A 144,179-nucleotide genomic window follows, 5' to 3' on the forward strand; every position below is an offset into this window, starting at 1 on the left:
CAATGGACAAAGCCTGGAGTAGTGTTTGTTGAATGAAGAAATGAACAAATGAATTGCACCCTTTCTTCCCTGACCCTCTCCTCTCAACAGGGCAAAACTTAACTCATAATGAGGATACACTCAAAAATGTCTTTCTTATTCCCAGGTGTTTCCACTCTTGAGGAACAGATGCCCTTAAGGAGACAGGGCAATACTGGCCCTTCGGATTTTAGGTGAAAATAATCAGCACAACAGCTTTTCATCTCTGGTTAGGATTCCCAGTGACCAAAGCTTTAGTTTCCGATTTCCATACCATGTAAAGACATCAGGGTGAGCACTAGGGCCCTGAGAACCCTGGGTGCTACTTCTTGGCTGGGATAGGGCCGGTTGCCCTGTGCGCTGTGAGTGGTCCTCCCTGGAGATGCTGGGAAAAGGGGTGGAGTCATCAGAAAGGATGAGCCTTCCTTGGGCCTTCGGATCTGGTGGGGCTGCCACTTTGGGAAGGGCCCGGGTCTTCGGAAGAAAGCAAAACTAGCCTTGTGGCGAAGAAGGAGCCCAGCTGGCCCCAGGCTGTAAGACTAAGGGGTCGACGGAAAAGAGGCAGAGCCTGAAACCAAATCTGCGGAGCAAGCCAAGGCCTGGGGACTTGCCAGAGGAAAGGGTTAAGCCGTTTCCAAGGCAACGGACCAGGAAGCACGCAAGACGTCCGCCGCAGGTTCGTAGGTCGCCCTCGAATTTAAAGCTCCCAAGGCTGAGCGGGTCCCGGCCAATGGAGAGGCCCCCTTTAAATCATGTGATCAGCGGGGCTGCTCCGCTAGCTGCTCCGGAGCACGTGGGAAGGCTTTTTTTCCTGTTCCTTCTTTCCCTTTTTAAACGCCCACTCACTTTTGCGCGGGCTCGGCCGCGGAGTTCTTCTCGCGAGAGGCGCGCTGCCCTCTCGCGAGAGTGAGTGGGAGGCGTGGAGAGTAGGCGGTGTTGCGGGCCGGAGCTGCGGCGGCGGCGGCGGCGGCGGAAGCCGAGGGGTGGGCAGGGCGGGGGCGGGCCGCGGGGCTGGGGGGGGGAGGGCTGGGGGCCGACGCGGGAGGGGGCCAGCCTGCTCGCCCGGCTCGCTCACGGGTCGTTGCGGCCGGTGACATGTCCATGAGCTGCGGAGGCTGCGGCCCCCAGGTGAGCCGGGCTCCGACGCGTTTGCCGCGGAGGCTGCGGTTAGATGGGGTGGCGGCAGGTATGCGGCCGGCATGGATGGAGCGGCCCGGCTCCGGCGCCCCAGCCCCTCCGCCGGCCCGTGGTCCCTCTTCTGTCTTCGGGGCCGCCCGAGAGCTGCGCCTTCGCATGGCGGAGGGAGGAGGGCGGGAGGAGCGCGGCCGAGGGAGGAAACCCAAGGCACCGGGCCCAGAGTAGAGGGAGGTGCTCGGTCTCGAGACGGGTCTTCCTGGGGTCCCGAGTGTGGCGGTGGAGCTGCCGCCGCTTTTAATGACAGGCTGTTTAAATCCACGGGGTGGTCTTTAGAGACGGTCCCCCGGGTACGTGGTGTGCGCACAGGAACATTTGCAGCAGAAGGAGGACGTTGCACTTTGTCCGCGAACAGCATCCTTCACTGTCAGAACCCCGGAGCCCTGGAAGCAGGCGTTGCTCAGATCTTATGACAGAAACGGAAGGCGTCAAGGGGCTCTTCGTAGTATTGATATTTGCATTTGCTGTCAAATACCCTCCTAGGCTGTTAATGGCTTAAGGCTGGCCATAAAGTACTCCGAATGGATTGAGTATACTGCTATTAATCCAGGCATCTAAGCTGCTTTATAAAAAATATGTAGATGTAACCGAAGTATTAAAAAAAAAAGTAAATGACAATGACAGTAAAAGCTAACATTTTTTCTCTTCCCCGTATTACCAGCTTTCATTTTTTTCTCTGCTTTCTCTGTCTTCTAAAACCATATAAAGTTGGTTGTGGTTTAGCTTTAGATGTTAAGGAGTTTCATGGTGAGAAAGACTGCTGAGACACACATCTAATAGCTTTAGTACAAACGAGTTAATTCCTGCTCTCTTTTCAGCTTTTCAATCGCTTGCAAAATGCTCGTTTTGCTTAGCTGCTTCCCACTGTTTTAGAAATGTCATGTTGATTGTGATTTCGTTATGTCTGAAAATACTCAAAATATGGAGTGCTAAGAAAAAATGGGGTATCAGTAATGCAAAGATAATTTTTTTAACGTCATGATTTTAGGATGGCAGCCCAGTGCCTGACATGATTGGTGTCAGTTAAAATAGTGCAACTGAATGATTTTTTTTAAACGTTTACTTTTTCAAATGGTACCCTGATTATTCATTTTTGTTGTTGTTGTTGTTCCTCCTGACAAAACTGACCCGGGGTGAACAGTGAATGTCACTATTAATTGTAGCTGTAATAGTAATTTATGAAAGGTCAAAGAACGTAAGGGAATCAGGGAAGAAGTGGGTTCCCAAGCTGAACTAGGGACTAGTGTATGTACCCACATAACTGCACTATCGACGAGATTGATATGGGTCTAACAGTGGACTCCTAGGCCAGTGATATTTTGCAGTTGTTGAGGATATGGGAAGTTGCCTAAGACATGGAACCATAGTGAGAAAGTCTCTAGCCTTCTCTAGCCCCCTGAACTCCAGGGATAAGTCTAGAAGCTGAAGAAGTCCTCTTTTGCCTTTAGAGGCCGGAAAAAATATAGTACTTTTAATTTTTTTTATTTTTTAATTTTAGGAACTTACTGTCTGGAAAAGGAACTCAAACCAATTTGGACAACATATTAAAGACCGTTTTAAGAGAAATTGTCAGTTATAAATAGGTAGAGGAATTCTCTCTATACTTGACAAAAATGTAACGTAGAAAATATATCTTTGTGAATGGGCAGAGGAGACCAGTGTTGATTAGAAAAAAATTTCTTCTCACTCCATCTTAGCAAACTAATTTTCAGAAATAGAAAAATAAATTTTTTGGCTGGTCTTCATCACCTTTTGGCAAGGGTTTCAAACTTGTAGGGTGTGTGGTGTTTGGTTTTTCAAAAGTAATTGAAGTAACTTTGGATAGGGTAACTGATTTTTTTTTTTTTTTTCCTGTCTTGTCTGCATTTTATTAATCAACTACCTGGAAGGATTGAAGAGTGAGAACTGGTCAAGAGAAGATCTAGGTTAAGCCTGGGTGTGAGTTAAGGGTCAATAAGCTGGTAATATGGGTAAGAGAAAGAAAAATGCTTTATCAGTTTAAAAACAGACTGGAAAGATTCAAATGTCTTGATTCTCCCAGTCATCCTTACAGATAAAAGTTTATTTAAAATTACTTCTGGGCCAGGCCTGGTGCCTTACGCTTGTAATCTCAGGACTTTATTTAGGAGGCTGAGGCGGGTGGATCACTTGACACCAGGAGTTCGAGACCAGCCTGGCCAACATGGAGAAACCCTGTCTTTGCTAAAAAATACAAAAATTAGCCACGTGTGATGGCACACACCTGTAATGCCAGCTACTCGAGAGGATGAGGCACAAGAATCGCTTGAGCCTGGGAGATGGAGATTGCAGTGAGCCAAGATCTTGCCACTGCACTCCACCCTGGGCGACTGAGCAAGACTCTGCCTCAAAAAACAACAAAAAATTACTGGAGTAAAGGCATTTGAAATTTATAGATTAGAGACTGGACATGGTAAGAAGAGAAAAGTTATCATTTTTAGAATAGTCTAAGAATGTTTTTTGGGAAAGAAAATAAATGGGGTAGAGGCGTGGAACAGAGAGGATGTTACTTGAGTGAAAATGAGGTATATTGTAAAGAGTTTGGGTTTGGGAGTCATGTCTGTTAATTAAATGAGCCTCATTTTCTTCATACGCACCTCAAAAAGTTAGTGCGAAGCACATAGTACTTGCTTACTCATTTTTTTTTTTTTTTTTTACCTCCTATAATGGTTTGAGGATTCTTTGATTGCAAGGATCAAAAAGCCAATTTAATTAGCCTACTTTAAAAAAAGCATTTGTCATACAGTGCTGCTGAAGTCCATTGCATGATTCCAATCCAGCGTTCTGGAAATTGGGAAGTCTTCAGACAGTCATTCTTCCAGTTTTTCTCTGGAGGCACATGGTGTTACGTCTCTGCTACTCACCACAGATCTATTCCAGTTTCTTTCAGATTGGCCTTCTCTTTAAAGCTCTTGGTTTCCGCTTCCCCAAAACTTTGGTTTGCATGAGACTTTGGTTTGCATGATGCCAACACCAGACTCACTAACTGTGCAACATGGTTCTCAACAAACATCTCCAAGTCTCAGTTCTGTTTCTAGAGAGAGAATCCAATTGGTCAGGTTTCTGCTTCTAATGCAGGTGGCTGGGGAGTGGGGAAAGATGAGAATGGGAAAAATGGATGAGGAAGAGACTTAGATTTGTCTCACAGTTCATAGGGCTGCACGTTTGAAACTGGCCATGCCAACATCTTTAACAAAAGGAGAGGGGACAGGGAGGAAGTGATGGATACCTCAGGTGTGCTTTAACATCCTGCAATTTGAGTTCTTCCTCTAGCACTGCACTGGACTTGCTCTCAGCTTGGTAATGTTCTAACCAGATCTAATCAGTAGTCTCTTTACAGGACAGATTCTCCTAGGTGTGGGAGTTCAGGCAAATTACTTAAATGCTTGATGACTCAGTTTCTCTATGTGTAGAATGGGCATAATAGCACCTTCTGTGGTGAGAATTATGAATTCATGTATGTAAATCAATTAAACAGTGTCTGGCATATGGCAGGCACAGTGCAAGGGTACAGTATTAGTATTTGGCGAGAGCACACCGTGTGGCAGGTACTGTGATAGGGGCTTCTGGTCGTGTTCAGAGGGGAAAGAATTTCTGCCCTCAAGAGGTTTGGAAGTCTGATGCTGACCACTCATGCTTAAAACCATTTCCTGACTTCAGTGACACTAAATTCTTCGAAATCTCTATCTCACATACATTTCTGACTGCCATTTATTTGTGGTTCGTTTTATCCCTCTCTGGAACCCTTTATCATGGTTGTCTCCATAGATGCTCTCTTGAATTTCTGTTCTTTCCCAGTCTCTGAGATCAGCTTTCAAGTTCTCTATATGTGGATTATTCTTAGAGTAACATCTCCAGCTCTGACTCCAAGTAAATCTCTTAATTTTTGGTGGTTTTTTGTGTAGTATTATTTATATAATTTATATGTTTTGAGACATGGTCTTGCTCTGTCACTTACATAATTTATATATTTTGAGGCATGGTCTTGCTCTGTCACCCAGGCTAGAGTGTAGTGGCACAGTCTTGGCTCACTGCAACCTGCCCCTCCCAGGGCTCAAGCGATTCTCCCATCTCAGCTGCGTGAGTAGCTGGAACCACAGGTGTGTGCCACCACACCTGGCTAATTTTTATATCTTTTGTAGAGAGGGAGTTTCACCATGTTGGCCAGGCTAGTCTCAAACTCCTGGGCTTAAGCTGTCCACCCGCCTTGGCCTCCCAATGTGCTGGGATTACAGGTGTGAGCCCACTGTACCCAGCCTCTTGGATATTATTATGTTGATATAAAATACCGTCCTCCAGTAACCTTCTAATTTGCAAAGCCTTCTAATTTACCTTCTAATTTGCAAAGAAAAAAATTTTCTTTCAGTTCCCCAGGCTTGAAACCTTAAAGTTACTTTTCACATTCTTTTTTTATGCTCTAATATACCCTGTTAATAGGTTCTGTGTAGGCCTTTGGGTGCTTCCTATGACTGGCCCATCTGCAAAGTAGGACTGTTGACTTATTTCAGCCACTGGCAGCTTAGGATAGATCCCTATATTTGTAAGAGCTACTTAAATGCCTTTTCAGCAATATACTCTTAGAGTCATGGTGTCATAGATGTCACTGATAAAAAGAAATGTGTTCCTGGGTTAAAATTCTGAACATATTTTCTGTTAGAAATAATCTTGTGGATAGGGCTACGTACAAGATTAAGAATGTTACTTCATTTTCTAGGGAGCATATTCATGTTGAAAGCACAATCTCAAGATTTTAGTTTTTTGTCGTTGCATTTTTTTTGTAGGTATTCAGTTACATAGCATTTTAATTATAGCATATCATGCTTATAATATTGCCATACATACAAAGTTTTATTGTAAATCAGTTGAAAATATTTTTGAAAGTCAAATATATTACACCTGCACACTCAATAGCGAAACTAAGATAATCAATTGAGGGCATGTATCCTCTACAGTGATTTCTTAGAACTATTCAAATCTAGGTCTAATGAGTTTTTTGTTATGAAAATGTTAACTGTTGTTATCCTCCTGCATTCATCTGATTATTCTAATTAACTTCTAACAATGGACCATTGCATGTTGTTTTTAAAAGTTGTGTTTATTGTTGCTGAATAGGTAGTTTTGAAGTCAATAGCCATTCACACTTAGTACTTTGTCAACTAGACCCATGTTATTCCTTTCAATACCAGTGGCTAGTTGGGCTCAAACATACCTTAGAAGTAGATCTCAATCTGGAATGCAGTTGAAAAATCCGTAATTTTTCTCTATGACTGTTTGAGAAAACAAAAGTGACAGAAGAAATATCCTTGGATTAATTTTGCAAAAAGTCGTTAGGTAAGTGACCCTAACTATTTTCTATTTGGTGATGTTGCTTTTGCCACCAAATGCCTGTCTGCATTCACGTCGTTGATGAAATTTCTATTCACCTTACAGCTTGTTCACTTCAGTAAATGTACGGTTGCTTATTATGAGTAAGGCCTTTGGGGAATGCAGAGATGAGTAAGGCATGGCGATGGAATGAAATTCACTGTCATATTCCAATCACTGTTACTTAGACGCTTGGTGAATACATGTGTTGAATGTTGTTAGTACTTACAGTCCAAAGCAGGGCATAGACATGTAGACATTTAACTGTTACATAAAGCACTGTAGTCTAAAGTGCTAAAATAGAGCAAGTGGTGATTTTGCCCCCCAAGGAAATGTTTGGTAATATTTGGAGCCAGTTTTGTTACTGCAAGTGAGTGAGTGCTACTGGTATCTAGTGGGTAGAGGCCAACGAAGCTGCTACCTACCACGCATACACAGCCTCCTACAACAAAGACTTATCTGACCCAAAATGTTGATGATGCTGAGGTTGAGAAACCCTGTAGCAGTAAGAACAACATGTATATTGTGAATGCAGGAATGAAGTTGATTGAGGATTAAAAAGGAAAAAGGCAGAAACTATGAAGAAGCAAATATCTTAATAGATATTAATTGACATACTAAAATCACTTTATATAATTGACTGTTGTTTTGAAAAACAAAATAGTATCTGATAGCTGTAGTATTTTTAGATTTTGTAAGTCTAATAACAGGTCTGTGCCCAAGAAAGGAACTTAGCTTCCTTATTTGCAAAGAGGGGGATAACATCCCGTTTATTCTGCTGTTCACCTGTTAGGTATGATTCTGTTTTATTTTTCTAGTGTATGTGTTAGGGTTTACAAGATAACTTATTACAGTTTTTCTTCAAATAATATCACTTCATGTTTAATGTTAGAAATCTGACAGTGTTTTTTCATCTCCATCTCCCCCGCCACATTTTTTATCTTATTTTGTCATACATTTTATCAATATGTCTGTTTTAAACCCTCTAATTCATTGTTACTCTTTTTAGTTTAAGCAGTTATATTTTAACTGTTTAAAAGGGATTGAAAAATGAAGAATGACTTCTATTAACCTCATATTTACCATTTCAGATGTTCTTTATTCCTTTGTGTAAGATTCAGATTTCCATCTGGTACTGTTTTTGTTTGCCTGAAAAATTTCTTTCCACAGTTACTCTAGTGGTGGTCAACTGGTGGTGAATTTTCATGGCCCTTATTCATCTGAATAAATTTATTTTGCCTTAATTTTTGAAATATATTTTCATTGAGTATATCTGGGTTGATGCTTTTTTTTTTTTTCCTTCTTAGTCCTTTGAAGATAGTGCTCCATTGTCTTGTTTTCTGGTTCATATAAATGTGAAGTCTGTTGTCCTTGGTTCCTCTGTATATAATGTGTACTTTTTTTCTGGTCAATTAATATTTTTTCTTTATCGCTGGTTTTCAGCCATTTGGTTGTGATTTGCCTTGGCTTTCTTTATGTTTATTCTTAGGGTTTGTTGAGCTTCCTTGGTACTGTCAGTTTATGGTTTTCTTCAAATTTGGGAACCTCTCTGCTATTTTGTCTTCAAATATTTTTTTTCTGCACCTGCTTCTCCAACTCGCACTCTCTCTTGCTCTCTCTCTCTCTCTCTCTCTCTCTCTGTGGAACTCCAGTTGTTCACCTTTTATGGTGCTTAAAAAGTCACACTGTCACACTCTAGGTTTGTTTTTAAGTTTCTGCTCTCCATGTTTCATTTTGGATAGTTTCTATTACATTGTCTACAAGTTCACTGAGCTTTTCTTCTTTAATCTCTTAATTGTATCCAGTATGGTTTTTGCTTTCAGTATGGTATATTTAATTTTCATCTCTAAAAGTTCAATTTTGGTATCTTTTGTATCTTCTTCTCTCCTTATCATGATGATGTTTTCCTCTCACTCCTTGAGAATATGGAACATCTTTGTACTATAGTTTTACAATCCTTTTCTGTTCCTGCTATCATCGCTGTCATTTCTACGTCTTCATTTATTGACTTTTTTTTCCTCCTGGTTATGGTTCATATTTTTCTCTTCCTTTGCATGCTTGGTAATTTTTATTGTATATGAGCCATTGAGTTTATACTGTTGCTTGCTTAATTTATTATATTACTTAAGTGTGTTGGATTTAGTTGGGGTGCACAGTTATTTGGAATCTGTTGGATTGTTTCAAGGCTTGCTTTTAGAATTTATTAGTGTGGGTCCAGAATAGTTTTTAGTGTAGTGCTGAATTATTGCCTCTACTAAGGCTACCTCTGCTAAGGCTACTCCTTCTTCTGAGGAGTCTATCATTGCCTGATATATTACAAGGTTTTTCTATTCTGGTGGAATATATTATGGTTTCTCTCTAGGGCTCTCACTCACTTTCTCCCTCCAGCATAATACCCTGTAAATTCTAGCCATGTTGGTCTCCCCAAACTGATCTCTGTTTAAAACTCAGCGAAACCACCGGACTGCTTGGCTTTCCTGTCCCTGTGTTGTGACCGGGAAGTAGCTGGCAGCCAGGGTTTCCCTTCTCTCAGGGGTCACAGTCCTGTGTTGCCTGTTGTCTGATGTTTAAAACCAATGTTTCGTATATATTCTATCCTGTTTTCTTGTAGTTATATTCAACAGAATGTTAATTTTTAGCACTTGGCCATTTGGCATTTGGTCAAAATGTGTATTTGGAGCACTTACTCTAAATATGATCTCAGATACTATAAAGTAGAAATTAGTGGAAACACAAATGTGTTTTCACAAACTCATTAAACGTAGACATATTCATTTAAATATTTAAAGGCATACTTTGCTCTTTATTCTATTTTATGTTTTTCAGCCTACATCATGCTTTGAACTTCGTTCTTTAAATATGTTACTTTTTATTTATTAGTTCAGCAGGTGTTTGAATGCCTACTATGTAAAAATACAAATACATAAAACACTTTTGTCCTCAGGGAACTTACAACAGGAGGGAAGTATGCAATCAGAGGCACCAGAGGCTTAAACTGTAAACCACTTAGGCAGCACTAAGGAGATGGCTACTATTTGGGCAAGGAGGGATAAAGGAGAGATGAACCAAGCCTATTTTAGGGAGGGAAGTTCTTGAACTGATGTGTGAGTAATAAGTAGCAGTTCAGCTGATGGAAGAGAGAGGGTAGATTTGAGAGAAGTTTAGGAGAATGACAGGTCAGGATTTGGCAATTTACTAGATGTGGTCGTCTGTAGGAATAGAGGGGAAGACCAGTTTCCAGCTTGGCCTACTGGTTGGGTTTGGTTTAATGGCTCTTACTGACATAGAGAATACAGGAGGAGATCGTTTAGGGAGAAAGTGTTATTTACCTTTTGAACATACAAATTTTGGAGTAACTGGGATATTTAGTTGGAAGTCTCTAATAGGAAATTAGATATACAGAACTGAAGAATAAATTAGGGGGTTGTTTGCATAGTTAAAACCAGAGGTAAGGATAGAATGTCCTTGAAAAACTAAATAAAATGAGACAAGAGGATACGGATGAAGACTAGGAAATATTAGTATTTGAGTAACAAGTTATAAAATACTTTAGGAAAGGAAATTTATGTAGAAAGAGACAAGTTTTTCTCAACCAGAAATTACATGTGGCACTTGTTAAAATTACAGATTCCTGTGTTTCATGTAGACCTATTGAATTTGGATCTTCTGGTGGGGGAGTTGTGTGTGCTAGAAATAAGCTGATGTGTATATGTACTGAGGTTTGAGAACTAGTGCAGTAGGAGGAGAGTCAAGATATGGCAATATTGTTGATAGGCGTTTCACAGACTCTGGCATGGTTAACTCTCCTGATACAAAAAAGGTCAAGTAATAGGTGATGTCAACTTGAACATTTCTTAGGTCAGAGGAGATAAAGACTTGGAGAATATATATTTTTTAATTATAAAAGAATTTATGTTCATTCAGAGAAGTATAAAACTCAACATACATAGACACAAAATGAAATACCCACGATTGTATCTACCCAGATAAAACCATTGTCTGTACCTGTCTAGTGTATGTCTTCTTTTATATTACACGTATAGATACACACATGCAGTTATGCAGATTTTTCACAAAATGGGATAATGCTAATATGACAGAACCTGTCTTATTTTACTTAATGACCTATTGTCTTCTCATATTGTAGATAGATGACATGTTATAAAATGTAAGTCCCACTTGTCATGGGTGACCACTGGCATCAGTTTAGTGTACCTCCTTCAAGTCGTTTCCTATGGATGCACAAATACATATATGTGTCAGAGTTGCGTCTGTATATAATTTTTTCTTTTCTTTTTCTTTCTCTTTTTTTTTTTTTGAGACAGAGTCTTGCTCTGTGGCCCAGGCTGGAGTACAGTGGCACAATCTTGGCTTACTGCAACCTTCGCCTCCTGGGTTCAAGCAATTCTTGTGCCTCAGCCTCCCGAGTGGCAGGGATTATACCTGCCACAGGCATATACCACCACACCCAGCTAAATTTTGTATTTTTAGTAGAGTTGGGGTTTTGCCATGTTGCCCAGGCTGGTCTTGAACTCCCGGCCTCAAGTGATCTTCCTGCCTTGGCCTCCCAGAGTGCTGGGAGCCACTGTGCTAGGCCAGCTTTTTTTTTTTTTTTTAATTACAAGTGAGAGCATACTATTTCCACCATTCTGCAACTTGCTCTTTCACACCAGTATGGCTCACTCTAACTCATTATTTCCAATTGCTGAGTAATAGTCATGTGAATTTATTTGAGTTGATGAACTTGTTGGTTATTTTCAGTTTTTTCATTTTATTTCAGTGAGTAGTCTTTCACGTATCTTAGTGAATTTCGTGCAAGTATATGTGTAGGATAAATTTTAAGAAGTGAAATAGCAGGACCAAAGGATATGTGTATTTATTTAAAGTGCCCTATATCTGTGTTCTCTGTATTCTTTATAATTGTTTCACTCATTGCTTTCATTTGTTTACTTTTGCATTCTGTGATTTTTCTTAAAATCTTCTTGGTTTTCCATTGTTTTTAGCAATGTCTGTTCTGCTTTTTTGTTATTTCTAAGGGGAATTTCTTTTGTTTAGTGGTAGTTTTCTGTGTGTTTCCTGAGCTATAGTGGCTCACTTTGTAGTTGTTTGCCTTGTCTGCCTGTTTCTTGTCTCTCATCTGCTTTTTTCCAAGCCATGTAGGTTCAGTTTAATTTCTTTGACTATAAATAACACATTTAGTTATTCTTTGCTTAGGACTCTTGTTTCTTTATCCAGAATAGGGCACAAAGCAGTAAAGCATTAAATGAAAAGTTTAACATAATACAAATGTATTTTAGGGGAAAATACTGTATTTTTGTTTTTCGTGTGAAATCTGTCAAAAACGATGTGCTCTCTAATTATACAAGATGCTGAAGAAATCCTGCTCTAGCTGTTATCCTTTCTTCTCCCATCAATCTTAGCATCATTTCCAAAGATGATTTTTTTCTTTGCTTTACAAAAGTATGTCATATCATCTCATATTGGATTCACTTTTATGTTGCACAGATATTGTCTAATAGATTTCTTTCTTCCTGAGACAATATTTTACTTACGTTTCAGTGAAAAAGTGGTGGATTAGGGCAGGAAGCTGTTTTCTTCCATGAGTGAAACAGAGTGTAAATAGAGAATTGAACTGTTTCTCTTTCATTAATTTCAAACAATGATTTGAATTCTGAGATAATGTGAGTTGCAGGGGCATAATTATATTTCTCTGGATTTTTTCTTTTTGTGTATATTATGTGTTGTTTGTATTTCTGTGTTTCTTCACAGATCCCATACTGAACTCCATTTGCTTTATTATTCAATCTTGAGTAAGGGTGTTTTATCTGAATCTGTCATGCAGGAAAGTTGTGCGTAAAGTGAACAGGGGTAGCCAGCCCTGTCAAATCCCAGGTGTTGTTTCAGAGCGCTCCCCACTCTCCCTGCCCCACTTTGAAACTGCTTCTTCTACCTTAGGTGCTTGTTGCACCTGAGGGTGAGCAGCTCATTTAGATAGTTGGTCCCATTTATTTGATGGTGAAGTCTCCTGGGAGTTAATGTTTATCTTTGCTCAGTTGACTTTAGTCAGCAGCTGCCAAGGTAATTGTTGTTTCCTGTCTCTTTTCCCTACTTCCCTTTCAGGCAAGGTTAGGAGACGACTCAGAGAAAGTGATGTAAGGCGTGCCATTCCTTTGTCCTGCAGAATTGTTTTTAATGGCTGCCATGGCGTCATTGTGGGAATGAACTTAAGATCGTTTAATTACTCTTTTGTTTCTGGCATCTAGATTGCTTCTTATTTCTATTGTGAGTTGTAATGAACCAGACTATAAAACCTTTATGCACCGTAGAGGAGCGGTGAAGAGCCCCAGTGCCGGAGTTTGAACTTGAATCCCACCTCTGCCATTTATTTACTGTGTGGGCCTGGGCAAATTGATAAGCTTCCTCTTGCCTCGGTGATTCTCATTGTCAAACTGGGGTCCTATTCTGTAGTCTTAAGGACGACACGAGATGTTTACATAAACCTCCTAGCAAAACAGAGCACTTGGTTCCTTATGAGCCCTTGTTAATAAGCTGGATGCTCTAGGATCATTATTTGCTTTGATGCATTCCCAAAAGCAGAAATGCTGAGTCAAAGAAGTATTTCCAGGGTTTTGACACGCATTACAAAACCTCCCTGTAGGTGCCACTTTACTTAGGAGCCGACTTTGCCAGTCTCTGGTTTCTTGGAACCCTTATGCTGGCTTCTGTGTTTTATGTTACATTTGAGAAAAGCCCATTTGCCTCTGAGGTTTTCTGGCAGTTGAGGAGAACACTGTAGAGGAGAAAGGAGAGTGAGGTGGACTGGGACAAATACAAGGATTATCTTTTTGCTTTGGCTACTATACATTTTTATACTTAAGCCTTGTTTTGATCATTTTTAGTCCACTTGATCATTTTGGTCCATAGGTAAATATTTAAGTCTTCTTTTACCTGTGTTTTGTAGTTTTCAAAGTACCTCCCGTAAATTATTTTTCATTTGGTTCTCACAGTAAACTTGTCTGGTAAATATGGTATCGTAGACATTGAGGAAAAAGTTCCAGAGACATTGCAGTTGACCCGGAGGAAACAAAGCTAATAAGAGGCAGCACAGGAACACGCATGGTCCTCTTCTGGATTCTGGGGTATCACCCTTTCTTTACCTTGTGCTGATGGGAACGCCTTGTGTTAGGCTGAGCCTTTCTCATGATGCTGCTTCAATTTCAGTAATCAGATTTTATTGTTACAGAGACCACTAGGGCTTAATCTTAGTTCATAATAGAATACCATTGTATTTCTTTGTCTAAAAATTAAAATGTAGAAATCTCTAAAGTGTGCGTGTTTGTGCACTCACGCTGTAGTCTTATCTGCATAGCAAAAGAATACGCAATTTGAACTTGACTAAAATTTCGTTTTTTAAAAGTTCTGACGGTGGGGGCTACCTTGAAGTTTGTTTTTGCGTATAAATCTCATAGTATAAATTTATGTTAACCAAATGTCTTGGAAACCTCAGCTAAGCAATTCATTTTTTTGTTTTTTATTTTTTTCAGAAACTGGGTCTTACTATATTGCCTAGACTGGCCTTGAATTCCTGGGCTCAAGCAGTCCTCCCACATCAGCCTCTCACGCGCCACTGTGCCCGGCTTCAACTGGGCAATTCTTGATAAGACCAGATTGATTTTCTGAAAATACTTGAAACTAAGAATTTCTTAAATCTTTATTTATTTGATTTTTTAAAAAAAGTATTTAGTTCTCCACTTCTACTCTTTACTTTGAAGGATTTGAATGCAGGAGGGCCATATCTATCTTGTTTCTCTTGTATCCATAGCATCTAGCACAAGTAGATTTTAAATGAATGGACAAGATACTATGGTCAAATGTAGATATCGAGTGGTTAATGCCTGGAGTGGATTTAAGTTCTCAAAGATATTAAAACATCTTTAAAAAGTTGAGACTTCATTTTGAGTGTTTCACGTGGCAGGTGTGTGTCAAGTACTATTAATCATTTGATTTGGATGTCTGAAATTTTGTCAGTGGTATGCTCTTAAGCTTCCTATGTAAAGAATTTGTTTATCTAATTTGATATGTGCAGATTTCTCATTTGTGTATTATCAAACCTTTCTCCTCAAGAAATAAGAATGTCAAGAGCATTCACTGTTGCCATAGAGATGAGTGACTTTTGGGAGGCAGGGAAGTTTTAATTCTTTTTGTAATATTCTCTACTTAAGCTTTTATTTTTAAAATATTTTTTTAAAAACTTGTTTTTCAAATCTTTCTCTTTGATGCTTTGCAATAAAAAAGGGCAGTGAGATTGAATAGATAAGGGTATAGACTATTTTATAATTTTGAACCAAAATATAAGATTTTTAAAATAATTTTCTATCTCATTAAGATACCAATATTCTTTTATTTTTCAAATATTCTTGCTGGATTACAAGGAAATTGGGGGGGGCTCAGATTATTTTTGTTTTCATTTTTTCTTTTAATGACTGAGTTAAAAGAAATTAATTTAGCACAAAATACTTGCCTGAATTGTTAAAATCAATAAATAAGTTGTTTCAATATGTTTTCTTTAGGTGTTTTGTGGATTAACTCTTCATTGATTATATACGACAAAAAATAGTTATGGCGACTTTCAGAAACAATCACATGAAGACTAAAGCATCTATCAGAAAAGTAAGTTCACTCTATTAGGTTTCTTTTAGTGAAAGTTTTAATTAAAATGTTGATTTTTTTTTATGTCCTACAGCTATGATGTTTTGTTTAAATGGATCTTATTATTTGAATTAGTAACATTCAACTACTACAAAGATTGGCATGTATGAAAATAGTGATACAAAATCATGATTACAGTGATTTTATTTCCTAAAGATCACAGTGCTTTCTCCCCGTTTTTTCTCTAAACACAGATATCCATCTGCTTTTTTGCAATATAGGCTGTCGGGTGTAAGCTTTCTTATATACCTTTAGCTTTACCATTCATTCATTCATTCATTCAGCAAATATACACTTGAGTTATTTTATGCCAGGCCATATGTTAGATGTTGGGTAATCAGTAGCAAGCAAACAAAATATGATTCTTAATCCTTTCTTCCTTCTAGTCTAAGGAGGAACCCCCTCGCTTCCTCTCTTAAAACAATTTGGTTAACCTTCCATTTCTTGACATTTTTGTCTTTGCTAAAACTTTGGAGGCACTACCCATAAACAAAGAAGGAGGAATGGAGCCTGGAGGATAATTAACAGTCTTTGTTATTTCTTTTTCTGGACTTCATCTTCTGCATTATATGACACCATTGACCAATCCTTACACGTTAAGACAATATTTGACTTTCATTATAGTATTTTTCTTGCTTTCCTTCTCTTTTATGGTAACTCTTGTCTCCTTTGCTGATCTTTCCAAATTCTAATTATCAGTGTTGCTATGAGTTTCTGGGCCTGTCATTCATTTATGTAGAGAGCTAAAAGATGTATAGGTTTGACTACTAACTCTGAGAGGATGGCTTCTAAATCTACAGGATGCCTGCAAAATAGAAAGTAAACTTATCCTTAAACAGTATGTTAATTACTTTTTTTTTTGAGTTGGAGTCTCACTCTGTTGCCCAGGCTGGAGTGCAGTGGCGTGATCTTGGCTTACTGCAACCTCCATCTCCCAGGATCAAGCGATTCTTCTGCCTCAGCCTCCCAACTAGCTGGGACTACAGGTGCCCACCACCATGCCCGGCTAATTTTTTTTGTAGTTTTAGTAGAGACGGGGTTTCACCATATTGGCTAGGGTGGTCTTGAACTCCTGACTTCATGATCCGCCCACCTCGGCCTCCCAAAGTGCTGGGATTACAGGTGTGAGCCACCACGCATGGCCTTTTTTTTTTTTCTTTGTTTTGAGACGGAGTCTCACTCTGTTGCCCAGGCTGGAGTGCAGTGGCACGGTCTCGGCCAACTGCAAGCTCCGACTCCTGGGTTCACGCCATTCTCCTGCCTCAGTCTCCCTAGTAGCAGGGACTACAGGCACCTGCCACCACGCCCGGCTACTTTTTTTGTATTTGTAGTAGAGACAGGGTTTCACCGTGATAGCCAGAATGGTCTCGATCTCCTGACCTCATCACCTGCCTGCCTCAGCCTCCCAAAGTGCTGGGATTACAGGCGTGAGCCATCGCATCCGGCCAATTACATTTTTAAGTAATATGCTCCATATGTTTTGAGGTAAATTACCTTAAAATTTAATAGGTCCACTTTTTCATTTGAAAAAAGTATAATAAAAACTATTTTCTGTTTTTACTCTTTGTAAACTATAGTGTGTTTATTATACTTTTTTCAGATTAGCAGCTAGACCCATAGCTTTAAATTGATTATACTGCTGGCTTTAAACTAATAATTATAACTAATAATATATACAAAATGTAATAGCAAACTGATACCATGGTCTTCAAGAATGATAGTACCTGACTTGAATATTTATCCCATACATTGCCAGAGATTCAGGGATTAGGCAGCAACTGAAATTTCATATTATTACCAGGTTAGTGTCTTTTGTTATTCAGCGTATTGTTCATATTAGGCACTCAGTAAAGATTTAATTTGAATTCAACTTGAATTATTGGAATCCCTTTTAGATAAAAGTGTGTGAATCCAAATATTGCATACTGTTTATGTAAACAGTTATGCACACACATACACCACCTTCTACATCTTGATTCATCTTAATGACAGACACTTCCCTATTGGCTACTGTGGAAATTGAAAGATGTACTTGAATTCTTTAGATTTCACTTTAATTTGCATTAAATATAGAGATACATTAAATATTTATTGGGAAAGTTAAAAGCATAATACACACACAAACCCACATACCTACCACTCATATCCAACAGTAGTTAATAATTTGTCTTGTTTGCTTTGTGTCTGTATATGTGTGTATTTACTTTTAGGCAGAACCATTTGCAAGTTATGATCATAATGTTTCTTCACCCTGAACACTTCAGCATGCTTCTCCCAGGAATAACAACATCTTCCCACATAACACTAATACCATGAACACATCAAGAAAAATAAATTCCCGTGTATCTAATACCCAGCCATACTCAGATATCCTGTGTTACACCCAAAATATCTTTTATAGTTCTCTCCGCCCCTGTTTGGATCCAGTCTAGCCTCTTAGTCTCTGTCTCTTAGACTCTTTGTCTCTTTGTCTCTTAGTCTCTTAGCATTTCTTTTGGTTTGAAAGAATTTTTCCTTTTTTTTTTTCCTCGTTATATTCAATTCTGACATCTTGAATAGGCCACGCTAGTTTTCTTGTACCATGTTCCACATCTGGATTTGTCTGGTTGTTTTCTCATATTGCTATTTAATTTGATCCCCTCCGTTGTATATTTCGTGTAAAGTAGAAGTTACGTTTAAAGGTTTAGTTGGAGCAGATTAAGCATTTATGGCAAGAATACTTTATAGGGTAATGTGAGGACAGAATTTCAGGTTTTCCCATGATCAGTGATGCTGTGATTGATCAGTTGACTAAGGTGATAACCCTGCTAGAATTGTTCATTGTAAAAGTACATTTTCTGTTTTTTGGTTAGCAGATAATCTATGATGATACGTGGCTGTGTGCAAATATCCTTTTTTTCCCAACAAATATTGAGCTAATGTTTTTGGCATCCCTTGATTACCCTTTCCTGAATTCATTATTTCATGGGAGTTGCAAAATGGTGATTTTCCTAATTCTACCATTCCTTTCATGTTTATTAGCTGGTATTCTTAAAGAAAAGCTTCCCTCATTCACCTTAGATGAACTATGTAATATCTCCTATAGAGGCAGGTCAAATGTCCTTTAAATACCAGTTTTCAGATTAATGACAGGGCATCGTAGTTAGCACCAATGGTAGCAGGTGAGTTTATTTCCCCACATTCATTCACTAATTTGTTTGTAATGCTCTGAACTCATGGATTTTTGCAGTTCTATATTTTATAACCTTTTATTTCTTTATAGTCATTCATTCATTCATCTATTTAAGTTGCTCAAATTGTTCCAAAATTGATACCTGAGAGCCCCTCCGAGTAGGTGCCTATATCCTTTTGTCTCAGGCTCATAACTTTGATTGCTTTTTCACTTTCTGGTCGTATCCTTTTGGTACAGGACGACCCAATTTCACCTACTTTACCTTCCTCAGACCTGAAATTGCCTTTTTTTTTTTTTTTTTTTTTTAAAGAACCCTGAATAGTACTTAAAAACCAAGGTCTGGATACTAAGAGTTGCCTTTGCACTTACAGTGTCATGAGTTTATATTGACAGTTCACGTTCAGATTTCACATATTTTTTCCTGTTTTGATTTCCTGTTTCTAAATTAGTGTGAAAATCCCCATTCGTTAAGGAAAACAAAATTATTTAAAATATTGAATATTTTCAAGCCCACAGAAAAGTTGGTAAAAAAAAACCTAGTAGAATGAACACCTCATACATATTCTTCACTCAGATTCACCCTCGGTTAACATTTTGCCATACCCTCTCTCTCTCTGTGTACACACACACACACACACACACACACACTCTTTCCCTTTTGCAATTGTATGAGAGTAGACTGCAGACATTATTTTACTTCATCTCTTCGAAAATCGTTAATTCAGTAACATCATCTAGCATGCATTCCAAACACAGATTTCCCTGTGTCTCAGGTAGCCTTGTAATTTTCTCCTTGCTTCTCTTCTAGGATGCAGTCAAGGTTCACACACTCTATTTGGGTATTGTTTTGGGTTTTCCCCATTCTAGACCATTCCAATAGTCTAAATTCTTTTTTCATGCAGCAAATCTTCCGAAGAGTCTAGGCCAGTTGTGTTGTAGAATCTTTTCATATTTGGGTTCATATGTTTTTCCCCGTAATTAGGTTCAACAGAACATCTGAAAGGTGATGATGTGTTCATTCCTGTCTATCAGATCTGAAGTCCATATTGTTGATGTTAGGCTTCACTAGGTGGTTAAGATAATAACCACCAGATATCTGCAATATAAATGCACATAATCTCTTTATGATTAATACACTTAATAAACTATAAGGTGATCCTCTGAGACAGTATGAGTGTCCTTTTCCCCAGCTTTTAATACAGTAGATTGAGGATACGTGGATAATCCTTTCCTAAATCAGTAATTGCATTGGGAATTTACAAATGGGGTTTTCTGAATTTGTCATTCTGTCTATACTAGCCAGCATTTTTAGGTAAAGAAGAGCTCCTCTGACGTTTTCTCTTTTAATGGACTCACAGATTTTTTTTAATACAGTAGTCATAATTCATTACCATTTTCATTCTTCTTGATTTGAAGTTGTCCCATATTTGGCCGGTGGGAATTCTTTCAAGCTGGCTTCTGTATTTTTTTGAAATGATCCTGTTAGTCTTTGAGCATTTCCTTGCATTCTGGCTCAGTTAGATGTTTCAGGCTCGCTTCATACGTTCTCAGCCTCAGACCTGGAACCAGCTATTTCCCCAGGGAACTCTAGTTCTTTTTATTGGTGATAGATATTTAGAGACCAAAAGCTGGGTGCTGAGTATGCTCATTGCTACTGAAGGTCATTGTTTGTAAGACTTTTCAATGGAAAAAGGTAGTACGTGTATTCAAAGAATTATGAATTTGTAATGACAGGTCAGATTCAAATGTAACAGCACAGCTTTTTATCATAAATTTTTTGAGTACATATTTTTACCTCTTCTCTTAGACTAAAGATTTCCATTTATTTTAATTTGTTAAGATTAGCAGCTGTTTCAGTTCATCTAGTGTCAGGTTCTGAAATATGGGGAAACAAAGTGAGTGAAACACAGTCTGTGACTTCCATAATTTGTTTTAATGGGTAGGAAACAATCTGAGTATAGTAATTATAATATGCTTTTTGTTTTTGAGACGTAATCTCTGTCGCCCAGGCTGGAGTGCAGTGGCGCAATCTCACCTAACTGCAACCTCTGCCTCCCAGGTTCAAGCACTTCTCCTGCCTCAGCCTTCCGAGTAGCTGGGTTTACAAGCACGTGGCACCATGCCAGGCTAATTTGTGTATTTTTAGAAGAGACCGGCTTTCACTATGTTGGCCAGGCTGGTCTCGAACTCCTGACCTCAAGTGATCCACCCGCGTCAGCTTCCCAAAGTGCTGGGATTACACACATGAGCCACTGTGCCCGGCCAATAATTATAATATGTTTTGGTGTGGATTAAATGATTTTAATGCGCAACATACAGCAGGAACTTTGAGAGAGATTTATTAGGGCTGAACAATGGGAAAATCTTCACAGGTCTTGGGATGGGTAGGATTTCTACATGGGACGACTGGGAAGTAAGGACATTTCTGACAGAAGAGCAGATTGACAAGTCAGTGGAAGGGGGCATAAGGTAGAAGGAAAGGAAATAAGTGTCCTATTTATGCCTGACTATAGTACTTATTATTTTCTTCATATAGCTTTTTCCTCCCTCTGTTCCTTGTACTTGTGACAAACATCTCACCCTGAAATCTGGAATCGCTTCTCATTTTCATCAGACAGCTTCCTTAAGATCCATGGAAAACCTTATTTTGTTGTTATTATCTTATTTTTCTGTCTCCAACTTTGTTAATGGAGTAATCACTGTTGTTAAGGGAGTAATCACTGTTGTGCACCTTACTACAGCTCCCACATCATCTCATTCAATCATATGAATTGTTGCTTCTGTTCTACCAGTGACTTGGAAATCAGATGTGCAGTGTGTTAAGTTTTAGTGTAAGGTAAGAGTAAGTGAACCTGGTGTGAGATTCACGTGATCTTCTAGTGAGTTGAATGCCCAGGCTCTAGTATATGTATGTGTTTTGGGCATGTGAAACTCTGCCTTTTCAGCTGAATGGAGCTTCTCAGTGGAATTGAGTTCTGCATCCAGTATCAAAAGGTGCCAGTGAATATTAGTTAGAGAATGAGTGACTATCTAAAACACCTCCAGGATCTCTTACCCTTGTCTTAGAATTAAATGAATTTGAAGTATCTTTGTTTTCTTTCCCCTGCAGAGCTTCAGTGAAGATGTGTTCCAGTCTGTAAAGTCTTTATTGCAGAGTGAGAAGGAACTATGCAGTGTAACAGCAGAGGACTGTTTACAGCAGGATGAACATGCCAGTTTAACTGAGGTTTAACATATTACTTTCTAAACCCTTTCCGAATAATGCACAGCGTATTTTCATGCATCTCTGTAGGACTCTAATCTATTTTTAAAATGCCTAAAATCTCTATATGTTGTTATATGTATCAGAAGTACCTGTTATATGGGTGGGAAAGGGGGAAAAAAAAAGAAGTACCTGTTTTAAATACTGGCTAAAATAATTTTATTAATTGACAATGAATTCAAACAAACGAGCACATTTAATTCTATGCAAAGTACTAATTGGATGTATAACATTGTATTAGATGATGCCTACTATATTCAGTAACTGGTACTTTAATATGAATTTTTCTACTCTGAAATATAAAACAAATGCATGTTTCTTATGTTGATTTTTTGGGGTATTTTCTTGACTGTTTAAATTCAGTGCTTTGATTAAAAATGAAAAAGTAGTGATAAATTTATATTTGAAATTAAGACATTCACTCTATTACTTGATAAGATAATATACCTTGCTCGCCTATTTCTCTGCTACAGTGTTTCAAATCTTTGTTTGAATTTATTGCTATAAAAGGAGTAAGATCCTTTTCTATAATATATCCATACTTCATCATCACATTTGTTACCAAATATGAGATATATTAGGTCATTGCAGCTCACAACTGATGAATATTTGAAGTTAAAACATTTTATTTTGAAATGAGGGTTCTAATAAAATCGTGGTTACGGATAGATGCTCCTGGACTTACGATCGAGTTACATCCTGATAAATCCACTGTTCATCAAAAATATTCTAAGTTGAAAATGCATTTAAGACCTTATAAATCCATTGTAAAGCTGAAAAATCACAAGTCCAACCATCATAAGTTGGGGACTGTATGTATTCTGTTTTAGGTGGATGATTTTCTTTAATACTCCTTGAGAAATTCTCTATTTGATGTCATTTCATAGGAAGATGAGCATATGTTTTAGGCCTGTAGTGTTCTGCTGCCTCATCCTCTTCTTTTTGTGTCAGCTTAATTTCACTATTACTTTCTTTGCTAACCTTTTTCATTTTACTTTAGCAAAACCAAGCCACTCTTAATCTAGTTGGTTGTTTCCAAATAAACAGTGACAGAACATAACAGGCCTAATACGTACGCTCATCTTCTATGAAATGATGTCCTGTGTCCTGCTCTCCAGCAGTTTTCTAGCTCAGATAGGTCGCATTGCTTTTCCAAGCCCACATTCCCTGGTGAGGCCTTTCTAGACCAGTGGGAAATATAAAACTCCCCTGGCATCTTCAAAACCCTATGCTAGCTTATTTTCTGTTTTGTATTCAGTAAAGGAAACTTGAAAGAATAGGTGGAATTTCTGTCCCACTTTAGGGTGTGCAAATCTCTGAGTATCTTTTCAAATAAAGGAAGGCAATTAGTTATTTGCCTATCTGTTATTGAGTGCCTGTAATGTGCTAGGTACTTTCCTCTACATTATCTAGTTAACCTCACAACTATGAGAGGGAAGTTATATTGCCTTACGTTTTATAGATAAGGAGACAAGCTCCTAGAGGTTAACAGTTTACCTAGATGCCTAGAAATTAACCGTAACTCTTACGTGAAGTAAGAGCCATAATTAATCAGAATAAAGATCTCAGAGTAATTTAAGATTCTGACTTGCTTCTGAATCATCAGAAATAGATCGAAAGTATATTGTGTTGCTATGTATTCTGACTATACTATTTTCCCCACATTCTTGAGAATTGATTATTAATATTGCTGTCATTTAAGTATTGTATATTTTTTAGCCACAGCAGTTGCTTAGTGGACAGTGTACTACACTGTCTTCAAATGGAAAAAATGTCTTACTGTAATGCCAAATACATAGAGAGTATAAATGTAAAAAATAACACTTTTTCAGGTTCTAAAAGTAGTATGTTTTTTTTCTTTTCTTTTTTTGAGACATAGTCTTGCTCTGTTGCCCAGGTTGGAGTGCAGTGGCGTGATTTTGGCTCATTGCAACCTCCACCTCCAGGGTTCAAGTGATTCTCCTGTCTCAGCCTCCCGATTAGCTGGGACTATAGGCATGCACCACCATGCCTGGCTAATTTTTTGTATTTTTAGTGGAAACGAGGTTTCACCATGTTGGCCAGGCTGGTCTTGAACTCCTGACCTCAAGTGATCCATCCACCTCAGCCTCCCAAAGTGCTGGGATTACAGACATGAGCCACTGCACCTGGCCAGTATGTATTCTTTGTAGAAAAATAAGAAATACTCAAATTAGAACAAAGAAAATGACTATCATTGATCTTATGACTTAGGGAAAAAATGCAGAGGGGAAAAGAGTGGGAAAAAAATAGCTCCATCATCCAGAGTTAATCACTGCTTATACTCTGGTGTATTACCTTCCAGTATTATTTTCCATGCATATGTTTTTAAAAATAAGGTTGAAATTGTATGCGTGCTGTAAGTAATTTTTCTGTGACTTGTCCTTTTTTAATAATGTGACAGTTCTTCATGCATCAGATATTCTTTAGAAAGTCTGTTTATATAAACTTCTGCAGAGTAATCTCTATGTCAGGATATTGAAGGAAATAAATGGTGGTATCATAGAGTCAATGAAGAAGTAGCCTCAGGGGTCTACCCGGGGAAGGCCTCTCTGAGGAGGTGACACTTGCATCGAAACTTGAAGAATGAGGAGAAGCCAGGCATGTAATCATCCAAGGAAGAGAGATCCAGATTGAGGGCACAACCATGAAGTCCTTAGGAATGTACAGGGCGTGTTCCAGACCTAGAAAGGGGGCTCGTGTGTAAGTGAAAATGGTAGAAGGTTGAAGGCATTAGGTAACCCCACTTAGGATTTTGCCCCAGGAAGCATGGAAGAGTTTGGATAGGGAAGTGGCTTGGTAATAGGACCAGGTAGGAGAGGATTGTACTAATGTAGGTGAGAAGGGTGGCCAGGGAATGGAGAGAAGTGGATGTATTTGAAATATGTTTTGGGGTGAGAATTGATTGAACTTGCTACTGAGGGAGATACGGATGAGGTTCAAGAACTGCATTTTGGAGCCCAATCTTTGGTGAAAAATATTTTTGGGTCATCTTTGAAAAAAATCCTTTTCAAGGCAGACAACATTTTAATGCTTTGTCGGTTTTTTCCTGTTTCTCAGCTCTGTCACCAGCCTGAAAGATTTAAAAATTCAAATTAATGGAGGTTTATTTGTTCTTTACTCAGGTCACATTTCTGGGTTTTAATGAAGAGACAGATGCCACTCATGTACAGGTATGGTCAATTTTAGCATTTTTACTGAGTATTCTTGTCATGGAAATCAGCTTTAGGTTTGACCACAAAAGTCATTTATCTGAGAAGGTTGCAAACTGCAGGTTGACTTCTCCATTCTGTGTATAATATAGAATGTATGACTTGTTTGTTTATTTTGATGGCTTTCATAATTTTGACCTTAATAGTAAACATTTTCATTAAGATTGAGTTAAATTTAAAAGGTAAGGTTTGTAAAAATTAGCCAATGCAAAACTGTAGCCTGTTTGATTTAGGCAGTTATTAACAGAGGGACTGATGTTTGAGATTGGGATCAGCAAAGGAAAGCTTCACAGTTACATAAACAGTGGTTGAAGTTCCTGTAGATGTGATAGGCATGCTTTTCTTTTTCCCTCATGCTGCTGCTTAAAAAATTGTGATTTCTACGTATTTCCTTTTGTGGCAATAAAGTGTCTCCTCCTAGAGGAGGAAACAACATTTTTTAGTTCTTTCTGAATAGTGCATATCAGGTGATTATGGACAAAAACTCTGCTGTATGTTTTGATTGTGGCCTTGCTTGAAGGAAATAATTTGGACAGAAGGAACAAGAGAGGATATATTCCTGAGAACATATATAGCTGGAAAGAGAAATATTCCAAGATATTTCTTTAATGTTCTCCTCCTGTAAGAGTTATTGATATAACCATGTTTATAAAGGAAAGTACTTTACAAAGGGTCAAAGACTTTAATAATTCTTTAGCTGGGTAAAATATTTGTGTATAAAGGGCAAACAGGAAGAAGAAATAAAAGCAATTTTCTTTTCCTTTAATCTTCATTAAAATTATCAGTTAAAGTCTAATACAATACCTTGGAGAGGAGAGACAGAAAAACGGATTATATTGTACAGGGTTAAAAACAAGTTTTTAGGATGTACATTCTCTAGCCAAAAATTTTGTATGAAAAAAATTTCATAAAGTTAAGTAAGACCTATACGTTGACATTACTAAAAACTATTAAATGCTTAATTGCCATGGATGTGTTAGGTACCCTGTAAAATTTTTTATAGCTTGATATCAATACATTTTAAAGGCTACAGGGATAGCCAGTATTTAATAATTTTAGTATGTTTTGGCCGGGTGCGATGGCTCACGCCTGTAATCCCAGCACTTTGGGAGGCTGAGGTGGGCGGATCACGAGGTCAGGAGATCGAGACCATCCTGGTTAACACAGTGAAACCCCATCTCTACTAAAAATACAAAAAATTAGCCGGGTGTGGTGGCAGGCGCCTGTAGTCCCAGCTACTCGGGAGGCTGAGGCAGGAGAATGGCGTGAACCTGGGAGGTGGAGGTTGCAGTGAGCCGAGATCACGCCACTGCACTCCAGCCTGGGAAACAGAGCGAGACTCTGTCTCAAAAAAAAAAAAATAATAATAATAATAATTTTAGTATATTTTATTTTTGAATTTTTGAAAAATTATCTGTGAATGATAAACTATAGATGTTAACTGTTATGAACCAGGAAATTTCCTAGCCAGTAGACCTTACAATTTTTGGATAGGGTCCACCTTATAGGAACCTTAACAACTGTACAGTGTTACTTATTGTTATTATTTTAAATTAGGATTTAGCTGCAGTTTCTTTGGAACTTCCAGATCTTCTGAATTCACTCCACTTCTGCAGTCTAAATGAAAATGAAATTATTTGTATGAAGAATATAAATAAACCATCAGATATAAGCAGTGATCCTCTAAATCAGGTAACTTTTGTAGATAATTTCTAATGAGATTTTTAGGGCAAATTTTACTATATTTGATAAAGATGATTAAACTTTTAAATGCTTGGATGACATTTATTTTTTTTAAATGGTGTCTCCAGAAAATATGATTCATAAGAAATCTAACTCATGAAGCATTGACATCCCCGAAGGATACAGTAATTTTGATCATATCTTATATTTTGCAACTGTGAAGTTCCGTAGATGGTATGCAAGTACATGCTATTTTTTTCTGAAAATTTATTATTTTCGGATTTCTTGAATTACTTATACCTTTGTATAAGCTATAGTGACTTTTCCCTATTATGGCCAATTTCAAATTTATACACATGTTATGCTATATGTTTTAGAGAATGTACTTAAGTTCATTTTCTGGTTTAAAAAATTCTATGTAAAGTGGACATCTGATGTGTTCTTTATAAATAAAAATGTTACCATTTCTTATAGGTGGTTAGTTTTATAATATTCAGCATTTAGTTCTTTACCAAGTATGATTTTGTTGATAATGCATCAGAGAAAATGCTTTGCATTCTAAGAGGTAAGACATATACAATTAAACCAGAAAGTTTAAAATTTGGATTACTTGCTTTCATTTTAAAAAAACTGCTGTGTTCTTTATAAGGTCTGCCAATAAAACTAGAACTGCTTGCCTCATTTCCTTAATTATGTTCTTTATTCATATTTACTTTGCTTTATTGGCTAGGTTATAAGAGGTGATAAGCTATTATATTTGATTTCTAGTTTTTTTGAATAAATCATTTCATCAGTATTTACTTGAAAAAATAGTATGAGGGGGAAAAGCTGGTGACTTGTATTTTTAAAGCTATAAACATTGTAAATTGTAATACTAGGGAAATTTAAATAAAAGGAGTGGACTTTTAAAAATTGTGATAGGAAGGAAGATGGCATCATACTTGAAATTACAGGAAAATGGGATTGAAAATAAAAGAAAATAGAACTTGGTTGCTGCCCCCAAACAGTTCATAATACAGTTAGTGAGACAGGTGAATGATTCAGGAGAATCACAGGAATGTACAGTAATACAGGAAAACAGAATTGCTCAAAGGAATGGATAGATAGTAAGTTTTATAACATTTCAGGAGACTAGGTAGAATTTGAATACCTGGATAAAAGAAGATGGGAGAAAAGACTGGAAAGTGAAAAATGTAGAAAAAGAATAAAGAAATAAATATAAAACCAAGGAGCTTTTCAGGATGCATGAATTTCTTGTTTGTTTTTCCTCTGAGATTGTCTTATATCTATGCTTTACTTCATGATGTTTTGTATTTGAAATTAAAATTGTTTTTATTATCTTTTATCTTTCCCAAGAGTCATCCTTCTGGAATGCTTTGTGTCATGAGAGTGTCACCTACATCACCAAAACTTAGGATTGATTTTATCTTTAGTCTCCTAAGTAAATATGCTACTGGTATAAGGTACACCTTGGACACATTCTTGCATCAGAAGCACCAACTTGAGACCACTGATGAAGATGATGATGATACTAACCAGTCTGTGTCATCCATAGAGGATGACTTTGTCACTGCTTTTGAGCACTTAGAAGAGGAAGAGACTTCAAAGCCGTATAATGATGGTTTGTTTTTCATTAGACTTTTTCCTAAAATAGGGAATTAAAATTTTTCAGTTCTGAAAATTTTAAGGCAGACTTGTTCAATTGAAATTTATGTTGAGATTTGATTCAATTTAAACCTTTTAACTTTTTTTCTGATTACCTGAGGAGATTCCTTATGATTTTTAAGTTCACTGTAATCTGGTTTTCAGTTTTGCTTATTTCAGGTTTTATTTAGTTGGTGCTGTTCACGCAGTGATTACATCAAGTGTCTGGAACATTCCTAGGTTCAAATTTTGGAAGAGTTAGCTGGGAGAGTCTCCACAGTAATTTTTCTAACATGCGTGACAGCATGCAGAACATCCCATAGACCAGGTATCCCTAGACATAGAGTAAACTGAAATTATTTTACAAAAAGTATATTTACTTTCAAATGTTACTTGGGTGAATCTTTCTGTTAAACAACATAGTTTAGAAACACATAAATATTATATGTTTAAAGTCAGTTTATTCCATGGATATAAATTAATTTCCAAAAAGTTTTTTCAAGAATAATGGCACCACTTCATTCTTTTCCTATAGGAATGAACATTACTGCGCTAAGGAACCAGTGTGATGCTGCTTCCCAAACAGTTACTGGTCATCATTTAGAAACCCATGATTTAAAGATTCTCATTAGCTCTGGACAGCAGAAGTCATTGGCTAAACCCTCAACTTCCTCAGTGAATGTCCTGGGACCTAAAGAACTACCTTCTGTGAAAACTTCAGTCACAACATCCATTTCAGAGCCTTGGACCCAAAGGAGTTTCTATAGGTCATCTAATGCTTCAGATAAAGATAGTGATTTACAGAAAACATTTTGTTCGTCTTCTCCTGCCTACTCATCTGAATCAGAATGTTCAAGTCCAAGTCCTGTTATTTTCTTGGATGAAGAGGGATATCAAAAAAGCTTAAAAGCAAAACTTGAGCTGCCTAAAATTCCTGTGATGAAAGATGATATAGAGGATTCAGACTCAGAAGTAAGTGAATTTTTTGATAGTTTTGATCAGTTTGATGAACTAGAACAAACTTTAGAGACTTACCTGTTTAATAAAGATCCTGTCATAGGGAAGTCATCACAGAAGAAAGGGCACAAACATGGAAAATCATGTATGAATCCTCAAAAATTCAAGTTTGATCATCCAGCTCTCCCAGCTAATGTTAGAAAGCCAACTCCTCGTAAACCGGAATCTCCATATGGTAACCTGTGTGATGCTCCGGATTCTCCTCGCCCAGTGAAGGCCTCGGGGGAAGATAGTGGTTTATTTAGTCCTATTCGATCCTCTGCTTTTAGTCCTCTTGGAGGCTGTACTCCAGCTGAATGTTTTTGCCAAACAGATATTGGTGGAGATAGGATTCACGAAAATCTTGATTCTATTTATTACACCTATGAAGATTATGCAAATAACGTATCATGTGAAGTACTAGGCTCAGTTCTTCGTACTCAGCACACTAATGCCCTATCAAATATTATCAGTATTAAACATGGAGAAAATAAAACTGTAACTTTTAAGCATGGAAACCTTGATCAAAAAAATAAATCTAAAAATAAATCCTTAATGATTAAAGATAGCATTCAAAAATTTGCAGCAGATCTTGTGGAAAAAAGTTTTGGCAGTGCGTTTAAAGACTTACAGAAAGGAGTCTCTTCATGTACCAATGCGTTGTGCCACTTAGCCATCAAATTGACATCATCTGTTTTTCAGATGGCATTTAATGAGCTGAGAAGGCAGCGTGCATTTTCACTAAAAGAACGTGCCATTAGTGGCCTGGCTAACTTTTTGGTGAGTGAAGCTTTATCAAATGCCTTAAAAGATTTACAGTATGTAAAGAAGCAGATATTCACAAACACAGTTGCTAGATTTGCTGCAGATCTTGCTGAAGAGCTTGTTTTTGAAGGCATCATGGAAGTGTGTCAGTTTTCGTATCCTCAAACGCCTGCATCTCCACGGTGTGGGTCATTTCACTTTGAGGACGAAGTAGTGAAGTCATATGCAAAAGATTTGTCTGAATCTGTAATACAGGAAGCGTTCATTGAGCTATCACAAGTTGATGTGACCTTTACAACAAAGGCAGCAGTTAGTGTCTCTACGGATAATATCAAGTATGTGAGTGCAGAAAGTGTAGTGCCATCAACACAGGCTGTCACGTTTTCCCCTTCTTTTCACAATCAAGCAATTATGGTGACAAAACCAGTGCAGGAATATAAAAAGGAATACACAGTGCAGCAGGCCTTGTTTTGTACTTCTGGAATTGTTACTTCTATACCAGTGCCCTTGGCAGGAAGTGCCCTTCTCCCATATCATATTTCATCTACTGCATGTCAGGCAAAGGCTCATCTGTCATCTGATGATAGTAATTCAAGTGGTGATTCTACCCAAGTGCATATTGCCACAAAAAACAGAGAAGAAAAAGCAGCTTGTCTCAGAAATATTTGTTTACCTTCAGAACACAATCCAGGTAACGAGAATGATTTTAAACCAACTAATGATCTTGAAATGCAGAGTTCCTCAAAATTACCAAGTGATCCTGCAATTATTAGCAACTTTTCTGCAGCAATGGTGCATACGATAGTAAATGAAACTTTAGAGTCAATGACATCATTGGAAGTTACAAAAATGGTTGATGAATGTACAGATTATTTAACTAAATCAATAAAGGGGAAAACCCCTCCCTTTTCCCACTGTGGTCAGGCAGTGCTGCAATGCAGTGAAGCTAGTAGCAATAAGGACATGTTTGCTGACCAGTTACCTAAATCTATTATTAAACATTCCATAGATAAGAGCAAATCAATGATCCCAAATATAGATAAAAATGCAGTATACAAGGAAAGCTTGCCTGTTTCTGGAGAAGAATCACAGTTGACACCAGAAAAGTCTCCCAAATTTCCTGGCTCTCACTGCTCACTTTCAGCTGGAAAGGATTGTGTTCCAGAATGTAAAGTTTCTATGGTTCATGGATCCTCCCTAGAGACACTACCATCTTGTCCAGCTGTGACAGGTCAGAAATCTGACTTGAAGGAACCTGCTAAGGATCAACCACTGAAAAAGCATAACTTGAATAATACATCACTTGAGTCTTTGTCTTTTGGACAGGAAAACCCCTTTCCTCATTCACATACTTTCTCATCTACAGCACTTACCTGTGTAGATGGTTTGCACGTGGAAGATAAACAGAAAGTCAGAGACGGAAATGTAATACCTGATACTCCTCCATCAACTCCTCTAGTACCATCCCAGGCTAGTTCTGAATGGGATATCAAGAAATTAACAAAAAAGCTCAAAGGAGAATTAGCCAAAGAGTTTGCACCTGCTACACCACCTTCTACTCCACACAACTCATCTGTTGGTAGTTTGTCTGAGAATGAACAAAATAGTATAGAAAAAGAAGAGTTCATGTTGAAACTCATGCGATCTCTTTCTGAAGAAGTTGAGAGTAGTGAAAATGGAGAGCTCCCTGAAGTGGATGTGAAGTCAGAGCACTCAGGGAAGAAGGTTCAGTTTGCAGAAGCATTAGCTACACACATCCTTTCTCTTGCAACTGAAATGGCAGCTTCCCATTTAGATAATAAAATAATTCAAGAACCCAAGGTTAAAAGCCCTTGCTTAAATGTGCAAAGTCAAAGAAGTGTGTCACCTACTTTCTTAAACCCCTCAGATGAAAATTTGAAAACATTGTGCAGTTTTGCAGGTGATCTGGCAGCAGAAGTCATTACAGAAGCTGAGAAAATAGCAAAAGTTCGAAGTTGTATGCTTTTCAAGCAAAAGAAGAACAGATGTTATGCTGATGGTGATCAAGATTATAAAGTAGAAGAGAAGTTGGATATAGAGGCTGTAGCGCACCCAAGAGAAGTGGATCCGTTTATTCTTTCATTACCACCAAGTTCTTGTATGTCAGGTCTGACGTATAAGTATCCCAGCTGTGAAAGTGTGACAGACGAATATGCAGGTCACATTATTCAGATACTAAAACAAGAAGGTGGTAATATTGAGTTGATAATGGATCAGTATGCCAATAGACTTGCCTACCGATCTGTTAAATCAGGATTACAGGAAGCAGCTAAGACAACCAAAGTGCAGTGCAATTCAAGAATGTTCCCTGTGCCAAGTTCACAAGTGAAAACAAACGAACTGTTAATGTTTTCAAATAAAGAGCACCACCAAGAAGCAGACAAAAAAAGACAAAGTAAAAGAAATGAAGATTACTTTTGTAAAAATCAAACTTGCGAAAGGACCCTGGATCCATGTAGAAATGAGTGCTCTGAACTGTATAGTTTTTCAGCCTCTTTCGTTCACAGCATAACAAAAGATGCTAAAGAAGAGCTGACAGCCTCTCTAGTTGGCCTACCAAAATCCTCAACAGATTCTTGCTTGTTCGAAAAATCCGGATGTGAAGGAGATAAAGAGTGTCATGTTAAACCAGAATTGCCTAAGTCTCTTCAGCCTTCCTCGCAAAGTCACAGATTTTACCACAGCACTGGCAGTTTAAATGGATATGGTTGTGGAGACAATATTGTTCAAGCTGTAGAAGAGTATGCCAAAAAAGTAGTGGATGACACTCTAGAGCTAACTCTAGGATCTACAGTGTTACGAGTGTCTGAGACCACAAAATCAGCAGACAGGGTCACTTATGCAGAAAAGTTGTCACCTCTTACAGGTCAAGCTTGCAGATATTGTGACCTTAAAGAACTCCACAATTGCACTGGAAATTCATCTCAGAACTTTTTCAGACAGGGTTCTCTCGCCAGTAGTAAGCTAGCTTCTAATCCAAAATTTAGCAGCCACTATCAGAAATCTAGGATTTTTCATCTCAATGTCCCTCAGATTCATGTTAATCTTGATAAGAAGGCAGTGCTTGCTGAGAAGATAGTTGCTGAAGCCATTGAAAAAGCTGAGCAAGAGGTGAGCAGTGTCAGCCTGGCAGCCGACAGTGGGATCGGACAGGAGGGTGCCAGCTTTGCTGAAAGCCTTGCCACAGAAATCATGACAGCAGCTGTCACAAATGTTGGGCATGTTGTTAACAGGTAAGTTTCATATTTCCTTTGGTTGTTAATGATAAATGAAAAAGTTAAATGTGATCCTATATGTCTTAGGTCCTGCTCATAAAGGAATGATTATTTTTAACCCTACATAAACAAAAATTTTCCCTATTGCATTTATGTATTGTTTCACATCCTACACATGACTTTTATATATTTTGGTCCCCTGATCCCTTTTGAGGGAAGGTGTTATCCATTTACAGAGCTGGAAAATGAGAGTTGGAGAAAATAATCACCTTATCCAAGTTCATAGAGCTATGAAGTAGGTAAAGTTGAATTAAATAAATAGCTAGAGAATTTTATATAGTAGTCCCCCCTTATTCTCAATTTTGCTTTCCTCAATCTGAAAATATTAAATGGAAAATTCCAGAAATGAACGATTCATAAGTTTTAAGTTGCATGTTCTGAGTAGCATGATGAAATCTCACACCGTCTCGGGATGTGAATGACCCCTTTGTCCAGTTTATCCACACTGCATGTGCTGTTCACCTGTTAGTCACTTAGAAGGTATCTCAGTTATCAGATCCACAAACCTGGTATGTACAGGGCTTGATGCTATCTACAGTTTCAGACGTCCACTGGGTGTCTTAGATCATATCCCCCAGGGATAAGGGGGGACTATCCTATAGTAAATGTAGAATATTACCATATTAATTTACTATTCTGAGACTAAATTTTTGTATACCTTTCTTCATTCACAAGGGTAAGTTTTCTTATAAAGACCATGGTTTAATCAAACTGCTCTGAGGAAGAAAGCGAAAATTCTTTACATACTTATACCATTTCTCTTGATTAGTTCACAATCTAAGGGGACAGTTCTTTCTGGTAGTCCTACAGTGTCCTGTTTTCAGTAGTTATCTCTTGTGCTTAGTGATTCTTTTTTTTTTTTTTTTTTGAGATGGAGTCTCACACTGGTTGCCCAGGCTGGAGTGTAGTGGCACAATCTCAGCTCACTGCAACCTTTGCCTCCCAGGTTCAAGCGATTCTTGTGCCTCAGCCTCCCTAGTAGCTGAGATTACAGTCACCCACCACCACCACGCCCAGCTCATTTTTATATTTTTAGTAGAGACAGGGTTTCACCAAGTTGGCCAGGCTGGTCTCGAACTCCTGACCTCAGGTGATCTGCCCACTTCAGCTTCCCAAAGTGCTGGGATCACAGGCGTGAGCCACTGTTCCCAGCCATGCTCAGTGATTCTTTAATAACAACTTAGAGTTTTTCACTTTAAACCTTCTTTGTCCCTGAGAAGATATCAGGACCAACTTGTGTTATTAGTTGATAGGATGATATTTGTAAGTCCTGCTGGAAAGAGAAAATGCTTTAAGTTGAGGTGGAATTTAATTGAGTCACATGATATTCCAGATTTTTGAGTAGCTTCTGTCAAAGCCATGACATGATCTGCCTCTTTTCTTATCCATCTTAAAATAGGGAGATCCAGCTTGACCAGGATTCTTGAATCCAGTTGCTTCATAGCATCTACTTGAGATGAGAGATGCTGTAGGTTTCTGGTGAATTAGGAGAGGTCTCTATTTGCCCTAATCAGGCAGCCTTCTTTCTTTTTTTTTTTTTTTTTTTTTTTTTTTGAGACGGAGTCTCGCTCTGTCGCCCAGGCTGGAGTGCAGTGGCCGGATCTCAGCTCACTGCAAGCTCCGCCTCCCGGGTTTACGCCATTCTCCTGCCTCAGCCTCCCGAGTAGCTGGGACTACAGACGCCCACCACCTCGCCCGGCTAGTTTTTTGTATTTTTAGTAGAGACGGGGTTTCACCATATTAGCCAGGATGGTCTCGATCTCCTGACCTCGTGATCCGCCCGTCTCGGCCTCCCAAAGTGCTGGGATTACAGGCTTGAGCCACCGCGCCCGGCCTGGGCAGCCTTCTTTCTACTAGACCAGGGGTTGGCAAACTACAGTCTGTGGGCCAAATGTGGCCTACTGGTGGTTTTTGTATGGATTGCAAGCTACGAACAGATTTCATGTTTTTTTTTTTTTAAATGGTTGAAAAAAAATCAAATGATATTTTGTGACGTGGAAATTATATGAAATTCAAATTTCAGTATTTATAAATAAAGTTTTATTGGGACACAACCATGCTCATTCAATTACATATTTCTGTGGCTGCCTTTGTGCTATAATGGCAGAGTAGAGTAGTTGGGACAGAGGCTGTATGACCAGCAGTACCTATGTACTTCCTATCTGACCTGTATTAGTTCATTTTCACACTGCTATAAAGATACTCCCTGGGACTGAGTAATTTATAAACAAAGGAGGTTTAATTGACTCACAGTTCTGCATGACTGGGAAAACCTCGGGAGACTTACAGTCATGGCACAAGGCAAAGGGGAAGCAAGTACCTTCTTCACAAGGCAGCAGGAGAGAGAGGGGGGAGCTGCCAGACACTTAAAACCATCAGCTCTCATGAGAATTCCCTCACGGTCATGACAACAGCATGGAGGAGGCTGCCCTCCTGATCCAATCACCTCCCACCAGGTCCCTCCCTGGGGGTTACAATTTGAGATGCGATTTGCGTGGGGACACAGAGCCAAACCATATCATGCCCCTTATAGAAAACAGTTGTGAACCTCTGTCCTAGATCCACATTTTCTTGTTCACTACATACCAGTTCCTAGTATGATGATAAACATAATAAATGGTTAATAAATATTCTCATGAATAGGTAATAAGGCCTTTTAACAATTGAAATAATTTTCCTCTTACAGGTTGCTTCAGGCTATTTTACTTTTTACTTCTCAGTCCAGTCCTGTCTGCCCTATGGCCCCATCCCCCTTTCCTCCCAGCCTCCCGGGAGGAAAAGAGACTGTCCTCTGAAGTTTTTCAGACATCACTCTCAGGGGCTAGCAAATGCCTTTCTCATTGGTTTTCTCAGTAATTTCCACTTTTCCTTCTTAGAGTTGGGTGAGTAGATAGGCCCCTAAAGTTCTTCCTTGTAAGCTAGTGCTGCCCACTTTCAGCTTTTTATTAAGGCTGGAATAATTCTTTTCCTGCTTCTCTTTTTAATAATTGTGCTAGGGTTCTGTAAGTACTGACTAAGGGAAGTTGACTCTAGTGTGTAGAGTTTACTGTTTAACATTTTTTATTTCTAAAGTTAAATTTGTCTTTCAAGCTTGAAAAGAGATTCATTCAGATGGATTATTCTTTAGGGGTATTATTTGGGCTTTTTCACTTGATGTCCCTTTTTTGTTTGATTCATGAACATGACCATAAATATTTCACAAACTATAATGAACAGAGAAGTGGCGTGTGAATGCAATGAGAAATTATGTGATAGTACATTTTTATTTATTTTTGTTTGTTGTTTCGTTGTTTGTAGAGATGAGATCTCACTATGTTGCTCAGGCTGATCTTGAACTCCTGAGCTCAAGCAGTCATCCCGCCCTAGCTTCCCAAAGTGCTGAGTTTACAAGCATGAGCCACGTGCCTGGCTGGTAGTGCATTTTTAGCCAACAAAACGATTATATTCTGAGCTATCATTCCGAGCCAGTATAACCTCATGGTCATTAAAAACTCTTCTCTGGATCTCATCCTTTGGGTCATTTCAGCCAAAAACCATGAGAATGTGGCACATATTAGGAACAGTATTCAAAAAAACCAAAGTAGTAATCTATTATGGTTCAGAACTATAATGTGCCTATGCTTGAAACGCTCAGTATCATTCTGTATCTAACAAAATTAGAATAGCTGAAAAAATGGGGGGCAATTCAGGGGCTATTCTGGGGATAGCACTGTGATACAGAAGTAAGTAAAATAGGCAAAAATCTGCATTCTCTTGGCGCTTATGTTATAGTGGAATAAGACAATAGGTAAGTAAAATATATAGTATGACACATAGTGATAAGTGCTTTGGGGGAAAAATAAAGCAAGGTAGGGAGTTAGGGATTAGAGAGTGCCGGTGGTGACAGTGGCGGTGGCCGTTAGGGCTGGTTTACAGTTTTGAATAGGTAGCAGGGGAAGCAATACTGGCAAAGTAATATTTGAGCCAAAAACCAAAGGCGAAGTGAGAATAAGTCATGTGGGAGTCACAAAGAACAGATTTCCAGGCATAGGGGTGGGAGTGTGCATGTTTGGGAAACAACAGAGAGGCTTGTGTTGCTGAAGTGGGAGGAGTGGACCAGGGAGAACAGTAGGAGTTCAGATGGATGTTATAAGAGGGGACAGGCAGTATGTTTTAAGGATTTGGGCTCTTATTTGGATTGGTGGGAAGCCATTGGAAGGTTTTGATCAGAAGACTGACATTTTTTCTTTTTATGAAAACATCACTTTGGACTACTTTGTTGAACATAAAATGGGGCATAAAGTGGGGCAATTAAAATAGTTGAGCAGTGAATGGACTTTCTTGTGGTGATGGAATAAAAGTATAAATGCCTCTTATTGAGAAAAATGAAAGGGGTCATATATGATCTATGCTCAAAATCTTGGAGAGATTTGATTAGTTTGAATACAGGTTTGATTGACAATACTAGAATTTCTTGAACTACATTTTTGTTCTTAAAGCCAGAAAGAGACTCCTTTAATATAAATAAAAGTACTGTTTTACAAAGTAGATGATAAACTTAGGAACTTGTACTCCCCGTAGTATCTCAGTTGAAAAATGAACTGCTTTAAATAGAATTTAGAGAAATAATGCCCTAGGGATAGATCCACTGGAGATTAACTAAGTTATGGCTGTTGGTGGGTACCTCAGTTATCTTTGAAATTAATACTCTATCCTACAGTCTCTTTATTGGCAGACTCAAATAAAGGATTACACGAGCCACTGGTCTGACTCTGAATACCATTTCTTGTTTTTATCATCTTTATCATCAAATTGATAGTCTTGTAAGTTCAGTATCTGGGATGCTTTCAATTTGATTTTTTTTTCTTTTTTTCTTCTTTTTAGTTCAAAAGAAATAGAAGACTTTCAGTCAGCCGAGTCTGTCGGTAGCCAGCAGATGAACCTCAGTATTGGTGATGACAGCACTGGTAGCTGGTCTAACTTAAGTTTTGAAGATGAACACCAAGATGAAAGCAGCAGTTTTCATCATCTCAGTGAAAGGTAACTACACTTTTGCATATAATTGTGTAATTTCGGTCCTCAGATCTCAGAAGTGAGCTATAAATTTACATTATTATTTTAAAATTCTAAATTTGAAAATATGCTATTACTTTCAACATGTATTTTATTGTTCACAACGTATTTCTAATTGTTTTTAATACTTATTTAATACAGTAAGTAGCCCAGCTAATTTTATTTGGGTGTGCCAGTAGTTGATTTGAAAAATATTGCATACATTTAATTTATTCCTTTTAAGCTTCTCCCGAACTTTTTATGAACTTCTGAGGAAAATATTTTTTTTCACTTTAAAAAGCGTCCTTTTTTTTCTTTAAAGAACAAGAAAAAAGTTATCTGTAAAAGGCATCAAAATAACCCTGTAATTTTCCTGATATTAGTTGAAATAGTATCTTTTTGGTGGGGTGAGAGTCTTTACTTGTCCTGCTGTTAGGAACAAAATGACCTGGAACACTTATACTTGAATGATTGAAAATACATAAGTCAAAGCCATTATAAAAAATATGATTTTGTGTAGCACAAGGCACTTATCTCATATATAACTTTCTTAGTTAACTTTGTTCATAACAGTGGTGTTTGAAATATTTTGTTAATTATGAGACAGTTGTTTATTATAGTCTTAACCTCTACCTAAAGGCCTTTCTGACCTATAAAATTCTATAACTCTTTATCCACATTAAGTGATAACTAGAAATAATAGATAGCATTTGTAGCGGAGTGGTGAGGGAGGAGAGGTTTTTCAGCATACTGCTAGTTTCAGACGTGTGTGGAAAGGACCTGTGAACCATCCGTTGAACTTAGCCCCTGGAAATGGCAAACAAGGTGTGGGAGGGAAGGCGACTCTTGGAAGAGGGAATGAGGTAGCATAAGGAAAGGAAATGGCTTTTCACCTGATAGAACACTTAATCTCGGAGAGTTTTGTTTGATGCTTGGATTAACCTGGAAATATTAGTATTTTGTAAAATATATTTCATAGTTTATTATGGTTATACCATCAATATTTTTTAAAATCTAGGTCCAAAAAGACAGCGTTTAAAACTAGTAGAAACAAGTGGGGGCAATGTCACAAATCACGATTTGGCCATTTTCCATAACTTTCTCTAGAAAAGGATACTAACATTTAGTTTCTTCTCTCATTTTGAGAAACACAGGCTTCTAGGATTTCAGTGGGGTTGACAGTGTTGACAGGAAATCCTGGCGTTAAAATGGGAGACTGAGGTGTGGGTAGAGGCTAGCAGCATTAAGAGGACTTGTAGTCAGTTGAACAACTCTGTGCTGAATGTTATCTAATTTGATGAGAAAAAAGGAATCATCTTACCAGTTTCTGTCCTTAGTTCTGTCCTCCTTAGCATTATTTATTAATGATGTGGAATACCCATTTGTGGGTGATTCAACACAGGCTGAAAAAAGAATCCCATGAACAGAACAAAGGTTAAAAAGACCAAATCAGGCTGAGGTTAAAATAATTATGTTTAACATGGATAAATGCATTTAAGCTCAGAAAATTAATGATTAATATTTGAACTTAAGTGGGGAGCAAACCTGGCTTAATGGCATTTTGTCAGAAAAAGACCTGTGTTTCCATTGACCACAGTTGTAACGTGACTTAATGTAATGCTGCATGGCATTAAGGTTCTGGCACAGAGAAAAAGATCACGGGGCTCATCCAGGATTGGTGGTATGCTTGTTGCATATACAGTTTCCAGGGTCTCACCTCCAGAGATGAAGATTTATGAAGTCAGTGGAGGGTCCTGAGAATCTGCATGCTTGATAAGCAGGTACTGGACCACTGCAGTACTTATACCACTGGCTGGAGTACTCCTGTGCTAGACATAGGAAATATGAAAAGACATAAAAGAAAATGATGGAAGCAGGGTAGTGTTTCAAGAGTGAAGCAGGAAAACTCTTAAGAAATTTTTTTAATGTTGGGTTAATACAGGGTGATCATACTTCCCACTTAGGATAGTTTGGCTTACTTCTGCTGTTCTGTTGTAATTATTAATGGTGAGGCCTTTCATTTAAAAAAGTGTCCTGGTTAGATGAAAAATGTATACAGTCATCTAGTTAGAAGTGGCATTTTATGAAGAATGACTTCAAATACCCATTTGGAGGCACAAAGAGGAAGGGGGATAAGATTAGAGAGAATTTGAATTTTTGGTCTTTACTTCGTTTAGCTGTTTTTGTTTTAATATTTATGTAATAGGTAGGTGATGGATTTTTATTATTAAGTGGAAGAATCGTTATGATGGGTAAAATTTTATATATTTTTTTCTTTGCTATAATCTTTCTATTAGTAGAAATAGTGTGTTTGAGATGACTAATTTTCTTTTTCTCCTTGGCTCACAGCTGTCTGTCCGTTCTTTATTTGTATATTTTCTTATTTTTAGTTTATCTGACAATGAACTACATGGGTTTGAACAGTTTTATAATAGAGCTATATTTGTTTGAACATATGTTAAAAAGACCCTGCTCAGTTTTAATTTTTACTCTCTAATACATTATGATTTGTGACAGTTTGATCTGTTAGAGTGAATATAACTATGCAAATTATTTGAGATTGCTTGGAAGTTTTTTAGAACTTGAAGTAATCACCTTTTTTTGGTAACCATATCAGCATTTACTGATGTACATGAAATGATTTTATGTTTACTTTTTTAGAACCAAAATTTTGGTTTGTATAAATATTACTTTTTATAATTGCCTAGCCTAATATTGGGAAAAATAGCTGCTTATCACTGCCAACTAATGTGCTTACTAATGTTTAATAATTAGAAATGATTAGAATTTTTAAATTGCATGCTGAGGGTTTTAATCTGAAAATTTGAATTTAATTTTATTTCTGAACATGGTTGCTTTTTAAAAAAATTGCTTTGCTGCAGTTTTAGAAAATAGTTGCTTTCTTCTTCAGTTGATTAGGTAGTATAAGACGTTATCTGTATGTGGTATTTGTGACTGACCAACTAGACAAGTGTAATGCTTGATTTAGTCTTGGCTATTCTAGCTGTATTCTGAAGAAAATGTTTGTTATTTGCCACCTACTTGGAGGTGAATTATACATACTGAATTATACATAATATATGAAACGAAGATCATTGACATAATAGTATTTTAAAATCTGAAACATGTTTTGCCCAAATAGTTAGAAAAGGTCTGTTTGGGACTATGTCTTAGAGCCTTCCGTCCCATCTCCCCCGACATCCCCTCACCCAAACCTGTCACTGCTTTGCACTATCTAAAGACCTGAGAGAGGCCGGGCGCGGTGGCTCAAGCCTGTAATCCCAGCACTTTGGGAGGCCGAGACGGGCGGATCACGAGGTCAGGAGATCGAGACCATCCTGGCTAACAGGGTGAAACCCCGTCTCTACTAAAAAATACAAAAAGCTAGCCGGGCGACGTGGCGGGCGCCTGTAGTCCCAGCTACTCGGGAGGCTGAGGCAGGAGAATGGCGTAAACCCGGGAGGCGGAGCTTGCAGTGAGCTGAGATCCGGCCACTGCACTCCAGCCCGGGGACAGAGCGAGACTCCGTCTCAAAAAAAAAAAAAAAAGACCTGAGAGAATGTTAACCTGTTTTTTTTTTAACTTTATCCAAATTGAAAGGTATTGGCATTTCACAAATTAGAGTTCAAGATTGGTCTTAAGACATTAACTTTCCTGTGAAACTTACTAATTCATGCGTTCATTTGCTGTCCTAAAAGCCATTCTGTTAATCTGTAAAATACAAGTTTAGATAATTTTCATGATCTATTGAGAAGAAAGAAAAAACTCCCAAATCTCTGAACTTGTCAGGCCCCGTTTAGAGTAGCAGTGATGGTCTCTCTCCACTCTGGATGTTCCCCTTCATTGTGACAGCTTCAGAACATCTGCAGTTATCAAGGACAGAAGCTGTTCCAAGGAAAACAAAGGTCTTTTCTACTATTCATTTTCTAGTTCAGCTCTGTTCTTTTCTTCCTCTGGCAGTAATGGTAACAGCAGTAGCTGGAGCAGTCTTGGTTTAGAAGGAGATTTGTATGAGGACAATTTATCCTTTCCAACATCAGACAGGTTGGTCCAGTCTAGAAACTTAAAAACTGATGAGTCTGTCACCACTAATGCATGATGTCATTTTCTTCAAAGAATGTGGGTTACAATGCCAGTATATATCAACCTGCTTTTCTCCTGTATTTTGACATGATTCTGCTTGATGAATTCACATCTAATGAAAAAATTCAACTATGCTAAGATATGACTGACATCTAATTGCAAAATGTGTCACTGTTATGCATGTGTTGCTCTGCTTGCTATTTTTCATTCTACCAATTATTTCATTCAAAAGAGCTTGCTTCCTACAGGATTTCTGTTGGGTTTTTTTGTTATGTTTTTTTTGTATGTGATTTTATTTTATGTATAAGAAAAGTATAAGTAAAAAGTGTTTTTACTGTATTAAAAAATATATAAATTGCATCAGCTAAACCATTAACAAATTATTCCTGGCATTTTGTGAGATTCAAATGCTACATTAAATTTCGTAGACTATTTCAACTTTAAATGATTTTAAATTGAATAATATGAAATTACATGGCACTTATATATATCATGGTAAGGTAGGATTTCTTGGTTTTAATAACTTTAGGGATCATTTGCAACTCAGATTTTAACATGAAATGATGTGAGAAGCAAAGCTTCCTTTTTTAATTGTCATTTCTCCCCTTTCTAAATGTCACATGTCATATTGTAACATTCATTACCACATTTTTAAGAATTTGTTTTGATACCATTATTAATTAAAGTTTTTTTTGTAACTACTTCTGCTATTTTATTCATAAGTGATGGACCAGATGATAAAGATGAAGAGCATGAGGATGAAGTAGAAGGTAATTTGATTTGTTTTTCAAAGTGTTGGCATGTCTTTTGTGTAAGGTTTCCTAGAAGAGTCTTTATGCATTTTTGTCAGATAGGCTCTAGGTTATTTGTGTAAAACATTATAAATCAGGGTATTTTTGAAATAATTTTGTTTGTCCACTTCTAGATCCTTCGCTGAGTAGTTTTATTTGATTGCTACACTAATGAAATTGTCATTGGTGTAAAGAAATACTGGGCAGGCACGGTGGCTCACGCCTATATTCCCAGCATTTTGGATGGCTGAGGTGGGTGGATTGTTTGAGGCCAGGAGTTCAAGACCGGCTTGGCCAACATGGTGAAACCCCATCTCTACTGAAAATACAAAAATTAGCTGGGCATGGTGGTGGGTGCCTGTCATCCCAGCTATTCAAGAGGCTGAGGCACAGGATTCGCTTGAACCTGGGAGGCAGAGGTTCCAGTGAACTGAGATCATGCCACTGCACTCCAGCCTGGGTGACAGAGCCAGAGACTCTGACTCAAAAAAAAAAAAAAAAAAAAGAAAAGAAAAGAAAAAAGAAAGGAATACTTCATGAGAATTATTTGATTATTTGAGATAAATTAATTATAATCTCTCCACATAATTATTTTCAAAATATAAAAGCTAAAATTCTTACTCATAAGATAATTTATTTTAACTATGGCATATTATTTTCCTTCCAAACTGGTAACTTGTAGAACTAGGGTTTCATGTCAAACTTAGGTGAGTCAGTAATATTTTTACTTATCTTGTTTAAAAGATATTTCTAAGTTAATTCTTCTTCCCTCCCCCAGTTCCAGTGCTTCACTCACACATATACATATTTAAAGAAAATATTCAGATCCTTCCTTAATGAACATAGTTCCAAGTATGTCAGTACTGGATATCATTGGCCACAGTTTTGGATCATGGTTTGTAATCCTTAATTCATATGTTAAAATATCTGAGTTTATTCATCTGAGTGAATTTAGAAACTTTACTTTGAAGCTGAGTTTTCATTATATTCAGATGGTTGTTGAATTTTTTTCTAAAAGTCTAATTTTTTCTTAATTTTGAAAATACCAATAATGTCTTCTATAAAGTGGCACTTATAAAAGTATTTGTACTCTTTGAGATACTTGTTTTTGAACTAGTGATGTTTTAAAAATTGCTTCTCTAGAAGCAGGCAAACAGAAAATAGCTAAAAAGAATTTCTCGAAATTTACTTTATGACACCTGAATTTTCAATAAGTTTAACACCTTGTTTAGGGAAGTCACATCCCAATTTTTAAGCTGCAATCTTCAGACTTAAGATTATTATTTTTTTAGTTTTAATGTCTCTGTAAGTCGACATTCTTTATATAGGGCTTCTAGAAGTCAGTTTTTCTCATCAGATACAAAGTCGAGATGGGGCAATATTTTTAGTGTTATTGATATTTGATATTGATATTCCCTACTGCAATATTTGTTTCATTCTTGTTCAATAAAAAAGTGTTGACTTTGTTTATAAAAGTTCTAGACCTTTTCTCAAGTAACACCTGTGAACAGTTATTCTAAAGGCTACAAATGCATGTGGTAAGTATTCTCTAATGAACTAGCAATTGCTTAACTAGCTTTACTGAGGAATGATTAAGAAAAAAGATACAAGTTAATATAAATATGAAATTTATTTTGAAAAAGATTACTTTTGGCACTAACCAGGCTGTTAAGGATTTCTTTTGTGAGTAGGTAGAAACAGGAGATTAATTATATGTTGATATGTCATTACTGAGCTTTTGAGATTATAGGTATTTCTCATTATATAGAAAGTTACAGCCAACTTTAAATTTGTTAGAGATTGGTAAATTAGGAGATATATTGGTCTGGATTTATAGAAAGACTCAAAATTATGGAAATCCTAAGGCAACAAACTTCTTTTAAAAAAAAAATTTGTAGTTGCAGGATGTCAGTCCCTCCCCTTTTCATTAATTGTTAGTGGCTTCTCTAAAGAGAGAGCTGTTTGAAGGTTCTTGTAGGCCAGGCAACCAGGAGTCCTGAACTGAGAAAACACCAGCAGTGCAGAGAAGCAGTGGGGTGACTTAGCTTCCAGCCCCCTGAACTCCGCAGGATTGCAAAAAGGCCCAGAGACCATGCCTTGTACCGTGGTGTACCAAACCTATTTTTGATTGAGAGTGTTTGAGAGAGGGGAGGGAAAAGACAATACATTTATTTTTAGAGAGTAATGTGGACCAAATCTTTTAAATTAAAAATTAGGGACCAACACAAATCCTGAAAATAATTAATAGTGGTCTAGAATGGCCTGCAAACTGTAGCAGAGAATCAGACATCTGTCAGCAGTCTTTCCATTACTGGTACATATTGGCATGATGTCTGCCAGCATGCCCTGGTGCTCACCTCTTGTGGTGTGTGTTAAGGGGTGGAGGGGTCCTGGTCTCAGCACTCCGTATTGCTCAGGTGTCATTAAGCAGCAGGAATGTTAAATGCATGATACTGGCCCACAAGTCATTATTTCCATCAACAGAGATGGATCTCTCTTTGTGATGAAAACAAAAGTACCATAAAAAAAGAAAATAAATTAGAGATAATCTTGATACTTGGAGTATACCAGAAAATTCCCTGATCTGGCTTTGGGTTAAGTGGTTGCATATGGCATTTCCTCCCAGTTTTGTCTGAATGAGTGATTAAGAGCATGGAGCTAGACTGCCTGTGTAAATGTCCTGGCTCAGCCACTTCCCCACTGGAGGACTCTGCGGCTCTCATTGCCTCAGATCTCTCACCTGTAGGATGGATACGATAATAGTTTCTACGTCATAGAGTGGTTGTGAGGATTAAAGGAGTTTGTACATATAAAGAGCTTAGAACAATACTTAGGATGGAATATGTGCTGCACAAATGTTGCTGCTCTTCTTTATTTGAGATTTTTGTTTTTTGAGACAGTCTTGCTCCGTTGCCCAGGCTGGAGTGCAGTGGTACAATTTCGGATCACTGCAACCCCTGTCTCCTGGGTTCCAGTGATTCTTGTGCCACAGCCTCCTGAGTACCTGGGACTACAGGCATGTGCCACCATACCTGGCTGGATTTTGTATATTTAGTAGTGATGGGGTTTCACCATGTTGGGCAGGCTGGTCTTGAACTCTTGGCCTCAAGTGATCTGCCCACCTCGGCCTCCCAGAGTGCTGGGATTATAGGCCTGAGCCACCATGCCCAGCCTCATTTTAATTTTTATTGTGATGATAGCTTTATAGTTCTATTTTCTCTGTAACCCATTGGTCATAATTTATATCAAATTATGGTATTTATAGAACTTGAATTCATTACGTTAAAATGGTGTTTTACATTTTTGCAATCAATAAATGATCAAAGTTGTTCCTTTGTTTTACATTATTTTGCCCTTTAAAAGTTTTAGTTGAGGTTATGGTGTGGTTAGAAAAAGATGGATGTTTTTTCACCATTTATTAGAATCCTAAGGAAGGGAAAATATTTGTATCTACTTGACAACCAGAGTATTGAGAGTTAAATTGATGAGTTTTACTTTACATTGTTTACATTTAAATATTAGGTTTGGGGCAAGATGGAAAGACACTGCTAATTACGAATATTGACATGGAGCCATGCACGGTAGACCCCCAGCTAAGGATTATTCTTCAATGGCTCATTGCCTCTGAGGCTGAAGTTACAGAACTTTATTTTCATGACTCTGCAAATAAGGAGTTTATGCTAGTAAGTACCTACCTTATAGAGGGTTAGTATACATTTAACAGTAGATGATGTTCTTGTCATGTGGTTGGTCTAACAAGATGCCTGGTGATGGCAGAGTGGTTAAATGCTTAGGCTGTAGTATCCAACAGTTGGGTTCAGACATCAGCTCTGCCTCTTTCTAGCAGGGTAACCAGAGGCAGGTTCACCAGTCTGTCTCATTGCCCCTAACTGCGCTATGCAAATGAATATAGAATCAACCTTACAGGGGTTTATGAGGATTAAATATAATGTTAAAAAAATGCTTAGTCTAATGCCTGGCATAACACTAAGCTCTCAAAGGTAGATGCTATTAATAAGCATTGTGTGTGTTCCTATGAAAAAGTTGAATTATTCTCTGTATTTAATTGATTCATAATTGTACCTAATATATCTTTCTCTGATAATCCAGTTTCATTCATATGAGAAGCTGTCATAATTAAAAGTCGATAAAAGTTTAAACAAGATGCTTACTATGTGCGAAATACCTTATTAGTCAAGATTTTCAGTTTACAGTCTTAAGGTTTTTGTTGCATAATTTTCTTTATTGGAAGTTTCCTTTTGGTGTGGTAGAAATATTCTAATTGTGGTGATGGTTGCATTCAACTTGGAGAACATACTAAAAACCATTGACTAAGACACTTTGGGTGAATTGTATGTTATGTGAGTTTTATCTCAATAAAGCTGTTTTTAAAAAGGTTAAGCATATATATGTTAACACAAATTAGTTTTTCAGACTTTAACTTACAGATCTTTCAAAACTTAAGAGCTTTTACAGAACTTAGTAGAAAAAGAAGTGAACGAAGGCATGTCATGAGTGGGACAACAGGATTTATTTAAACCTGTATTTATGTATGTATGTATGTATGTTGAAACATTAACATTTTTTAACTTAGAAAGCCATGTCATCATTGAGGCTAGAGTGTGTATTCCAGAAAAATAACATACTATATGTTGTGGAAGGAAAATCCACATCCGTTTATTGAGCTTGACGTTGTCTTTATTATTTTATGTTCTAATTGAGGGTGTGGCAGTTGTATTTAGTTAGGTGAAGAATTTCCTGTAGAAACTCAGTCTCTGCACTCCCACACAGACTATTTGCTTGGTGAGGTTTGTGGAGCTTTGTCTCCAGCGATCCCAAAGTGTCATTCTCCGGAGGAGATGTGTTTATATAGGGGAAGAAGGGAAAATGTTTAATTTGGGTAAAGGGGTAGCGGTTTAGAGGGGAAGACCTTGTTATAACTAGGAAACTATTTAATTGTAAACAGCAGGATTCTTAGTTTCAGCTAAAAATAAAAGCTTTGTTATAAAATTGTTTTTGGTTAATGTTTGACACATCTTTCTTTCGTTCTTAGCTTTCAAAACAATTACAAGAGAAAGGATGGAAAGTGGGAGACCTCCTGCAGGCTGTGCTTCAGTACTATGAAGTGATGGAAAAAGCTTCCAGTGAGGAAAGATGCAAGTCGCTGTTTGATTGGCTCTTGGAAAATGCATAGAGCAAACCCCAAACCAGTATATTTTAGTATTTGTTTGGGGAGGGGAACAAGCCAATAAAGATGTTTAGGATAAAATTTGAATAGTGAATATTAACATTGTCAGTCAGTTGGGAGGCAAGTAAATATAGCTTTCTAAGCGCTTTGGGTTATCACTCAGTGTATATAGTTCATACTTTTGTAATCTCTGTCAAAATACTAGCTTCATTTATTCTTCTATACATGTGTGTAGTGTGTGAAGACCCTAAGAACATGTATTTGAAGGAAGGTCTAACCATGGGGTTTTCAGGGGCATTGTCTGACCACATTCTTTTTGTATCCAAATAGTGCTGCTAGAAACTGCACTGAAGTGGCTGAGGATAGGTTCCAGTGATAGAGTTATCATTTTGCTCCTTTGCAAACAAATGGCATCTAATTAATAACTAGTCTGACATCAGAAAATAAAATTGAGGCTGATTTTTTTTAATTTCTAGTAGATTTTTGGTCTTTCCTGTTTTTAAAAATCAGTTTCATTTTCATATTTCATAGTTCAGCTGTTGGTAGCTTTTTGATTTCCCCAAACTATTTAATTTCTTAGCAAAAACATTAGTATTTTAGGTTTCTATGAACACTAAGTGATAGTTTGACCCATCCTTTCATCAGATGACATTATTTGCCAATGCTGCCAGTCATTCTGGCATGAAAGTGATTGTGTGTGTGTGTGTGTGTGTGTGTAAAGGAGTACTTTAACCTTGCCAGTTTGTTCCCTCTTTTATTTTACTGTTTTCTTTTTAGAAACCCACTGTTAAGATTTAAAAAGGTGCTTTAAAATAAAACGCCTATAAAGATTGTGCAGTAAGAATTTTTATTCCTCTTTTTGACGATTTTGGGTTCCCAACTTCTTACAAGTGAAAAATTATAAAACATGTTGAAATTTTAAAAATTAATATTAATATGGAAATGCATTTAGAGAAGCCAATAGTTTTTATTGGATTTTTGAAAAAAAAACTCTCTACCAAGAATATGGTTGAAAAATTGGGATCCCCCCACCCCCTCACCATATCTACACCGTCTTGTCAAGTTCTCTGACATGATCTTTCTGGGCTCTACATTTCCTACTAGTTTGTGTCCAGAAACTGCAAGTTGACATGAATAGAGGACCAAGGTTGTGTTTTGCTTTTGTCTGTCTCTCCCCTCCTCCCGCTCTCTGCCCTCTCCCCCTCTCTCTGCCCTCTCCCCCTCTCTCTGCCCTCTCCCCCACTCTCTGCCTTCTCCCCCTCTCTCTGCCCTCTCCCCCACTCTCTGCCCTCTCCCCCTCTCTCTGCCCTCTCCCCCACTCTCTGCCCTCTCCCCCACTCTCTGCCCTCTCCCCCACTCTCTGCCCTCTCCCCCAACTCTCACCTCCCCCACTCCCCCTACTCTCTCACCTCCCCACCACCACTCTCTCTCACCTCCCACTGTGTCCTGTGGATGTGTGGATGTGTGTGTATTTGGGTGTGTAAATGTTGGTTCTTCCACTATTGGATTTTGTAATCTAGGATAAATCACTTTTTGTGGGGGCTTTGGTTTTGCTCCATTACATTTTCATTTTTTTCTGAGCATTGACTGACCTGAAAGCTGCACAAAATGTAGAAGACATAGCACCTGCCAAGGAATAGGGAATAAGGGCACTTACATTAATGTGAATTAGTAATTGTGGTATAGAAATGTTTTATAGTGAAAGATTCAAATTTGCTTTTTAAGAAAAATGCCAAAAGCTATTTAAATAACTTGAGGTAACATTGTAGGTTTTGATTTTTCTCAATTTAAGATACAGAAATACAGCAAGCCTTAATATAAAGTTTCCTGAAGTTTTTTCAAGTATTTTTTAAGGTGGAGAAATGCAGGAATTGTATAACCAGAATTGTTTCTGCCTTTAGCTTTTCAGAACTTGAGATGTGGCTGCACTGGACTGGGTTTGTAAATGTTAGGACTAGGAATGTTTGCTCTTGTTAATTATGAATTAATTGGTTATTAAGTTTAGAATGCATTTTTACAAGTATGTATCAAATTGTGTTTAGTAACTTGAGTGTATGCACAGGTTTGATCAACAGCAAAATAGAGTTCTGAATTTCTTTCAAAGTGACAATACATTATTTTGTAAAACTTTGTGTTTGAAAATGTTTACTTCTGTTTATGGTGTAATCATTCTGAGGTGAGACTTTTCTTATTCTTATTTCCTTTGCATTTTGCTAGAGCTGTGCTGAGTTCAGCATTTGCTTATTTAACCACTACAAAATGACAGACCAGTTATTAGGTATTAGCATGTGTGGTAATAATAATAGTGGAACTTCACACTTACATCAATTCAGTGCAGGGGCATAGAGTAAAATATTAAATATTGGCAGATGTGAAAAGAAGTGTGAGTTAAAAATATTAAATATTGGCAAGTGCGAAAAGAAGTGTCAAACTTCCTCATATAGAGAAAAGAATTTTGAGTTTAGAGCAGTATCTTTTAATTAAGTATAGTCTAAACTTAACTTTCTTTAAAGGCACTTTGTGGTTTTTCCAAAGATATTCTAGATCTATTTGGTTGCTCTATAGTCAAACAGCTCTTTTGAAGACAACTCTCTTATTTTATTACAAATTGGCTTGATGTATTTCTACTGTAACATTGTAATATTGCTGTGCTGTACATTTTGGCCCTTATGAAATATATCTTTTTCAGAACCGTTAAAGTTTTGATGTACATTGAGCTGAATTCTCCGTTTACCAGTTTCATAACCTTCAAATGATATGTGGAAAAAAGTGAATGAGACCTCTGATAGGGGGTTTTCAGAACCTTGTTCACACCAAAATGTGACAGTTCTTTCATGTTTTCCTAAACCAAGTTAAAATTACATGTATATTTTGGTGTTAAGGTTGATATTTAAAATATTTCTGATTTATACAAAAGGAATGTTTCCTTTATAAATCACAGAAGAAAATAGTATCTGTTGGATGTTTGATATAATTTAATGGCATTATAAAACCTTTAAGAGGATTCATGGTGAATATATGTGATAACATCTTTATACTTTGAAAAATGTTCCACTTCCCCTTCAGATATTTGTTGTAAGTTAATTCAAATCTTAATACTTTAATTTTGCTCCAACAAGGGCTTGATGTTGCTGGTAAGAGAATTTACTTATAAATGCACTATGTATAAAGTGAAAGATAGTTTACTTATCTGACTTTGATATTAGAAGGCTGACATTAGTGCACATTCCCCAAATGCAGAGTTTAACCTTGATTCTTCATTTAAATGTCTACTTAATTATTTAGCTGATATTCTTCCACAATTACTATATTCAATTTCCCATCAGTATATCACTTTAAATTTTATGTTTTTCTAAGGAAACTTTCCACAGAATTTTAAACAACTGATGCATCCATACTCAGGGTGTAGGGAGAATACTTGGCATTTAAATACCCTGTCCACCTGTCACCAGCACAAGAGAATTAGAGCTTCAGTGAGAATTTAGAAAAATTATACTAAAGTGAGATGAATTTTTTCTCAATTTCAGCAAAACTCCTCTAAGCATTTACTCATTTACTGTATTCCTGCTCTGAAGATGTGGATACAGAATTAGTCACTCTTGTCACTTTATTTATTTATTGGTTTTTTTTTTAACCATCTGTGTACATTCCTTTCATAGGGTAGAGTTGTAGTTCTACAGGTTCTTATTTTGTTTTTGTTGTAATGTTTGAATACTATTTAATATCCGGTTTTAATATTGCTGGATTTGCTACCTTTGGTTACTTGTGCAGTGTTAAAAGTAATCCACTTTCTTGTTTAATATACCAGATACATAGCAAAAGCAGCTTGGAATAATTATAGCTGTTTATTTGGCTGTGCTCAGTTACTACATTAAGATCTTGTACTGTGTAACAGTAACTCTTTTTTGCTCTTCAGTAATTTAATATGTTCACTTAACAAAACATGAACTTTGAGATGCACTAAAATTTTGTTTTAGCAGTGGCTCAAAAAATTTCAGAAATTACTTTTGTAATTATTTGCAATTAATTGTTCTTTTATCTTACAATTGTTTAAGCCTGTGATCTTTCTTCTCCCAACTAAGAGTTCTTCAATAAATTTAAGAAATACCTGGTCTTGGTTTTCATTCTATAATATTTCATTAACTGCTCTATAATGAGTGGGACCGCTGTGACAGAAGACCACACAAGAGGACCGAAGTGCTAGATCATGGTTTTGAGAACAAGAGAAGTTAGAAATATTTTCAACTGGACACTAGATTCTGCCTACTTATAGATGCCCTGAATGCGAACACAGTGACTTAAAAGGTTGGTTGCCCAACCTGCTTTGGATTTAATGCAAAATAGAATATTATGGTTGCCTTGAATATGAACATGGCTATGAAATTCTTCTAGCCTGGTTTGAACACTCTTTCCATAGTAAGACCATACCTCTGTTAAACCGTGTACACAGGATACTTAAAAGTTAGCTGCCGTTTTTTTTTTTACTAATGGATTTGACTTTGTCTTAAGAATTTTTTTTTCCTTTTAAATAGAATATTTTTAGAGCACTTTTAGGCACACAGCAAAATTGAGCAGAAAATATAGAGCTCCCATATACCTTCTTTCCCCAGCCTCCTTCAGTGTCAGCACCCCACAACAGTGGGACATTTGTTACCATCTATGGACCAACGTTGACACACACACCATTATCATCCAGAGTCCATAGTTGACATTAGAGTTCACTGTTACGCATTTGTGGGTTTGGACAAATGCATAATTATAGGTACCTAACACTGTAATATCATACAAATAGTTTTCCTGTGCCCTATCTTAATGTAATTTAAGCCCAGAAATTAGGAAATGGTTTTAAAATGTTTTTCACAAATGTTTTAAAATGCTAGGAAATAATAGCAAACAATAAGAATGTTTGGGTGTAAGTGCACCCAGTTACTAAGAAAACCAAAAGTGCTGACAAGAAGGAAGCAAGATTCCGTAGATTATAGTGCCAGAAAGGAAGTATGGCTCAAAAGGAATGGGAAATGTGGCAAAGGACATTTGACAGTTTTACGCAGAGGGACCATATGTGATTCGTATCTTAGCTAGGACAGAGGAAGGTGAGGGACAGGGCTTGAATTACCTCAGATTTGTAAAGTGTGAGATGGAGAGGTCATTTATCTAAGGATAAATGTACTGTTGTTCCTATAATACAAAAAGTAAAAATCAGTGCTTTTGCATCGAGTTTACAGCAAGAACAAAAAAGTATATTTTGCACTTCTTTATCCTTTGTAATTTTATAATCGCCTCTCTAACTTTTGGTCAAGGGGGGTAATATTTTAGACTGGAGAGAGTGAAAAACAGTTTCAAGAGGGAGTTGAAGCCCCAGTTTTGACTTTAACTCATCCCTCTGCACCCCTACCCCCTTTTAAACAGACACCTAAATGAATTTGTTAAAGCAAGGGATTAAACCCAGACTTCTGTGTACTGAATTCTGCCCATCTGTATGTTTTGGTCTGGTGTAGAATCTTTAATAGTTACCAAACTTAAAAATAAGATTTAACATTTAAATAAGTTTTGTATTTTCATCTTCTTGAAACAATTGAAAGCTCTGAAGCAGTGATTGGGCTCTTATGTTGGCAGCAATTTAGCAGGAGCTGAATAGTGATTGCCCCTTTAATCCCAGAGTAAGTTCTCTTTTTGCCTCTGGCATGACTTACTCCAATTCCCTCATTTCTGTTGCCTGCTGGGGCCTTATAGACAGTTGAGATGCACCCACTGACTTAAAGCAGATACGATAATGTGCTTAGAAAATCTGAACAACATTCTAGTGACTCATTCTCTAGGGTTGCTCAAAGAGGGGAGGAACATTCTAGAAATTACAAACTTGCTGAGTTTATTGCTCCTGAGTAGAAAACAAATAGTAATTGTTAAAAGCATAGTTTCGTTTGTTTGTTTGTTAGTTTTTTAAGTATGTGGATAAGGGAGAGCCAGCATAGGTTTACCAAGAGCAGAGTCTGTCAGATTTACATTTCATTTTCAGTAGGGTTATTTTGACATATTAGAGGATCAGAGATACAGTATCTAGATTTTAATGAGGCTTTTTATATGGAGAGAAGGAATGAATAACTGTGGCTTCCTAATGTTTTGAGAAATGTGTTCCCAAAGGCTTGTGGTTAATAGATCATTGTCTACCTGGGGGTCAGTGCTGTGTGTCTGTATTAGTTCTTGCATTGCTATAAATACCTGAGACTGAGTGGTTTATAAGAAAAGAAGTCTAGTTGGCTCACGGTTCTGCAGGCTCTACAGGAAGCATGGTAGCATCTGCTTCTGGGGAGGCCTTAGGAAGCTTCCAGTCATGGTGGAAGGCAAAGGGGGAGCAGGCACATCACATGGTGGGAGCAGGAGCAAGAGAGGAGGACGTGGGAGGTGCTACACACCTTTAAATGATCAGATCTTTTGAGAACTCACTACTGTGAGGACAATACCAAGAGGATGATACTAAACCATTCATGAGAAACTGTCCCTACGATCCAATCAACTCCTACCAGGCCCTACCTTCAACATTGAGGATTACAATTCAACATGAGATTTGGGTGAGGACACATCCAGATCTGAGGACACATCCAGATCATATCAGTGTCAAAGGCCATTTCATGTATGGCCTTTTTATCCAGCCGTGGAGTGAAGATTTTGTTGAGAGTAAGCTCATCAAGGATGTCGAAAAGCATTCGAGTATTACATAGTAACCATACTGAGGGATAATATTCAAACAGTTGAAATAAACTGGGAGAGCCGGGCGCGGTGGCTCACGCCTGTAATCCCAGCACTTTGGGAGGCCGAGGCGGGCGGATCACAAGGTCAGGAGATCGAGACCACGTTGAAACCCCGTCTCTACTAAAAATACAAAAAATTAGCCGGGCGCGGTTGTGGGCGCCTGTAGTCCCAGCTACTCGGGAGGCTGAGGCAGGAGAATGGCGTGAACCCGGGAGGCGGAGCTTGCAGTGAGCCGAGATCGCGCCACTGCACTCCAGCCTGGGCGACAGAGCGAGACTCCGTCTCAAAAAAAAAAAAAAAAAAAAAAAAAAAAAAAAAAAAAAAAAAGAAATAAACTGGGAGAGCAGATAAGAGACTTTTGAGTCTATTTCTTCCTTTTGTCCTTTGACCAAACGACGGATTTGACATTCTCTTCCAAAGGTGGGGAGGTTCTGTGTTTACATATTGCCTTTTTATAACTAGGGCTTGAATATTTTCCTCCAAATACTATATTTTTATGGCTCTCTTGATATAAACTTAGTTATTTCCCTGTTACTTAGTAAATTATATGAACCCGGGACTTCTAAATATATGGGAACTGATGCTAAGGAATCCTATAAGCTTAAATCCAATAAGAGCTTAAAATGCTGTGGACTTTCGAAGAGTCACAAGGCTATCAGGAAAAAAAAAGGCCACCAGAACCACTAATATCTACAATTAACCTCTTAACCTCTTTTCTGTTTATAACAGGATGTAGGTGGCTGTGGCAGGTGAATGTGGATTCCAGGAGATCGTGATGTTACAATAGCTTTTCCAACCTATAAATCTTCTTTGAGTCAATTTTAGATGGCTTGTGACAAACGCTGGGAGGTCAGTCAAGCTGCTTAATCTGAAACTCAGTGGACTTCAGTGTCCTTGAACCCTAAGAAGCCATGGCTTCCAGAAGGAGGGGGCCCTTGGTTGAGTGACACAGTCTGCAGTGATACAGAGCCGGTGAGACATAGTATGTGGGAAGACAGATCCAATTAGGCCTTCATAGACCCAAATGGCTAAGTGCTCTAATAAGGTGGGGTAAATACTAGGTCTTGCGTAAGTACAGAGTGGTTGGAGATGAAAATAGTCCCTGCCTTTATGGAGCTTCTTGTTTAGTGAGGCAGAGTCATTAAATGAGTGATTGTGCACAGTTAAGTCCTCGCTTATGTCATTGAGAGAATCTTAGAAACTGCAACTTTAAGCAAAATGCCATATAGTGAAATCATTATTTTCTCATCAACCTTATAATGAAGTGAGGTAAATATTTAATTACGGTTGTTTAAAGGTGTTGGAAGCTAAAGACAATGCTTCCCTAAAGCCATTCTGAGGCTTAAGCTAGGTTTGAGCTGAGTAGGAACCAACCAGACAAGGGGAGTGGGAGGGTGGAGGTGAGAAGGGCAGGTGGGGAGAAGAGGTTTCCACTAGATAAAAGCCATGCACAAATGCCCGGGAGTACCGGACTTCTTTGGAAACCAAAGACCAGTTTGGCTGGAACATGAAGAGAAGTGACACATCTTGAGAAACACACATCTAGCTGGCTGTCAGCCAGGTGGTCCAAGAAAGTGTTTGTAGTTTGTTACACCACAGTCATTGGTTTTAAGTCCAAGACATGGCTGGTGGTCATCTTCGCTTGACGCTGCTTTCCAGACCGTGCCTAGAGTATTGTGTTTAGTTCCCGATACCATTTTACAAAGGACAGAGATACATGGAACCATCCACATCCATGACTGCCTAATGAGGCTAAGGAGCTAAAAACGTATTAAATGAGTTTTCAGTGAAAGAAAAAAAAGGCTGTTTGGCCTAAAGAAGGAGAGATGTAGGAGTAACCTCAAAACTGCCTTTAAATATATGAAGCGCTTTTAGTGGAGACAGATTGAAACTTGTGACCCTAGTGGAGGGGATAAGATCCCATGGGGAGAAATTAGCAGTGGATTTCAGCTCGTGCTCTAAAAATTGGAGCTTTGCAGTATGGGCGAGACCCCCTTAGTGAAAAGGAGCGTTTCTGGCCCTTGGAGAGGTTTCCGCAGTGCTAGCTGATCACTCCTGCAAGTTTTGATAAGAAATCCAAACAGCTTATAACTTTGGATTATGTGACCTTTGTGTTCCAACACGTCCTTTCCCACACACTACTTAATTTTTTCCATTTAGTAAAGCTGTTAAGAACCTGGGCTCTGGGGTCAAAAGAACTTGATTTAAAATCCCAGAGCAAAAACCCAGGATGATGGTATCTTGGAGAATTTTCATTTGCTTCTGGCAGGTGCCTGGGGGCACAGCTAGTCTTGGAGCACCTTAGTTTAAATTCAAGCTTTGAGGGTTTTGGATCCCTCTGGTGGCTTGATGTGCTGCATGTCCAGGCCAGGGCCTGTGTCTGGAAGGTGTAACCCTTTGGGGTTACAAGTGGAGAGGGGATGGTTTATGAGAATCCCTTTGTCGGAGGGGGTGGGGAGAACTGACTTTTTGCCTTTCTGGCCTTGTGAGTCTGCCAAAATACTATCCTGTATCACAGCTTTTTTTTTTTCTTTCAGATTTGACAGATATTCTTAGGGTGAAACAAAGGCTCTGAATGCTCAGTGGTTTACTTTTTGGGGTGCTTTGCTTTTGCTAGATATTTGACCCATTGCATCCTCAATAATACACCTCAAGGTGTTGTGGGTGTATTAATAAGGCGGCTTCTGGAGTTTTTGCAAAAACGAGAGAAAACTTTGAAGATAAATAATGTTTAAGCTTTATCCAAACAGCTTACTAGCTGTTTAAATGCTTTCAAGGAGGTCTTTCTTTTTTCTTTTTTTTTTTGAGATGGAGTTTCACTCTCATCACCCAGGCTGGAGTGCAGTGGTGCGACCTGCGTTCACTGCATCCTCTGCCTCCCAGGTTCAAGCAATTCTCATGCCTCAGCCCCCAGAGTAGTTGGGATTACAGGTGCCCATCACTACGCCCGGCTAATTTTTTGTATTTTTAGTAGAGACGGGGTTTCACCATCTTGGCCATGCTGGTCTCAAACTCCTGACCTCAGGTGATCCACCTACCTTGGCCTCCCAAAGTGCTGGGATTACAGGTATGAGCCACCGGGCCTCCAGATGTTTCATATTTTATCCAACTTAATTACTGTTACTATTTTAATTTACATGAAGGACTTTTTATTTTTTTGCTTAGCTCCATGTGATTAACTGTTAATATCCTTTTAATTTTCTTTTACATTTTTAATTTATCTTCTTGAAAGGGTTATATGTGCATATGGTATTAAATTCCAAAAGGTATCAGAATGTACAGTGACAAGTATCCCTCTCACCATTCTCTAGCCACCGAGCACCCCCACCACCCCGAGACTGTTACCAGTTTCTGTTCCATCAACACTGTTCTACAGGTGACCTTTCAAAACTTAGATTGGATTTTGTAACTTGTAGGTGGATACAAATCTGAAAGTTTCAAAAAACAGGAAATGACCAAATCATTTAGTAAGGATAGTGGTTACTTCCAGGGGAAAAGGAGGTACAGGAGCCTCCCATGGTGCCAACAATATTCTGTTTTCTTGACTTCGGGTGGTGGTTAAACTGCCCATATAGATTCTAAGCAATTCTGTGAATATATTTCACATCATGCATATGTGTACAAAAAAAATCTGCAAAACTGATCATCTTAAAGACAACCAGAGAGAACGAATGGGTTACCTGCAAAACAAAACTGATTCACAGTAGTGTGCTCAAATATTACGATAGAAGCCAAAAGGAAATGTCTTCAAAGTGCTGATTTTTAAAAAGTCAATCTAGAATTTCATATCCTTCAAAACTATTTTTCAAGAGTGAATGTAAATTTAAAGTAATTTTTAATAGATTGAAAGAGTTTACAATGAACTGTGCTGAAAAAACTACTGAAGGACATACTAGTTTTGTAAGAAGGAAATTGAGCTTATAAGGAAATAGTGAAGAAGCACTGTTTAAAATAATAATTAAAATAGAAAATGAAAGAGAAAGAGTGAGCACCTAAATGCAATGCAGGTTCATATAATAATTCCTGTTTACTCTCTATGGCAAGCATTTCCTATCATTGGATCCAGTATCAACCCTGTCATTATTATTTCTGTTTTTTGTGTGAGAAGCTCAGACTCAGAGGGGTTACATTTCTTACCCAATGGGCATAGTGGTAATGAATGCCCAGGCCTGACAGGTTCCAATGCCCAAGTTCTGTCCATTGCACTACAATCTATCACCATATTTAGAAACAGAAATGTAAAAAGATGACAATTAAAATCACTTGTAATAACACATAGTGTATTAGTCTGTTCTAACACTGCTAATAAAGACATACCCGAGACTGGGTAATTTATGAAGGAAAGACGTTTAATTGACTCACAGTTCAGCATGGCTGGGGAGGCCTCAGGAAACTTAAAATCATGGTGGGAGGGGAAGCAAATACGTCCTCCTTCTCATGGTGGCCTCAAGGAGAAGTGCAGAGCGAAGTGGAGGAAAAGCCCCTTACAAAACCATCAGATCCTGTGGGAACTCACTATCACGAGAACAGCATGAGGGCAACCACCCCCATGATTCAATTACCTCCCCCCCAGTCCCTCCCATGGCACGTGGGGATTATGGGAACTAGAATTCAAGATGAGATTTAGGTGGGGACACAGCCAAACCATATCACATAGAGATAACAATTATTTATATAATAGTATATTTCTTTCCTGGCTTTTACTCCCACATATGTATTTTAAACAAGTGAAATTTCCCTTATTTCATAAATATTTGTCAAAAACATTTTAAGACCCCCACACTGACCTTTGGCCTTTTCAAGTTTGGCAATTGATGAATCTGGCCATTGTCATGGCTGGAAATATCTTGGCTGGGGCTCTTTGTTCTGACTGTTACATAGTTGGATTCTGTTTGTCTTCTTATGTGGTATTGCTTTGAGCTTCAGACTGATACAGCTGACAATCTTTACAAAGTAGGATTTTAAGTGGATACATTTTGAGAAGGACAACATGTAAAAAGGATCTCTGGGTGTCTTCCAGAAACCAGGCACAAGTTTTTATTATCTCAGCTTAAGTAGATGGTTTTCTTCTTTCTTTGCCTTAATTCTTTTGCTGCCTGTCAGAGCTGAAAGCAATAGAGGCCATTTCATGCATGGTTTCCATGTCTCTCAAAACATGGTCTGAAGAAAAAGTTACAGAAAGAGCAAATGTCCTTTTCAAGCTCTCGGTCCCTTTTTTCAGTTGTTGGGTAGTATTTTCCCTTTGCCCTCTGTCTTTAGAGTCCAGTATGTCTAAAATCAAGCTCATCTTGCCCCAGCACCTCTTCCAGGTGTTCTACCTACATTATCCTGGCCATTCAGGTGTAACACCTTCCAGTGATCTCTGAGTATTACCTACCTCTTCTCCATCTTGCCTCCTCTCTCCAAGAGACGAGAGAAAGCGGGATGATAACATGAGAGGAAGGAGAGATGGCAGGTGTCGGGGAGCAAACAGTCCTCCATCCAGGGGGGATGGGAGAGAAAGTGAAATGTTAGCAGATGTTCGTAATGTGATGCGATATAACCCCATACTCCATAGCCATCAGAGGACTTTAGCAAGGATTTACCTTGCTTCTTGGTGATTTTGAATCAGATTTATGTAGTTATAATCATTACTATTATTATTTATTTGAGGCAGTAAGTTGAATATTGCAAAAAGAAGACGGCTCAGCAATGTCCAGATGATAGAAGTCACCAAGGGACGAGCCACATTTCATGATTAAATGGTTTGCAAGGTAGGTTAAGGAAAAGCGCAGTAAACCAGCGTGTCTACTGACTCATACGGCAGAATGAGCCACGCTGACCAACCCGCTCATGGGAAACAATTAAACATTTTGGATAAAATATTAAAAATATTCCTAAATGTATTGTTGGGCTGGCATGAAGGCAAGATTTATGCAGGCCAAAAACCCAATGAAGGTAGAAATGTGCAACTGTAAGCAGGCGGTAAAACCAACTTTGGCTTTGAAGGCATTTGCTGAGCCCCGTGAACTTGAGCTTCAGGTTTGGTTGACTGATACGGCATGGGAGAGAGAAGCTGCATGTATTAGGTTCTCCAGAGAAAAAGAAACAATAGGATATTTGTGTGTGTGTGTGTGTATCTTTGTCTGTAGATTTATAGATATATGTATATATAGAGAGGGAGAGATTGACTTATTTAAGGAATTAGCTCATGCAATTGCAAAGGCTGGCAAGTTCGAAATCCGCAGGGCAGGCAGGAAAGTTGGAGACCCAGAGAAGAGCTGATGTTGCAGCTTGAGTCTGAAGACAGTCTGGAGGCAGAATTTCATCTTCCTTGCAGGGCCTCAGTCTGTTTTCCTTAAAGCCTTCAACTGATTGAATGAGGCTCACCCACATCGTGGAGGGTCATCTACTTACTGAAGGTGTACTGATTTAAACAATAACCCCTCTCTCTCTCCTGTTTTTTTTTTTTTTTTTTTTTTTTTTGAGGTGGAGTTTCCTTCTTGTCGTACAGGCTGGAGTGCAATAGCCTGATCTTGTCTCACTGCAACCTCTGCCTTCCGGGTTCAAGTGATTCTCCTGCCTCAGCCTCCCTAGTAACTGGGATTACATGTGTGCACCATCATGCCCGGCTAATTTTTGTATTTTTAGTAGAGACGGGGTTTCACCATGTTGGTCAGGCTGGTCTCGAACTCCTGACCTCAAGTGATCCTCCTGCCTTGACCTCCCAAAGTGCTGGGATTATAGACGTGAGCCACTGCACCTGGCCCAAACTTTCAAAAATCAAAACTAAGATAATTGAAATAAAACACTCAACAATTGGGTTTACCAGCAGATTAGACATAGCTGAGAGAGAATTAGTGAATTAGAAAAACTTACCCAGAATGCAGCACAGAAAGACAAAAATGCGATATATGAGAAAAACGTTTAAGTGACCTTGAGGGAAAGGAGATTTAACTCATACCTAAAAAGTATAGAAGGAGAAGAAGGAGGAAATCAGGGCAGAACTAATATTTGAAAAGACAATGGCTGGAAAATTTCCAGAAATGAAAGATGATAATCCACAGATTCAAAAATACCTAACAATTTCCAAGCAAAAACAGAATACATATTAAATTTTTTAGGGAGGGCTATACATGTATTTGTCTATTTTTCTGGACTATTCAAAAACCAAGCTAAAATTCTATGGTAAAAGAGTAGAAATAAATTGTATATAAAATTCAGGATAGTGATTTTCTGATAGTGACAGTGACCTTTAAAGGTGGGGGAAGAGAGGAGGCTGTGACACAGGCTTCTAAGGTACTAGTAATATTCTATTTATGAGTTCTGTGCCCCTGGATTTTAAATTTATGACCTTTCTTCCGATTGCACACATCCTTTATATACTATTTTAAATGTATATTGTATTTCATGGTGGAAAATTAATTTAAAATATATTATTCAACAAGATTTGATCAAAGACGTTGTGGGTGTATTAATAAGGCGGCTTCTGGAATTTTTGCAAAAACGAGAGAAAACTTTGAAGATAAATAATGTTTAGGCTGGGTGTGGTGGCTCACCTATAATCCCAGCACTTTGGGAGGCCGAGTGCTCCAAAGGTGGATGGATCACTTGAGGCCAGGAGTTCAAGACCAGCCTCGTCAACATGGTGAAACTTCGTCTCTACTAAAAAAAAAAAAATACAAAAATTATCTGGGCTTGGTGGCACATACCTGTAGTTCCAGCTACTCGGGAGGCTGAGAGGCACGAGAATCACTTGAACCCGGGAGGCAGAGGTTGCAGTGAGCCGAGATCATGCCACTGCACTCCAGCCTGAGCAACAGAGAGACTCTGTCTCAAAAAAACAAAACAAAACAAAACAAAAAGTACGTATACGTTTAGGCACAAGTGAAAGCAATTTATTAAAAAGAAAAAAAAAAAAGCCAGAAAACTTTTCTGTGTCCCGAAATGCCTCCTGAAAAGCACACATTACTTGGGTTTTATTTTTCGCCTCTTAAAATTGGGGTGTGTTGGGGTGAGGGGAAGACTGCTCTCCACCAAGGCAGGCAGAGAGAAGCTGCTGCGGTTGCCTGTCTTATCCCTGCCTTGGTCTTGCACCCCCTATTCCCACGTCTGGACCCCTGCCCCGTCTCCTGACACAGAGGCTTGGCTATCCGAATCCCAACCCGAGGCTGTAACTAAGAAGTGCCTGTTGTCCTGCCAAGGGACTGGATTGGAGGAGGAGAGTGCAGGGGTGGGATGAGGGAAGAGATGGAGGAGGGAGCTTTAAGCCAGAGTTTCTAGCAGGAGCAAATACCGGCACAGGGAAGGACACCATTGGCCAGGGTATGCAGAGGAAGGCGAAGCTGCTGAATGGCCACTGTGGTCCTCAGCCGTGAGTAGGGGCGTCTCGTGGCCTCAGAAGCTGCCTTGTGATTGAGTGTGAAGGGACAGGATCTGAGGTGCTTGAGCTCGGGGTAGGCTAAGATGGCCATCTTGGCAGTTTGCCCTAGACAGTGGTGCCCATGCACCTCCCAGCCAGGCTGGGCTGGTCTTGGCGTCACAGGGCTGAGTGGCAGCCGTTGAGTGCACTGCTGTCCTGAAAACAGCTCTGCAGCCTCTCCCGTGGGGTTCACTACAGGGCAGTGTTTGCCACCAATCCAGGGGTGCATAGAGTTTTATCACAGTGAGAAGGAGGCTGTGGCAGAGACCACAGAAGTCCAGCAGCATTGATGACCAACTGCTTTCTTAAAGCTGCAGTGTTACTTGGAGCCTCAAGGTGGTACAGCAGCACAGCCTATGGCTTACAAAAAGCCTGAATTACACTTTCTGTAAAGCTTCCTTGGGCTTCCTTCCATTAGCTTGACGATTTGAACTGTTTCTCAGCTGCTTGCATTCCTTGTTTCAAATAGGCTGGCTCCTAATCTGGCCTGACCTTTGAGGTCCTTTCTTGCTGGCTCATCCACCTCCATCCTCACTCAGAATCGGGAGGGTTTTCTTAGTTCTTTCGTTACTGAAAAGGAAATCCTTTTCTGCCCAGGTTCCCTCCTCAGATTCAGTCCGAAACTGCTCCCCTGTTGTCGTAGGGCCTGTCCTCATAGGTGCCACCTGGACCTGTGCCAGGCAGACAGCAGAGGTGAGTTCCAGGGGGTTCCTCGGAGGTCACACCTGCTTAGGTGCATGGAGGCTCAGGTGAGCACACTGCGGACTGCCACCATCAGCCTCCCTTCTCTGCTTAAATCACCTCCTTCCTTATTTCACTGATTCCCACTGGCCTCCCCTTCATATACATCCTCACTATCCTTTTTGGAATTTTCTATTAACATTTCGTGATATCCGTGCTGTTTAGAATTAGCTTCTATTCTAAGCATACTCTAAATTTTACTCCAAATTTACTCTCTGCTCAAATGTCACTTTATCCATATGGTATTCCCTGACCACCTGTGAACAGCAGCAACCTTCCATCACTGGTGAGCCCCTTATGTTGCTTTATGTTCCTTCTTAGCCCTTTTACCACCTGGCGTAAGTATATAATTGTTATCTCTTCACCCCCCAAGGGCAGAAGGCCCCCAGTTTTGTTCTCTGCTGCATCCCTAGCCCTGGAACAGCGTCTGCATGTGGTGGGCACTCAGTAAATGCTGGTTGAATGGATGGATGGATGGATGGATGGATGGATGGATGGATGGATGGATGAGTGACTAGGGAGAATTTCACCCCTTCCCGACAGGTCAAAAGCAATGTCCTGACAGTTTGTAGTCTGGGGTCTGGCTTTGGCTGGGCCACTGGTTACTTGAAGACTTTGAGCAAGTCACTTGGCGTCCCCGATGGCCCATCTCCAAACCTGCACAATGAGTGGACTGGACTGCATAGTCTATGGTTCCTTCCTTCCCCAACAGTTTTTGGTTTTATGATTATCCTCCAAAAGGGGCTAAAGCCATAAGCCAGGTGACAGACAATTTGCATTATCGGCAGGACACTTGTAAGTGATAAGCTAGCATCAAAAGATGCATTGATATATGTAGATAAACACACTTCACAATTTTTAAGTCTTTAAAAATTATGTCCCTAAGAAAGTCTCAAATCTATTGGCCTTATGTTTCTGTTTTGATCTCTGGCTCCATGTGTTAATGACTCTGATATTTTTCTGACAAATAAAAGGTTTTAAAAATTGCTATTGCTTATTTGGGTTCTTCCTAGGTTATTTCCTCTCTTTAGTAACATTATTTGGAGAAAGATGTCATGCTCTTAGTGTGCATCCAACATGAAAAAATATTTCAAAATAAAACAATAGTAATTTTAAAAAACCCTCTTACCTTTGAAAAGAACCATCACCTTATGCCATAATCTTCCTCTTGCTATTTGGTTGTAGTTATTTTTTAGGATTTGTATATGTCTGGCATCTAGAAGATATTAAAATATTTTTAATGAAGAGTCAGTGGCATGTGGGAGGAAAAAATTCATATCCTGGGATATGGGTAGAACGTCATGAAAGTGATTGTCTTTCTTATCCAAGGGAAGAAATTTTTGTTCTTTCTGAATGAACTTGAGGGAAAAAGGCAATCAATGTTTTTCCAGTGTAACCTGATAGATTCTCCAAGTCCACAAGTTCAAATATTTATAATTTTGTCTTTATAATGAAAACAAAACCAAACTTGTAGTGGGCATACTCATGATCTCCCAAACATGTGCACGTCCCTTTCCCTGGAAACTGCACGTGTTGCTTTACATGGCAAAAGTGACTTTGCAGATGGGATAAAAGGAAGGCTCTTGAGATGGGGAGATTAGCTTGGATTATCCAGGTGGATCCAATCTAATCTCCTTAAACTGAGCAAACATTTCCCAGCTATGGTCAGAGGACAACGCGATCAGAGGGAGAGTCTGAGATGCATCGTTGCTGACTTTGAAGAGGGAGGAAGGGGGTCAAGGGCCAATGAGTACGGGTGGATTCTAGAAGCTGGAAAAGGCAAGACATAGAGTCTTCCTCAGAGCCTCCAGAAGGAAAAATAGTCCTGATGACACTTTTATTTTAGCCCAGTGAGACCTATGTCAGATAGAACTCCAGAACTGTACGACAATAAAATGTGTACGGTAAGGCACTAAGTTTGTGGAATTTGTTACAGCAGCAATAGGAATACGTTACCTTCTTATTTGAGCAGAGGCTTTGAGCTCCCCAGTGTAAAAGAAAAGAAGCCAGTCTAGGGTCTAGAGTTGTGCCCTTCAATTTGGTAGCTGCCGGCTGCATGTGGCTACCAGAGCCCTTGAAATGAGTCTTGAGATGTAGTGTAGAATAGATGTAGATTTCACAAAGATTTAGTGTGAAAAGGAAAATATCTCGTTAATTTAATAATTGATTTGTGTCGATTACATGTGGAAATGACATTACTTTGGATATGTTAGTTTAAGTGAAATATACTATTAACATTTATTTCACATGTTTTTTGAACTTTTGTTTTTAATGTGACTACTAGAAAATGTAAATCATTTGTGGTCCGTGTTATACTTCTATTGGGCAGGGCTGTTCTAGAGAATCCCTAAAGGTAGGAGGTGGTCATTTCAACAGTAGGCAGTTCTCCAACCAAGTGGTGAGTGATGAAAAAGTCCAGGCACAGAATTCCAGGAGGAGAGGCCAGGCTTTCTTACATCTTCCTGTACTGGACCCTAAGAGAAGGTGTTGTATGTGCCTTTATATCCTCAGGGCCTGGCACATTCTCAGAAATTGTTTGCAGAACATCCATTTGATGTTGCTGACCCTAGCAAGTTCTTTGACAAGACACCAAAGGGTGGAAAATTAGTCTTGAACAATGGCCCTGAAGGAACTTGAAACTGTGGTCTAACAGAAAACAGAATGCAACAACTGGATCTTTTCCCGTTTGCCCAGTATTTGTTGCCCCACCTTACACCTCCTGGACACGGGCATTTACCATTTCCAGGAAAGAAAGATCTCAAAAAGAATTAGAAACCAAAAGGCAGCCTTGGGTATCAGAGCCCAAATACCAAGAAGTATTCATGTAATGATTTTGGTTTGGCCTCTTTCTTATCTCGGTGCTAGTTTCTCAGCAGTGCAAAGAAAAATGACTTGAGCTCAGAATTAGGAGATGAACTTTCCATTTGAAATGTGGGTTCTCCTCTGATTTGCTCCATGAGCAAGTTAGCTTTCCTGCAGTCCCCTTCATCATGCCTGCTAAGAGGCAAATGTTTATATTTATCAGGACTGAGCACCGCATGGTGAGGATTAATTAGTGACCCTACTTAGAATTATTTTTAAAATATCAGGAATAATTTACTTCCATAACAAATTATTCTGGCTTGGGATTCTGGGACAGGATTTGGGATTCTGATCAGTTGCTTCACTAACAGCCCAACACTGACATTTGCAGAATCTGTTGTGGTTTAACAGGTATTATAAGTTCAAGTATCATATTTCAGAGTGTCCGCTATGGTTGTAGGTAACTAAAGGTTACAGTTTTCCCCCCATATGATGTCATTTGCTTAACTCAAATGAACTTTGTGCCATTAAAAACGGGGAAACAATTTATTTCAATGCCATTTGAGTCTGTTTTGAGGTATTGCGGACGGAAATATCCTGGTTACTGGGTTTGGATGATTCATGTAGCAGAGCAGTCTGAGGAATAAACTTTATCTTGTCCTCATCTTTATTTTTGTTTTCTATATGGAAACTAATCATTTGAGGTTGGCAACATGGATTTGGGCTAAATTTCTTCAATGAATTTTTTTCTACATTTCCCTACTTCAGACCAAAAATTTTCAACCCTAGGCTGTTTTCCAAAAGCAAACCTGCTCATGAGCTCTCTGAAAGAGTGCGAGCCTGTTGAAAATTACAGTAAGTCTCCCTCTGAGGTTGGTTAAGCTGAGAACTCATTGTATTTTGGTTAAAAACAGAGAGTGTTACAATTTGATCCTGGAAGCTAGAAAGAATTAGTAATGAAAACATTGTTGGTGGAGACTGTTGCCTGGTACACAGCCTGAACTCATTTGTCTGGCCCCCATGCTGCGCCATGGTATGGGTGGCCAATGAGAAAACACACACACACACACGCACACCATCAGTTATGTTTTTCCTGATGCTTCAGGGAAGTCTGCAAATGAAGACAAATGATACTATCTGGGAGTAACTGACCACCTTGTCACTATAAAAATGTCATATTCATGGGAAATGAATAACATGCCTGCCAAAAATCAGGTCGCCTAAATGAAGGGATCAAGGGATTAAATACCCATGGAGAAAATAACAGAGACACAATCCAACTGTTTTATACTAGTTGATAGCAACCTATTCTAATGATATGATTAAGATTTGTAATGGCCATATAGGTTTACCTTCTCCAACAGAACTATTTTAATAATCCCACGAGTCTCCTGTTTAATATTGAAGAGCATTCCCTTAGCTAAAATTATGCTTTAATTGACCATATATAAATATCTGAGGGTTCTGGAGAATACCATTAGACCATGCACAACCAAGCACAGTTGGATGGAACCTTGAAGATGTGCATGGTGCCTCTCGCCTGTGCTCTTCGTGGTGAATGAGTAGCTTTGGTCTCTGCACTAACCTGTTCAGTTTGAGGGCTGCTGGAAGCACTCTCTTTTATTCTCTTTTCATTTTCTTTACTTCACTAGCTCACAGAGCTGGAGGCCACAGGACTGTTTGTTACATCATCACTGCTTTAAAGCTTATTTTTGTGAATGTGATTGTATTTGAGGGTTGTCAAAACTTGTGGAAATGTGGCCTTTGGTGACTGGCCATGGCATAATATGACAACGTTTCTGGAGCAGTCCAGCACTGGGAATGGTACCCTTGGGCCAGGCAAGTAGCAGGCAGTCATTTTCATCTCTGGAGCTGCTGGCACTCAAGCGTAGAGGAGGTAGACATTTCAACGGCCAGTTGCTTTTGTATTTAAACAAATAGATCCTGGATTGTAGCTTTTTAGAAGACTACAGACGCAACCTGCAACAGAATCACCTGGTTAGCTTACTCCCCTACCAGCTGACGAGTCTTAGATCAGAGATGTTGAAGCACAGCCTCTGGGGATGGGGTACTCAGGAACCCAAATTTCTTCAAATAAACTTTACATTTTAGAATAGTTTCAGATTTGCAAAAAAGTTGTAAAAATAGTACAAAGAGTTCCCATATACCTCATACTCAGTTTTGCTTATTAATATCTTACATTAGGATACAGATAATGTACATTTGTATAAACGTGCAATGTAAGTAATATACAATGTACATTTGTACAACATACATTATCTGTATCCTAATGTAATGTACAATGTAAATCCTAATGAAGGATACAGATAATGTACCTTTGTAATGTACAAATAATATCTTACATTAGGATACAGATAATGTACATCTCCCCCACTTGTTTCTTTATTTGGTCATTTATTTATGTCAGTATGGACTCATGAATACCAAGTAATACTTCAGTACCACATTACAAATGTACACTATCTGTATCCCAATGTAAGATATTAATAAGGAAAATGCTTTGTACTCGTTTTAAATTTTTTTTGGCAAATCTGAATGGACGAATGTACATTGGGGCATTTGTCACAATCTCATGATTAACCAAAGTCCATACTCTATGACCTGATGTCCTTTTTCTGCATGATTCCATCCGGGATGCCACGTTACATTTAATTGTTATGTCTCCATAGGCTCCTTTTGGCTGAGACAGTTTCTCAGCCTTTCTTTTTTTTCAGTGACCTTTGATAGTTTTGAAGGGTCCTGGAAAGTATTTTGTAGAATGTTCCTTAGTTGAATTGTTTGATGTTTTTCTCAGGGTTCAGCTGAGGTTATGGGTTTCTGGAAGAAAGATCACAGAGGTAAAGTTCTCTTCTCGTCATGTTACATCAGTGGTACCATCAACACAACTCACAGTTGATGTTCACCTGGATGACCTGGCTGAGATAGTCTTGACAGGCTTTTCTACTGTAAAGTGATTCTTTTTTCCATCTTTTCAGACTTTACTTTTTGGAAGGGAGTCACTGTGGGTAGCCCACACTTAAGGAGTGGGAGTTGTACTCCACCTCCCTGAGGGGGATAGCTGCATAGATGATGGAATTCTTCTGTCTAGAGATTTGTCTATTCTCCCCCACTTGTTTATTTATTTGATCATTTATTTATGTCAGTATGGACTCATGAATATCAAGTATATTCCAGTACTACTCTGTTAATCAAATTGTTTCAGTTTTGTCCATTGGGAAATCTTTCAGTGGGATCCTATGTCTCTTTGATGTATCCCCTTTCTTGTGGTGTTTTTGGGAGCCCTTCTGGCACTTTCTGCCACTACAAGATGCTCCAGGAATTAACATTTTTGACAAGCTCTATCATACTGGAAAAAACCAAGATTGATCATTTTCAGCCATCAAGACCAGAAATTTTAAATGTCCCACTTATTGTTGGATGCGGAACAAAGCTGTAAAAAGAAAAATCCCACTAAAGAATGTGTATGTATCTTCAAAACCTCTCTGTTTATTTGGTAACATCTATAGCCGAGGCATGTACAGAGAGGCAGTTATTTAAATCCAATCAACAGACTAAGAAATTCAAGAGATCTATTGTATAACTGGTAGCTATCATTAATAACAATGTATTGTATACTTGAAAATTGTTAAAAGAGCAGATTTTAGGTGTTCTCGTCACAAAAATGACAATGAGAAGTATGTGAGGTAATACATAAGTTAATTAGTCTGATCTAGCCATTCACATGTATATATATTTTAAAACATCAGGTTATACACCATAGATACATATACTTTTTGTCAATTTTAAAAAGTAGTGATTTGTTTTTTAAAAAGAGACTAAACATTGAGGAGAATCATCCAAGAAACATTTTCCTGGAAACCACAAGGCTTTTGGGCCACAGGCACCTCACTGGGTGTGGATAACAATTGTTGAGTTAGCCCAGCCCCTATCAAAGAGGATCTTGAGCCATATCAACCACTTCTTAGGATTTTCTGGTGACTTCCCAGAGAGGCAGAGTCAGAAAGACCCATGGGCAGTAACACCGAGGGCTGGCTCTGGAGTGGGGATGAGGTCATTGAGGGGAAGGCCAGGGCTTGGGTGAGCTTGTGCTGTAGGGATGGAACTCTGGTTGGCATAGCGTACCGAGTGCGTGTCTCTGCATGTGCATCCACGTAGACTTGTACATGGGTAAACATTCATTTAACCCACCTTGATAACTACCATCTACCTTTTGTAACTGGATTTGATTGAGAGTCAGCTGCTGGAGGGTGTGAGTGCTATGTTGACACAACAAATCACGGAGATGCCTTAGGACCCATTTCAGATCCTTGTTGAACGCTCTTTGGTGATGATGACAATCCAGTCACGGTACACAAAACCATCCCAGCATGAAGGCAACTGGCTTTTTCTTTTCTTGGCTTTTCCTTGGCTTCCACATTTGTCTTGGCTTCTCTGCCATCACGGAACATCAGTTCACCTTTCCAGAATACATCTGGTGGTGTTTCTATTAAGTCATACCAGCGAATTACATATAATCCTTGGCATTAGGACTTTTAAAAACTGGTGAATGTGGCTGAGTGTAGTGGCTCACGCCTATAATCCCAGCACTTCGGGAGGCCAAGGCAGGCAGATAACTTGAAGTCAGGAGTTTGAGACCAGCCTGGCCAACATGGTGAAACCCCGTCTCTACTAAAAATGCAAAAATTAGCCAGGCGTGGTGATGGGCACCTGTAATCCCAGCTACTCGGGAGGCTGAGGCAGAAGCATCGCTTGAACCTGGGAGATGGAGGTTGCAGTGAGCCGAGATCGCGCCACTGCACTCCAGCCTGGGCGACCGAGCAAGACACTGTCTCACAAAGAAAAAAACCAAACAAAATAAGACAAAAACAGAAAACCCCAAAAAACCCTGCTGAGTGTCTGGTCTCATGCATGCCAGGAATCATTCGTCAGTGATTATGATGTATATGCTCATGCATCCATTTTGATAGTTTTTCCTCCTCTCTACCCCATGCCGTGCCATTCCTCCTGCTGTCCTCAGATATTCTCCCACGGTTCTGCAGAGGAAATGTAAGAACTTCCTCCAGGTAATCTTCCCCTGGGAGGCTGCATTGTCAACAGCAGCTGTCCTCCAGGTAGGATTCTTGGCATATCCTGAAGCATTCTGGAAGCACTTGTGTTTTTTAGCACTTTAGCCAGTATTGATTATTTTTTATTGGGGATTGAGTGTGTTGTGTTTTGTCTCCCAGGACTTTTTCACATCTGTTGCTGTGCTTAAGTTTATGGCAGAGATTCGTTTGAAATGAGATTTTTTTTTTGTCTTTTTTTTTCCATTTGAGGCAAAAGTGCAGATGGGCTGTGCTTTTAATTTTCTTGCTGCCACCTGGGAAGAATTTGTCATTTCATTCCCAAAGACGAAAAAGAAACACATCTGATATAATCTAACACAAGTCTATGCTAAACAACTCCAACAACTGTGGGAGAGTAATTCCAGCAATTTGTGTCATTATCTGTGTCTGTTCAGGATCTCTCAGTGGGAAGACTTCCAAGTAACCCTTTTGAGTTTCCACTCAAGGCATTTTTTTCTTCTTCATATTCCCAAAGCTCCTAAAGGTATAGATTGATAATTTGACTGGAAAAGCTAGGTAAATAGAACCAAGCGACTGACTTACAAGACAGTTAGTGTAAAATGGATGGAGACTCAAGGAAGAAAGAGCTTTGTGTATCTTCGCAGATATGAACAAAGCGCTAGGCGGAGCTGGTGGCCTTGTAGGATGGTGACCCAGGGTTTCTGCCCAGGGTCTGCCTCCCTGCTTGTCACCCCTGGGTCCTCTCTCTGGCTACACTGCTGTGTTTTCCCTGGCCACTTCCTCTCCAGGGCTGCCTCACACTGAGGGGTACTTTCCTCTGCCTTCCCCAAGGATGCTCCTCTGGGCTTCAAGCCACCCAGCTCTGACCTTGCAGTCACCTCCTTGATTTTCTTCCTTTTGAAGGTCTCAGTGGGATTCCAACCTAACCCCTCACCCATTTCTTCCTTCCAAACTGTCAGAGGGCATCTAGAATGCTACCCAATGATGAAAGCACATTCCAGTTTTGGGGGAAGCCTGGCTTTGGGCATTCAAATGCTGCAAACTGGCTCTTGGGTCCTACCCTGTAATCGCTGCAGAGGCCCATGGGCTGGCTTGGTCCATCGTCAAAAGGCCCCTTCTTCCTTATTCCAGTTGGAACACACCCAGAGGCCAGAGTGTGGTGCAGGTATTCTTTTCTGGGAGGGGGGAATCCTCTCGTGTTTCCTCTGGACAGGACACCTACCTGGCACAGGCGCCCAGACTCCCCGTTTGGTCTTTCTCCTGCTTTCCTTTTCTCTCTCCTTCAGGGTTCCACTTAATTCAGCAAGGACAGTTTTTCTTCCTGTTGAAGTGTGGACCAACTCTGTTAACCCTGGATCCTTCATGTTCTTCAGAGCCATGACCCGCAAGATCAAACCCTCTCCAACAAAATAAAATGAAACAAAACAAAAAAAACTCTCTTGCTAATATAAAACTTCAATGTCTAATATGCCAAACCTTCCCACCCTAAACACACACACACACACAACACAGACCAGGGGCGAGGTTGGGAGGATAAGGTGAAGACAAGCTCATCTTTTGCCATTAGCAACTCTCTAGTAGCCCTGGGAGCTCCCAGGTTCGTTGAGTTTTGGAGGCTGGCTGCATCACGCAGTTCCCACCATGGAAGGAAATATTTTACCCGACTGTCTTTGTTTCTTGCAAAACACCTGCTTCCTTTGGCAGCAAACTCCTGCTTCTTGTGTGAGAGGCATCTTCATCTCACACCTTGGAGCGAGCAAAGAAGACTCCCATCCCAGAGCAGAGCAGTGGCTGCGCTCGCACTTCCTGCTCGCACTTCCTGCTCGCACTTCCTGCTCGCACTTCCTGCTCGCACTTCCTGCTCGCACTTCCTGCTCGCACTTCCTGCTCGCACTTCCTGCTCGCACTTCCTGCTCGCACTTCCTGCTCTTCCATCTGCTCCAGTTTTCTTTAGAACTCACACCATTCCCTGTATTCCATTTCTTGCAATCTTTTTTGAACAGTTATTCAAATATTGTGCTAGACAGTGTGAAGGCAGTGGGGCAAATAATGGACAGATATTGTTCTTGTTCCCCTGGGACCTACATTTTGAGGGAGAGGTTAGGTCGGCGTTTTCACAATCTTCATTTTCTTCGCATTCTTTATTTGTGTTTGCCTTTCTATCGAGTGGACCGTTAAAGAAGCCCCAGAGGAGGGAGAGAAGAGCTTTGACGTAGATGACCAGGAGATTGTTCTTGTGGAAGGTGGAATTTGGTCGTGACCTTGAAGGACATCTAAGACTGTGATTGGCAGGAATGCTAGCTGGAAAGAACAGTTCTAACACAACAGAGCACAGGAGTGGGACCTGTCAGGGCTGGACCTCGGGGTCCCTGAGTAGTTCCACTGGAGAGCTGTGGCACCCGTGGGGAGGTGTGGAAATAGGAACGGGAAGGGACCTAGGGGTGATGCTGTTGGAGGCTTTTGCAGTAGGGGAGTGTTTTTCCAGTTATTACGGTGTTAACTATATAAAAAGTACTTTGTATATATACATTAAAAATACCCAGCATAGTTCTTTTTCCAGTACAGCTGTCACTCACCACTATACTGCTCTTTCAATTTTAAGCTTTAAAGATGATGTGAGAAAAAAATAGTATCCTAGTACCTGTGTGGATTTTTTGTTCCTTCCTAAAATCAATAATTTCTTTCATTTTTAAAGTCAACTTTGCCTTTGTAAATGGCTTTATGCCCTTTATTTTTGTTTTGTGCTTGTAGCTTGTATATTTTGGAACTTTAAAAACAAACTCTGGGGCCAATCCACCTAGGTTTAAATCTCAGCTCTGTCGCTTCCCAGAAGTGCAATTTGGGCAAATTACTTAACTTGCCTGTTTTTCAGTTTTTTTATCCAGAGAATGGAGATAATATTTGTATGTAACTTTCACAGAAAATAATCTGTGAGGATGAAGTGGAATTATATGTTACAAGCTCTCACTGCCTCGCATGGAGTAAACAGTGAGTGTTCACTATTGTTATTATGCTTTTAAAAATTAAATGAATTCATGTCAGTATTGAAACAGGGTGATATGTACACATGGAGATGTGACAATCACAGTTACAGCCCTCTATTAATAACCAAGGGTGAATCGTAAATGAAACTCCCACCTGTAGCCTCCCAAGGCCTCCTCAGGCTGAGGCAGTCTCTGTTAGGTTTCTTGAGTATCCTGCCAGAATCACTTTGAGTTTCTAGGGTGTATATATGTATATGCCTTCCTGTCTCTGAATCTGAAATTGTGTGTCAATCTGTGTGTGTGTGTATATATATATCTGCACACATATACATATATACATGTATATGTATAGTTTCACACCTCGTATTTTCCTATCTTAACATATCATAGTGATTATTTCATATCTGCAATATAGCTCTATATAATTCTTTTAAATGGCAGCATAGTATCTCATTTCATAGATATGTAAAACCAGTCCCTTATAAACGGGCTATTAAGATGCTTCTAGCCTTTGCCTTACAAACGATGTTGCAATGATCCTTTCAGTACATTTTCATTTCGATGGGTATTACTCAGTTGTAAATTATGAAGTGAATTCTTCCCTGTCTTTCCATAAAATCAGTGCAATCTACATTTTTCCCTCATGCTTTATGAAGTGGATTTACTATAAGATGTGTATGCTGCTTCAAGGTGGTATGGAAAAATCAGAGGTTACTTACATGTGAGTTATAATAACTATTTAAGTGAAGAAAATTCCTCTGCAGGAATACTACATTGCCCTTCAGATGTCTCTTTTGAAGAAAAAAAATATTTACCACTTTAGGCACAAAAAGCAGAATACACATCACTATTTATTACTGCAGCTATTGCTTTCCTCAGTATATTTTTTAAAATTCATAAGTTAAAAAAAGACAAAGGTGGAGTATCTGTGTATGAGTAGGTGAATATTCTTAAACTTTCCATATTTTTCAAGTCTTAGGGAATGGGCATGTGTTGTTTTCATAATTGAAAATAAAAAGGAAGAAGACACTTTTAAGAGTATCAAATTAAAAGAGGGAAATGAGTGCTGGAGGAAGACCTGGGGACAATTCTAAGAAAAAGGGACAAAAAGTGGAAAGGGACATATAAGAATCAAGAAACCCTGATAGTGGGGTCTACAGCTGAAATCCTAGGGACTCCAGGCAACTCTTGGATAAAACTGTACTACAGCTACCATGATAGATATTAATATTTGGGGATCTTGAGTCATTGAAATAAAGGCTTAGCAAAAATATATTGGCTCAAGTAAGCTAGCCAATAGCTACTTACATATTACACACATATACATATATATGTATAGATGTGTATAGCTAAGGGTGAATCGTAAATGAAACTCACACCCATGGCCTCCCAAGGCCTCCTCAGGCTGAATGTTAGGTTTCTTGAGTATCCTGCCAGAATCACTTTGAGTTTCCAGGGTGTATATATGTGTATGCCTTCCTGTCTCTGAATCTGAAATGTGTGTGTGTCAATCTGTGTGTTCAAAGAATTATATAGCTCTATATTGCAGATATGAAATAATCACTATGATATGTTAAGATAGGAAAATACAAGGTGTGAAACTATACATATACATGTATATATGTATATGTGTGCAGATATATAAGATATATATAAGATATACATAAGATATGTGTAATACATCTTAATCTCCATCAAGATAATTTCGAAGTGTTGTCATTTAAAGGGTAAATCAGCTGCTCTCTGGACAATGCACTTATACGGACAACCTCATTGCTTAACAATGCTGGATAAATGAGGCCTTTACCATATTTTGTTTTCTTAAAATTATACTGTTACTCTTAAAAATGCTATCTTCAGACAAATCTCTTTGCCGATTATTTGGTTAGCTATCTTTGATTATACTAGTCCCTCCTTGTTCAAGTTGTTTAAGAAAGTGTCACTATAAAATATTGAAAGTGGCCGTGGCATGACTCGGAAAAATGACCCACAGGTCTAATTCCATTCCAAAGAATTCAAGGGACTTTCCAGATACATTCATTTGGAGTCTACATGGAATTTGCAGCTCAGAAAGGAGCTGATAGAAGCTTATACTTTAACCATCTCTAAAGACAGGGTTTACAAAGCAGCTAACATGTTTAACTTTCAGGAAACAAACTCCTTAAGTATCATCAGGTTTTGTTGCAGATGTCTGTTCACAAACAAATGGTGTGTGGTATATGACATTCCTGATCAACCTCATTTTAAAATTTAACTTCCAAGAGATTTACTCGACAGCAATCGATGAATCTACTTGTAACAATGATACGTTTCATTTTGGGTTTTTTTGAGTCAGATTTCCCTCCCTAGCCCTCTGTCATTCCTTAAATGGCTTTGAATTATGAGGTTAATATCTCATTTTACTAACCTATTTTGTAAATTTATTGTATTGAATATTCTTGAAATTATGGGCCTTGAATTTCCATTTTTTTCAACTTTTATTTTAGAATTAGGGGGAACCTGTACAAGTTTGTTCCATGGACATATTGCATCATGCTGAGATTTGAAGTACAAATGAATCCATTACCCAGCTGGTGAGCATATACCCCAAAGGTAGCTTTTCAGCCCTTGCCCTTCTTCTTCTCCCCTCATCTAGTAGTCTCCAGTATCTACTGTTCCCATCTTTACATCCATGAGTACCTAATGTTTAGCTCACACTTATAAGTGAGAACATGTGGTATTTTGTTTTGTTTCTGTGTTAGTTTGCTTAGGATAATGGCCTCCAGCTGCAGCCATGTTGCAGCAAAGGACAAGATTTCATTCTTTTTGAGGGCTGCATAGTATTCCATGGTATACAGGTACTACATTTTCTTTATCCATTCTACAGTTGATGGGCACCTTGATTGATTCCATGTTGTTGCTATTGTGACTAGCACTATGATGAAGATATGGGTACGTGTGTCTTTTGGTGGAACAATGTATTTTCAACTGGGTGCATACCCAGTAATGAGATTGCTGGGTCAAATGGGAGCTCAACTCCTGGTCCTTTGAGAAGTCTCCCAACTGCTCTCCACAGTGGCTGGACTTTTTTTTATGTGGAGAGTTTGTCACAATGATTTCTACTTTGATCTAAAAGGAGAATGTTATCCTTTTCTCCTTGTTCCCAATTTGTTTTTATCCCCAGTCTTAATGAAGGTTCTATTAGCCTTCCCCTACCCTACCATTTGTCCCCATTTTCCTAAAACCAGATACATAAGCTACTCAAGGAAAGAAAACCACTCTTGTCTCTCATAGAAATACATTTCTTACAATCTGCCAGTGAATGCCAAACAACTCCTTGAGGCTCTGATTCTTGTGATTCAAGTGATCCCTTCCAGATGTTGATGCCTCTGACATCAGGGCAGGTGATTCTTGCCTGAGTTGATGGGCCAGCCCAGCTGAGCAGCCAGTTGAGCCCTCCGTGCTGGATGACTACGTTCCTCACTGAGACAGAGTTGAGCTTAATGAGCCATAGACTGGAGGCTGGGACTCCTGGATTTTTTGCCAACTCTTGACCTTAGGAAATACTTCACCTCTCTGGTCTTCAATTGCACCCTCTTTGATATAGGAGTGTGAACATTTTAGAAAGTCATTTCTGGATCTGAAATTCTTGATTCTAATGAAAGGAAAAGAAAAGCAATCACACGTTCCTCGCTACAGCTTAAATCAGGAGGTATTGTTCTCACTTACCAAGACTTTGTCTCTTTTCCCTCACCCACGCTCTGGGGTTCACCATTCCCTCCACTGGATTCCCACTGTGGTTTGCCCTTGAAGACTCGGTCCAAGAGTTTATCACGTGATATTATAATTATCTGTTTGTATTATCTGTTCCTTTATGGGATTAAGACCTGCTAGAAGGCAGGAACTGTATCTCACTCCTCTTCCCATCTCCAGTCCCACACCCAGGACCTCTCACATCACAGTTATCCAAGAATGACTGTTGAACAATAAAACTAGAACAGTAGAGGTAAAAAGCAACAACCCTGAGATCCTGAGAGGGATTTTTTTCCTTATCAGAGCACTGGACTGGCAGGCAAGAGACACTGGTTTGGCACCTGATGGGCCCTTGGACAGCTCACTTAACCTGTAGTTTGCCAAAATCAACTTGAAGAATAGAGTAATTAATTGTCACAATTTCTTGAACCCACATTAAGCCTATCATTACCATCCCCATTACAACTGATGAAAAAATCAAGTCCCAGAGAGTATTAGATGACTTGTTCAAGGCATGCCGGTTAATAAGTGGATGGGCTGGCATTCAAAGCTTACGCTCTTCTTACTACACCACACTGCCTCCTATTATGCAGTGTATATCACTAGATTGATATGTCAGCACTTAATGAATTCATAATATGTACGGTGTGCAGTGTATGTGCTTGGTGGTAGAGAGGAAGTTGTAAGAAACAATACTTAGTTGCTATATTCGTACCCAACGTGTAGTTTTTAGCCCTTATGCTATTTAATCTGTTCCCACTGTTTGATCCTATTGGCCACTTCTTCCTTGAAACGCATTTTTATCTTGGCTTTTGTGTCATATCCTTCTTTTTGTGGCTTTTTAGTCTCTTTTGAAGATTCTTCCTTCAAAGCCATTAAATATTGATGTTTCTTAAAGCTTGGCCCTAGACTCTCTGCTCTGTTCATTCCTTCTCCCTCCCAAGCATCCAGGGCTTTGGTGACTGCCTCTGTACTGATGACTCCTTAGTCATATCTCTGGGCTCCAGACTAGTATGCCTGCTAGACATCTCCACTTGAATGTCTCTAGGGCACTGAAAATTGAGGTCCAGCTAAATTCATGCTGTCCGTCCTCTTTCCAATGCCCCCTTCTGGTTTTCTTCCAGTTTTTCTGAATGCCCCATCATTTACGTAAGCCAGAACCCAGGAGCTATCCTTTGGACTGCCTTCTCCTTCACTTTTCTCCAGAAGCAAATTCATTACCAACCCCTGTTGGTGCTACCAATAAATGAGTTCTCATATCTGTCTCCTTCTATTTCCACTGCCACTGCTGTAGTTCAAGCCACCACAACCTCTCACTGAGATGCCTGCATTAGCAGCCTAATCCGGTCTTCCTCTATCCTCAGTGGCTCTCCTCCTTCTGTTTCTTTTTCACTCTGCAGAGTGACCTTTTAAAAATGCAAATGCATCCCTTTGCCCCTTCCCAACAGATTTGCATTTCTCTTCAGGAAAAGACCCAAATCTCTCACATGGCATTGGCTGAGTGCTCGGGTTCTCACTCATCCTCTGGCCCCGTCTCATCTGCCCCTCTGAGCTCTGTATGCTTCAGTCTCAGTGGCCTTGCAGCTCTCAGGTGTGCCTTCTCCAACAGGCAGTTGAGCTGTAACAGGCTGTTCCGTCTGTTTGGAGAGCTCATTCCACCCCAACGCCTCTGTGGTAGGCTGAATTATGGTCCCCAAAGATATCCAGGTCCTAATCTCTGAGACCTGTGAATGTTACCTTAAATGATACCTTAAAGGGATTTTGCAGATATGGATCAAGGGACTCTCCTGAAATGGGGAGACTGTGCTGGATTATCCGGGTAGGCCCTGAGTGTAATCACCTTATAAGAGGGAAGCAGAGGGGGTCTGACTCAGAAGGCAGAAGGCGATGTGACAGTGGAAGCAGAGAGACTTGAGAATGCCATGACATTGGCTTTGAAGACGGAGGAAGGGGCTGTGGGCAAGGAATGCTCTCTAGAAGCTGGAAAAGGTAAAGGAACAAATTTTCCTCAGGAACTTCTGAGTGGATGTCGCCCTGCCTATATCTTGGTTTCTGCCCAGTGAAACCCATTTTGGACTTCTGGCCTCCAGTAAGAGAGCAGGTTTCTGGTGTTTTAACCCACGAAGTTTGTGGTAATTTGTTATTGCCCCCAAAGGAAACCAATACCATGACTTCACGTTTGGGCAAATGCTTTGCACTCCCCAGAGTAAAAGAAGAGAGCCCCGGCCCAGGTTCTAGAACAGTACTGCCCTTGGCCATTGGCCACAGGGGACTGCTGAGCACTTGAAAGCTGCACATTAACTAGGGCAACTGGGGTGAAGCTGTAAAAAATTTGGGTGATTTAGAAACGAGTCATGTAAATCCACTGGGGCTAGGGGAGAGCAATGCATTTGCATTTGGTGGGCCCTCCTTGCCCCAGCTTCAGTAATGGATGCATGATCCAGGTCTGGCCAATCATGTTATCCTATCCTTAGGGCCACCGCAATTGGCCTGATGGTCTAGTCCTGAGCCAGACCAATCAGGGTCCTCTCCAGAAATTTGATATGACCGCTGGGATGGCGGGCTACCACTCTCTCACCCGGAGTTGCTGAGCTGGGGATTAGAAAGACTGGAACCCTCTGTGACCTTGTGCTCCCTTTCCCTCTGCATAGGGGATGTGTGCTACAGCAGGGAGGGTAAGGCTGACACGCAGAGATAAGACTGAGACTGGCAGGCTTGGGTATAGGGAGAGACACTGCCCTGATTACATTTTGGGAGTTGCTGGTGTCCCTAAGGCCAGATTTACCCCCAAGATCACAAGGGTAAAGGATCACCAGACCTGGAGTTGTAGGAGCCACTTTAGCCACCACATGGAGTGAGCTTGCTGGGAATGGAGCACGCAGAGTAAAGTGAGGCCGGGAGACTGGGAGAAAGAGCTGACATCCTGAAGGCGGCTTTCAAAATTCCAGGATCCAATGTGCCTGAGGCTAGCCTGACCTCTTTGCTGTCCCAATCATGGGAGCAAATAAGGTCCCCCTTTTTTTCTTACATATTTTGAGTTTGGCTTTTTCACTGGACCAGTCGAATTTTATTCATACAACTAGCAAAGCTACTGTGCATTATTTGAAATAAGATTTTTAAAAATTTACATTTGCACTAGGAAGAGAAAAAGAAATTATTCAGAGATTCTTGATTAGGCAGTAGGATAAAGAACCTATTTTGCAGAAGTCCTGTTAATTGCTGCAATAAATCCAGGCCCCAGAAAATCAATTGCCTCCTGTTAAGTTCCATTTCATCCGTCCTCCCCACCCTCCCATTCCTAGGGTTCAGTTGTGGTGACAAAGAAGGCACAGGGTCTGTGATCTCAGCGACTTTTTCTCCGTTATTATTTAATTGACAAATAAAAATTGTATTGTGAACACAGATTTTTTCTTTTTTTAGATGGAGTCTTGCTCTTGCCGCCCAGGCTGCGGTGCAGTGGCACAATCTCAGCTCACTGCAACCTCCGCCTCCCAGCTTCAAGCTGTTCTCCTGCCTCACCCTCCCAAGTAGCTGGGATTACAGGCCCCTGCCACCACGTCCGGCTAATTTTTTTGTATTTTTAGTAAAGACGGAGTTGCACCATGTTGGCCAGGCTGATCTTCAACTCCTGACCTCAGGTGATCCGCCCATCTTGGCCCCCCAAACTGTTGGGATTACAGGTGTGAGCCACCGCACCCGGCCACAACATGATGTTTTGAAATATGTATACATTGTGGAATGGCTCAATCCGGGTAATTAATATAATCATTATCTCACATACTTAATTTTGTGATGAGAATACTTAAAATCTACTCTTAGCAATTTTCTAAAATACAATACTTTAACTATAGTCTCCATGTTGTACAACAGACTATTGAATTTATCTCTCCTGTCTACTTACATGTTGTATCCTTTGACCACCATCTACCCCTACCCCCACCTCTCCAGTGTCTGGTAACTAGCCTTCTACTCTCTACTTCTATGGGTTCAACCTTTTTAAATTTCACACATAAGTGAACTCACGTAGTATTTGTCTTCCTGTACCTGGCTTATTTCACTTAACATAGTGTCCTCCAGGTTCAGCCATGTTGTTGTGGACGACAGGAGTTCCTTCTTTCTTAAAGCTGCATAGTATTCTGTTGTGTGTATATAGCACATTTCCTTTTTTTGAGGTATATACATTTAAAATATCTTTTTATATTACAATAGTAAAATATACTCATTGAAAAAAAGATACCCAAACAACATAGGAGGAAATAAAGTGAAAAGTAAAAATAACCCCCTTCCCCAAGGCTTCTAAGCTTCTTTCAGAGTTCAAGGTCTATATGTTTAGACTTTTGTATATAGCATGTTTTCTTTATCTATTTATTCATTGATGAAGGTTGATTCCATGTCTTGGCTATTGTGAATAATGCTGCAGTGAACTTGGGAGTATAGATAACTCTTTGACGCGCTGATTTTATTTCCTTTGGCAATATACCCAGAAAGGGGATTGCTGGATAATACGGTAGTTCTATTTTCAATTTTTTAAGGGATCTCCACATTGTTTTTCATAGTGGCTGTCCTAATTTACACTCCCACCAACAGTGTGTAAGGATTCTGTTTTCTCCGCATTCTTGCCAGCCTCTGTTATGTTTTGTCTTTTGAGTACTAGCCATTCCAACAGTGCAAGGTGATAGCTCATTGTGGTTTTGATTTGCATTTCCCTTGTAAGTAGTAATATTGAGCATTTTTTCATATACCTGTTGGCCACTTGTATGTCTTCTTTTGAGAAAAGTCTATTCGGGGATCTCAGTGACTTTATTGTTTTTTATTTGTCCTGCTGATGATCATTTGGAAAGTTTTAAAATAGGAAACCTATAAGGTGGGGAATTTTTTTTTTTTTTTTGTCTGTTTTGCTCCCTGTTATATCTATAGTGCCTAAAAGTGCTTGGCTTATAATAAGCACTCAAAAAACATTTTTGAATGAATGAATGAATGTATAGCACCAACACTTATTTGCACCTGTTGTGTTAAGTATGTTAACAGATGCAAGGGAATCATTCCTGGGTCCTCACAGAAAGTATGGATTAGTTTTTATTCAAATCCTTTATTTTTAAATTTATTAAAGACTGATAGACTGAAAATCATTGAATTTGTTCTTTTATATTTGGAAAATATGCTTCCAAGAGCATTGGTGTTCTTAGAGAATCTCACATTATCTGGTTCAGGGATTTCCTTGGATACTGCGAATTTGTAAGGATCAAATGCTTTAAAATTATAGACTCCTTGGAAAGCCCCAAGCTGATGTTATAAAGTACAACCACCTTTTTGTTTTTAAGCATAGGAAGTATATGACTGAGAGAATAGGATGATTTAATTACACATCTGGGGTGAAAACATGGGAGTGTATTCTGTGTTACTCATGGAGCAAATGTAACTCATTCAAGCAAGCCATGGAAATTGTGAATACCATTACCATAATGACTTGGCGATGACGGTTTTCTGAAGGCCACCAGTCAGTCCGCCTTGGGAGACTCATCTGCCAGAGGCCTCTCCTTTCTATCTGTGCTTCTGAACTGGGCTTGAATCAAAGCCAACCTACTGCCACTGCTCTAACTTGACTGCGTTGTTTATGGTAATCCACGTGGACCCTGAAACCTGGTCGTCTGATGCACTACATGCATGCACAGACTGAGGGCAGCCTTCTCAGCATCAGCACACCCTCTGCGGGGAGTACTGCTCATAAGATCAGTGCAGGGAGCAGCAGATGTTTGCTCCAACCTTCTGCAGTACACATAGTAGCAATCGCAGGACCGAGGCTCTGTAGATGAGCCCACGTGGGCAGTCTCCCAGTTTTCTCCTACGGAGAAATACACACACAGGCTTAGTACCACAGTTGGGTGCTGTTCACTTCTGTCTAGTTAAGGAGTCATTATTAGCCAGAAAGGAACTATGATGTCAGTCTGGTCTTTGTGGATTTCCTGACTCAGTGTTTATGAAGGAGACACACTAGTAATGGTCTAAGATATCTGGTCCAATTTGTATCAAACAATAGTCATTTTTCATTTTCCATTGCTGTGGTATTTTAATGCATTCTCCTCTGTGAGGCAGTGGAAATAAATACTATGGAGGAAGATTCAAGAGGTGGTGCTTTTTTAGTCTTTTTTCCCTTCTAGCAACAGGATGAGGGTGTAAAAAAGGTCATGAACCAAGGCAATTTGGAGAATCATTGTTTTCAAAGTCTGTCTTGTAACAACAGAGCTGTGGCTTTGTGTGTCCTGTCTTCCCCAAGGACTCAGTGTCCAGAGTTAGGGGTGTTTCTGAGCCTGAGCACTCTGCAGCTCTCCGAGAGACCTGCACAGGAGCGCTGAGATCCTGCTGGCTTCCCTTTCTGATCTGTGAAGTGAAGATCTGAGAGCTGAGCCCTGCCTCCGTTCAAGGGGTGGGAGAGTATCTGTGAGGCTTTTAGGCCTTTGAAGGCAGGTGCTGTAAGAGTGTGAGATAAAAGTTTCCGGAGATGAAACAGTGATCAGGAGGCCTCTGGAGGGCCGCCACCACTGCAGCTGATTTTCCCCTCTCTCTCACCAAGCCCTTGGCTTTCGGTTTGTTGCCAGATAAGGACTTAAGCTGAGGGGGGAACGTGGTACTGTAATGGCCTATAAGGTCTCCTTCCTCATTCCCCCACTGGGGAAATGGGAAAGAAGAAAGGGGAGAAAGAAGGAAAGTTTGAGGGGGAGAGAAGGGGAGGACTTTGATGACATCTCTTCCTAAGAGCTCAGGAGGAGAGAGGCGTTAAAGCTGCCAAATGCTGGCTGCTTCCAGGATGTCTAACGCTCCTTCAAGCCCTCCCGCAGTTGTGGTCCTCTGAGTGAGGGCTGCCCTTGTCTCCTTCTTCACCTGGGGACTGGCAAAGCTCTCACTGGTATCGGCCTGGTGGGGAGTCAGGCGTCTTGGCCTTGGTGAGTACCCCACTGTAGCACACGGTGTCATCCTGCACCATTCGTTGTGTGTCTGACTATCCCACTAGGCTGAACCCTCTAAGGATAGGAGGCAGCTGGGATTTATCCATCTTTACACCACCTCCCCCAATTCTGAGTCCCAAGTGCCAAGCAAAGAACCTGCCTAAGAAGGGAGATGGATGGTGCAAAAGGAACACCCCCATGTCAAGCCCAAGAGAGCACCTATGCTCCAGAAATGGAAAGTCCTCCTAGCACAGCCATGCTGCAGGGCAGAGCTGGAACATGACAACTGTGAATCTGGTCAATTTTATATTTATCCCCCATCCTCCTCATCTCCATGTCTGTCTTTTGTAAGCTTCTGTACTATACATCTCTTTATAGGTGAAGCTACAGTCTCATTTATATTCACAAACTCCATTTGTGCTTCCTGACATCCACTCCTCTCCTGCAGCCCAATACTCTGCACGTAGTAGGTGCATCTAACATGTCTGTATAATCAAAGTTTTCTCAGCCTACATGAGCCGGGGTGGCTGTGATAAGCTGAATAATGGCTCCTAGATATGTTCCCTTCCTGTAAACATCATCTTTCTAAGGATCTTGAGATGGGGAGATTATCTTGGATGATCTGAGTGGGCCTGAGGTAATCTCAACAGTTCTTATAAGAGGAGTGAGTCAGAGGGGAAGGTGATGTGACCATAGAAGCCTAGGTTGGAGTGATGAATATGAAGGAAGAGGCCACAAGCCAAAGAATATAGGTGGCCATTAGTAGCTGAAAAAGGCAAGCAAATAGATTCTCCTCTGGAGCCCAGAAGGAACTGATCCTGCCAACACCTTGACTTGAGCCTAGTGAGACTGATTTTGGATTTCTGACCTCCAGACCTGTAAGAGAATAAATGTTTTAAGCCACAAAGTTTGTAGTTAATTTGTTACAGCAGCAATAGGAAGTCATACAGTGGCACACCTGGTACCAGTGCTCTAGGGCAACTTCAGGGTGGTACAAAAGTCATACTGAACTGAGGAATGGAGGAAACAGGTACAGATGGATCTACTGACTTGCAGCCTTCTTCTAGCTCTGAGGATGAGGGACACTGTGGCCTTCCAGGTTTGTGCCTCCCTAGGACTTAAATGAACCACTCTGGCTGGAGTAGTTCCTTGGTGAGGATGCAGCTGCTGGGAGTAGCCAACAATACTTCATGGTGCCTGGGGCTCCCTACCTTGAGGCTCATCCCCCTCTTCCTTAAAATTGCCCGCCGTGACACAGATCGGGGTCTAGCTTTTGGTTCTTCCCCAACACGTATTTCCAGAAAACAGGAACTAACACTCCTCGGGAAAATGAGCTTCCAGATCATAACTACCTTAAAAATAATAAACTGGACACCTTTAACATTCAAAACAGTCACTGAACGTTAGAGTGCAATTAATATCCCCAGAGGGATAAGGGGCAATATTAGCGATGTGAAACAAGTTGAGAAGCAAAAAAAAAAAAAAAAACCAAAATGGAAATATGTATGAGAAATTTAATAGTTGAAATAAATAGCGCAGTGAAGTGATTAATACTTAGAAGAATACAGCTGAAACTAAGCTTGTGAGTTAGAATATCAGATTGAGACCAGGCATGGTGGCTTATGCTTGTAATCCTAGCACTTTGGGAGGGCAAGGTGGCAGGATCGCTTGAGCCCAGGAGTTAGAGACCATCCTGGGCAAAACAAATGTTTTTGTTTTGTCCTTACAAAAACATTTAAAAATTAGGTGTGCTGATGTGAGCCTGTGGTCCCAGCAACTGGGGAGGCTGAGTTGGGAGGATCATTGAGCCTAGGAGGGTGAGGCTACAGTGAGCCGTGTTCATACCTAAGTGACCAAGTAAAACTATGTCAAAAAAAAAAAAAAAAAGAAAGAAAAGAAAAGAATATCAGATTGAGGGACTCTCCTAAAAGTCTGCAGGAAAGGATTAAGAGATAGAAAATTGAGAAGAAAAGCCAAAATTAAGGACACAGATAGAAGTAGTAGAAATATTTATTATTCATCTAATAGGAGTCCCAGAAAGAAAAATATAAAAAAAGAAAAGAAGAAATATTTGGAGAAATAATGGAGATTAAATAATGGAGATTAACAGATGCAATTACAGATGGAAAAACATATTAAAAGACCCATAGCAAGATAATGAGAAACCTAGATAGATTACAGTGAAATATGAGAACATCAAAAATAAAGACAATAGACTGTTTATTAAGCCATAAAGGAAGTCACCATAAAGACCAAAGGATGAGTACGTAGAACATAGTATAGACTATGTTTTACAACTACAAAATAATATAGGCCTACTTCACTGTTGGATGTAGATGCATAACCCTTAAATAAAACATTAGCTAACTAAATCCAACAATGTTTTTATAAACCCATCATGATCACACAGGAGTATATTGATAAATGCAATAACAACATTAAATGGATCATAGCATTAAGAATAGATTTTAAAGGTATAAAGCTGGATAAAGTAATAAATAGGTGAGATATTCACAAAATACATTTTACATAAGTCAAAAGCACATGCACATGAAACATCAATATAACTTTTGCAGGAACTTACAGAAACAAAAAGATGCACAATGAACAAGTCAGAATTGTTGCCTAGGCATAGGATGATAGAAATAGAAGTGGGGACTGGGGATAAAAAGATATGGAAAAGATTGAAAGGACAATCTGAATGCAGCATGGAATATTGAAACTCAGTTATTCCTCCTCTCCTCTCCTAAGATAGATTTCCTACATGGCCACAGTACTTTGCAATTCCTCTTTTTAAGAGATGGGGTCTACTTTCCGATTTTTTTATATTTCACCCTGTGACTGTCTTTGATCAGTTTTCCTTGTGGAAGTTCTGATACTAAGTCTCAAGAGGCCACATGGCTTCTGCTGTTACTGCTGGGAACTCTGAAGCCATCAGATAATCATGCTTGAGCAGCCTTTTGGATGTTGAATAACTATGTGGATGATCATACATGAAACAATTCTCAGCAAATGCAATAGAACTGAAATTATACCAAACACACTCTGAGACCACAGCACAATAAAAATAGGAGTCAAGAATAAGAAAATCGCTCAAAACCATGCAATTACATGGGAATTAAACAACATGCTCCTAAATGACTTTTGGGTAAATAATGAAATTAAGGCAGAAATCAAGAAGTTATTTGAAAGCAGTGAGAACAAAGATATAACATACCAGAATCCCTGGGACACAGCTAAGGCAGTATTAAGAGGGAAATTCATAGCATTAAATGTCTACATCAAAAAGTTAGAAGTATCTCAAATTAACACCCTAATGTCATAACTGAAAGAATTAGAGAAACAAGGGCAAATCAACCCCAAAGCTAGCAGAAGAAAAGAAATAACCAAAATCAGAGCCAAACTGATGGAAATAGAGACATGAAGAACCATTCAAAAGATCAACAAATCCAGTTGACTTCTTGAAAAAAATAGTACAATAGATAGGCTGCTAGTTAGACTAACAAAGAAAAGAGAGAAGATCTAAATAAACACACTTAGAAATGATGAAGATAATGTTACCACAGACCCCACAAAAATAAAAATATCAGAAACTACTGTGAACATCTCTATGCACACAAACTAGAAAACCTAGAAACAATGGATAAATTTCTGGACATATACACCCTCCTAAGACTGAAACAGGAAGAAATTGATTCCTTGAACAGACCAATAATGAGCTCTGAAATTGAATCAGTAATAAATAGCCTACCAACCAAAAAAAGCCTAGGACTTGATGGATTTGCAGCCAACTTCTACCAGATGTACAAAGAAGAGTTGGTATAATTCCTACAGAAGCTATTCCAAAAAATTGAGGAGGAGGTACTCCTCCTCAACTTATTCTATGAGGCCTGTATCATCCTGATACCAAAACTTGGCAGAGTCAAAACAAAAAAAACACTTCAGACCAATATACTTGATGAACATTGATGGAAAAATCCTCAACAAATCAAATCCAGCAGCATATCAAGAAGCTAATCTATCACAATCAAGGAGGCTTCATCCCTGGGATGCAAGGTGGGTTCAACATATGCAAATCAATAAATGTGATCCATCACATAAACAGAACTAAAGATAAAAACCACATGACTACCTCAAAAGATGCAGAAAAGGCTTTCTATAAAATTCAGCACGACTTCATATTGAAAACTTTTCAATAAACTAAGTATTGAAGGAACATAACTCAAAATAGTAAGAGCCATCTATGACAAACACACGACCAACTGAATGGGCAAAAGCTAGAAGCATTCCCCTTGAAAACTGGCACAAAACAAGGATACTCTCTCTCACCACTCCTATTCAACATAGTACTGGAAGTCCTAGCCAGAGTGATCAGGCATGAGACAAAAATAAAGGGCATCCAAATAGGAAGAGAGGAAGTCAAACTATCCTTGTTTGCGGATGACATGATTCTATACATAGAAAACCCCATAGTCCTGGCCCACAGGCTCCTTCAACTGATAAACAACTCCAGCAAAGTTGCAGGATACAAAGTCAATTTGAAAAAATCATTAGCATTTCTTTTTTTTAATTTTAATTTTTTACACTTTAAGTTCCAGGATACAAGTGCAGAACGTATAGGTTTGTTACATAGGTATATGTGTGCTGTGGTCGTTTGCTGCACCTATCAACCTGTCATATAAGATTTAAGCCCTGCATGCATTAGCTATTTGCCCTAGTGCTCTCCCTCTCCTCACCCCCAGCCCCCGAATGGCCCTGGTTTATGTTCTTCCCCTCCCTGTGTCCATGTGTTCTCGTTGTTAACTCCCACTTATAAGTGAGAACATGTGGTGTTTGGTTTTCTGTTCCTGTGTTAGTTTGCTGAGGATGAAAGCTTCCTGCTTCATGAATGTTCCTGCAAAGGACATGATATCATGCCTTTTTATGGCTGCATAGTATTCCATGGTGTATACATATCACATTTTCTTTATTCAGTCTATCATTTATGGGCATTTGGGTTGGTTCCATGTCTTTGCTATTGTAAATAGTGCTGCAATAAATATACATGTGCATGTGTCTTTACAGTAGAATGATTTATGTTCCTTTGGGTATATATCCAGTAATGGGATTGCTGGGTCAAATGGTATTTCTGGTTCTAGATCCTTGAGGAATCACCACACTGTCTTCCACAATGGTTGAACTAATTTACATTTGCATCAACAGTGTAAAAGCATTCTTATTTCTCCACAGCCTCACCAGCATCTATTATTGTTTCTTGGCTTTTTAATAATTGCCATTTTGATTGGCATGAGATGGTATCTCATTGTGGGTTTGATCTGCATTTCTCAAATGATCAGTGATGTTGAGCTTTTTTTCATATCTTTGTTGGCCATGTAAATGTCTTCTTTTGAGAAGTGTCTATTCATATCCTTTGGCCACTTTTTGATGGGGTTGTTTCTTTTTTTCTTGTACATTTGTTTAAGTTCCTTACAGATTCTGGATATTAGGCCTTTGTCAGATGGTAGATTGCAAAAATTTTCTTCCATTTTGTAGGTTGCCTGTTCACTCTGATGATAGTTTCTTTTGCTGTGCAGAAGCTCTTTAGTTTAATTAGATCCCATCTATCAATTTTGGCTTTTGTTGCAATCGCTTTTGACATTTTCATCATGAAGTCTTTGCCCATGCCTATATCTTGAATGGTATTGCTTAGGTTTTCTTCTAGGGTTTTTATGGTTTTTGGGTCTTACATTTAAGTCTTTAATCTATTTTGAGTTAATTTATGTATAAGGTGTAAGGAAGGGGTCCAATTTCAGTTTTCTGCATATGACTAGCCTGTTTTTCCAGCACCACTTATTAAATAGAGAATTACTTCCCTATTGCTTGTTTTTGTCTGGTTTGTCAAAGATCAGATGGTTATAGATGTGTGGTTTTATTTCTGAGATCTCTATGCTGTCCCATTAGTCTATGTGTCTGTTTTCGTACCAGCACCATGCTGTTTTAGTTGCTGTAGTTTGTAGTATAGTTTGAAGTTGGATAGCGTGATGCCTCCAGCTTTGTTCTTTTTGCTTAGGATTGTCTTAGCTATAAGGGCTCTTTTCTGTTTCCATAGGAATTTTAAAATAGTTTTTTCTAATTCTGTGAAGAATTTCAATGGTAGTTTAATGGGAATAGCATGGAATCTATAAGTTACTTTAGGCAGTATGGCCATTTTTGTTATATTGCTTCTTTCTATCCATGAGCATGGAATGTTTTTCATTTGTTTGTGTCCTCTCCTATTTCCTTGAGCATTGATTTGTAGTTCCCCTTGAAGAGATACTTCACATCCCTTGTTAACTGTATTCCTAAGTATTTTATTCTCTTTGTAGCAATTGTGAGTAGGAGTTCATTCATGATTTGGCTCTCAGCTTGTCTATTCTTGGTGTATAGGAATGCTTAAAATCACTAGCATTTCTAGATTTCAACAACAGCCAACCTGAGGGCCAAATCAGAAAGGCTGTCTTATTCACAATTGCCACAAAAAGATTAAAATACCTAGGAATACAGCTAACCAGATAACCAGGGAGGCAAAAGAGCTCTACAGTCAGAATTACAAAACACTGCTCATATAAATCAGAGGAGGCACAAACAAATGGAAAAAAATCCCATGCTAATGGATAGGAAGAATCAATGTCATTCTATTCCTATCAAACTACCAACAACATTCTTCACAGAACTTAAAAAAACTATTTAGAAATTTGTATGGAAACAAAAAAGAGCCTGAATAGACAAGGCAATCCTAAGCACAAAGAACAAAGCTGGAGACATCACATTATATGACCTGAAACTATACTACAGGGCTACAGTAAACAAAACAGCATAGCACTGGCACAAAAACAGGCACATAAACCAATGGAAAAGAATAGAGAGCCCAGAAATAAGGCCATACACCTATGATCATCTGCTTTTTGACAAAGCTGACAAAAATATGCCATGAAGAAAAGACTTCCCATACAATAAATGATGCTGGGATAACTGGCTAGCCATATGCAGAAGATTGAAGCTGGACCTCTCCTTTATGCCATACACAAAAACTAACTCAAGATGGATTAAAGACTTAAATGTAAAACCTAAAACTCTAAAAACCCTGGAAGACAACCTAGGCAATATGATCCCTGGCATAGGAGCAGGCAAATATTTCATCATAAAAACACCAAAAGCTATTGCAAAAAAAACAAAAATCGACAAATGGAATCTAATTAAACTTAAGAGCTTCTGCACAGCAAGATAAACTATCAACAGAGAAACAGAAAATCTATAGAATAGGAAAAAAATATTTGCATCTGACAAAGGTCTAATATCCAGCAGCTATAGGGGCCATAAACAAATTTACAAGAGAAAACCAACCCCATTAAAAAGTCATGGCCAAAGGACATGAACAGACAATTTTCAAAAGAAGACACACATGCAGCCACAAACATATATAAAAAGCTTACTATCATTGATCATTAGAGAAAATACAAATCAACCACAAATCTCACACCACTCAGAATTTAAAAGTCAAAAAACAACAGATGCTGGCAAGGTTGTGGAGAAAATGGAACATTTATACACTGTTGGTGGTAGTGTCAAATAGTCCAACCATTGTGGCAAGAAGTATGGTGATTCCTTAAAGAGCTAAAAACAGAACTACCGTTTGGCCCAGCAATGTATAGACCCAGAGGAATACAAATCATTCTACCACAAAGACACATGCACATGAATGTTCATTGCAACATTATCTGCAATAGCAAAGACATGGAATCAACCTAAATACCTATCAATGACAGACTGGATAAAGACAATGTGGTACATATATACCATGGAATACTATGCAGACATAAAAAAAAGGAGATCATGTCTTCTCTGGAAGCATTGATGGAGCTGGAGGCTATTATCCTTAGCAAACTAACACAGGAACAGAAAACCAAATACAGCATGTTTTCACTTATAAGTGGGAGTTAAATATTGAGAACTCATGAATACAAAGAAAGAAACGACAGACACTGGGGTCTACTTGAAGGTGAAGGCTGGGAGGAGGCAGAGGAGCAGAAAAGGTAACTATTGGGTACTGGGTTTAATACATAGGTGACAAAATGAGCTGTACAACAGACCCCTGTGACACGAGTTCACCTATGTAACAAATCTTCACGTATATACCCGAACCTAAAATAATGTTTTTTTAAAGAAAAACCATGTGGAGAGAGGCCCTCTATGTCCCCACAGGCCTGCCAAGGCTATCATAAACCAGCTGGCCTTAGTCCACACACAGCTCTCAGTAGATGTCTAAATAAGCCCAGCTAAGGTCAGCTGAATCCATCTTAGACCAGAAAAAATGACCCAAATCAGTTCAGCTCAAATTGTGACCTGTAGAGCCATAGGCTAAATAAGTAATTGTTTTAAGTTACTGAGTATTGAAGCAGTTCGTTTCGCAGCCCAAAGTGACTTATACTACCTCCTATTCTTAGCCATTATCTTTGGTATAAGAGGAATACCTTCTCACTTTCACTCCTTATGTATGATTTCTTTCCCTTGATCTATCTATCCATCCATCCATCCATTTATCATTTATTAGGTGCCCGTTCATTGTGTTAAAAACAGAAGATACAGAGAGAAAAGATAAAGTACCAGCCCCCAAAGATTCAGATGCTGTGGTTGAGGAATTATGATGTGGTATAATGAGGACCCAGCAGGCAAACCTAATCCACACAAAGGGGATAAACTTTAGTTAATCCCCTTAAATTTTGAAGTAGGAGTAGGAGTTAGCTATGTAAAAAGTGATATGTGTGTGTGTATGTGTGTAAAAAAGAATCGAGGTGGTGTGCATTGGTGGAGGAACTGCAAGTAATTATGCAGGAAGCTGGAGAAGTCAATAGAGATCTTTCTTCAGGGGATGGCAGTCCTCATCCCCATTGGGTCTCCTTGTTATTCCCAGGAGGTTCCCTGGCCCTCATGCAAATGACCCATTTGGGTCCTGTCCCACTGGCCCTCAGGCAGGACTGTACACATTTGAATTCCTAGGAGCTATATCCTTGGCTATTTCAGGGTAGCCTTCAGAACAATTGCTAAGTTTAAAAATGTGGCTGGACACAGTGGCTCACTCCTGTAATCCCAGTACTTTGGGAGGCTGAGGTGGGTAGATCACCTAAGGTCAGGAGTTTGAGACCAGCCTGGCCAACATGGTAAAACCCTGTCTTTACTAAAAATACAAAAAATTAGCCAGGCGTGGTGGCGGCGCCTGTAATCCAGCTACTTGGGAGGCTGAGGCAGAAGAATCACTTGAACCCAGGAGGCAGAGATTGCAGTGAGCCGAGATTGTGCCATTGTGCTCCAGCTTGGATGAAAGAGCAAACATCCATCTCCAAAAACAAAAAAACCCAAAACAAACAAACAAAAAAACAAGTACGTAGATCACTGGCATAGACTGGAACTTTCTAAATTTCTATGAATTCACGAATGTATATTGCTTTACAATTATTGCAAACATTTAAAATGTACATCCCTTCTTCCTCCATTAGATAGATAGCTTTGCAGAGAGGCTGTTGGAGTGCTGAACTCAGAGTCTGGAGCTGACTGTTGTAGTCTTAGCTGTGCCGTTAACTTTGGAGGTATCATGGGTGAAGGAAACAGGCTTTGGTGCAAAGCATGCAGCTGGCCAGGGATGCTCTCATCTCTTAATGGCTTGTGATTACTTTGCAGTGCTGAGTACTTTAGAATACACAGAGAACCTCAAATGTATCAGCTGCTATCCACTACAGCAACTTCATGAGCCAGCCTGTTGTAAAAAAAAAAAAAATAAAACCAATGAGTTTGCCACGTCCCAGAGGGAGGAGACCCCTTGAGCCTCCTTCACTACTTCCTTCCACTCTTGTCTTGTGTCAGGTTGGACAGCCCTTTGTCTGTTGGGATATGATGCGTCGCATGCAGACTTGCCAACTCTCGCTCGATAAAGAGTTATTGAGCACCTCCGACGAGGCGGGCACTCATTGGCATTAGCAATACAGCAGTGAACACGAAAGGCAAGAATTCCTGACCTCATGGGAGAGAGAGAGACAATAAATAAGATGACTAGTTAAAACATACAAAATATGACGATGAGTGCTATGGAGAGAAAGAAAGCATGGAAGGGGAATGGGGATGTTGATGAGGGTGGGAGGAGGTTGTAATTTTGGACAGGATAGTAAGGGAACATGTCAGTTAGAAAGGAAGAATAGCTGGAGAGTTTTGAGCAGAGGAGTGACTTTGGGGGCTCTCTGGAGGAAGAATGTTCCAGGCAGAAGAAACGGCCAGTGCAAAGGCCCTGGGGTGGGGGCATGTGCAGTGAACTCAAAGGAAAAGCAAGGAGGCCAGTGTGGTGGGAGTGGAGAAAATGAAGGGGAGAGTAGGAAGGGGAAGGGAATGGAGGGAGATGAGGTCAGCGAGGGACAGGGAGCCCCACACTATTGGGCTTTCTGCCTCCTAAGGACTTGGCTTTGACACTGAGCAAAATACGGAGCAAGTGGAAGATTTTAGCAAAGGCATGGTAAGGTTTGATTTATGTTCTAACAGGACGGCTCTGGCTGCTGAGCTGGGCACAGGTTTCTGCCTGCTGTATCTTGAACTCGGCATGCAATAATTTATCAGACCACGTTGGATCCAAAAGCCCTGGAATCTTCTTCATAACTTTGTTCAAACCTCTCCCTTTTGGTTTCCCTGGAATAAGCTTTCCTTTCTGTGCCTCTCCAGGAAGGTTAGCCATTCATTCATTCACTCATTCACTGACTCATTCATTCATTCATCACACATTTTGGGGGCCCCTGCTTTGTGACTGTTTTAGGTGCTAGGAATACAGAGATGCTATTACTGTCACTAAGCAGTCATCACCTATTAGAAGAGACAGCTAAGTGCGCTTGTGGTAGCAGATGACCAGTGCTATAAAACAGGTACGTGGAGGGAAGCTGCTGCCAAGCAGAACTTCAGAAAGGACTATCATTTGATCTGGGCATTGAATTGGCTCTCAGATCAGAGGGAGAGAACATTCTAGGCAGAAGGAGCAGTAAGTCCAAAGACAGAGAAGCAGGAAGTGACATGGTTGGTTTGGAGGAAGGAGAAAAAAAGAGAATCTTTAAGGCCTTTGAGTAAAAGGAGTTGAGGCTGGGAAATTAGGTTCAAGTTTATTCCATGAGCAATGGGGAGTTACTGAAGGTTAGGCTTTTCACTTTGAACTGAGGGTCGTTGTTAGCATCAGTTCTCCCAATATGTGGAGGCAACATGCCTGAAACTGTTGGAACCGAACTGTCGATTCCCTCCTGGGCAGGGGTCGCCGCGAAGGATCACCGACACGAGATTCACAGCAGAGAGTTATTTATTACTAGCGCGCTAGAGTCCCAAGCTCTAAGTTGGCCCTGGGACCCCGACTGCTTGTTACAGGCTGTTTATATAGGCAAACACAAGTTCAAACACAGCTTAGGGCGCGAAATTCAAACAAAGCTTTAGGCGCGTGGTAATTGGGTCTGTCTATGGCCTGAGCAAGGTGTCTTGTTCTAATTGGTTAGAGCAGGACCTTATGAGGTTTTTTTCCTGGAGTTGTTGATTCCGGGAACTTCGAGGCAGGGTGGGACCCCCGGAATTGGCAGGGTGGGACCCCATGAGGTTGTTTCCCGGGATTGGCAGGGTGGGACCCTATCGAGGCAGGGTGGGACCCTATCCAGAGCTACCTGGTGTTAATTTTTTAAGTTCTTTTTTTATGAGGCCTAATTTCTAAGTTTTATGCGGCCTAGTTTCAAAACCTCCTAAATGGTGGGTGGATGAGGATGAGGAAACTTGCTGAAATTTGGAGACAGGTATCCCTCAGATACCTCTGAGTCTGCTGGAGAGATCATCCACACACCATCACATTAGATAATGTGCACTGAGAACGTAGCCTTTCCTTTCCTGTGTGTCCAGCTTCTATGTCCAGCTTACATCCAGCTGCCTAGTGCGTATTTCTGCTGGGTTAACTGCATAGTTGCTTGAAATTTGACATGTACAAAACTGAGCTCTTCAGAGACTCTCTCAAGCCCCAGCACTTCTCTCTTCTTGTCTGGGTAATGGCACCACCAACCAGCGGCTTACCAAAGCCAGAAGCTGTAGGGTCCTCTTAGACTAGTCCCTTCCCTCTCACCTCCAACCCATCTCTAAGTTGTATGGATCCTAACTCTGCTCTTGCATCACCCCTGCCTCTCCAGTCCTCAGTGTGACTGCCTGATATGGTTTGGATAATTGCTGCTGCCCAAATCGCATGGTGAATTGTAATCCCCAGTATTGGAGGTGGGGCCTGGTAGAAGGTGTTTGGATCATGGGACAGATCCCATGAATGGCTTGGGCCATCCCCTTGGTGATAAGTGAGCTCTTGCTCTGAGTTCACATGAGATCTGATCATTTGAAAGTGTGTGGCCCCTCCCCCTACACTCTCTTTCCTGCCTTTGCCATGTGACATGCCTGCTCCCACTTTTTTTCTCCCCGCCATGAGTTAAAAAGCTCCCTGAGGCCTCCCCAGAAGCTGAGCAGATGCTGGTGCCATGTTTGTACATCCTGTAGAACCATGAGACGATTAAGTTTCTTTTCTTTGTAAATTACCCACTGTCAGGTATTTCTTTTTAGCAATGCAAGAACCACCTAACGCCCTGCCCTGCGGTCATCCTCCTCGCCTCTCACTTGGGCTTCTGATAGACTCTGATCACCCCGCCCCCATCTCCCTTCACTGAATCCTTCTTCCATTGCAGCAGTCAAAGGCATTTTCCTAAAAATACAAATCAGATCCTAACTGGTTCTTGCTTAATATCCTCTTTCCTAATAGGATAAAGTCAACCCTTTTAGCAGGGCTCTCTAAGCCTCCTGTGATCTGGATCCTATCACCTCTCTGCCCTCACTCAGCTCGCCTGGAATCTTTTAACACTGTATACCTCCGTCCCTTTGTACACCTGCCTCCCTTTGTGCTTCTTCTTCTGGTTCTCCCAGCAGATTCCTATTCACTCACCAGGAGTCAGCTCACGTTCATCCCTCTGGCAAGCCTTTCCCACCTCCCCTTACTGAACCATTCTGGTGCCTCCACATGCCTCGAATCTCACATCTGTCATAGTCTCTGTATGATGGTGCTTTTCAACTAGACCTAAGCATCACCTCGTCTGTGCAGCTTTTAACATTGAATGATCCCTGGACCCTATTGCTAGGGAGTAAGTTCAGGGGTTTGCGGAGTAGAAAGTCCTCTGACATGGAATTTCTTTTCTATGTGTTGATTTCTTTTAACATTGGTGAAGAGCGAGGATTCTGGAGCAAGACTGCTTGAATTTGAATTCTGGCTCTGCTATCTGGCTGCTGAGTCATCTCTAGTTTTTTTCACATTGTCTATAAAACGAGAATAATAACACGTCTTAAATGTGGTGAGGATTAAATTAGTAATACATGGAAATCCCTTAGAACAATGCCTGGTAAATATTCAATACATATGAGCTATTATTTGCTGTTACCAAAAGTGTTCAGAGCAGAAACTGGGTTGTTAATTCTTTGAATTCTAAGGCCTAGCACCTTGCCTGGCTCATGGGTTGGCATTTAGTAAAAGCTGAGGAGCTGAATTAAAAATTATAATAAATGTGGGAAGAAAATTCGAAGATAAGATGGGGTAATTTTAGGCCGGTAACTTCCTGCTCTATCAGAAGGTCTTAGCACAATAAAAGTCGGTAACCCATCTGACTTTTGTCCAGAGATGAGCATTAGCAGACTGATAGGGAGTGAAAATAGCTCCAACTAGGTAAGATGCAGAAACACAGAGGAGAAGCTGGGCAGCCTCTGGAAGATTTGTTGGAAAAGTTTTTGTATTTTTCCAAATATATAGGTTGGTAAATGAAACACTGAATAAATACATATTCATGTTAAGTAGTGGTTTTAAAAACTTACATGATTTTATCACCTTGCACGTTAGTGCTGAATGCAGTCTTAGACATCTTGACTCTTCAGATCTCTGTTTTTCCTTATTTATAAATGAAGGAAAATTGAAGTGGCTTCTCTAAAGTTGCAGGACCACTTGTGCCAAAATCAGGACCCGTGTCGGTGCTGGGCCCACCGCAGCCTGCTGCCGCCGTCGTAATGAACTGTGATTATTATACAATCCAATACATTCCCTTCTGTCAGGCCTGCTCCTCCTCTGGTTATGATCAATGACATTGCCCCGGTCCCAGCTGCCTTGAGTTGGTTAGTGTTGACCAGAATGCAAATCTATCATGTGGGAAGAGGAGAACAGAGCGGTTTAGTAGAAAGTATAAGGCAGTGAATCAGGAAAACATACATAGATTAGCACATGAGTGTGGGAGTGCAAACACAAAACCATGGAAGGCTGGTACTCTCTTCAGAGTGAGATTAGCCAAGAGGACTTTTTTTTTTTTTTTTTTCCTCTAGCCTGGTAAGTAGGCTTCAATTCTTCACAAACAGTGGACTTCAGAAATAGTATTTCCAGGTGCCCTCAATTGTGGTAATTTAGTTCATCATAATATGTTGATGTATATTTTAATGAACTGTGTTCAGTTTTATCCTTTGCAAGATTATAAAGCACATTGCCTCATACATAGAAGCAGGCAATAAGTGATATGTTGAATTGAATTCAATTGCACTGCAGAGCTGTGATCCAGCCCCATAAAAAATCAGAGAACTAGATAGTTTCTCTCCATGTCCCTTTCACTCAAATTTATCTGTACAAGTCAGTTGATTTCATTAGTATTAAATTTAATGAAACGACTGGGGGTAGGTGTGCATTTTGCTTTTCTCCGGTTTTTGGAAACTTCCAGGCCATCTCTAGCTGGGTGACCTTAGCCTGTGTGTTTTTGTTTGTTTGTTTAACTCTGGAAGCCTCATATTTCTCCTCTTTGAAAAAAGGGTAACAAAATTGGTAGCACAAGAGGGTTGTATATGTATTTTTTTTTCTTTTTTTTCTTTTTTTTTTTTGAGACAAAGTCTTGCTCTGTCACCCAGGCTGGAATGCAGTGGCGTGATCACAGCTCACTGCAACCTCTACTTCCCGGGTTCAAGCAATTCTCCTACCTCACCCTCCTGAGTAGCTGGGACTATAGATGCAAGCCACCACGCTGCCTAATTTTTGTATTTTTAGTAGGGACAGGCTTTCACCATGTTGGCCAGGCTGGTCTCAAACTCCTAACCTTAAGTGATCCGTCCATCTCAGCCTCCCAAATGTATATGTATTTCTGAGTGTCTGAATGCGCCAGTAAAACATCTAGCATACAGCAAACACTCCAAATATTTTGCTCCCTACTGCTATTTCACCTTTTCCCTTACCTTTCTTTCTTCCTTTCAAGGATAGCAAATTATCCTTGCCTCGGACATTTAGATTATCTAGGGAGTTATTATTTACTTTCCAGGGAAGTAGCTAATCCTGATTAATACTTCTCCCTCAGTTCCATCTCATCGTTCCTTTTTTTTTTTTTGAGACAGGAGTCTGGCAGTGTTGCCCAGGCTGGAGTGCAGTGGCGCGATGTCGGCTCACTGCAAGCTCCGCTTCCCAGGTTCACACCATTCTCCTGCCTCAGCCTCCTGAGTAGCTGGGACTACAGGTGCCTGCCACCAGGCCCGGCTTATTTTTTTTGTATTTTTAGTAGAGACGGGGTTTCACCATGTTAACCAGGATGGTCTCGATCTCCTGACCTCGTGATCCGCCCGTCTCGGCCTCCCAAAGTGCTGGGATTACAGGCGTGAGCCACCGCGCCCGGCCCATCTCAACGTTCTTAATGCAAATGGTTACAGGAATGGAAAGAAACGTATAAGTGGTTGGTTGTTGCAGCCTCCAAATAGAAGATGGCTATTGTACGAGTGGACGAGTGTGCCCTTAATGAAGCACTTTGACTATAGGCACCACCTCCTACATATGAGATGAGATCTAGACCCGAGATAGAGCTCTGAAAAAGGAAGTTAGAGTATGTAACAACTAATTTATTTCTGTAGATTTTCCATCCATTGGTCTGTCTGACAAGGCAGCTGTTCAGAGGCTCCTGCTGCATAAACAAAAGCCAGAGCCTTCCAGAAAGGGGCTGCTCAACTGCACGCCGTGACTTCCTGGATGTATTCCTCAAATTACATAATATTAAAAAAAAAAAACAACATGGCAAGAAATGATGGGGAATGGAAAGTGGAAACATGGCAATAAGGAGTTAAGTCACTGAATTCAGGCGATTCTTATTAGTATTTCTGGTGATTCTCTGTATTTAAATTTTTTCTCCAATTAACATGTATTAGGATTAGAATCACGTTTTTTTTTTTTTTTTTTTTTTTTTTTTTTTTTGAGACGGAGTCTCGCTCTGTTGCCCGGGCTGGAGTGCAGTGGCCCGATCTCAGCTCACTGCAAGCTCCGCCTCCCGGGTTCACGCCGTTCTTCTGCGTCAGCCTCCCGAGTAGCTGGGACTACAGGCGCCCGCCACCACACCCGGCTAGTTTTTTTGTATTTTTTAGTAGAGACGGAGTTTCACCGTGTTAGCCCCGATGGTGTCGATCTCCTGACCTCGTGATCCACCCGTCTCGGCCTCCCAAAGTTTTTTTTTTTTGAGACAGAATCTCACTCTGTCACCCAGGCTGGAGTGCAAATGGTGCGATTTCAGCTCAATGCATCCTCCACCTCCTGGGTTCAAGCGATTATCCCGCTTCAGCCACCTGAGTAGTTGGGACTACAGGCACATGCCACCACACCCAGTTAATTTTTGTATTTTTAGTAGAGACGGGGTTTCACTATGTTGGCTAGGCTGGTCTCGAACTCCTGACCTCATGATCTGCCCACCTCGGCCTCCCAAAGTGCTGGGATTACAGACATAAGCCACCACGCCCAGCCAGAATCACACTTTCTTAAGTGATCCTAACAAAGGCCTCATCTGAGAAGGGGTTGAAAGGACAAGTATCCTGCACCTCTAGAGAGAAACAAGTTTGAGTGCGATGGCTAAGAGGGATCTCCAAGAGACTGAGGAGGCAGGCCTGGAGATGGTCGATTGTGGAGGTTAAAGAAATGCCTTGTTTACAAAAAATTCCAAGCTTAAATATTTTTATGTTATACATGCTTAAGGTAAAAATTTAATTCAGGATAGAGGGGAACTTGATATCCAAACCTTTAGGAGTAAAGACTCTTAACAAATTGATAAATGTCCTTCCAGACATCTTTCTGTGTATTATTTAAAATATGTGTATATAATTTTACATAAATGGGATTATCCAACTTGCATTTTTACTCAACAACATATCTTAGATTTCTGTGGTCAGATGATAGAGGTTTTCGTCATTATTGTTAATGGCCCCATTATTGTTAAACAAGTCTCCTTTGATTGGCTATGATAAGCAATGCTGTAATGAACATTCTTGGGCGTGTGCTTCTGCATTTGGGTGATAATCACTTTAGGTAAGTTTCTAAAAAGTTAGTTTGTTGGGTCATTTAACATTTTGATACACATTATATAAATTTATGCTTCGATACATATTATATAAATTATACTTCCACAAGTGGTAACATGAATGCCTGTGCCTCACACCCTAATAGGGGTTATAAATTCCTTGTCTTTTGTATATGCTGCAAATATTTTCCTCTAGGTTAATTTTATTTCAGTTCTTTCTAATGATGTGGTGATGATTTAAACTTAAATTTATCAGTCTTAATTTCTGGTTTGGTGGTGGTGGTGGTGGTGTGTGTGTGTGAGAGAGAGAGAGAGAGAGAGAGAGAGAGAGAGAGAGAAAGAAAGAGATGCTTACTTTTATTCCCTCAGCTATGGAAATATTCTACCATATCATTTTATGGTACTTACTTAATTTTATTTTTCAAGTCTTCAAATCTTTGAGATATCTGGAATTTATTTTAATATAGAGAAAGGGGTATGGATCTTTTTGTATTTCTCGCCCCACTCCAAATAGCTACCTAAGTTTCCAACAACATCTTTCATTAAATGTATCATATTTTCCCCATCGATATTAAAATTGATCTTTATTTTCTACATGTTTGGACTTATTACGAGATTGTTTATTGTTTCTATGAAGTTTATCATTTGACCCATTCCTGCACTAGTGACTCATTTATAAAATTATTATTGTTATGTATTTTTAAATATATGATGGTAAGTTCCCTATTGCCAACCCCACCTCCAATTTTTCTTCTTTTTTTTTTTTTTTTTGAGACGGAGTCTCCCTCTGTCACCCAGGCTGGAGTGCGGTGGCCGGATCTCAGTTCACTGCAAGCTCCGCTTCCCGGGTTTACGCCATTCTCCTGCCTCAGCCTTCCAAGTAGCTGGGACTACAGACGCCCGCCACCTCGCCCGGCTAGTTTTTTGTATTTTTTAGTAGAGACGGGGTTTCACCGTGTTAGCCAGGATGGTCTTGATCTCCTGACCTCGTGATCAGCCCATCTCGGCCTCCCAAAGTGCTGGGATTACAGGCTTGAGCCACCGCACCCAGCCAATTTTTCTTATTTCTAAGATGGATATTTTTTCATGATTTTCTGCCAGCAATCTTTCAGAAGCATTTCTGATTGACTTTTGGATCATACCAAATGTATAGATTAATTAGGAGAGCTGAGATCTCCAAAATATTGATTTTTTTATCCATCAATAACTTTCTTGTTTATTCATATTCTTTTTATGTCTATCAGTAACGTTTTATGTTGTATATGTTTTTTCCATATAAGTGCCGTGCATTGCTGATGTTTATTTTTAGTTATTCAGCAAAGTGTAATGTTTTGTACCATGTCAAGACAGCTAATCAGGAACCACTTTTTCCAAATTTTTTTCCCCTGTTGACGCAGGTTAGGGTTGGCTACAAGAGAAACTTGTATGAACTTTGGGAGTCAGAAATGAATCAGTAGTTGTCAGTCCGAGGTGGTGAAGGACAGATGCAGAGGTCCTGGTGAGTTTCAGTTTGCCTTGTTTCTCCCAATGCCTTATCTTCCTTCTCCTTCCTCTGCTGACCCCACTGACAAGCAGTGACTCCAGGTGCCTCCAGGTCACCCTACTGGCACTGATTCCAGGTTCACCCACAGATGCTTCCCTGAAGCTCACACAGTGGCAACCATGAGGAGGTACCAGCCTTCCATGGACTTCCACACCAGCCCCCTCTTGGGTTCCTCTGCAGCAGCTGCATGTACCTCACTTCCTGCAAGCTCTGATTCATGTACCCACCTCAGGGATAGGGAGTGACTTTTCTCTGATCCCTTTCAGATCTTCACTTTCCTAGTTTCTCTCGCAATTTTCTAAGGCCCAATTCTGATAATAAGTATCTTATTCCTTAATATCTATAGTAGTTCTGCTTCCCTGATCAAATTCTAATTGGTTCACAAAGGGCGGAGAAGATGACACACAGGACAGGCTGATGCAGATCTGTGAGGAAGGCTTCAGACTCAGGGCCAGCAGGAGGCACGGCATCATTCACTCAAGAGCAGGATGCACCGGCTTTGAATCCAGGAGAAGAACCCTGATAATTCTACTGTCTTCTGTGCGTATAGAGGAGTTGGAAGGGGCAGAGTCAAAATCAAGTTAGCAGGACCTAAGTTTTGCAAAGTGAAATCACAGCTTTGATAGTGTGAGAAGAGATTGGTGGCCACTCACTAATTACTTGGGAAGTTGCCTGTAGGGGCTTAGAGCTTTCTGCTGAGCCAGAGTTGCTGATTCCCTGAGGGAGGGCAACTGAAGGCATCTAGGAGCTAACTGGCTCTTCTTCCCAAATAGCTATTTCATGATTTTGTTGCTATTGGAGACAGGCATATGCAACTCATACTAAAATTTTTAACTGTTATTTGTCTATAGGAAAGCAATTGATTTTCCACATATTGATTTAGTAAGCCTCCACTTTACTAAGCTCTGAATATTTCAACTGTAAATATAATTCTCCCACTTTCTTTCCAATATGGACTCATCGTGGGCTTCTGTGCAATTGCATTGATTAGATTGTTCAATGTTAAATGTAAATGGTGATTGAGGAAAACTTTCTGGTTCTTGATTAATTTGAAGCATGTTTGACTCTTGATTACAGGCACATACGTGCACACACACATACACAGAGAGAGAGAGAGAGAAAGAAATAAGTATCGTATCTGATAAGGAGGTATTCATCTATTCTTATTTTACTGAATATTTTGATCAATAGAAATATTTATCAAAAGTATTTTTGGAATTTACAGAGATGCCAATTTTTTTTTCTCTTGACCAATTTACATGGTAACTTTTATAAATAGATTTTCTCAGTTTGAACCATCTTGGCATTCTTAAAATAAACCCTTTCAATTATATGCATTATCCTTTTATTGTACCACGAATATTTGCTTTTTTATTTTTGGCTAGTAAAATATTTGCCAATATTAAATTTTTCTCTTGGATAAATATTCAGGAACAAAATTATAAGGCAGTTATTTCTGTTTGTTGTCATGGTCGAATTTTGGGATCAGAGTTATGTAAGTCCTAAAAAAAGGAGAATGTTTCAGATTTTTTCTTTGTCTCTAAAACCAATAAATACCACAGGAATCATCTATTTCTTGAATGTTTGTTGTAACTTTTCTATAAAATTAATCAGGCCTTATCCACTTTCAGGGTGTAAATCTTTACCTAAGTTTTCAATTAAAAAATAGTTTTTCTATATCTTCTTGGATAAATTCTATTAATTTTAATTTCCTACAATTATTATAGTCATAAGTATTTTTACACAGTATTCCTTTACAAAAAAATCTGATCTTTATGTAGGGTTATAAACTCTTAAAAAAATTCCCAACATTGTGCAGCTGTGCTTTCTATTCTCACAGGTTAGTTTATTTTAGCATCTATTCAATGATATATCTTATTCATTCTGATGCTGTTATTCTTTTCTAAATAATTTATTTCTGATTATTTATTTTTACTCCTTTTTAATTTTTTTTAGTTTCTTAGGTTGAATGCTTTTTTGATTTAATTGAAATTTTTCTTATTTAATAGCAATGTTAAAAGTAATGGATTTTCTATTGAAAGTGACGTTGGCTATATTTTTTGAGTTTTCTGTGGAGCATTCTTACTGCCATTAATTCTTAAACAATGTATAATTCAAGTTTTACTTTCTTTTTGATGAAAGAATTATTTATAGATCAAATTTTTATTTCCAGGAAGATACTTTTTACATTTTATTTTGATGTCAGTTTCTAGTTTTATTGTGTTGTGGTCAGAAAATTAATAAGTATCTCACTGGACTGTGAAAATAAGGTATATTATTTAGTTTGATGTATGTTTTATCAATATCTTGTTTATGCTACTGATATTTGTATTTCTACCCATGTCTTTTCCTGAAGTATAAGTATACCTCAATTTCAAACTTTCTTGTCAATGTTGATATATTTCACATGTGTCTTATGAACTGTATACATCACATATATGAATTTTGCTTATATCTATTTTTATTTAAACAATCCTTTTACTTTAGAATAGTTTTAGATTTACAGAAAGCTTGTTAGTACAGAGTTTCTCATATATCCTTACCTAGTTTGCACTATGATCAACATCTTTTGTTGGTTTGGTATGTTTGTCACACGGAAATTGTGTGGTTTCTTGAAAAAGTCAATAAAGTTGATAAAATTTCTAGCCAGACAAGTGAAGAAAAAGAGAGGAGATACAAAGTCCTTATATCAAAAATGAAAAAAGTGTCAGTACTACCTATCCCATGGACATTCAAATGGTGACAAAGGAATATTATAATTAATTCTATGCCCCTCCCCAAATTTGACACTTAAATATAATGGACCAATTTTTTGAAAGACACACAGTACAAGGGGAAATATATAGGAAACTCACACAAAGGGAAATAGATATTGTGAATATCTATTACAGAAATATATCTATTACAGAAATTAAGTCAATAATTAATAACCTTCCAAAAAAAAGAAAGCACCAACCCTAGATGGTTGTCCTGGTACATCTACCAAACATTTAACAAAGAAATAATAGCAATTTTCTACAATCTCTTGTAGATAATAGAAGCAAATGGAACACTTTCTGACTTATTCTTGAGTGCAGAATCACCCTAATACCAAAACCAGATAAAGACACAACGAGAAAAGAAACTATAGATCAATATCTCTCATGAAAATAGATAATAGATAAAAAATGCTCAACAAAATATTAGCAAATTGAATCCAACAATATATAAAAATTAGTATATGCCACAAGCAAGTGGAATTTATTCCAGGCATGTGAGGTTGGTTTAGCATTTGAAATACAGTTAATGTAATCCATCACATCAAGAGGCTAAAGAGACAGTAAAAAGATTAGTGGTTGCCAAGGGTTGGGAGGGTGGGGGGAAGAAGGATGAATACAGGTGAAACACAGGGGATTTTGAGAGTGGTGAAACTGTTTTATACAATACTATAGGAGTAGACACATGACATTCTGCATCTATCAAAACCCATGGAACTGTATGACATAAGGAGTAAATCTTAATGTAAACCATGAACTTTAGTTAATATGATACATCAATATTGAATCATTAATCGTAACAAAGGTACCACATTAGTGCAAGATGTTAATAATAGGAGAAACTGCATGGGTATGTGGGGGGCAGGGGGTATGTGTAAACTCTCTAAGCTATCTGCTTAAATCATAAACTTTTAAAAAAGGAAGTGCATTAATTTTTTTAAAGGAGCTCACTCTTTTATGATGCAATGTTGCTTTTCTATAGCTTTAACAAGGTGCAGGAAGATGCAAACTGGAATGAATAAGCACCAAGCCCAATGAACTCCTTTACCCTGAAGAGATCTTGGCCCCTTTCACAACCTACCATATCAACATCTTAGCCTATATATATATATTTGTCAGAAGTTTGTCTTTATAATGAAAATACTCAAGCTCTTTTGTTCCTATGCAATAAAACATTTAGCAGTAGATTGCACTTTTTTCCCCCATACATTATGCCTAAAAACACTTATTGTACTGGGTATATTTGCAATATAAGAAAAAAGGCTATAGGGCTAAAAACCAAGTTAGAATCGCTTTCTGATATTTTTTTGTGTAAATCGCTGAATCACTTTCTGACATCCTTGCTTTTAAATTAGTCTAAGTCAAGCACACAGGTATACTTGATAAAAGGCTTTAAAAGAGTCCTGACTGATGGGGCTGTGGTCTTTCTGACCTTATTAAGTGGGGTTGGGGACATTTAAGCCTCTTCTCTTTTTTTGATCACCACTGCAGAGTTTGCTGAAATCTGAAAAGCTAACTTGTCTTGCTAGTCATCCATTAGGGGTAATTTATAAGATGAAGGCCAGAAAATACTTTTGCCTTTAAGAATAAAAGAGAATTGGTAATGAGGCTTTTATTTTATTCTGGTACCTAACAATATCTGCGGTGGCCAATTGCAAACTACTGTGATTTTAATGGTACAGAAGCGTTAATCTACAATCAGATGACATTAAATACATTACTCCATCCTTGAGTTAACAGTCACTGGTGCCGCTAATGAAGTTAAGGGACACTAAGAACCCTAAATCCTTAAATTATGATTAAATTAAATCCTTAAATTAGTGTGGTAGGTTCTTCTGCCTCAGCAGTTTTCAAAGTGGGATCCTGAAACCTTTTCAGTTGGACCTGAAAAGAGCTTTTGCTGTTTTCATAATAATTTAAAGACATGATTTGCCCATTTCATGAGGTTGGCTTTGCACTGATATTGGACAATTTTTCTTTTTTTTGACCTTGGCTCTGCTTTGTTGACCTCAGAGCACACATTGAATGCCATTAAAAAACAAACAAACAAACAAACAAACAAAAAAAAAAACCATGTACACGACAGGAACTGGAACTGGATCTGAATTCTTCTGAGGCACGTGACCTCAGAATTCTTCAACAAGGTGGATTTATACAAAATGCAGAGGAAATAAATGAGGCAATGTGGTCCTGAGTCAAAGGGTAGCAGAGGAGCAGTCAGTGACAGCACAGGCAGGTGATACCTCTTTCTCGTAAGTGCGAGTGTAAACCGCAGTGCCCTGGGTGAGTGTCAGGATGAGTTTCCCATCACTTAGCTCTGGCACAAGTGTCCTCTCTTGCCCACTTCTGCAGGTGAACAAGTTTGCCTCCATCCAGTGTCACAATGGACTTGACCTGTTTGTCATCTGCTGTTGTCTCATCAAACTCCATCCCCAGCTGAAAGCTGACCTCTGTGTTCTTGAACGTGCTCTGTGTTTTTAAGGTGATAATGTCCCCATGCTTCTTGATGATTGTGGTAGGCTTTGTCATGCTAGCCACCTGCCTGGTAGCAAAACTCACACCGATTAACTTCATGTAATCATCAAAATTCTTGCTGTCTGAGAGTTTCCAGGTGCACAGGAAGGCATCCACCATGGTGATGCTGGCCTAGACTGAGAAAGAAGCTGTGAGAGAGCAGGTGTGCAAGGACTTGGACTGCCGATATTGGATGCAATTTTTGGTACCTTAGGACCAGTTGAGGCAGGGGCACTAAACTGTACTACTGATCGTTGTATTTTTCCCCACCAGACAGTGGCAATATAATTTGTGAGTATCATCTTGCCTCAACCCATCTGTCCTGATTTTCTCACAGTGATTAAAACATGTTTTACAAGTGGAAACTTACATTTTAGATGAATAAAGGCAGGCTCCTGAGGAAAGGCACTTTCGTGATTGTTTGAGCTATGAGCTCAACTATCTGCTTTTCCACGGAACACCATATTTGTTTGAAAGGCCAACTGGTAGACACGCTGTGGCTATTCACACTTGTATATTTGGCAGGCATTTTGTCAAAAACGAGAAATCTGAGTCTGACTTTACAAGGAAAACAAATGACAGTATTTATAGCCAATGATAAAATTTGAGCTCTTAAGTGAAAATTAGAATTTTGGGATACTTGCATATGCCACCATGAGCTTGGCAGCTTTACAATACTTAAAGGCTTTTCTGATGAGAACAGTGGTGATATGAATGGATGTAATGTTTTGAAATTTATACTAGAAGTGTTACTCTTTCAAAGATCTGCTGATATTTTCCCAAAGACCAATGCATGATGTTGCAAAGTGACATGGTTTGGCTGTGTCCTCACCCACATCTCATCTTGAATTGTAACTCCCACAATTCTTGCGTGCCGTGGGAGGAACCCAGTGGGAGGTGATTCAATTACATATGGGGGCGGGTCTTTCCTGCACTGTTCTTGTAATAGTAAATGAGTCTCGCGAGATCTGATGGTTTTAAAAATGGGAATTTCTCTGCATAAGCTTTCTTCTCTTGTCTGCTGCCATGTGAAACATGCCTTTCACCTTCCACCATGATTGTGAGGCCTCCTCAGTCACATGGAACTGTAAGTTCAATAAACCTCTTTCTTTTGTAAATTGCCCAGTCTCAGGTCTGTCTTTATCAGCAGCATGAAAATGGGCTAATACACAAACAAAATTCAAAATGTAAGGAAGACTAATGGATTTTAATGTGATGGTTTTAGATTCCACGTTGCATCCCATCTTTAAGAAACTTGTTCAGGTTTGGTGCAGTATCAGAGAAGAATATCCCAATGATCTGAAATGGCTATTTTACTACTTCTCCTCCTTTCAGTTGCATATCTGTGTGAGGCTGAATTTTCTTCATATACTTCAACCAAAAGCATACCTTGTAACAGATTGAATGCACAAGTGGATTTGAGAGTTCAGCTGTCCTCTATTAAACCAGATATTAAGGAAATTTGCAAAAATATAAAGCAATGCCACTTTTCTCACTGATTTTTTAAATTAAAATTTGAAATTTGTGACACATGTCGATTTGCAGAAAATTGTAGAAAATAATGCAGTGTGTTGAGCACTGTGGCTCATGCCTGTAATTCCAGCTATTCAGGAGGCTGTGGCAGGAAGATCAGTTGAGCCCAGGAGTTCGAGGCTGTAGTGAGTTATGATTGCACCACTGCATTCTAGCCTGGGGAGAGAGTGACTCTATCTTTTTGTATGCATGTGTATATTTAGTTCTGTGCAATTTTAATGCGTGTATTGTTTCATGTTTCTTCTGCCACAGTAAAGATATTGAGAAGTTCCCTCTCTACAAAGGTCCCACCTGTTGTCCTTTCATGGCCATATGCACTTCCCTCCTCCCAATCCTTCTCTCTATGATATGTTGTTTTTTCTGTTTATGATTGTTCCATTTTATTATTAGTTGATGTTAATCTCTTTTTAATTTTTAATTGACACATAATAATTATACATCTCTGTGGTGTACAGTGTGATATTTCAATATCTTTATGCCATGTGTAATGATCAAATCAAAGTAATTAGCATATCCATCTCCTCAAACATTGATCATTTCTTTGTGCTGAAACATTCTAGTTATTTGAACACATAGAATAAATTATTATTAACTAGTCACCTTACAGCGCTAAAGAACACTAGAGTTTATTTCTCCTATCCAGCCATAATCCCGTATCCGCTAACCAATCTCTCATCTCTCCCTCCTTCCTCCCCAGCCTCTCCATCCCTCTGTTCTATCCTCTACTTCTATGAGAGCAACTTACTGAACTTCCACATGAGTCTCACTATTTTTTTTTTGTTTTGAAAGATATAGTTCTTTTTTTACAAGAATATGCTATATATGTTAACATGCAATGGGTTTATTCTTATTTTATTTTATTTTTTTGAGATGGAATCTTGCTCTGTTGCCCAGGCTGGAGTTCAGTGGTGCCATCTTGGCTCACTGCAACCTCCAACTCCTGGGTTCAAGCGATCCTCCTGCCTCAGCCTCCTGAGTAGCTGCGATCATACCCGGCTAATTTTTTGTGTGTTTTTAGTAGACATGGCATTTCGCCATGTTGGCCAGGCTGGTCTCGAACTCCTGACCTCAAGTGATCCACTTGCCTCGGCCTCCCAAAGTGCTGGGATTGCAGGTGTGAGCCACCACACCTGGTCTATTCTTATTTTAAAATAAATTACTACATATTTAAAAATCTTTTAGTTTTAATTTCTAACCACTAAATATTGATAGATGTAACCACATAAATAGAGATCTTTGGAGTTCTCAGTAGCTTTTAAGAATTTAAAATGGTCCTAAGACTAGAAAGTTGGAAAACCACAAGAAACAAGTCCATAGACACCATTATCTTTTGGGTTAACTCTCTTGAATTGTTAGTAATGTCTTCTTCATAGAGTCTCATTGAATTTTTTTTTTTTTTGAGATGGAGTCTCGCTCTCTCACCCAGGCTGGAGTGCAGTGGTGGGATCTCTGCTCACTGCAACCTCCGACTCCTTGCTTCAAGTAATTCTTCTGCCTCAGCCTCCTGAGTAGCTGGGACTACAGGCACATGCCACCACACCGGCTAATCTTTTGTATTTTTAGTAGAGATAGGGTTTCACCCTGTTGGCCAGGCTGGTCTTGAACTCCTGACCTCAGTGATCCACCAGCCTTGGCCTCCCAGGTGTGAGCCACTGTGCCAGGCTGAGTTTTTAATATTTCTCACAGTGCCCATGATAGTGCTGGACCTTGTATGCACTCAATAAATATAAACAGAATTGATGTGAATGTCTTCACCAAGTTTATAAGCTTCATCACTGCCGTTGTGGCTTTTTTGGCAACAATGGACCCTGCGTATATAGGCATTGCTCACCAATTCTAGATGTGACTTGGAAACTGTGTGTGACTGAAAATGTGAAGCATCTACCTATATACCTCGGTATTTATCACTTTAAATCATCTTCAGTTTGCTTATCAGCTGATGTGATCACTGACAGGTTCACTTTGGTCCCTGTTTCTTTTCATCAAAGTTAATGATCACTCCTCAAACCTAGAGAAGAAACTTCATAGTCACTAAGGAAAAAAGGATACAAAATCCTTCCCCCTAAGGAATTTATAAATTAAGGTGATTATTCTTTTTAGAAAAACTTGTGGGAATTTACAGGGGCTGTGGTAAAGTGGGTTAAATATAGCAAATCCTAAGACAGACCCTACCCTGTGTCCCCTCGAGTGGGTGGCCAGGCAAGTATGATGACAGACACATGCTGAGACATACAGGCTTAGAGTTAGAAACTGTCAGAATCTCTATTATTTGATTGAGCTTGCCATTGTGAGCTTCTGTAGAAGGGAGACAAAATTCTAATAGCCATTGCAACACTAAAAACTTCTCAGGGTTTAAAAATTGTTTTATTAAAGACATAAGATTCAAGTAAATACTAATACAACTGCTAATAGTAATAATGACAGTAATAAAACCCAGGAAGTTTATTTTAAACTCACTTATATCCAAAGTAATTAATAATAATTTGTGACTTTCATTATGCCTTCCTCCAGCCATTTGTCATGACTTTCTAAAAGCTACTAAAACATATTTTACAAATGGAAGTTTACATTTTAGATGAGTGGATGCAGGCACTTGCAAAAAAAAAAAACAAAAAACCAAAAACGAAAAACAAAAAACCCAATTTGTCAACAAGAGGGTCCTTATTTCTATCTATTTAATGGAAGAAAATCAAAACAGAAATCTACTGTTTAATCATGCAAGGTAGCATCACCTCAATTTAATCAGCTAACCAAAATCTCTTTGTTCAATTTACTAGTCATCAACCCAATTATTTAAAATTCGGAAAACAGATAAAGTGACCTGCATAGTTAATTCAGTTTTTCCCCCTTAAAATACAATCACAATTATTTATTGAGCACTGACAATTGGAAAGGCACTGAGCTAGATACTGGAAAGAATTATAAAATGATATGGAATCCCTTCCTGTGGTACTTGGTTCATGCTTCCTTTAATTTTTTCCTCCACTTTAAAGTATTTGAGGTGTCTTAGTCCATTTTGTGCTGCTGTAAGAAAATACCTGAGACTGGGTAATTTATATAGAATAGAAGTTTATTTCTCACAGTTCTGGAGGTTGGGAGTTTCAAGATCAAGGTGACTGCAGGTTCGGGCATCTGAGGGCTGCTGTCTGCTTCCAAGATAGCTCCTTGAATACTGCATCCTTCAGAGGAGGAGCACCGTGTCCTCACATGGAGGAAGGCAGAAGGCAAAGAGGGACAAACTGCCATTGTCAAGTTATTTTCTAAGGGTGCCTGATCCCATTCTTGAGAAGTGCTCTCATGGCCTAATCACTTCTTAAAGGCCCCACCTCCTAATATTATTTTAAATTTTGGAGGGGACATGTTCAAACTATAGCAGTTGAGTATGGTATTCTGATCACCATTGTATTTATCTGCTTCAGACAAATTTGGAGAATTTGACTTAAAGCACAGCTGTTGATAGCCCCAAATTCCATTCCAGCATTTCTTTGCTATAGCCTGGCCATCATCCATCCCCCTTAGACCAGATGTAATACATTTTAGGAGGAAGTAGGTGCTTCCTACCCATGTGATGGAATGGGTATTAACCATCCATATGGATTGGATTAATTTTAGAATGTCACATCACTTCAAGACTTGTTGGCATGCTCAGAACTCATGTTTCTGAGGCAACTTGAGTGGCTTCCTACAGCAGGATGAATCTTGTGGCTTGTGACAAACCTGGCTTCTGCCTGTGTCTATGAGACACCATAGCAAAGATGCCATGGCTCTGAATCCCAGCTTCACTGTGCTTAGTACTTGGTCTGGAACAGAGAATGCACTTCATGTATCTTCGCTATCACCACTGCCACAACTACCAGATGAGCTTAGTCAACCTATTCACTGAGCCTTCCTGTGATGCCTATTTTATTTACCTTGCAATATTATTGTGAAAATTATAAGAAAGTTTGCATAAAAGTAATTTGCATAGTGTCCAATAAAGAGTAGAATTAAGGAAAATATAACTACTACTATTATTGATGTTGTTGTTACTATTATTATCACTACTGAGGCTGGAAGAATATCTACTTCTGCTATGCCATCAGTACAATACATCATGACAATGGATTATAGCAGTTATTGCTCTAAGGCATTGACATTTTCTAAACAGATAAAACATTGTATCAACTGCTGTTTTGATAATTTGGAACTGACATCATCATATGTTTGTTTGTAGGCACACCATAAAAATCTCTTCATTGACACCCTGATAGCATCTTTTCTTTTCCTTCACTCAATCAGAGGTTTTTTTTTCTGCCAACAATTAGTCATGCTTTCATCAAAAGCAATGACTACCTAAAGGAATATTGACATTCCACAGAACTTTGTCCTTCTTGCATTTTTGTAGTTGTCATGGGAAATTAAGATCGGATCAGAGTCATAGCGTATAGCATAGGAAATATATGGTTCAAAAACAGCACAAGGTATTTGATGTGGTCACCAGATAACTCTGAACTACAGACCGTTGCCAAACTGCAGAAATGCTTTGGGCTGAAGTATTCTTGCTTCACAGATTTCTTCATTTTGTGATTGCCAGAGTCATTGAAAATAAATTTTGGATTGTGCTAAAGGGAAATAACGAAGATACTATCTGGCATCAGTCTCTCAGATTTGACAGACAATTTCATGCTTTTAACTGATTCCAATCTTTGCAAAAAAGTGGAAGTAAGTAATAGACAAAAATTAACAACAAAGATGCCAAAATTGACTATCATTGCATGAAACTTTTGCTGTGTTGTTTGCAAATTGTGTTCTAGTACTATATTCTCATTTGTTGAAAGATATTAGAAAAGAATCCAGTCCCCAAGTTGTGTAAAGGTTTTGATGTTGTGGCATAATATTGTAATTATATTCATTTCCCCCTTTATCCTTTTTGTATTATAATCTTCCAGGTTCTAGTTGGGCACACAAACTCCATTTCCTGGGGTAACTTAAGCTAGATATGTGATTAAATTCTGGCCAATGGGATGTGAGTTGCAACTTCTTACTAATACCCTTTAAAAAGAAACTGATTGCTCTGTACTCTCTTTTACCCTTCCTTTGGGGCAGAATAAAGAGGAGGTGCTGCAGATGAGAGCAACGTTCTAGGGAATGTTCCTAGGGCAACAAGTGGAAACACTTGGAAAAGTGTGTATTTGGCTCTATAGAAATTAGATTTAATTTTTTTAAAAAAAGAAGAAGATGATCCTGGGTCCCTGGAGGATCTCATGGAGCAGAGTCAGCTTCTTGGCCCTGTCCTACCCACAACCTATGTGCTCCTCTGTTAAAAGGAAATATGCTTCCATTCTGCTTGAGGCACTGTGTTTTGTGTAACTTTGCTATAGCAACTTGGGCTATGCCCTAATACTAGATGTGCTCTAAATTTTTCACACTAGCTGTTTTCCCATTGGGTGAAGGGCTTGTGAGACACAGCATTATGTTAAAAAAAAAAAAAAAAGAATAAAAAAAAAAAAAAGACTTCTCTGTTACTCTTTTTCAAGGTGGCAGACAAAGCTCAAATTCACATTATAGGCTCTTTTAGTATATTACATGTCCTCAGCACTGATACTTGGTTCCCTCTCTCCCTCCCTCCCTTCCTTTCTTCATTCCCTCCTTCCTTCCTTCCTTCCCCCCCCCCCACCTTTGTCTTTCCTTCTTGAGACAGGGTCTAGCTCTGTTACCCAGGCTGGAATAGTCCATCCTTGCTCACTGCAGCCTTGAACATCTGTGCTCAATCAATCCTCCTGCCTCAGTCTCCTGAGTAGCTAGGACTATAGATGCATGCCACCATGCCAAGCTAATTTTCTATTTTTGTAGGAATGGGGTCTTACTATGCTGCCTAAGCTGGTTTTGACCTCTCTTGACCTCCCAAAGTGTTGGGATTACACACGAGAGTCACTGTGCCCAGCCAGTACTCAATTTCATTTTGGAAATTTTATTTCTGTTTTATTTTTGTTAAATGGAATTAAAATGTCTGTTCAGTGTCTATGATAACCTAGTACAAAAGCAATAAAACTATTGTAACCACTAAGCAGTGTGGTCATTATTGACTTCTTTTTCTAGCAAAGGAAAGAGATAGGAAAATGGCTTTTGCATGGGAAATTTAATGTGTCACAGAAAATGATATAGAAGATAAAGTAGATTGTGATGATGTGGACATGAAGTAGTTTGTGTTGAGCACGATGGTCAATGGCAGCTAACTATGCCTTTCTGGAAAGAGATGCACCCCTTTGTGTATATCAAATCTCCAAGCTGCACTGCACCAAAAGAACCCTGTGCATCATGTTGCTTAGCTGGAAGGAAATGGGGAAGCTGTGGGAACCCCTATAAAACTCCCTCTGACATATTTAGCCTGTGGCTTGTGGGTATTCACTCAGACTCCAGGAGTGTGGGTTACCTTTAGTCAAATCCGAAGGAGTTTTGCATCTGTCACCCAATGCAGAGCTGAAGGAGAGGGAGCAGGTGTGAAATACAACCCAGACTTCCTTTTTAGTCCCAGTGGGAGTACATTTTTGTCTCAGTATTGCCCTTGGTACCTCTGGGACGGTAAATAGTGCGATGAGTAATTCAGAAAGTGGAAACGGAAAGTGTTACTATATCTGCTACTAAGCTTTGCTTCAGAAAAGTACTTCCTTTGCTTCTCGAGAGACTTGAAGAGTATCGGGCTTCTTCCTCTTCTCTCTAGGTAGCTCTTTATTATCTCATGTTATAGTTACTTACATAAATGTGTTGCTGGGAATTCTAGTAGCACATGGATTATAGGAGTTTCCTTTGATTTAACTAAATCATGGGTGTCTTCAATACCATGTCCATGCTTCCTCCACAAACATCAGAGAATGACTTCTTGGCATGGGAAATTTATGAGTCCAGAAATAATCTATATTTATTATTTTTGGCATGGAGTCACTCCATACTCTGGCTCCAGGCTGCCTTATTCCTGATCTCTACCTATTCCCTCCATGTGATGCCATATCAGACGGTAGAGGCATTGGAACCATCAGACTAGATTGTGGTTTTGGGCCACAAAGCATGACCCGTCACTCTTTCAGATTCTTAGTAGACAGGATGACCCCTTGAGCCTCACCACCATAATTTTATTTTTACACCCACGAAAGTCGTGGGTACTAGTTGGTGAGATCCAGAGGTCAATCCTGAGGTCCTGAGATGGTTCTCCAGGAGGGAGGTGGGTAGAAAGTGAGAGGTCACACTGTCCTCCTCACACCAGCCTCAGCCTCAGGGTGCGAGGCCAGCTTCAGAGGGGAGACCACAGTTCTGGGGCCCAGCCGTTTCAGCCACTGCCTTCTTTACTAAGGAAGGTCGTTAACAAGCATACTCATTAGTGGCAATTTCCCTGGTGGTTTTTGTGATGTGGGATTTGTTCGCTATGAAATGGCTGAATCTGCAAATCATTTAAAATAGTCAATCCTACTGGAGATAGAAATAACTCATTGCCTGTGTTGATCCTAGCAGTGACCAGTGTCCAGGAGGTGAAATCTTGGGAAGAAAGGCCTGGGCTTCTGACTCAGCAGAAACCGCTGTCTTGACATTTTTAGTCTTTTCATTGGTCTTGTCCTACTACAGAGACTGTTCTTCCTACAGACCAAATTTGACAAAATGGCCCTACCAAATCATATTCAGAGATGCATCAGTCAGTCTCCACCAATACATTTGGCCTTATTTCTTGTTACCCTGATGATGCTCAGGATTCATCATACACATCTCTAAGGAATCTCCAGATTTGTATAATACTTGAAACAAAATATCCAAGAAGAGGAGAAAAAGATATGGCTACAATAGACCAGCCCTCCACCAGGAGTGGCTTGAATCTCAGGGGAGGTTTGACAATGTCTGGAGACATTTTTGGTTTTCAAGACAATGGGAAGGGCGTTTGTACTACTGGCGTCTAGTGGGAAGGGTCCCAGGAAGCTGCTAAATGTCTTACAACGTGCAGGACAGTCCCCTACAACAAAGAACTGTTCAGTCCAAAATGTCAATAAGGCTGAAACCCTGAAATAGATGAAGACAAAGAGGTCTTCATATATCCTGCAGTTTAAGAAATGGGTTTTAAATATTTACTGAGCATCTATCATGTATATAAATGGTGATTTTTTTATGAGATGGTCTAAGGAATAAAAGTCACATTCACTAACATCAAAAAGTTTCCAGTTTGCTTGGAGATGGTACATACACAATGAAATTTTGTGTTATTTATTACAGCATTAGTTCACTTGCAAGGGAGATTGATACTTACATTGGTTTGCTAGGGCTGCCATAATAAAGTTGGCTTAAATAACAGAAATTTATCTTCTTTCAATTCTGGAGGCTATAAGTCCAAGATCAAGGTGTCAGCTGAGTTATTTTTGTTGAGGCCTCCCTCCTTAGCTTGTAGGTGGCTGTCTTCTCTCTGTGATTTCACATGGTCTTCCTTCTGTCTTTGTCTGTGTCCTTATCTCTTCTTCTTATAAGGATACCAGTTATTTTGGATTAGGGCCCACTCCATGTGCCCTCGTTTTAATGCAATGACCTTTTTAAATACCCTATCTCCAAATGCAATCACATTCCAAGGTACTGGGGATTAGGACTTCAACACGTAAATTTGGGGAAGATGCAATGTAGCCCAGAACAGTACTCTTGGGTTATAACTTGGTAGCCAATGGTAGAAAGATAAGCAGCAGCACAGAAATTCATTTTAGAGTGTTATGTAAGAGCTGTCACACTAAGAAAAATACTTAAATTTTTCTAAAACCAAAAGAAGGAATATGCTTAAGAGATCTGTTGTACAACATGGTGACTGCAAAAGTCACAGCAAGTTAGTAATGGAGTTACTTTATAATTTACTTTCATCCTACCCTCAATTAATTTACTGGAATTCAACTACTTGGTAAAAGAAAACAAACAGAGAGGGCTAGGGGCAGATATCATGGGTTCTGGACCATTAAGCCTGAAACAGTCCAGCCTTGCTGGAAAATTTAGGGGAAGAATTATGTGTTTAAAATAATCCTTAAAAAATTGAAGTATTATGATCATAAAGAAAAGTGCACAGTCACCAGTGTTCAGCTTGATGAATTATGACACAGTAAACACACCTGTATTAACCACAGCCAAGGTCAAGAAACAGAACTCCATCATAACCCCAGAGGTTCCCTTGTCCCACTCACTGCCAGCCTGGGTTTCTCTTCCTCACTCTTGTAAATGATTTTAATGATTTTCCAGCCTCCAACAGAGAAGAGAAGCACTTTGTTCAGGAGACCTGGCCGAGGCTAGTGGAAGAGTGGAGGAATCAACTGAAGAATTAATTGAAAGTCATAGAGAAACAACGACCAACAAAGAATTGGGAGAGCAGACACAGAATTGTATACGTATAGCCTTTTATTCCAGGCAGTATTCTAAGAACAGTTTAAGATATTTTTAAGGGCATTTTCCACTCTTTACGGTTTTCACTTTAGTACTGTTTAGGTTTTAACCTAACTTCGCATCTTCTTAAATCGCCCTGAGAACCGGCAGGGGTTCTCTGCTTAGCAGAGGCTGAGGCTCACAGCGGAGGCTGGGCCTACTGTGGGCGCAGGCTCACAGCTTTAGGGAAGGTGCTACTTCCTCCTACTCACCTGCCCATGAGAGCAGCGTGGGTGGAGGGGAGAGGGCAGAGAGCAAGACGATGGCGCCAACTCAGAGCCGGACAGTCCTACCTCAATTTACTCATTCTGTTTCGGGGATGAGAGATGAACAAGGTCCCTAGAAAAAGAGCGAGTTGATTCAGCTGCCCTGGGGAAGCAGCTCCATTCTGCTTATGGCCTCAGGCAACTGGAGTCCACAGTGTCAGAGAACCTGACCCCAGTGTTGGGCTGCAGACCACGCCCCCTCGTGAGAGGTGTAGCCAGCTGGACTTCCTGTGTGGAGTGGAACTTGGAGAACTTTTCTGTCTTACAAGAGGATTGTAAAATGCACCACTCAGTAGTCTGTAGCTAGGATTGTAAGATGCTGCAATCAGTGCTCTGTAAAAATGCATCAGTCAACAGTCTGTAGCTAGCTAGAAGTTTGTAAAATGCACCAATCAGTGTGCTGTAAAAAGGCACTAATCAACACTCTGTAGCTGGGTAGAAGTTTGTAAAATGGACCAATCAGCACCCTGCAAAATGGACCAATCAGCACTCTGTAAAGTGGGCCAATCAGCAGGACACAGGCAGGAACAAATAAAGGAATAAAAGCCGCCCAACACGCCCCGCGTCGGCCGCGGAAACGTGTTTGGGTGTCTTTCCGAGGTTAGTTCTTTGGCTCTTCAAAGTAAATCTTGCTGCTGCTCGCTCTTTGGGTCCCTGCCACCTTTGAGAGCTGTAACACTCACCGGGAAGGTCCGCGGCTTCATTCTGGGAGTCAGTGAGACCGCGAATCCCCCAGAAGGAACAAACTCCTGGACACACTCGCTCCTGCATTGGTGATAAAGCCCAATCAGATTAGCAACCTCTCCGCTTGGGGCAGAGCTAGGAGGGGTGTGTCCCTGTTATAGACAAGATTAGGAGCAGTCAAGGGAGAGCCACTGTGCTAAGGAGGGTGTGGTTGGGTTGGCTGGCTGTGGCTGAGCTGGGGAACAGGAGTGTGGGGTGCTGGGAGTTGGGTGGAGTGCTGAGTTCATGTCGAGAAGTGGCGAAAGTAGGAAAGGAGTGGCAGGCCAGTTGTTGAAGGTCTTGAATATTGGGAAACGGATTTTAACTGTGTTGTATCTTGTAGGTTACTGGGAAACCGTTGTTGGATCTTGAGCAGAACAGTGACAAGGTTGTATTTCACGAAAGTGGTAAATCGGTGGGAGGTGGGGGCCAGGGAGGATTGCAGGGGAGAGAATGGATCTAAGAGAGGAAGGGAGACCATTGAAGGACGTGTGATGCATGTTTAGACTAGCATGTGGCCTCGGGCAGTGAAGGGAATTAGATGAGGTTTAGAGAAGTACACAGTCCTAGCATCAGGCTTCAGACAAGGGGCAGGCTGGGGAGCTTCTGACAAATAAAGCCCTGAGAAACTTCTTTTCTTTTGGACCTAGGTGAGTAGAGCGTTGAGTTAATCATACTCTTCTGTGTATAACCACCATCATCATTGGTTCACTGGGCCCTCAGTTAGTTTATGTATTCATTTGCTTATTTATTCATTTTTTTAAATCCGCATTCTGCACTGTTTTTCTCCCGCCTTATATGCAGCTTGTCTAATGTTGGTGCCTTTTTGTTTGTGAGTGTTCTTTCAAACTGTTTGTTGTTTTCTTGTTTGTATGTTATTTTAAAAACTTTTTATTATGGAGGGGAATTTTGAACATATCCAAAAAGACATAGAAGAATATAATAAATCCGCTGTGCCCATCATTCATCCTTAACTACCATCAGGCCATGGCCAGTCCTACTTCATCTACATCCCATCCACTGCCTGCCTTCTACACATCAGATCATTTCTCCCATAAATATTTGAGTGTGTATTTCTGCAAGATAACATAACCACAATATTCTCATCAATAGCTTTAAAAGAACGATTTTTTGTTGAGAACAATATTTTCTTAATGTCAAAAAGCTAATCCTCAAATTTCCAGTCTTCTAATGAGTGTTATTTTTTCCACAGTTTGTTTATATGAATCCAAATTTAAATAAGACCCAAACATATTGATTGGTTTATATTTCTATAAGTCTCTTTTAATTAGTAGGTTTCTTATTGAATCTGTTTTTTCCCCCCTACAGTTTGTTTGTTGAGAAACCCAGGTGTTTTGTCCCATGGAATTTAACAAAGTGTAGATTTTGCTGATTGCATCCCTGTGATGTAGTTTAACGAGTTCCTCTATTCTTTTGTAGTTTCTTTGAGTTGGTAGCTGAATCTAGGGATCTCATCACGTTTGTATTTAATTTTTTTAAAAGACTGTTTCATGATTTGTCTTGTGTTCTTTCGTCAGGATGTGCATAATATGTGGTTGTCTCTTTTTAATGTGACATTAGCAGTCACTGATGACCAAAGCCTAGGACTATTTATTTTTGTATTACTTACCTATTGCTGTGTAACACTATTGATGCAAACTTAGTGGTTTATAGCAAAACGTATAAATTATCTCAGTGTTTGTGGATCAAAATCCAGGCATGAATCAGCTGAGTCCTCTGCTTCCAGATGTGTTAGAAGTCTACAAACAAGGTGTTGACCAGGGCTGGGGTGCCACCTGAGGCTTGACTAATATAGGATCCACTTTCAAGTTTATGTGACTGTTGGCAGGATTTCATTCTTTGGGGGTTGTCTAACTAAGGGCCTCAGTTCCTTGCTGGCTGTTGGTCAGAGGCCACTGTTAGTTGCTTGCCCTGTGAGCCTCCCCATATAGCAGCTTACTTCATCAAAGTCAGCAGGACAGACAATCCATAGAGAAAGTCTGCTAGCAAGAGAGAGGCTACAATTGTATGTAACATAATCATGGAAGTGACACCCATAGTTTTTACATATTGTGTTGGTTAGAAGTAAATCACAGGTCCCATCCACACTCAAGGGGAGGGGATTGCACAATGGTGTAAGTATCAGGGATAATTGCAGGCTGTCTTAGAGTCTATTTGCCACAGTTGAGTTTGAAAACTGATGATATTGTAATTCTGGCATTTTTTCTTTGTTTACTAGCTGGAATACTTCTATAAAAAGAAACTTCTCTTTGTATTGTTTGACTATCCATGGTATGTTTTAGAAAGGGATCAGAATAAATGCTTGATTCTTCCCTTTTACTTACCAGTTTTAAAAACTAATAAGTTGATTGATTCCCTTGCATTCTCCAATGGTGGTCAATTACATGGGCAGGTATTGTTAATTATATAAATACTATTGTGCTAAATATTGCATTCTGTTTATTTCCCTTTCAGAAACTCAGTACTGTGTTTTAAAGATCTATTCATAATGATGTGTGTACATCTGGTTCTTAGCTTCTGCTTGTTGAAGAGTCTTCATGGTGCGTATAACCCCTTTTACCTATCTACTCAGCCAGTGGACACCAGGACTGCCTCCAAGTTTCTGCCACGACGACCATTCTCATACAGCTTCCCTCGTGGACTCACACACCTGCAGTGGAACTGGTGAGTCATACAGTGTAACTAAGCAGTCAATTTGCTTAAGTAGTGCCAGATTGCTTTCCGGAATGGCTACACAAAGCCATTCTCTCGTGAAAATGTTTTATTACCATAGGTAGCTTAGCTTAAGATGGGAGCAGACACCTTAGTATCTTCATGAATTTTATGCGCTTCACTAAGCTGAACTAAATTTCTTAAGAAAGTTTCCTATCAGAAGCATCCAAGTTACTCCGTATCTCCAAAGCCATAGCCGTGCTGGGTGATGAAGGCTAAGAGACAGAATCTTATACTAGTATATCCCAACCTAGACGATTGCAACCTGGTAAACTATCCAGATTCTATTCCAGGCCTCAGAGATGAGGGAGAGGAAGACAGGAAGAAGAAAGTATGATGTATTAGGCCATTTTTGCATTTCTGTAAAGAAATAACTGAGGCTGGGTAATTTTATAAAGAAATTAGCTCGTGGTTCAGCATTGCTCCAGGTGAAGGCCTCAGGAACCTTACAATCATGGTAGAAGGCAAAGGGAGAGCAGGTATCACATGGTGAGAGCAGGTGCAAAAGAGAGAGAGATTTTAAATGAACAGATTTTGTGAGAACTCATTCGCTATCTAGAGGACAGCACCAAGCCATGAGGGATCCACCCTGATAATCCAAACACCTCTTACCAGGCCCCCACCTCCAACATTGGGGATCATATTTCAACATGAGATTTGTTGGGGGACACACACACAAAGTGTACCAAAAAGATAAAGGAAAGATTCGGAAACAGGTGGGGAAAATTACTTCACTTATGTAGGAAGGAGCAATGGGGAATCATGCCCTACCATTCATTCACCAACTCAGCATCTTGTTTTATAGACATGGAAACCAAGACCTAGAGATGAAGCCATGTCTCCAAGGGTTATATGGGGAGTGTAAGACTGCTAGGCTAGTCTGCTGGCTTCCAAGTGAGGTCTGGGATGTGGGGAAGGTTACAGGGAGACATATGCAAAGAGTAGAGAAAGATGTACATTGGCTGATGGCTGAAGACTACAGCAAGTTAAGACTGAATCTTGGACAATGTTAATATTTAAAAGAGATGAAAATGTGAAGCAGAGAGGATCAGATCAGTCTACTGTCCCCTCATGGAGACTGTGTATCTTTTAAACACTTTATAAGCAGCTAACTCAGTCTTCACTACAACTCTTACAAAGAAGGGATTATCATTCATTTTTTTACAGATGTGGGAACAGAGACTCAAGAATTTTCAAGTAATTTCTTCAATGTCTTGCAGTTACAAAGCGTTAGACTGCAATTCATATTCAGGTTTTTGATGCCAGAATCTTTGCTCTTAACACACACATGCACACACACACACACAGAGAGAGAGAAAGAGAGATTGATTCAAGGAGGATGTGGTTAATAGAGTCAAATGCTGAAGAGAGGTCAAGAAGAGTGAGGAGAGGAAATGGTTTCAGAAATTGTGGTCTTACATGGAGAAAGTCCTTCAGCAATGTCCTTAGGCTGCTGAGTGGGACGGTTAGGAGCTCATATCTGCTGATTTGGGGAGCCTCTAAGACAAGTAGAATACTGGGACCACAGACAAGTGGAAATACGTGGTTGGATCTTGAAACCTTAAATTAGATGCAGTTTCAAACAGAATTTTGCTGGCTTAATCATCAACTTAAAGAAACCATAAGTGACCAGACTGACAATAGCTTTTGTCCAAGTCCAGGCAATGAAACGGAGAACATTGAAATGTTATGGATGATGCAGGTGCTATAAAGGAGACTGTAGAAAGACCGTTAAAGCGTTGTTCTCACATGCCTGTGTCAGCAGAAAGCAAAGGGGGTGTCAAGGAACATTTTTTTTTTAGTTTGTCTAACCTGAAGGTTCACTGAAAAATTAATGTGTTTGGTAGTAAGGAGCAATTAATGATCAATGAGCTTTTCCACCTGTGTTCTGTTCATTGGAAAAGGATGTTTCAATTTGGGCATCATAAATAGCAGTCTTTTTTTTTTCAAACAGCGTTTTAATGAGTAGAACATAAATAAATTCATTGCTTCCAAAAACAATACAGAGATTGAAGTGGCAGAGCACCAGGCAAGTTGCCTTTTGGGTTTTAAAAAACCCGATGTTTCATGACTACTGCAAGACCACGGCAGGGTTACAGGACAGGCTCTTTATTGAAGCCAGGTGTAAGCTGTCTGCTCTTCCTGGCGGGGAGGCTGTTTGGGCTGAGTATTTCCTGTGGTGGCTGCGCATTCTGGCCCAAGTCCCTGGTGCCACTAGTCTTCCCCACTACTCCCACAATCTCTTCTTGCCTTTTCTCCCTTTCTCCCCTCCTTCCCCGCTTACTCTTTCCCTCCCTTCCCAAGTCTACTTTCTTGAGGCAGTTCCATTCACACACTCTACCCAAAATGTTTAAAAAATTATTCATAATTCCACAATTCACCTCGTGTTATTGGACCCATGGCATGTTATTTATGTTCAGCGTGGCTACAGTAGAACTTGGACCCTGGAGTGATGGCATCTGGAGTGTTTCTGTTCACCCTTAGCTGAAAAGAAGCAGTGTTTGTAATTTTTGTCTGAGAATTCCTTCTTCTGTAAAATGGAACAACAGTTCCTGCCTTACCACAAGCTTGTAAGGAGAAAATTAAATGTGGTGTGTGAAAACCCCTAGGTCAGTGCCTGGCACATGGAAGGTGCTTGGTAAATATTGGCTACTGTGAACATAAATGTAAGACGGCTGATTCCCTCTACCCCTCCAAAACAAAAGAAGGTGCGTCCCTTCCTTAAAAGAAAAAAGTGAGAAAATCCTGAAACTAGGGGCAGAGAAATCAGGGAACTCAGAGCTCAAATATCTGTTATTGAAGCCAGCTGCTATGAAGCTGATATTATGGAAATTGGGAACTCTTGATTTTTTGGTAACAGCTTTAAGATATCATTGACATATGAAGGTTGTATATATTTAAGGCATACAACTTGATGTTTTGATATGTGTATACATTGTGAAATGATCACTGCTTTCCACGTAATTAACATATATTGCCTCTACAAAGTTATGCTTTTTTTTTTTTTTTTGCTCTGTTGCCCAGGCAGGAATGCAGTGGTGCAATCCTAGCTCACGCTAACCTCAAACTCCTGGGCTCAAGCAATTTTCCCACCTCAGCCTTCTGCGTAGCTGGGACTACAAGTGCGTGCCACCTTGACTGGCTAAGTGTGTATGTGTGTGTGTGTGTATGTGGAGATAGGGTCTTGCCCTGTTGCCCAGGCTAGTCTCAAACTCCTGGCTTCAAACAATCCTCCCACCTCAGCCTCCCAAAGTACTGGGACTACAGGTATGAGCCGCTGTGCCTGGGCTGTAGTTACCATTTTTATACTTCATGACCAGCATCGCCCCATTTCACCTTCCCCCAAACCCTTGGCAACCACCATCCTACTATGAATTTGATTATTTTAAGTTCCACATGTAAGTGAAATTGTTCAGTATTTCTCTTTCTATGTCTCAGTTAGCATAATGACCTCCAGCTCCATCCATGTTGTTACAAATGACAGGATTTTATTTATTTTAAAAGGCCGAATAATATTCCATTGTGTATATGTCTATTATGAGAATTTTGAAGAAGTCTCAAGAGTAGTCAAGGAGAATCCTGGCTACAAGAAGATGATGTTTAATTATGGGCATTAAAGGCCGGGCACGGTGGCTCAAGCCTGTAATCCCAGCACTTTGGGAGGCCGAGGCAGGCGGATCACGAGGTCAGGAGATCAAGACCATCCTGGTGAACACGGTGAAACCCCGTCTCTACTAAAAATACAAAAAAATTAGCCGGGAGTGGTGGCAGGTGCCTGTAGTCCCAGCTTCCAGGGAGGCTGAGGCAGGAGAATGGCTTGAACCCGGGAGGCGGCGGAACTTGCAGTGAGCCAGGATCGCGCCACTGCACTCCAGCCTGGGCGACAGAGCGAGACTCCGTCTCAAAAAAAAAAAAAAATTATGGGCATTAAATTGTCTAGTTAATTACCAAGGTCATCTGGAGAAAATCTGTGGGTAGATGGGATCAGGTTTTTGGGATTCAATCTGACACAAGACCCATTAATCAATGAGGCCAAAGCTCCCCAGTGACCTCCATATTGTCAAATCCACTATTTGCTTCTTGGTTCTTGCTTTAACTTGACTTCTAGAATTAACTGATGTTGGTGACCCTCTACCCCCTTAAATCAGTGACTGATATGACAAAATTCTCTTTTGATCTTATCTGTTTTGGGGGTTCTTAGTTGAATCCTCTTCTGTATAGTTTTTAAGAGCTGGTGTTGCCAAGGATTTGGGTCTTAGTCCTCTCCCATCTGTGTGGGCAACTGGATCAGTATCTTCACTTTTTTTTTTTTTTTTTTTTTTTGAGTTGGAGTCTCTCTCTGTCACCAGGCTGGAGTGCAGTGGTGCGATCAAGGCTCACTGCAACCTCTGCCTCCTGGATTCAAGCGATTCTCCTGCCTCAGCCTCCCAAGTAACTGGGACTACAGGCACCCACCACCATGCCCGGTCAATTTTTGTGTTTTTAGTAGAGACGGGGTTTCACCATGTTGTCCAGGATGGTCTCGAACTCCTGACCTCAAGTGATCTGCCCACCTCGGCCTCCCAAAGTGTTGGGATTACAGGTGTGAGCCCCCCACCTGGCCGGTATCTTCACATTTAACCACCACCCATCTGTAGATGTTACCCAGCATAAAACTGTGCTGTCTTTGTAAGGAGGCTCTTTGAACTTAGCTCAGTCCAGTCGGCTGGTATGTCCACCCGTTCTTCCTGCTGTATGTCCTTTCAGCCCTTTCTCTTCTCTCCAGCCCCATGTAAGTGAGCCCCAGAGCTGCCTTAGGTAAGGTCTTCCTCATCTCATGTGTGGCAGAGCCAAGTATCCGTGTCTGAAACCCTGGCATCTACTTCGACTCCCTCTACCGCTTTGCCAACAATGTGCACTTTCTAAAATACGTGAGCTTTTAAAAAAATTCAACCTGATAGATTGTCCTCTAATACATGAATTTAATATGTTGATATTGTGATTATCACCATATTTGGACTTATTGTTAACATCTTAAAAATACATACATTTTAATTTCTTCCCAACTCTTTTTTTCTCTCCATTGCTTTGGAAACTATACATTAAACATTTTGGTAGATTACATCTTTACCATACATGAATTTTCTAATAACATCTAAAATTATTCATTCATTCTCCTTCCTCTATCTTCCTTATTTTTGTCACCTAGAATTTAAAATAAAAGAGTTATTTTTGACAGTAGTTAAATTATCAATATAATTTACCAGTTTCTTTGCTCGCCATTTTAAATAAATTTGTACTCCTTCTTTGTGATCCTTTTTCCTCTTGAGGAACTATTTTTCATTTAGTGAGTGTCCATAGGTGTTAAAAGTTCTTAGACTTCATATGTCTAAAAATATCTACCTCACCTTCTTCTTAACTGATAGTTTGAATAGGTAAAGAATAATTATTTTTCCTTAAGTTTTGATCACATCACTCTTCTGTCTTCTGATATTTATTGTTAATGATTGGAAGTCTGTTGCTGGTCTTACTGCTACTCTTGTGGATTGTCTTTTTCCCTGTTAGGTTTAACATTTTTTTCTCTATAGCAATGTTCTGTGGTTTCATTACAATGCGTCTAGTTAGGAATAGATATATTTGGTGCCCAGTGTTCACTATAAATCTGTGATTTTTTTCAATACTGGAAAATTATGAACTGTTAGTTCCTTCTATATATTTTTTCTTCACCAATTCTTCTATTCTTTCATTTTGGGGCTGCTGTCAGCCTTCTGTTGGAGTTCCTCAGTCTGTCCTCTGGGCTTCTGATGACCCTTTTCATGTCTTCCTTTTTATCTCCTGTGCTGTTTTCTGGGCAGTCTATGAGCTTTCAGTTTCAATGACGATTTATTTTATTTTCAGGACTAGTAGTTGGTTGCTTTTCAGAACCATATATTCTTTATTCATATCTGCTTTTTTTGGTTTGTTTCTCGTAGATGTAATTACTTCATCTCTTTGAGGGTTTTAAGCATGCTTCTTTTAAATAATTTTGAGATTGCTCAGGTGTTTCTATTTGGAGGGAGTAAATATTGCTGGTCTTTGAGATTGTTGTCTAACTTTCTTCCTGTTAAATTTTCTTTAAAATTTAGGTTTATGTGCTCTTCCTAAGCAGCTCACCGCTCCCTATAGCTCTGGGTTGTTTTCCTCCCCAGTTAGTGGTTTTGACATTGCCTCTCTCTGGTTCCCAGGAACTCTGTTCTGGATCCAGGTTGAATGTTGGTGGATGGGCTCTTACTTCATGTAGTGGGGATACATATATGCAGCCTCTCAGCTGGTGGGGGGCTTCCCCTAGGATGGGGCTTCAGGACTGTGCCTGCTTCCTGCCGGTCCACTGGCCTATAGAAAGGCCAGTGTTCTAGCTTTTCCACCTCCTTTTACAAAGAAGGAAGCTCAGCACCATGCCTGGCTTCAGGTGGTGATCCTGACTTGGGTCCTCTGCCATATCTGGAAGGTTTTCTCGCTGTTACCTAAAAAGAATCAGACTTTGGCCATCAATGCCTTCTTGACCAAGAGACCAAGAGGCCCATGGTTTTGACAGTTTATTACTCTTTCTTTTTCATGGAAGTATTTGTCTGATTTTTCAGTGTGATTTTATTTTTATTGCAAACAAAAATATGTTTTACATATTATTGCTGTGTTTGGAGTAGAGATGGGGGGCCCACAACTTGAGCCCACAATGCCATCTTGCCAGGGAATATCTCTCCCCATTAATCTTTGTGTTCCCATGCTTGTCACATAGCAAGAGCTCGATGAATTTTGGTGGTTTGCTGTTACTGAGACATAGGCCTATTGGAGGCACAGAGGCCTGATGGTGAGAAAACCCCAATTACCACAAAGTCAGGGAAAGATCTGTCTGAGGCCCTCTTCTGTGACTTGGAGGCCTATCTCAGAAAGCTCTACTTCCTGGAAAGACTATCAGGGTGTTGAAGTGTCCTTGCTACTAGAGAGAGGACTTAGCCTTTTAGTGCAGAAAAGCATCCTCATCCACTTATGAGCCTTTCGTGTAGTGTTTAAAGAAAGTGTTGTCATTTGAGCTGATTTGTGGCCCATCAGAAGATTCAATATCCCCAAATTTGGATTCCTGGGCCAGTGGGTCAGTGTTTCTCTTCAGCAGGCTGCCTCAGTGGTAGAGACAGGAGCTGCACTGATTGTTGACAGGACACCAACCTGTGTGAAAAGCAGGTCTCACATAATCCGTCCAGATGATAATCTGCTTTAGGATCGACAGATGCCCTCTACGGAGAAAATAAGTCAGTAATGTGCTCCCAGCAGGAAACTTTGTCAGCGGGTTGTTAGAAGTAAAGGGTGTGATTACAATCTAACTTCAGTGTAACTCTGACTCTTCCGTGTGTTTTTGTCATTTATCTCATGAGTCATAAAAACATTTTGATGATTGCAGCAAAGTCTGTGGCTATTTAGCTCTACCACACTGGAAACGCTTTATCCAGTAATAGAAAGAGAGTGACACATTGTTATGTTCCAGAGATCCAGCCTCTGCTCTTTCTTTGTCTTTTATTGGAAACTTGTGAGATTTGGAAGACTGTTCCCTGGATGCATTTGGCATTCCAGTTTGCTGAGAGTTTCTACAGTTCTGGTTCACTGCTGGCTCAGGGTGGTGTGGGAGACCTTGGGTGTTTTTGCCTGTCCAGCATCCATTTCCATTCTTCTAGGAACTGGATGTTTCTGTCTGGTGGAGAACGTATTCCACAACAGGAGCCAGACCCACCCTGCCACAGAGGAGGCCACGTGACCCAGGAGTGGTTTAGATAGGGGCACATGACCCAAGCAGAGCCTTCCCAGGACCTTTCTGTTGGAACTGTTGGAAACTACTTTCATTCCACTGGAGTTCTGCGTTGGCAACCACCTTCCCACCTTTTGGAGAGCACCTGTCCAGCAGGTGCAGACAGAGGCACGTGTATGATGACATTGTCTGAGACCTTACGTCAGCCTTGCCCGAGGTCAAATGCATTCCAGTGAATAAACTCATGGATTTCTTTCTTGGTTTAAGCTAATTTGAGTTGAATTTCTGTCACTCAAGACTGAAAGTGTCCTGACCCTTATGTGTAGGAGTTAGGAGAAACCATTTAACAGAATTCTTGAGAGTATGCTCTATGTACCTCTTCACTCATTTCAAGCCCAGGCTACTTATGATGCATGCCTGGCCCTTAGGCACCCACAAGGTAGCTATTTATGTTGGGCAGTAGTTGACTTTTTGGGTGTCTAAGGTTTGAGTTTCTTTGATCAAGTAGTTTTGGAGGAACCAAATAGTCAAGACTGGGGAAAGGAGAGGAGGAAGAAGACCGTGAAGTAGGGCACCTACTGCTCCTAGGAGCCATCCAGGAACTGCAGTATTGTGTGCCTAAATGCAGGAAGGGCCAGCGACTGAGGATGTGCCTTCTGGATGCCTGCCACATTTCCTGCTCATTCACCCAAGCCTGCTGAAATATCAGTTTACCCAGAGAGTCAGCGTGCTTTTTCCAAAGTGACACCAATTGAGAACGCAAGTATCCCATTTTCCAGGCAAGTGCTCTATTTATCAGATCACACTTCCTTCCTGCCTTGAGAACAAAATAACCTAGCAGTCAGAAAGCACAACTGGGCTCAAGATTCTACAAACAACAGGAGAACATATCCTGTAGATAAACAGCACAGTGTGCGTGGTCTGTGTAGCTGGGAGCTCCTGTGGAACAGGTGGGCTTTCAGAAGTTCAAGAGAAGGAAGACAGGACAGAGAACCTCTGAGCTTGCCTCTTACCACCGAAAGTTGTAGAGGTTCTGACTCAGGGCACACAGGTGCAGTAAGACTGTGTGGGGCAGGAGGAACAGCAGGAGGAGAAGACATAGAAATCAGTAGAAGGCAAGGCTGAATGCGGGGACTGATTGCTGATTAGAATCTTGCTCTTCTCTTCTATGTGTTGTGTTCCAAGGGGACCCCTAAGTCTGAATATGGATTGGAATGGAAACCTTGAAACTGTCATTGAGGAGTGCAGCATGGCAGTGTTGGGGTGGGGGTTGCCAGGTGGATGGGATGGGGAGAGGAAGTGGTTTTGTGGGAGAACAAAAGAGAAGCAAGTGAAGATGGTTTCTTCACTAGAAGCTGCCCTCAAGGCGGGTAAGCGAGGCATGGAGCACTGGGCTTCTAGAAAGATCCTGGACCTTAGGCCCTGATCCAGGTGGAGCCCAGAGGGCTGAGATCAGAGGAAAGCTGCTGAGAAAGTGTGGGATTTCTTACCACAAGGCAGTCTCACTGCCCTGACCGGACCTGGCCACGATTGACATTTAGACAGAAAAGAGCACGCAGAGAACGCTGAGGAGCGTGGCCCACCCACGCGGTGTAGGAGGCAGACAGACACCTTTTGTCTGTGAGGCCGGTACACTCTGTGTGTCTTCCTCTAGTCTACAATCAAGTCCCTCAACCATCGCTGGCTTTTAATCCAAAAACTCATCTGTGGGAGATTGGTTCAGCGCCTACGTGCTGCCTGTCAGCTCAGGGCCAGGGCAAAGCCAAGCAGGGCACAGGCGTGGCTTCTGCTCCCACCTTTCTGGCTCCTCCATGCCCTTTAATTCGCTGCATCAGGTTCCCCTTTTTAAGAGCCTAATGACTGAGGTGTGTGCACATCTTGTATTCCTGACCAAGGAAAAACTCTGTGTTCTGTCTGTGGCACGTCAGCATCCTCCCCCGTCTCCTGTTGCCAGCCTCTGCCCTGCCCAGTGCAGTTCAGCTGGCTGGCCGGCGCCGACAGGAAGCCTTCTGGTTGCCCCCGGCTGATCAAGGTCTTCCCTCCACACCCCAGCCCTGCTCCCAAATGGGGAAAGTTTTTGGAGACCCTCAAAATAATTATTCACTCCATTAATTAGATGTGTAAAAAGGGTGGGGAATATTACTCTAGGAACGAGTTAGAGACCCTTGTGGTGTCAGAGAAAGGACTAAATGGACAACGAACCCACATTATAAATTATTTATTTCATCCATTTGGTCTGAACAACAGATATGTCCATGTGGAAACCAGAGCTCAAAAATCAGAATCAAAGGACTGACCACCATAGCCCACAAGTACCCTCTACATTGCTGACCCCCTAGTATGTCATTAAAATAATTAAAAATAAAGAGGCTGGGTGCAGTGGCTCATGCCTGCAGTCCTAGCAGTTTGAGAGGCCAAGGCCAGAGGATGACTTCAGGTCAGGAGTTCAAGACCAGCCTGGTCAACATAGTGAGACTCAAGCCCTATGATTTTTTTTTTTTAGAGACAAGAAAATAAAGAAAAGAAAAGCCAGTTGATTCAGGTGCTCTAATGGGATCTGTAGACTTGTTCTTTAAACCCACGTTTATGTTAAACAGGAGCTTCCAGCTCTAGATTCTTGGGCACAGGCTGATGTGAGTTCATTGGGGATTCCTGTGAAATGTGTTACTGCAGGTGACCAAAACTGGACTTGGGCTGAGGTTTGAGGACTCTCCCTGAGATACGAGTGCTTTACTAGCTGCTTTGTTTTGTGTCAGGAGAAAGCTTGGCACCTCCTCCTCTATATTGTAGCCTCTCTCCGAACTGTTGTGTCTTGTCATCAGCCCTTTCTGGGTGGTGCCATCTCCTGCGTGGCCTTGCCATGAAGAGACTCCCTTTTGGATACCTGGGGCCGACACTGCCACAACCGCAGGCGTCCTTTGCTGAGTGCTAGTTGTGGCGAGGAGCCGAGGCCGGCTGACATGAGTGTGCCAGTGCTCCAGGATTATGCTGGTTGACCAAATTGGTCAGCTGAAAAATTCCTTAAAATACCCCAGGGGCCTGTTTTTATTTTATATTGTTTCTGAAAGGAGAAATATTCAAAAACATGGATGCCAGAAAAGAGAGCTCTGTGACTTTTATGAAATTGGTCATGCTGCAAGTTTAACAAAAAACTAGTTAAAAGACTAGAAATTATGGTTACAAAATATCTTTGCTAATAGTTTACTGTCTGGCTTGGGTGAGTTTAACTTTAAGGTGTGGTAGCTCTGGAAATTTATTGTGAGTCACACATAATAACCGGCTACACCATCAGGCATCAGCCCACACACAATTTTCCAGCCCTGAACTTTGAGTGTTTCATACAAAATGAAAATAATGCAGTTTTATATTTTATTCTAGGGATGAGGTGGTTGGCACCATTTTAGGCTTTGCTGAAGACTTGTGAATTTGATGTTTCCTACCAAATTAAAACATATTGAGGAAGTACTTAGTTTCTAGTTGACAAACATCAATCTCCTTTAAGAGAAGACCATGCCAAAAAACCATGGTATATTGTCTGTATGTTGATTTCCTTCTTTGTGGGTTACTTGTTTGACCTGGACCATCGGTTCTAAAAATGGCCAACTCAGCTCTTGAAATCATAATTACACATTTGAAGGAAGCCGAAACCAGCATACACAGACGGTTATCTGCCTGCATGCTTTCTTTTTCTTGCCTTCTGTTCTCTTTCTGAGATTGGAAAACCATTGATTCTCTTGTACTGAATCAAAGATGCCATCATGCAGGAGATGGTCAGTAGATGTTCTTTCTCTATATGCTGCGATTGGTCTTGAGTTTTAATAGTTATTAAATGCAACTATGCTGGGCCCTTGGAAAACCAACTTTTATTATGTAAATTCATGAGAGACAATTATTTTCCTGAAAGCCTGTCTCTGTCTGGAATGTCTCTCTATTCTGAAAGACTTTCTCCATCTGGGATATTTTCTGGTCTCATCAAAATCCTCCTTAACCTCTGTGGTTCTGCTAAAATATCTCCGTCCTTGACTTTCTTTCTTCCCCTTGTCCTTTCTTCTTTGAGATTCCCTTGGCAGTTGTCATGTATATCCATGCTGGATGCTTGGTCATTGTTTTTTAATGTGTTCTCTTGCATATGTTCATATTGTTCTCTTTTATGTGTTCATATTGTCTGTAAGTTCAGCAAAGGAAGAAAAATGCTTTGCTCATTTTTATAAATGTCACTGTCTAATACACGATAGGCACCCTGGAAATGATTCGTTAATGCAGTTTGTGTGTTCATTAACTTTCATGTAGGGCAAACCATGTGTGAGACCCTCTGTTAGGCATTTTCCCCTCCACTGTCTAATTGAATCTTACTAGGGACTCTAGGAGATAGGCATTATTATAATTTTTAGGTGACAGAACTGAGCCACAAAGAGCTTCCCTGATGTCCTCACGCCAGGAAATGGCAGAGCCAAATTCAGTATAATTCCCAACTAATACTTCCTTTGCAATACCATCTTCACATTAAGAATTATCAAGAAGGCTAGGAGGCAGGGATGCTTCCTTTTACAGGTAGGAAAGCCTGCTTAGGAAGTCAGCTCCTCAGGAGCTCTGGGACCTATTGGAGGTGTCCTCAGGGAATGACTATGCGAGCTGCTGGCAAACTCCCACAGCCCTGCTGGGGGCTAGAGACTCTTAAGAGTGTCTCTAAACTCTGCTCAGTTCTTCTGACTATAGCCTTGTTATGCTCACTGATATCCAGGGTCCTAATGACCATAGGCAAGGAGAGTGTCTCTGAAAGCTCCTTTATTTTCCCTGGCATGGGATTCTTTCCCCATGATGCACTCGTGTCCTGTGCATTGTTACGCTGTAAGCTTTCTTCTAGACAGAGCTTGTTGCAGGCAGAAAGGACAAAGAACACCTGGCCCTGAGGATAGGAAGACAGCTCTGCAGACACTGAACAGGGCTTTGAAATCCCTTGAGTCCATGGTGGGTGAGGAGTCTTGCTGCAAATATGCATGTCTGTGCACACAGAGCAACACTAAAGCCATGCAGCTGGGCTGCTGTGCCGTCAACCGAAGCAGTATAGTTTAACAGTCTTGCCTGGATGGGAATCCACATGACTGTACATAAGGAGAAATGTTGGTACCTAGCAAAGAAGCATTGTGACAAAAGAGAAAACTTGGCTAACATATTCTAGTGGTTTTAGATAATTTCCCTTTGTTGGTCAATAAACCAGCCTTTGGGGCAGGGGATGTGAAAAATTTCACCCATACACAGCAGAGTTTCTCAGTGTCAAATGTCTGTCACAAATTTTGCTTGCGGTCATCTCTAAAGCCTACAATTTAAAAAAAAAAAAACAGCAGCAATTATCTCAACCAAAGTGCTATTGAGTGCACTTCCCAGTGGCTGATCCTCAGACTCCTTTCCCAACAATATTTTCCTCGTGCAAAAAGCCCAAAGGAGCGTGTGCGTGGTTCTGAAGCCGAGAAGTCAACTCTGCGGAAAATTTGCATGCTGTAATTGAGTTGCCAGGAATACTCAAGACATAATTCTTCAGGCTTGTAATGATTGTGATTCCCTGCAGCCTTCCAGGCTGGCAGTGGAAATGGTAGCTGGACTCCTTCGGGCTCTTGTAACCTGGTTGTAAGATTGGGCCTACGCCGTCCAGCTCTGATCCCTTTGTTTTCAGGAGGTTGTAGCTGGTCAGCCCTCAGCCTTCCCCTTCTTTAAACTCCTCCAGTGTATTATGCATTTACAACTCCTTTGGACATGGGGTGATGTGGTTGCCAAGTGTGCTGGATTGAAATATTTAGTGTAGAGGCATCTTGTGACTGCAGGGTAAGTTCTTGGAGCACAAGAACCTTCTCATACTTCTTTAGACAAGCACTTAATAGATGCTGAGTACTTCTGAATGAATGAACAGAGATGGATTTTGCATTCCTCTGAAATATTTTGAGTGCCTGTTTGTGATGTGGCCCTGTGGACATGCATAACATAAAGGTGTGATTGGGATGAAGTTGAAGAAGGAACCAGTGTAGAACCCTTGTGGATAACTTTCAAGAAAATTAGTTGGTCAATCATTCCTCGTTGACAGATTGAACTTAATATGGGAATCATTTAATTGATATTGCATCTTTGAGCATTAGGACAGACAAGGAGCAGAGGCTCTTGTCTTTGCCCTAATGCTCAAAGATGCAATCTGAGGATTTGTTTGTGATTGTGTGTGTGTGCGCGTGTGTATATGTGTGGAAGTCTACATTGGATCTTGTCACTGCATTGCAGTGAAGCAGCACACAGTGGATTCCTAACTTGGAGGAAGCTTCCATCACTTCATCATTCCATTATGCTATATCTTGGGGTACTTTCTTGTATATTGGGGCATCCTTTTATCTGATTCTATTTTTGAACCTTAAAATACTTCCCTAGTGAAATATTTGACTATCCAAAGTTCAAGTATGCTCAGACAGTAAATCTTGAGATGTAGAGATGAAGAAGGGTTGGGGAACTGTTTCTTGGTATAATTTAGACTAAAAGCAGGTATAAACTTTGTTTTGGAGATTTTGGACCGACTGTCTCCATGATCCTGAATCCCGGGGCCAATCAGAGTCAAAACTGAAAAACTAAAATTTACCTCTGAAAGTTTCTCATCTCCCTTTCCATCTCCTGGCTACTTTTCCCCATGATGATAGTCTCTCCAAACAGGTGGCTCATTGCACAGATGACCTCCTTCCACAGCCTCCTGTCAAAATCTGTGTCCAAGCTGCTACAACTTTGGACACTTGAGGTTACCCCAAGCTCAGCTAGAGCCACTGGTGAGGCGTAGCTTTAACAACAGGAAGTGCTCTTCCAGAGCACACTATGGAAGTGCATATTGATTAAAGAGGTGGCAGCCCTAGGGTGTTCTTCATCGGTCGGATCACATTTGTTTAGTTCTGAGGAGCACCCTTTAAGAGGGACGTTGGTCAATGAGGGCATGTCTGGTTGAGGGTGGGACAACTAGGCTGATGAAATATGAAGACAGTCTTCTAGGAGTAATGATGGAAGAATTGACCCTTTGAAGCCTGACAGAAGAGGCCAGGATGGTCATAGAGGCTGAAGGTTAGGAGGTAAAGGTGATCCAGTTTAAATACCCTTTCTGGTGTTTGATTTTAAGTTTTACACCTTTCTGCCAGATGATCAACTGACTTGGTCTGAATACCTCTTATGGCAGAAAACTCACTATCCAGAACTCCAGAACGTGGCAGCTACCTTTAAATATTTCACACGGAATGGTGTAAAACCTCCGGAAGGCAGAATATCTGCCAGTGGGAAGGAATAAGAAAAAGTCATTCTTCTGGCTCAGAGTCCAGTGGACTCTGTCTTCTGCAGTATACATCCATATTTTTAAAATTTATATTTATGTATACATAGGTATTTTGAAAGACAGAACATTCAGAATTAGTTTTTGGCATCGTGTTCTATCTTTCAGGATGCATGATGTGCATTTTCTTTCAGCCTGGAGTGAAGAGCATGATGACAAATGAGAAGCAATCATTTCACACATCCTGGTAAAATAAATATTCTTTGTCGGAACAGCAGGTGATTAGATCTTCATTTTGATATATACTGCAGTGTCTTCAGAAATGAACTAGTAAGACCCAATTTCAAAAAGAATGCAAATTTGCAGCCCGGGAATACGTTGAGGAGATTAGAAGCCTGTGTAAAATAGTGTAGAGGTGAACCCACTCAAGGCACATGGTCTTGCATCAGTGAATCCCTTTAGTGCAGATTCAAGTCTGGGGACGTAGACTAAGGTGCCTGATTGAATACTCATTTCTACCACTTGTGGTACCATTATTAGCTGTGACTTTTGTTGAAGCATTAATATGCTCGAGCCATCTCCCAGGTGGAGTCATGGCTTGATTCCTATAAATGATTAATCTTGGGGAAGAAATGCTTGATTCAAAAATTAATTTGAGTAAACTTACTAGTTTACAAAGTAACTTATGTAAGTGGGACATCAGTTGTCATCTGATATGAATAAGAATGAACATAAAGTGCTTTGCCTGGGAAGCTTTTCCCCTGCCTTTCTCAGCAGAGCATTCCTTTCTGGGAGGAGAGGCAGAACAGTGTCTGACTGAGAGCATAGCATCTGGAGCCAGGTGGCTTATGCTTTGATACCAACTTTGCCACTTGTCACCAGCATTGCTTTGGGTGAAGTACTTCATCACTCTTTGCCTTGGCTTCCTAATCTGTAAAATGGGGATGTTGATAATAATACCTAACCTGGAGGATTGTGATGGGGCAAAACATATTCTTACCTTTATGGACAAGAAGACCCAGGCTCAGAAAGTCAAGTGTCTTCCAAGTTCATGGAGCTGGTGAGTGGATGGGTCTGGTTTCAAACTTTAGACTGTCAGCCCCTAATCTGTGCCATTCTTCACTAGCACTGCCTCCCAAACTTGCCAATCATGAGAGTCACCTGGAGGTGCCTGTTAAAAACACAGATTCCTGGGGACCAGGAGTCTGAGATATTAACAAGGTCACAGGTGGTAAGATCTGGTGGTGGTGTACCAGAGCTCTCCAGCCTCTGAACTTTTTCAGCTGAATGTGTAGATTTGTGTGCAGAGGTGTTTTGTTCCCCCTTTCCCATTCTTGTGTTTCCACCTTCCCCCTCAACCAGTCTTTTCCTTCCCCACAACTTTCCCTGTGTTCTCCACTGTGCCTTTGAGAGTGCTGATTACTTAAATCATCTTCTCTCTCTCAGATTTTCCAGGCCCTCCATGTGCCTCATCACTTTGTTCAAGCTGCCTGACAACCCAGCCTTCGCCTTTAAATGTCCTTGTTTCTTCCTCCAGCTGACCTTTTGTTCTTCTTTCATTGCTATTTTACCTCCCACTTTTCCTTTCCTTTAGGTTTCTCAGAACCCTTGAGATGACCGCAGATGGCATTTTGTGTGCCACATTGTAATGAAAGCTGTAGTATAAATTATTTTCAGAGTACAGTATGACATAATAAAGTCTATTATTTATATTAAATGTGTATAATTTTAGTAAAGAGAAAATAATGACTGCTATATATTTGTCTGAAAGTGATTATATTTTAATCTAAAAGCCAAAGTGAGTTCAGTGAGCCCTGCTAATAGCCAGCCGTGCCTGTGTAATTTGTAGAGGGTCACCTCTTTGACATGCTGTTTCAAGGCCTGTACTGTCTTCTTTTGGCAATGCTTGGATTTGGAACACGGAGTCATAGCTGCAAATCCTAATTTCCTACAAGGCCAAATGATGGTTCAAGAAGCAGTGTTCCATGGAGTAACCTTGATTTCCATAATTGTGTAGGTCAGAGTCAAACGCACTCATCTGATGTGATGACAAATTAGTTCAAAGACTTTGGCCCACAAGCTACCACTCAAGGAGCCAACCCTGAATTTGATGCACAAATGAGCAGTTGTGTGTGCTATTGCGGTCTGAATAAATGGCATTCAGAAGCACTAAATTGATTGCATACCCAGGAAAGGAGAAATAATTGGGCGAATGAAGTTTGTAGCTGGTTATTTACACACCAATGTGGATTTTTCAGTTGAGAGGCACATAATTATTACAGGTCCAGTGGAGGATTTCTTGGAGAATAGGAATTATACATATTCATGAATAATCATGTCAGTCTCTTATATTCCATTATCATTACACATTTCTTGCATTTATTATACTTCTCAAGGTATGTGTGAGCAAAGCTTGTAACACAAACTACTTTCCTCAGGGATCTATAATGTTTTGGTATTTTGAGAATGTATTCATTCAATATTTTTATGGGTCCTAGGCATTGTAAGGAAAGATTCGGTTCAAAATAGTTTTGTTAGAATGACTGAGGAGGTGTAGTTCAAAAATTGAGGTTAAGTCCCATTAACTGTGTGACCTTGAGCAACTGAGTGCCTTCAGCTGTCTAAGCACCATTCTCCTCACCTACAAAATGGAATGCTGCCTATCTCATTGGGTTGTTGAGATAATGATGTATCATTGCATCCAGGATTGCCTGGTGAACTTGAAAGCCCACTAGCACCGATTATCATTGTTTTATGTTTGGTGGAAAGGGACAGCCGGTTGTTTAACATCGCTTGATTCCTGTTGACTGTACCTGCACTGGGCTACCTCTGCTAAGGGTGTCTGTTGGGACTTGGGAAATTTTGATGTGATTGAATTGTGAGGTGATATTGTCACATATTGAGAACAGAGAACAGCCCAGTCTTTATCACTTGGTGGGGACTGAGGCCCATGAGGGCGCTGGCTAGTTAGAATGTCAAAGCTAGAGTGATCTCCTGGGGCTTCAACCACCTAGCAGATAACTCATAGCCTAATCTTTCCCAAATGGTTTTACAAAGAATTCTAGTCCTTTGGAAGCAGAATTCTATGGCTCAACAAGTTTGGTAAATGCTGTATGTGCTGGCTGCCTCTTAGAGCTAGCATTGTAAATGCGTATGTGTGATGTAAGTTGTGCTTTCTGAAATACAGATACTAGCCCCATCTGGCTATTTAACAACAAACTGATTAATAAGATAAAAAATTCAGTCTCTCCATCACACTAGCTACATTTCAAATGCTTAATAGCCATATGTGGCTCGTGGCTGCCATATTGGAAAGTGCACACATAGAACATTTCCATCATTGCAGAGAGTTATGTTGGACAGTGCAGAAAAGGCTCTGAGACCTCCGGCAACAAAATTACTTATTTAACTTTGTTCATTTCTCAAGCCTTTTAGTACCCAGCACAGTTGCCATTCTGTAAGACACTGTCTAGAAAATATAGTTTGGCATCCTTGGAGAGATGAGTTTTTCTGCCTGAGTATGGTGTTCCTAGGAATCTGCTCTGCAACTCCTGTATCTTTGCAGCTTTTCAAATCCTGCTTCTGTTACAACCAGAGTCGTATTTATTTGTGTTTTGTCCATGTTGAAAGAGAATTATTTTGCTGTTATAGTACATATCCCCCTATGCTTCATATCTCTGTTAAATCTTCCAATAGCCAGTGTTCCCTCGGTTATAGACACAGAACTTCAGGGTTGGGAGAAATCTTAGAAAGCATATAGTTCAATCTTTTTTTAATTCTTATTTTTGAGATAGGGTCTCACTCTGTTGCCCAGGCTGGAGTGCAGTGGCATGATCATGGCTGACTGCAGCCTTGACCTCCTGGGCTCAAGTGATCCTCCCTCCCCAACCTCCCGAGTAGCTAGACCACAAGTATGCATCATCACATCCAGCTAATTGTTTTTTAAAAAAATTTTTGTAGAGACAAAGTCTCACTATTTTATCCAGGCTTATCTCGAACTCCTGGGCTCAAGCGATCCTCCCACCTCAGCTTCCCTATGTGATAGGATTACAGGTGTGAGCCACTGCACCTGGCCTAGTTCAATCTTATTTTACTTATGAAACAACTGAAGCCCAGAAAGATTATATGACTTTCACAAGGTCACTCAGTTAATAGGACAGTTCGTACTCCAGATACCTATTTCTTATTAAGGCTGTTGGTTCATCTTCTCTTCACAATATGAAAAAAAGCAATTGTTAATGGACTAGGATTGTGTCAATGGTTATATGAGTTTTATCTCTAGTTAGAAATCTTACCTATCTTTGTGAGAGTAGGCTCTGAATAAATGTACTCTGTATTTCTTAGCCTAATGTGCATTTGTAAGTTCTGACTCCATAGAACCCATCAGCGAATG

At 39.9% G+C, this 144,179-nt stretch overlaps 1 protein-coding gene and 1 pseudogene across 4 annotated transcripts; one reads left to right on the forward strand and one right to left on the reverse strand.

Moving 5' to 3' along the window:
* Nucleotides 1–405: 405 nt before the first annotated feature.
* On the forward strand, nucleotides 406–52,551 carry AKAP11 (A-kinase anchoring protein 11). 4 transcript variants are annotated; one of them, XM_005585742.5, is made up of 12 exons: nucleotides 406–694; nucleotides 15,165–15,264; nucleotides 21,585–21,701; nucleotides 24,881–24,928; nucleotides 26,525–26,659; nucleotides 28,007–28,271; nucleotides 28,830–33,309; nucleotides 38,215–38,370; nucleotides 42,343–42,426; nucleotides 43,189–43,235; nucleotides 46,779–46,939; nucleotides 48,310–52,551. In XM_005585742.5, the coding sequence occupies exons 2-12, from the start codon at nucleotides 15,214–15,216 to the stop codon at nucleotides 48,448–48,450; spliced, it is 5,685 nt and encodes a 1,894-aa protein (XP_005585799.3). In that variant the 5' UTR covers nucleotides 406–694; nucleotides 15,165–15,213; the 3' UTR covers nucleotides 48,451–52,551. The 4 variants fall into 4 exon arrangements, with proteins under 4 accessions (XP_005585799.3, XP_005585798.3, XP_045233176.2 ...); XM_005585741.5 differs by lacking the exon at nucleotides 406–694 and adding an exon at nucleotides 921–1,146; XM_045377241.3 differs by lacking the exon at nucleotides 406–694 and adding an exon at nucleotides 921–1,001.
* Nucleotides 52,552–109,766: 57,215 nt separating this feature from the next.
* On the reverse strand, nucleotides 109,767–110,205 carry LOC123569773 (fatty acid-binding protein, heart pseudogene; annotated as a pseudogene).
* Nucleotides 110,206–144,179: the final 33,974 nt, after the last annotated feature.

The sequence above is a fragment of the Macaca fascicularis genome, chromosome 17 (genome assembly GCF_037993035.2).
Source record: "Macaca fascicularis isolate 582-1 chromosome 17, T2T-MFA8v1.1".
Classification (NCBI taxonomy): domain Eukaryota; kingdom Metazoa; phylum Chordata; class Mammalia; order Primates; family Cercopithecidae; genus Macaca; species Macaca fascicularis.

Bases quoted from the DNA above. Each gene is read 5' to 3' on its own strand.
- AKAP11 (XM_005585742.5), top strand. From the start codon at position 15,214: ATGGCGACTTTCAGAAACAATCACATGAAGACTAAAGCATCTATCAGA. The intron at 15,265-21,584 runs GTAAGTTCACTC...TTTCCCCTGCAG, and splicing joins CTAAAGCATCTATCAGAAAA to AGCTTCAGTGAAGATGTGTT. The intron at 43,236-46,778 runs GTAATTTGATTT...TTTAAATATTAG, and splicing joins GCATGAGGATGAAGTAGAAG to GTTTGGGGCAAGATGGAAAG.